Here is a 112,781-nt window from a genome sequence, read left to right on the forward strand (position 1 = left end):
AGGGAATCAAACTGACCACCCAATGCTTTAGGAATTGGGTTGTTTTAGAGCCAGTTGAAAAAATGCTGATGGGGCGCCTGGGTGGCTCAGTTGGTTAGGCGTCTGACTTCGGCTCAGGTCATGATCTCACGGTTCGTGAGTTCGAGCCCCACACTGGGCTTTGTGCTGACAGCTCAGAGCCCTGCTCTCTTTCTCTCTCTCTCAAAAATAAATATTAAAAAAAAGAAAAAGTGCCGACATCAGTCTCTAGTTCAGGGTGGAATGAGGACAGACAAATGCTAGATGCTCAAAGGTGCCTGGTCACACCCGGTCATAACCGCTCCTGATTTCAACAAGGGCACAGGCAGAGGTAAAGAAGGGGAAGGCCACAGACATTTGGCATTTCCATGGTTTGATCCCTGGGCTGCGGGAGAAGGATTTTGGTAGGAACTCAGTTATTTTTGGTACTAATGTGCAAAACTAGTGTTGTCCCTATGTCATTTAAGTTCATATTGGACAGATTGAATTATTATTCTCAATTCATTATCCCTCCCCCTACTTGTGGCCCTCGTCCCCACCCCACCCCCAACCCCACCTGTCCATTGACTTGGGCTTTGGGCACATGACGTCCTCTGGCCAATGAAACGTGAGCAGACACGAGACAAGCCAAGGCATGAAATGTGCCCGTGTGGTGGCAATGGCCCTCTTGCACCTCCCATCACCACGGGAGGAGTTGTCCCTGGATGGCTGCAGCCCGAGTCCCAGAATGAACACATATGGCACAGATCAGAGCCCGACCAGCAGGAGGGGCAAGTTCAGCCAGACCCACAGCTCGAAATGGAGCCACCCAGCAGAGCCTAGGCCAGATCAGCGGCCCCTCAGCCAGCCAGCAGACACACAGCACGAATAACGAGTGTTGCTTTAATGAATGATCGCCATTGAATTTGGAACCATTTGTTACACAGCCATAGCTGATAGAGACAGTGTATTATTGAACAACCTAAACAGCCTGGCCAGAGGACTAGTGGGCCCACTCTCTCCCACTTACACGTTTCCAGATGCTAGGTGCACATGCCATGGGCACAGTCCACGTCCCACCCTATCCCCAACCCCCAGGTGAAATGACACATTAGGCTCTGAGTCAAGCGAAGGGGAGGAATCAGGTCTCTGAGAGCAGAGGTTGAAAGGCAATCTTGGGGCATAGCCATGTGCCCATAGGTACACTGGGGAACGTGTAGGTCCATACTTTCCTGGGAACATGTACGTGGCCATGTGCGACAAAATGGGCTTATGAAAGAGAGTCTCTCTTCTGCTGCTTTAGAACTCGCATGGAACTCTGGATTCCCCATGCCCACACAGGTATCATCATATAACTTAGTAAATGACTACCATGTGGACGGTGCCCCTTTAGACGTAGTATCTGTACGCAGTGCACAACCTGAACATCAGTACACAGCAATACTGCTATCTATGAGGCAATCCCTGGGAGGATGGGGTGGGGCAGGGATGACATATTATAAAAGGCAAATCCTGTGTTTACATTTTTGAGTATCGTCTTTATTGACTCCTAAGCTTCCTGTAAGGCGATAACTTTCCCCTTAAGACAAGAGTGGCTCACTCCACCAGTGTACTCATTCTTAGACTGGTCTGGCAGTGTTCACCACACTTCTTCCACTTAATAATTCTGCTATAGCGCCTCTCTGGGCTGCAGAATTTTCAAGCGTGACTATTTTGTATTATAGATAATAAGAATAAAAACATCTTGAAATATAATCAATATCATTGAGCGTCCTGAATGAGAGCTGAGGCTTGGCTGGGAGACAGAGAAAAGCACATCTGTGGGTGCTCCCGTCAGCTGGTCAAGGTGGGCGAGAGCCAGAAAAATAGATGACCTGCTGGGGGTGCTTGGGAGGCTCAGTCGGTTAAACGTCCGACTTCGGCTCAGGTCATGATCTCACGGTTCGTGGGTTCGAGCCCCGCATCGGGCTCTGTGCTGACAGCTCAGAGCCTGGAGCCTGCTTCGGATTCTGTGTGTGTGTCTCTCTCTCTCTGCCCCTCCCCCGCTCACGCTTTGTCTCTCTCTCTCTCTCTCTCTCAAAAATAAACATTAAAAGAATTTTTTAAATAAATAAATAAATCCTCTAGTTACGGGGGCGCCTGGGTGACTCAGTTGGTTAAGGGTTCAATTCTTGGTTTCGGCTCAGGTCACGATCTCACAGTTTGGGAGTTCAAGCCCTGCGTTGGGCTGCCCGCTGATGGCACAGAGCCTGCTTGGCATTCTCTCTCCCTCTCTGTGCCCCTCCCCTGCTCACTCTCTCAAAAATAAATAAAACTTAAAAAAAAATATTTTAAAACCTCTCGTTACAATCTCTCTCAAAAACGAACGGGAGATGATAATCCGGAGGCCCCCACCCTAAGTGCCGGCACCTGGAAGAAGCTGGTGGTGACTGTCCCTTCAAGATCATCCCTGCCGAGCTTGCCGGAAAGGTTCGGAAAGCTCCCCCCACCCCCCCTGCTTTGAGGCTTGCCTGGATCCTTCCTTTAAGCAAAGGCATGGACACTAGCTTGTCCCTGCCTGAGCCACTTAATCAGATGATTTTATATGCTGGACAAGACACATATTGTGTCGGTCACATGTGCCTACTGAGCACTTGAAATGTCCGTGTGACCACAGAACCGATTTTTTAATTGTATTTGATTTTAACCAACTTAAATTTAAAACTGGTTGTTTGATTCAGTGACCAGAAAACTTGGATGTGTGAATCGCTTCGCCAGTTCTCAGCCCTTGCCCAAGAACTCCTGAATTCGATGCCCTGAGGTGGGCACAGCCATCTGGGTTTTAATCCCGAGGGTGAGTCTGAGGGGGGAGGCAGGGATGAAGCCCCGGGGGGTAGAGGCAGGTGATTCCTGTCTGGAGAAGCAGCAGGGAGGCTTGGCTGTGGGATGCAGGATACCGCCCTCCCCACAAAAAAGGCACCCAGGTCCTGATCCCTGGAATCCGTGAATGTGTTCTGATTCATGGTAAGGCGGGGATTAAGATTGCGGATGGAATTTAGGCGGCTCTCAGCCCGCCTTGAGATGGGGAGACTATCCGGGATTATCTGGGCGGGCCCCGCATGATCACGAGGGTCCTTAAACGGGGAAGAGGGAGCGAGAAGAGCGAAAACCAGACACGTGAGAGCTTGACGACTGGAGGGCCACTGCACACACTTTGGAGGCGAAAGGGGGCCGTGAGCTGAGGAAGGCAGGGCGGCCTCTAGAAGCCGGAAAGTGGGCTCTCTCCCAGAGCCTCTAGAAAGGACCATAGACTTGCCAATACATAGCCCGGGGTGACCCACTTTGGACCTCTGAGCTCCAGAACTCTAAGATAATAAATCTGTATTGCTTAAGTCACTTAATTTGTGACCGTTGGCTACAGTGGCAATAGGAGACATTCAGCACAGTGGCTTAGGGCCCAGGCCCTGGAGTCAGACCGTCTGGGCCTGGGTCTGTCCCCTTGACGTGTGACCGTGGGAAAATACCTTAGTCTCCCAGCTCCCCCTGCAAAATGGGGGTGATGATGCTGATAATAATATGCACAGGGTCCTGAGGAGGGAGTCAAGCAATGCATACAAATTGGCCCATAGTAAGTGCTCTGACGAATGTGGAAAACTGTGGTTCAACACAGAGCACACAGCAGCTAAGATGGGGCAAAAAACCCGGAGGGACAGAAGAGTAACCAGGGTGTGATGGGGCTGAGGAGAGGAGGCTTCCCGGAGGAGGCAGTGTTGGGACTCAGTGTTAAAATTTTTTTTTTTTTGACGTTTATTTATCATTGAGAGACAGAGACAGAGCGTGAGCATGGGAGGGACAGAGAGAGAGGAGGAGACACAGAATCCCAAACAGGCTCCAGACTCCGAGCTGTCAGCACAGAGCCTGACACGGGGCTCGAACTCACGAACCGTGAGATCATGACCTGAGCCGAAGTCGGACGCTTAACCGACTGAGGCACACGGGCGCCCCAGGACTCAGTTTTAAAGGGTCAGTAAACATTAGGGAGGGAAGGAGATATGCAGAACTCACAGGAAGGGGAGCAAGTTATTATTCTGTGCCAAGTACAAAGAAGCTTCCCATGGTGGATGGGAGCCTACATTAGGCTCTGATGAGAACGCAGTTGGGAAGAAATCAAAGGTGGTAGGGAACATCTCCCCAAGCAAAATAAAGTCCAGAAGCCACGAACCAGAAACACCTGCGGTTTCATTACATCAACCTTCAAAATTCCTGTATAACAAAGACACTATAAACAAAGTGAGTGGCCACCTGACAGGATGTCTGCAACAAATGATCAAGTGTTCCTCTCCAGACTATATAAAGAGTTCCTAGAAATCAATAAGGAAAAAAAGACCTCCAAAAAAACATCTGTTAGAAAAGTACACAGCAGAGAGGAATTAACACCCTCTGAAGAGAAGACGTAAATGCTCCATGTGAAAAAGATGTGATTAGGGTAACACAAATAAAAACAATGCAATATTTCCACCCCCTGGCCTGGGAAACGCCAAAAAGTTCGCGAACACCCAGGGCCGGCGAGTGCCAAGAAAGAGACACCTTCACGTTCTAGGAGCCTCTGCTGGCCGACCTGGGTGGGGCTGGCAATGCGTGATGGGAGGGCTTGTGCGGAATCCCGAAGCTGTGTGTGAGGGGCCCCAGCCCAACCCCTCGGGGTGAGGACAGCCTTCTCCTTTCGCCCCACTGTGAGGCGAGACAGGAAACATGGAGCCCGTCAGCCGCGACCTGCGCTTTGCTGGTTTGTAAGTGAGTCAGCCCAGGTGAGCCCTGGAGAGAATCTGCCTGCCAGCACTTGTGCTCTGAGGTGGTTAAGAAGCACCAGGGCTGCGGCCTGGTCCCTGGATGGCCGCACCGGGTGACCCCGGTGACGCGTCTGTGTGCAACAGCAGCTATGAGAAAGGCACCTGTTGCAGAGAAAGGAACAGGTTCAGGAGGGTGAGGTCAGTGGAGGACTGACGACTCACATGCAGATCTTTCTACCCCCTCCAAGGAGTCAGTGATTTATCAACCTGCACTGATTTATCCCATGACTACAAACCCGTGCTATTTGGGTCCCTCCCAGAGAGTTCCCTCGGACCACTCATGATCTGGCACATACCATGGGCTCCCCACGTCCCCGCTCTGTGCTACACCCTTCACTTGCGTCCGTCTCATTGCACCCTCCTAGCAGGGAAGGCAGCAACTGCTGCGGCATCCATCTTACAGAGAAGGAAGCCGGGGCCCAGAGAGGTTAAGTAACCTCCCTGGAGCCCCACAGCTGGTAAGTGGGAAAGCTGGGCTTTGCGAGTCAGGCCGACCTTCTAGCATGGATGCATTGAAACTGGGTGTGAGTGATCCTTTGGTGCATGGGTTCACACACAGGGGCGCGCACCTGGGGGTTCAAGGAAACACGGTATCTGGAGAGATAGGTGACGTTAACCCACGGCAGAGACCTCAGAGCTACCCGTGAGCGTGAGTTTTTCGGCAGACTTTGTAAAAATGACTTCTTCCGCAAGTTACCTGCGTGCAGCTGGGCACGTCGCTGAATGCACTGTGTTAACAGGACCTGATGCACTAGACTCAAAATGGTCTTCCTGCCTCCGTGATCTGTCGGACACTCAGCCTGTGAAAAGGTGCTCAACTGCACTAATAATATAAGAAAGGTGAGTTAAAACAAGATAAAAGTAGCATAGACCAAAAAGCAAAACTGTCCAGTCAAGACTGTCCATATAAAAAAACCATCGCTTAAGGTCCCGAACAAATGCAGAGGTCCCTAATACTCTCTATATTCAGAGGAAGGGAAAATGGCACCTATGGGCAGGGTGGGGTCGTCACTCACATCCCTTAGAATATAGAAGTCAGGGGCGCCTGGGTGGCGTAGTCGGTTAAGCGTCCGACTTCAGCCAGGTCACGATCTCGCGGTCCATGAGTTCGAGCCCCGCGTCGGGCTCTGGGCTGATGGCTCAGAGCCTGGAGCCTGTTTCCGATTCTGTGTCTCCCTCTCTCTCTGCCCCTTCCCCGTTCATGCTCTGTCTCTCTCTGTCCCAAAAATAAATTAAAAAAAAACGTTGAAAAAAAATAAAAAAAAAAAAAAAGAATATAGAAGTCAGTGACCCCTGCAGGGGGCGGGCAGCAGGAGTCTGGGGTGGTGTGTGTCCCACAAGGGTCTGGGTTTGGAGTCCACCGACCGAGGTTTGAAATACACCCCCACCACTTGGCATCTGGGCCATTTACTTAACCTCTCCGAGTTCCTGTTTCCTCATTTGTAGGAGAGGAGGAGAATTCTTCCCTCACGGGGGTGTTGTGAGGACTGACAGAGAGGACATACACCCCTACGACGTAGCAGGTCCTCGCCTCATTCTCCTTACCCCTCGGACCTGGCCCTGAGACACCAGCAGCCCAAACCTCCCTGCTCCCCTCCCATGACGGCTGCACCTTCAGCCCAGCTCTGCATAGCGCCCCAGGTGCCTGGCAGTGCAGGCCCATGGGATCCGGGGACACGGTGAGGCCGGGGGTACCAGGCCCTGGCATTGGCAGGTGCCCTCACGGCTCCCAGTTTGACGGCTGGCGGCCGCAGCCGCTGTGACAGTGGCTGTTACCAACGCAACCCGGAGGACGGCTGCAGGGCTCTGGGACACAGCCAGTTCCCAGACACCTCCAAATGTCCAACCTCCTCTCCCGGGGCAGGGCTGGCTCAGCTGGGGCCACCCACAGGCAGACACACACACACACACACACACACACACACACACACGACCCATCCAATTTTAAGTTAAACTAAATTAATAAAGTACCTGGCTAACGTGGCTAGAAAAAAGCTACCATGACTCAGGGATCTTCACCCGGGCCTGGCCACTCCCTCTGTGCCTGCTCTAAATCTTGATTTCCTCCTCTGTGAAATGGGGGTGGTAACATTTGCCAGGAAGTAGGGAAGCAGGCAAGCGGGGATTGTGCCGAGGGTGTGTAAAGGGCAGGGCCTGGGAGGGAGAGGAGGCTAAGGGAGCAGGAAAGGGGAGTGGCAGAAAGTGGGGGTCCAGAAGGGCTGCTCTGGGAACTGACATCTTGCCCGGGGTGTGAAGGAGCGAGAGCTCGGCACATGCAAAGGCATGGAAGCGGGGCACTTAGGGACAAGGGAGGGACATTCCTGCCAGTTTCCCTGGCTTGTGTCCCCATATCTGTTATGGACCAGGAGGGCCTCCTCTTGCTCTCTGGCTGGGACAGAATGCTGTGGTCTTCCCCAGGTTGCTCTGCACTCCTGCGCTGCCCTCCTCAAAGTCTCTGAGTGTCAGTGACCCTCCCAGGGGGCATGGTTGCCTTTACGCTGTGAAAAGTGGCCCCAAGGAACAACTCAAGGATGATGCCCAAGTCCACAGGTCACCATAGCCTGCTCTGGCCTGCGGGAAGCAAGAAATGGAGCCCAATAATTGGAAATAATACTCTAGGGGAGCCATAGTGCCCAGAACTATATATGGCCTTCGCATCAAAAGATGGGAAGTGTCCCACAGGACAAAGGGCCCTCGGGACCCTCAAGTCTCAGATGGCTGTCACTGGCTCTCACACAGAGACTAGGACTGTGCAGATGACCCATGGTCCATTTTTCCCAACGTCCTCTTGGGGAGGAGACTCTGGAACCATGCCACCAGAAGGCCAAGTATTTTGGGGGTGTCATTGGTGCAGAGGCTCTTTTTCCCAATATGAAAGTGAAGTAGCAGTGAAAGTGGATGAAATAGTATTTTGGGAGCCTTGGGAGCTTTGTATGTAAAACATAGTAGGTGTTTAATAAGTGTTGGATGGGTGGATGGAAGGATGGATGGATGGATAGATGGATGATGGATGGATGCCAGATGGATGGATGGCTGGATGGACGGAAGGATGGATGGATGGATGGAAGGATAGATGATGGATGGACGGAAGGATGGATGGATGGATGGATGGAAGGATAGATGATGGATGGATGATGGATGGATGGATGGATGGAAGGATAGATGATGGATGGATGATGGATGGATGGATGGAAGGATAGATGATGGACAGATGATGGATGGATGGATGGATGGATAGATGATGAATGGATAGCTGTGTATATGAATGTGTGAGAGCATGAATAAACCAGTGAGCCATTAGGTGAATGGGTGGAAAACCAAATGAGTGAAGGAATAAATAAATGTTTGAATAAGTAAACAAGTTAGTATCTAAGTAAATGAACTTCTGGTTCAGAAGTTTAGAACAGAAAACCTAATTTGCTATCACTTTGCTTAGGTGTAGGGAACCCCTGGAAAGAATGCAAGAGGAAAAGAGAGTATCCTGAATCTTGAGTAAACTGCACTTTCAAGTTTCTTAAAGGAAGTATCACCCCTCAGCTTCCCGGGGAGCCGCATGTACTCAGAATAGGGTGAAGTGCGTCTACACTCTGGGCAACGTCTTCAGCCCCAGTTGGGCCTGGTCCCAGCCCTGGAGTACTGGGCAGGCATGTTAGGCCACAGTGCAATGACTCAGGATACTCTGCGGTGGCAGGCCACAGGCAACTACGACAGAGAGGACTGGCCTCCGAGACGGACGAGGGAAGGACACGCACTCAGGGTTCCAGAGCTTCTGTTTAGAGGTGGGCATCTCTCGGGGAGCCTATTATTAGAGGATCACAGGGTATGTTTACCACAGACACACACACACACACACACACACACACACACACACAATCTGCCTTATAGAACAAAATACTAAAAAGGGGGCCTCACTCCGTACCCTCAGAGGCCCAGGGTCACAGCCTCCCACCCAGACTAGGGAAGGTATCTTCCCACAGCCCCCCACCAGCTACCACGATCGCTGCTTAGCTGTCAGGGGCCCCAAGGAACTGTCTCCCCCGCCTTCTGCTCCAGATGCTCCCAAGACCGTGACCAGATGTCCTCCCTGCTGTGCTGGGCAGCTGCTCACTGTCCCTCAAGGGCTGCGCTGCCCCCAGGAGGATCCTCTGGTTCCTCCGGAGTGGCCGGGGGCAGGACAGTGGGGCTCGTGGCTTGCCTGGTTCCTCTGTCAGCACAGAGGCTGAACCCCGGCTCCCCCGGCAGCGCTGGGAGCAGAGGCGACAAAGCAGTTCACGGGACCCCACAGAGCAGCAGCTGGGGAAAATGCCGGACAGAGCCTGAGAGAAGCTTCAGCCACAGGGGACGTTTGTTACCAAAAGTGTTTATTCAAAGTCAGGGAAGCTCCCAGGAAAACATGGGTTGCCAGAATCTCCTCGGCTAGAACAGAGCACGAGTGGAGGAAGAGCTATGTGCGTGGGAGTGGGGGGCGTTACGGGGCTGGGGGAGAATATATAAAAGAGAGAGAGTGTGTGTGTGTGTGTGTGTGTGTGTGTGTGTGGCCCTACATGGACAGTAGGGCTAAGGCCTGGGGGAAACAGGCACTTTAATGCACACCCTCGGTGCTACCATATGGTGGGGCCAGTCAGTAAAACCTGCAAAATGTGATCGATCTTAAATTCAGTAATCTCCCCTCCTGGAATTTATCCTCTAGATAGAAGCACACTTGCATATGGAGACAAGAGTTCAAGGGTATTTACTGAAGCCTTGTTGCTAAGAACAGAAACCTTGTCCCGCAAATTCGGTGGGGCTCAGCTCTCCAAGGGCAGCTCTCTACACCACATAAGGAACTCAGACTTTAGCCCTAGGGCAATAGGGAGCCATAGAGGGCTTTAAGCAGGGGGAAGGGCTTGCTGCAATTTGTGCTTTGGATGGATTCTTCTGACAGAGCAGAAAAAGCAGAACTGGTGAGACCATCTAGACGAGATAATAATTCAGGCTCCACTGTCTCTCGTCTGGGTAGTTCAAGAGCCTTGTGGTGACTGGTGGGATGTGTGGGGGCAGAGGAGGGGACACCTGGAAGGCCTGTCCCCTTCTCCCACCAACTCTGCTGCCCCTGGGCAGCCAGTGAGGGTTTGAAGTCAGAAGATTTCTTCGAACCACAGAACACCGAGCCCCGCAGCCCCCAAAGCCACTCTTGCCTCATTTTCCCCATCTGTGAAATAGGGATAACCAAACACCCGACCTCATAGAATTGTTGTGAGGGTTAAAAACTCTGTTATAAATACACAGAAAAGCACCTGGTACACAGTGAGTGCTTGTTAAAATGTGAGCTATTTAAAAAAAAAAAATGTGAGCTATTTTTTTATCATAACCAGGCATATGGTAAATACTCTGTAGATATTCATAAAATGAATTATTTGTTATTAAAATCAACCTAAAGGTGAATCAAGGAGTGAGTTTGAAATTAGAGAAAGGAAGTTGAAAGCAAGATTCCCCCAGTCCCTTGACCAGATGGGAGAGAGTCAGGGAGTCCCAAAGAAGATCAAGGACAGTTTAAGTCAGTGCCAGGGGTTAGGCCCAGGCCCCACGGCTTGTTAAGTGAATGGATTTGGCCAGGCCCAGCAGGTTTGTCAGGGGGTCTCCTGAGCACAGGAACCTCCTTGTTTTTTTTTTTTTTTTTTTTTTTTTTTAATTTTTTTTTTTCAATGTTTATTTTTGGGACAGAGAGAGACAGAGCATGAACGGGGGAGGGGCAGAGAGAGAGGGAGACACAGAATCGGAAACAGGCTCCAGGCTCCGAGCCATCAGCCCAGAGCCTGACGCGGGGCTCGAACTCACGGACCGCGAGATCGTGACCTGGCTGAAGTCGGACGCTTAACCGACTGCGCCACCCAGGCGCCCCCTTCCTTGTTTCTTTAACACGGACCTACACCTTCTGGCCCAGCCCTGTCCTAGGACTTCCTCTAAATTCAGTTGGCCAACTTCTCCCCTTGTGCCTGCTTATACCGTCTTCACGGATTCGGGCTCCTCCCCGGGGACCCTGGGAGGTTGTCTGTAGTGGGCGAAGAGCAGGGTCCTTTGGAGGCTTTTGTGTGTCCACTGATGGAGGAGATGAGTCGGGGATCCCAGGGAAGAGCCTCCCTTGGCAGTCTTCTTCCCTCCCCGGTGGGTCTCTCCCATCCACCTTGGCCACTGCCACCGCCCTGCTGACTCCAGGAAAACCAGGCTGGAGAAACATGGAAGGTTGGCTCTAGGGGTGACAATGGAACGAAAGAGTGAGAGAGAACAACAGATACCCAGTGGGGTGGGCTCTATGTAAATAGATTCTTGAGCAGAGTCCAAAAAAAAAAAAAAAAATCTCCTTTTCTTACCCCACTAATTATACACAAAGAGGTCAGGCTACATTATTTGTGGGCCCACTAAAAAATGAACCTGTGGGGACCCTCATTCAAAAATTAAGAATTTTAAGACAAGTAACAGCAGAACATTAAACCAAGCATGAGGCTCTTCTGAACATGGGACTTCATGGGACTACACAGGTTGCCACCCGTGAAGCTGGCCCTGAACACAAAACTCGAGTGCATGCACATGTGTGTGTGTGTGTGTTTCCAGGGAAAGCACGCTCAACTGTCAAGGTCATGACCCACAAAAGCTTAGAATCGGCGTAACCGAGGTTAAGCGAGGGTCGCTGCTTCTCACCCCACCTCCGTTCTCTACTCAGACAGCCAGGGGCTCCACATTGTGACCTATGTTGTGGATTAGTGACAGGTTGCATCAGCTGACTTGGGAATAGGGTAGGCCACGTGGCTGTGGGAACGGAGAGAAGTGGATGTGTGAGAGACAGAGTCTCGGACTTACTGATGGACTGGATATGGGCTGAAAAGAAAAGAAGGTGTAAAAGCTGGCCCCTGCATTTACGGCTCAAGGAATGAGACCAATCCATGGAGGCGCTGGCTGTTCATGGAGATGGAGAGGAGCTGGAAGAAGAGCGGGTGCTGTGTTTTGCTTTGTTGGGTAGCCAAGGGAATCAAGACTCCCATTCTAGCCAGGAAAATGTGTCAAGCAGCTAATAGAGCTGAGAAGGAAGGTGAGAGCGTCGGCGTCGTTGGCACAGGGATGGCATTGAACTCCACTGGAATGGATGAGACCTTTCCGGGCTTCCAGGTGCCAGAGCCCTGGTACTTCAGGCAAATCGCTCAACTCCACCGCCGATTAGGGTCATTTGCAAAATGGAGGCAAGAATAATATCCTCCTCATAGGATTTCATTAACGAGCTTGTGAAAGGGAAATGCTTGGCAAAGGCCCTGGTAGCTATGAAGGCATCCACTGAGTATCAGCCATCATCATCATCACTGTCGTGTCATTCCTTCTACAAGTATCTAGTGATCCCCCATTGCGTGTCAGGCGTGGTCGGGAGTGCTCTGGATTTGGATGCATCAATTATTGAGCAGGTCAGAAGGTGATAAGTGCTATCACAGAAGACAATCTAGAGTGGAGTAAGGGGGACATTTGAGCTCAACCTCAGAGATGAGGGAGTGCACCAAGTGGATGCGGGGGAAAGAGTTCCAGGCAGAGGGGATAGCCAGTGCAAAGACCCTAAGGAGGGTGGTGGGGGGTGAGGTCACGCAGGTAAAGGGTAGGGGATCTTTGTAAAGGAACTCTTCATGGCAGAAGAGGCTGGTCCTCCAACATGGCAAAAACAGGTCTCCAAGAGGATGACGCAGAGGGTTCCCCAACATGGAGGAGAAAATCAGCTCTCCGGTGTGGTGGAGGAAACAGACCTCCAACACAGCAGCTGCCCTAGGCTTTGGGTAGGACCTGAGGCTCCCCCTACCTGCCCCCAGAAAGGTCTCACCTGGCTGAAAAGGCTCACCAGCAGGGCTCCTCCTCCTCTTGGCTATACAGTGTCCCCTCCCAGCAAAACCGGGCTGGGCCTTTGCTCCAGGGCTCCCACTCAAAGCATAAATCTGAGTTGTCTTCCTCTGAATCTGTGGAGGTACAAGACAAGGCCTCTTGGGTGGTTACATCCTATCTCCTACCCCTAACCCAAAAGGAGCCCCCTGCCAGGCCTGGGCATCCCCAAGACCAAGGGGCCAAGGCAGAATCATGACATATGGGACAGCCAAGAGATCTCAGGAAGACTTCAGGACCTTGTAGGTGACCAGGGACCAAAAAAGTTGTCTATGACTCAGAAGGTGGCTAGATCTACCTAATAAATAGGGAAGGGCCCTAGAGGCAAGCAAATGACCTACCTGTATTGGGTGTGGTCCAAGAACGGCACCGAGGAGACACAAATCCAACAATGACCCATCCATCCATTTGTCCACCAGTCCATTTATTAACAAATATCCGAGTGTATACATGCAATGATTTCCACTGCAGCACTGTTTTGTGGTGAAGCATGCACAAGCAATAAAACACCCTGGAAACTGTGTGTGTGTCCATCATGAGAGATCTGGTTGACTGAAGTGTAGCACGTTGCACCACATAAAGAGCTGGCCCATCTATCCAAAAGCAAGTCAGAAGCTGTTAAAACAATTGCATGAAATCTGTAGCTTTCGACTTGCAGGAGGTCTATGATACATTACAAGCAAGTTTCAGAGAAATGTATATAGGAGGATCTCCTCCCTTTTTCTGAAAACCAAGCTAACAATCCTGCCCCCTCTCCAATTTTTTGGAAAACCTACATGTGTTATTAAATAGGAGCATGAGCTTGTGAACATGGCTTGTCTCGAGAAGGTGAGGTCGAGGAGAAAGGAGAGGAGATGGGGGAGGTTCTTTCTCTTCCTGTACTTGTAAGATGTTTCGCTGGTTGCAGAAAAGTAAAGGAGGCTGAAGAGAGCCCTCCGCAGTTCCAGCAGGTGCACTTGTTTGAGGTCAGGGAATTCAAAGGTAGCTTTGGATTTAACACCTCGCTCCGAGGACCACCACGAGGGTGGGCAGGACCCTCAAAAGGCGCATTTCGGCCTTAAATCCGTCTCTTTGGAGGTTTCTCTTCTTCCTTCTGCAAAGTCCTTTCCAATGACAAAGGAAACGTCCTCAGCAGAGCACCTTCCGCTTGAAGGGCACCATGTGGCTTCATCCTCTCTCTTAATGTCATGGTCCAGGATTAGTGTGGTCCCCACTGGCCAGCTTCTGCAGGGCTCAGCCACCCACAACCTTTTCTCGCCTCAACGGCCATCTTGCCAGGCGGTTCCCTTCTCCTCCCCTTGCTCCCCAGTCTACTTGAGAAGGCACGTCCTCCCGGGCCACGTGGCACTCCCTGCTCAAACCGTCTGCCTTCTGGGCCCTGGCACTGCCCTGCTGAGCCAGGCCGGATGGGGGTGGGAAGGAGGAATCAGAGCCAGTCCTGTCTGCTTTTCACACTGGATGCCAGGCCAAACGAGTTCCAATAACAAGATCCATAGCAGAATAGAAGAGCACAGGCCAGGGTGTCCTGAGAACAGGTCCCTCAATTCTTGGCAGGCCCAGACCCTGGCACAAGGACAGGACCGACGCAGTAACTCTAAGAGTTCCAAGAAGACTGGGACCCTGAGGGAAGACTGCTCGCCCCACATTGTGGTCATTGCAAATGACCAAAGGCCTTATTGCAAGGGGCCGTGTGAGATGTCGGAGAAAGTCTGAGGACAGGGAAGGCTGTGGATGGTTTTAGAGCAGGGCCTTCAAGGAGAATGGAGTGCTGGAGATTAGTGCCCTAGACCTTAGACAGGAGCACTCTCCTCGGAGACCTTAGGCAGATGACTCTCCTCGGAGGAGCCATCCAAAGCCATGCCTATACGTCCTCCTACCATGACGAAAAGCAAACACTGACTGGATAATTTCTCAGCCTGTAAGCACCTACTATGTGCCACATGTGTACTGGATCCCCTACCCTCCACATGCTCTCTCCACAGCCCCAAATGGAAGGGGCCCTTATTATCTCCATTCTGTCGATGAGGAACCCAAGGCTGAGAGGACTTGCCCCAAGTCACAGAGCTGGTAGGCAGCAGAGGCAGGAGGTGATGCCAGATAACCGGCACTCGTAAGTACTTCACAGGTGTGTGACCTGGGCACGTTGCTTCTCTCCCCAAGCCTCAGTTTCCTCAATTGTACGATAAGGATTACTTCGCAGGGTTATTCTGAGGATTAAATGAAATTATGCACATCAGTGTTTACCACAAGCCTTTGCACAGGGTGGAGAAAACGTTAGCAATTATGATGAACTATTCAGGGGCAAGGCTAAAATCTGAGCCCACGTTTCCTCGACTCCAGAGAGACGGCATTTCTAGCCACACAGACAAGTGCTCTGACTCCCACCAGCCACCAGCCCGCTGCCTGACGTTTCGTCCCTCAGGGAGGGCTGCGGTCCGTCCTGGGAATATGAGAATGTAAATAGACATTTTCTGGAAGCTCTTGCCAGGAACTCCCAATAATTACACCATTACCAGCACCCCACATCTGAGCTCCTGGGGAGGGTTTGGGGGTGAACTGCTTCCCCTGTCTCAATGCCGTCTGACCAGGGCTGGCAGCCTATCAGTACCCTCCCTCCTCAGCGGGCCAAAGGTCATGGAACTCTGGAGGAGGTGGGAGGGCAAGAGTTCCCTAGGAAGAGGCCCCCTGGAGAAGGGAGTGCCCAGGGAGCCAGGACACCTGAGGAGCAGAGGGTGACCCCTGCCACTGGCCCCCAACTTCCCTCATGGCCAGCTTCACCCCGCCTTCTGTTCCTCTTGGTCACATACTGAGCTCAGGGCTAAGTGTCAGCCTCCGCGATCTGGCGTCCCAGAGAATCCAGATCCTCCCTGAGGTACAGTCCGGGCAGAAAGCAGTGTGAGTGGTCCCTGGGCACCTAATAAAGGCTTAGGGCTGCCATGTCCCATCGTCTAAGTTGTTTACTGCACAAAAGCACCCAGCTGAGGGAGCAGCAGGGGTTGAAATCTTCCCCCAGCCTTGTGCCCTGGCTATACCCGCAGGAGAGGGCCCCTTTCCCTACTTCATCTGCCCATAGGGGCCACCTATTTCTGATTTGTACCAAAGACCTTCTGTGCTAGCAGTGGCCCTGAGGGGACACAGGTGTGCACACGCACATACTGCTTCCGAACTCGGGGACTCACTCTTGGCCTCTAGGTCGAGAAACTAAACTACTCGATTAATCCTTTTCCCCTACAGGCGACTGCTCGACTGCTCGTCTCAGCCAGCCCAGCAGTTAAAGCACAAGAAAGAAACTGGTCTGTGCGGTTGCTTCGGGACCCCCTACCAGGCTCCAGGATCAGGGCCCCTGCAGAGCAGCTCACCTTGGCTAAGTAAGAAGTGTAGCCAGACGATCAGCAAGACCAACAGCAAGCCCACGGGCAGGCAGAGCCAGAACACCAGGAAAGAAAACGTGAGGTCGTCCACCAGTGGCACCAGCGGGTACTTCATGGTGCGCGTGTGGCTAAGCCGGGCCTGCCTGTGCCGGGCTGGCAGGGCTGCCCTGGGGACCTGGGGGGCTGGGCCACACTCCGCTCTCAGCCCAACTGTGACTGAGTGGGTGACGTAACAAGGAAGTCACAACGTCCTTCAGACACAAGGAGAGCTTGGCAGTCAGTGGCAGTGGAGACGGTCTGGCTAAGAACAAAAGCCCAGGCTTCCAGGCAGGCCGACTTGGGTTTGAATTCCTGCTGAGATCCTAGGGGTTCATGGGACACCTCCTTGCATCCTCTTAGAAGATGGGAGACAATTCTCATCTCACCAAGCTGCTAAAAATCAGAATAAACGATGGGATGAGCATCGCCCTCGGGTGGGTGTTCGTGTATTTTGAGGTCACAGGTTCCTTCAGGAGTCAGCCAGATCCCAGGCCCTGTCATCCGGGCTACAGGTGCCCACATCTGCACCTGCTGGCGGTGGGGGGGGAGTGGCAGACTGGGTGGAACGTGGTGCATCTAAAGCAGGCAGCTGTCACAGCTTCAGGCAGTTAAGTGCTGTGTGGGAAAGGCAGGTCCAGTATTGCCACATCTATTCCAAGAGAGCCCCCCAAATCTGCATTTTTATGTGAACTCTCCCAACTTAAAAATGTTGCATCAAGCATTTAAAACATGGTTGGCTAAACCAAACAAGTCTGCTGACCCAGCCTGGGTCACTGGGCTGCCATTTAAAAACATTCTAACACAGGGGCGCCTGGGTGGCGCAGTCGGTTAGGCGTCCGACTTCAGCCAGGTCACGATCTCGCGGTCCGGGAGTTCGAGCCCCGCGTCGGGCTCTGGGCTGATGGCTCAGAGCCTGGAGCCTGTTTCCGATTCTGTGTCTCCCTCTCTCTCTGCCCCTCCCCTGTTCATGCTCTGTCTCTCTGTCCCAAAAATAAATAAACGTTGAAAAATAAAAAATTAAAAAAAAAAATAAAAAAACATTCTAACACACAATAGGTCCTCAATAAATGACTAATCTGGAAGCTTCTGCACCTCTCATTAGAGTTTTCAGTGAGGGGCTTCTAAGGCGTCGGCCTTGCTCCTTTGTGTCTCAGGTGCACAGATGACTCTCAGAAGTCATTCTTCTCTCTTCCCACCTCTTCTGTCATTCATTCATTCGGGAAGTAGTTCGTACACCTCCCTGTGCAAAGCCCTGTGGCAGGAAGGAGGCTCTGGACCTCCAGGGCCCCAAATCCCGGTACTGGAGCAAGACTGGCCAGACGGGGTGCCTGACGAGTATGGGAAGTTCACAGGCAGAATGGCTGCTGCCTGTGGAGGGGAGGGAGGCACAAGCATTGCCCTGTCCAAGAGGGTCCTGGGCCAGCTGCCCCAGTTACTACGGGCAAGTGCCTGTGAAACACACCAATTCCTACGTTCCCCTTGCTCTGAGTCAGAAACTCCAGGTGAGGCCCAGGACACAACATGTTCAGGAGCAACCAGTCTGATGCGGCCCGGATTTTGGCATCACAGCAACTCATGGAGCACAGGTTGGAAGGTCAGGCAGACCCAGTTCCAGGCTGGGAGAGTAGATGCGAGAAGTGGGTGGTAGACCTGGGGGAGATACGGGGCGGAAGGATGCCCCTAAGAGGAAGGAAGACACCGGCTCAGGGAGAAAGGCAAGCGGAGCCAGCCACAGAAAAATAGGGAACGGGTGGCAAGGCAGGGCAGGGGACGGGAGAGCTGGAGCTCGGAAGCCAGTGGTTGAGAGACCGTTTTAGCCCAGTGTTGGGATGACTGGAGTCCCCAGGGGAGGAGGCCTGGGCGGATGGCATTAGAATGTGTGTCTAAAAAAAACAGTGCCTTGGCAGGCTGTGCCACTCAGAGTCCAGAGGCCAAGACCAGGAGTGGTCTGGGTTGAGGTTGGGGGTGGGGGGGGTGGGGAAATCTCTTGGCACTGGGTCCTGAAGGGACTGGGGTCACCAAGGGCTGAGCAGCAGCACATTTTCTTGCCAGAGCCCAAAATAGGACCACTGTGCCATCAGCCCAAGGAGACACTTCCCTGGCCACCAAGGACCAGCCGGAGTCCTGAGGGCAGAGCAAGCATGGACACACAACTGCAGGGGAGGCAGCTCCCAGCCCTGGCTTCCAGGAACAGTTCGGGAGGGGGGGGGGGGTCATGTTCACATCCGGTCGAGTCAGTGCCAGGCTGGAAGGGCGGCTCTTGGCAGAGGCGGTACACCCTAACCATTCTCATCACTGGTTCTTCAAGTGGTACAACCCCCCACACAGAGCTAGGCGGGAAGGTGCTAATCGGGCTGCATGGAACCCTCTGTAACCAACCCTCCTCACAGGGACAGTGGGTGACGGTGGGGGGGGGGGGGCGGGTGACTTCCTCTGCGTCTCTCCCCTTTCCTGACTGCTAGCCCTGGCAGAGCCCAGATCTTCGGCAGTCAGAGGGCGTGGCCGGCATATCCGTGTTCCTACAACACAGCCGGTCAGGCCCTCGGTGAACACCAGCCCCTGTACGGTGGGGCTTCTGTCGGCCGGGTTTCCGCTGCACAAGCTCTGTGGTAACTCTGTAAAGTGACAGAGTAACTACACCCATCGAGGTGATCGATTCATAGTGTGTAAACACAGCGACTCATTATGGTATGCCCTGAAACTAAGACGGTATGTGAATTATAATCCAACTAAAAATTTTTGAAAGAATTAATCTAATTTTGAGTATTCTGTGTAACTTCTACAAAACCAGAGTAAAAACGCACAGATCTATATCACGACGGTCAGCCAAAGCAGAGCACGCATGCCCTGGAAACAGTAAATTAGAAACACCCACTGCAGGAGTCAAACTTCAGCCTGTAACCAAAAGCACACAAAACATTATTAGATAAGAATCTCCTTAAAATTTAATTGACTAAATGTATTACATTCAATATTCCATGGGTTTCTTCTGGACAAAGGATCGGCATAAATACAAACAAGCCTCTGGGCCTTCTTCCCTAACTGACGAAGAGAAAACACAGGAGGCGAGGGGACACGGGTACACCTTCGTATTTACATTTTGCCTTTACTTTACAGTTCAGTGCCAGAAATATTTACAGAAAATACAATAAGAAAAAGATCATGTCTTGGCAACATACAGAAATTCATACAAATCGTATATATGATTTCAAGCAAATAATGATACTGCTTATTTTTTAGCCACAACTGCCAAGCCCTTCAGAGGAGAAAGATGTTCTTGGTCACTGCAAGAGGCAAGGACTTGGGAAACTTGGTTTGCTTCAACAAATAATTATTGGGCGCCTACTATATGCAAGGCACTGTGGAATCCCAAATCACACCTTTTCCCTCACCATTAAAAAAAGAAAAGCATCTGAAGAATGTGAGCTGATACTCTGAGAAACACACTATACAGTACATGGCTTCTTTAGCTACCGAGAACCCACAGTTAGATTCCACATTTAGCGGGTGGATTACCTCCAATCTCTCCGTCTCAGGAAAAGAGGCTGTCATGAAAATCCTTAAAACAGATCATCGAAATTCAACCTACTGTTTCATGTAAACACAGAAACCAATTCTTTTTAGGATGATATAACCTGAATGGGTTTAAAAATGCTGAATGGAGAACCACTGCTAGGAATGTCCCGTCTACCACCTAGCTTTGAGCAAGGCTGATTCCCACTTTGGGTAAAGCTCCACCTTCCAACAGAAATACTCTCGAAGACTCCGTCCCTCTCAAAATCACTGTGCAGAGTCTGATAAATGCTTCCCCAGAGCATGTAGAAAGTAACCATTTATAAAGGCTTCATACACGCAACCCATGGACAACTGACATTACTGGCCAAAGATGTGGGGTTGGGTTTTTTTGTATTTTAAGTGAGTCCAGAGGAGAATGGGCTGCCCTGAAATCGAGGGCCTGGAAATGGAGGGCAACAAGGAGCATGGGTGTACGTGGTAGGGCAACCCACCACGCAGCTATTCCTTTCACGAGGCCAAGGCTAGGTGGGAGGAGGTCTTAGGGGGAAGCACAGGACAAAAGCAGGAGTTGGCTGAACAAGAAAAGGCAAAGCCTCCTGTCATCAGTGCTCTCAACCAGAAAAGAGGGGGAAAGCCCCCATCTCCCTAATGGGAAAAAGTAATATGAGGGGCTACGTGTCTCTGTCCCTTGGGTAATTAATGCTGTCCTTGTCACCAAATGGCACGCTCACCCCTTCCCCCCCCCCCCCAACACCTGTCAATGCAGCAACTACACTGTTTAAGCCACAGACCAAAGTGGTCCTGGCTTCCCTTCGAAGGTTAAGAATACATGCGGGCAACTTTATCAAGTGGACTACTCAAGGTTATTACTAGGGACTGGATCTGCTCCTCTGGCATCATTCAACTCAAAGTGATTTTTAACAAAGGCAGTTGGGTGAACTTAGTCGCCATGAACTCAAACCCATACTAGTGGAAGGTTCCAAGGGTTCTGACCACACTCCCTTTTTTTAGGTAAATGTTATCTTGAGCAGAAGGAAAGAGCACCTCACGAGGTATATGTACCCTATGTTTTGTTTGTGCTGTACACAATGGGGTTTCATGCCTTCGGGGGCTGCACAGCTCTGAAACTATCCCTCCTTCCCTGGGAGAGATCGATCACAAAGTCTTCCAGACTACAAACCGCATTCCACACATTCACTTACCAAAGCCATGAGAATTACAGAGTTGCCAGAAACTAGAGCAAACTGAAGGATCAGGCAGCCTACCCCAGCACACACGTCACCGTGTGTTTTGCTGACAGTGAAACTATGCTAAAGGCAGGAGTTTTATCTGAAGAATCACACCAAGGAAGCACACCTACAATCAGTTATTTTTAACCTCTGGAATGTTACAAGTTGCATATCAATTTAAGCCTTCTTTGTTCATGTCCACTAGGAAAAGGGCCCATTTTTCCCTTGAAATGCCAATCTGGAATTTCCATGGAAGTTGTTAAACCTCACCTTATATCTGCTGAGTTAATAAAACATTTTTAGGGTAGAGTTTATTCATCTTAATCATACAACCCCCCCTCCACCATGCTACCATCTGGAAACATTGATTTATTGCCCAGATTAAAAAGAAAATCAGTTCTTCAATAATACAATACCCTGAATGGAAACTGGAGTCATAGAAGGAGGAGGTAACCTTTACCTGAGCTTAAAACAAACATGAAGAAAAAGGTGCAGCAAACTTAAAACCAAGAGCTGCTAGGACACCCACATTTCTTGCTCACAGATGACAAAATACATACTTTTGGAACAGAACTATCACCGGGAATTAGGCCCTCCGCTATCCCCCACCATTTAATTAACTCCCCAAACGTCACGCCAAACACACCGCTGCAGCCCTGACCTGTAGAGTCTACTGACACCAGAGTTCAAGTGGGAAGCCGCCCCTAACACAGCTGTGATCACTCCTCTTTGGACTTTACGTGTCACTTACTTTCTTAACATAAGATCTTAATAAAGAAGAAAGCACAGAGGAATAGGAGAAATGAGCAGTGCACACTCTAGCTCTGTAACAGGAATCCTTGGAAGGATGTTCTGGGTCTGGCCACCTCAAAACATTTATCCCTGGCAGAAAAGTAGCAGCGAGGTAACAGAAGTATTTCCAAAACCCGGGCAGGGATTTGTTGTGCCTTCAGTTGGCAGAAGTCCAGAAAATATGACAACAACAGCCATTTCTAACAGCGGCCACCTGAGGGGGTGGTCACTAATGTTTGTCAATTATGATGAAATCCAGCAGCTCTCTGGGAGAGATCTGAATTAGTAGCGTTGAGAGGCTATTTCCTGAACCCCAAATTAGAATCCTTCATAAACTACTGCAGTTTCCTGCTTGGTCCTGAAATAAGAGACAATGGATGAAACCAAGTAATTTTCCACCCTTGCTACGAATTTACATTTCTCAAACCTGAACCAAGAAATTACCAAAGGATCACGAATGCTTAGCCTGTCATTTTGTCCCCAAGTCGCACAACAGTGGAGAGAGTGGAGGTATCACTGCTGTCTTACAACTCTTAACCCCACAAACGCCACCTGTGTCCCTGTTAAGGGAGGGCCATGCCTCCATTTTAGATCTGCTCCTAGGCTGCCCAGAAACTGCGGCCTTCAGACAGACCTGTGCAGTAATGAGGACGATAACTTTGTGAAATGTGGTGAGGAAACATGAAATATTTTAATGTCAGGCTTCTTATCTAAACAAACACATTTACGCTCGTTTCTGTCAGTTGGGACATCTGGACGACAAATGGACTTACGAGTGAGCAGAAAGCTGAGATTTCTTTCCTTCTCCTCCATGCTATCATCAACATGAGTCTTTAAATGTCCTGGAAGATTCTGAGACAGATTTTAATTCTGAACACAACCTCCTAAAAAGCGAAGTATAAAACTATCTTCAACTTCTAATTGGCAAATTTGATACTACCAATGCACGTGTTTAACTGAGATGCATAAAGCCCTTCTCCGCAAAAGGCTTATGTTTAACTAAAATTGTCACCTTTAAAAGAAAGTTTATGGCTAAAATGTATATCATCATTACCAGGAGGAATATGATTGTGTCTGGGTGCCCATTTCACTAGAAAGCCGGAAGTCTTCTATCAAATGGGTTTATAATGTGTTTCTTCTATTCTGGTGATTAAACAGTAAGCTCTTGGGGAGTGATTTTTCTTTTTACAGTGATCACCTATCCAATTGTTTTGCTCTGGTATCATAGCCCCAAACTGCAGTTCAACAGTCCTAGACAGAGAGTGTCTAAGAAGTGCAGTTCTTGAGTCCAACCTCCTGGAAAAGTGAAGTATAAAACTCTGGCTCCAACTGCTTGTTCCGGTACTTGTTGACAATGTCAGTGATTTTCTGTTTCCGGCGGACGTGTGGTGGGCTGTAGGAGTCACTCTCCAGTCTCTTTCTTCTACAAATATTAATTACAGTCTGCCTCACCAGAAAACCTTGAAAACAGAGGGTATTAAAATCAGCACGAATAACCAGCCATCTGGTGAACTATCAGTATTCAAGTGAACTACCTTCTGCAAAGTCAAACTTACTTCATTCCATTTGGGAAACTCCCCATCCCTGGAGAGACAAAAGTCGACTAAGACAAAGCTGCTAGAACAACTACATAATGACAAGGGGGGGAAGAAAAGCAAAAATCTGGTCTGACACCCCATTTCCTGCCCCGGATTATAAAACAGCTATCTGCATTTTCCAGGACTGACAGTTTACGAACTGTAGCTCTACTTGTACTTAAGGAGATTAAGCACAGTTAAAACACGACAGAACACAAGAACCACAGCATTTTCTACATAAGGGATCTATTAAGTAATATCACCATTTCCTTATTTCCACTTCTTCTTGGCTCATACAAAATGTTTCAGTAAATAAATGAGAGAAACCTTAACTCTTCAGCCATATATGAAGACCTTACCAAGGGCTCGTCTGCTGACAATCATCCCATCCACAAGAGGGATGACCATGTTAAATTTTCCAGTGGCTCCTTGAATTTTTATCCGGAATAATCCAGTGTTTAAAGGGTGGATAAAGATGACAGGAACTTCTTTTTCAAGAGTCGTAGATCTTAAGAAAGGGAAACAACACTCCTTTTACCCCAGACATATACAAGTTGAAGTCCCCCATATGCAATATAAGAATTTTAAGAAGACTTGATGCCAGGTTTTTGTTTGTTCATATATTTTGAGAGAGCGAGAGAGGGCGTGCATGCACATGTTCAGGGGAGGGGCAGAGAGAGAGGGAGAGAGAATCCCAAGCAGGCTCTGCGCACGTAGCGCAGAGCCCGATGCGGGGCTTGATTTCGTGAACCATGAGATCGTGACCTGAGTCGAAATCAAGAGAAGCTTAACAAACTGAGTCACCCAGGCGCCCCAATGCCAGGCTTGATGCAGTCTGAACAGCCGACAGGTCAGTCCGCTCGGATCCTCCTTATGGGAGCCCATATTGTTGCCCACCTCCCACTAACATGTAGCCCTAAACGCCCATTATTGGGCTTGGGCTTTTCACACTGACAAAAAAGGGGGGAGGGGCTAAAAAATGTGTTTTAAAACCACTAGGGACACAGGGTGGAAGAAAAGGCAGAGAAATGTCTGGTGGGAAGCTGTGAATCTAGCAACCGGCTGTGGGACTTTCGCTTAGTTCCTCCTTCTTGTAGGGAACAAAAGCAGGGGTAGCCAGAGTGCAGAGAACTCCTCCAGTCAATGCTGGCATCTCAGAGCAGAAGAGGGAATGTAGGTTAGGGCCACTATGGGGATCTCCAATCTGTTTTTCAGGGGTTGGTGGGGAGGAGGTTGGGAGGACCATTAGTCTGGGCCAGCTACAAGTGTCCTCCTTAGCAGAGGTGATAAATGGCTGTATCTTGGCAGGGCCAAAGCCCTCAAAGCCTCTGAGTAGGTGACAGGTGCTAATGTCACAATTTCACCTTTAGCAGACAGAGATACACATCATGCTTGGGGTTATGTCATTGCATCTAGAGGTTTCCATGTTATTACTCTGTGATACTTGCTACATGCTGGCCTGTTTTCTGTTTTCAATACAATGAGCTTTCTTTCTATATAGATAAAGTGATTCTAGCCAAAGCAACATTAAGTCAATTTTCAATATGTCATATAAAAGTCAATCCTATAGTTACTTCTGTCATGGCAGCAAGACAAGTTGTTGATTTTGCCAGTCTACCAACAAAATACAATTTTTACAGTCTAGTCATAGAACTTTTGACCTAAAAAGATTAAAACAGGGGCGGGCGCCTGGGTGGCTCAGTTGGTTGAGCATCCGACTTTGGCTCAGGTCAGGATCTCTTGGTTTGTGAGTTCGAGTCCTCCATCGGGCTTGCTGCTGTCAGCAGCACAGAGAATACTTCAGAACTTCTCTCTCCCTCTCTCTGCCCCTCTCCTGCTCACGCTCTCTCAAGAGTAAACATTAAAAAAAGAAGAAGATTGAAACAGCAACAGCACTACCAATACGAGACACTTAAAAGTTCTCTTCCAAACTAGTTCTGGAACAGTCCACCTCATGAACTACTCTAGTCTCTTTAGCAAGTCAGCATCATGGAGACAAAAAGGGCTGTCCTGGAGTAAAAGAGACTGAAGGCATATTAACATCAGACACAAGGTTCTAGAGTGGATTCTTGTTTGAAAAGACCAGTATAAAGGATATTTTAGAGGAAACGGAGACATTTCAATAGGAGCTGGTTATTAGATAAAATTAAGGAACTATTACTAACTTTAGGACTGTGATAACGTTATGTTTATTTGAAAAGTGTTCTTTACTTTTTAGAAATGCAGACTGATATATTTAGAATGTCAGAATATCTATAATTTGCTTTAAAATACTTTAGTATAAAAAACACAACGTTTAAGAATGATACGTCCTCTTCTGGAAATTTAAAAACAGGATGTTAAAATAAATCATCTTTACTCACTTCAATGATATAACAATAATCAAATGCTGTCAGAATAAATTCATCTTACATGCAATATGAACGGATCATGTAGCTTGGAATCAAGGGTAGGTCCCTGCCGTACAGGATAAGGTTAGCATTTGGGGTCAGACGTCTGGGTTCAGATCACTTTCTCCTTCATTAACTGGATGTGTGATACTGAGGAATCACCTCTATGAACCTATTTTATTCCATTTGTAAAACAGAGATGATAACTGCACCTCGTGGAGTTGTTTTAATGTATTTGTTTAAACCCAACACAAGCAAGCAAAAAGCCTATACAAATACACTGTTACTAATCTTGGAATCCTATTATTTTTTTTTTATCCTTTTTGTGCACGGGCGGCTAAAAACAGAAATCTTACCACTATAATAAAGTATTACACTTTACTTAGAAATATTTTTCCATTAAAGAGCTCGTTGAATTAGGATATGTTAACTATTCAGAATGTCTCAACCAATGTAACCAATTTTACTTCTACCTAATATTGCTAGTCTGTTATTATGGTTAATACTTAGCTGCTTCCAACTGTTCATTTTTCTCTTTGCTGCAGATAAATGTCAACTAGCAATGAATTATGCCACTTCAAAATGCATGCTAATTTATCACCTTGTGCATTTATCCACCAACTTCTTTCTTTGATTCTTTCCCCCTAATTACGTCTATTTCTTATTGTCTTCATCCTTTTTGCTTCATTAGGTCTTCTTTATGAAACCACAATCAATACACTGTAACAAATAGGTTTCTCTGTGCTTAAAGACCTGCTGGTGAACCTCAGGCAAATCAAGACTGTACCTCAGAGAAGTGCTACTATTTGCAGTGGTCTCCACACCAGTACTGATCTCCGTCAGTAGGTCTGAAAGGGGAAAGTTTTCTGGAAAAAAGTAACAGCAGGACAATTAATATCTCCCTCATATTTCCAAAATAAATAGCATGAAATCTAATTTCTTAGTCTCTTTATACAAGTGTGCAAAAAATATATGGATTGTGCTATCCTAAAATACATAATCCTAACTATTCCTTCCCCTACCCCCCCCCCCAAAAAAAAGAAAAAGAAAAAAGAAAATCTCCCCCAACACACCCAAGACATATTTTAGCTAAGTTCTTCTAAAGCAGAGTTTTTATAGAACATGATCTGTGGTCTTCGGGGGCTTGGTTAAAAAGCAACTACCACACTTTCCCACAAACCCTGAGCTAGATGACATTCTAGGCTAAGTATACATTTCTAATGCTCTTATGTTGCTTACATAAAAACCATGAGACACTTATCCACAGCAGAGTTCCTGAGGACAAATTAATATTTACACCAGAACTAGACAGCAGGGTTTGTGCAGAGGGTGAGGGAAGTTCCCCCCTTTCTCTTTCCACAGGTCCTGGGATGACTGGGGGCTACAGGCAATGGGACCAACTGGCAATAGGCTACTAACTGTGACATCAAGAATAGCTAAAAGTTTATATCCCCTAGTCTCACCAAATCGTCACAACCAGAAGTAAATGGTTATCTCCATTGAACAGGTGAGTAATCTAAGGCTTAAAGAAACTGAGTGAGGGGTGGAGTCGGGATGCCAACCCAGGCTTCCTGAACTCCGGCCCCAGCTTTGGCCACCAGACCACACCTGTGCTGCCTCTTCCTACAGACATTCAGCAAGTCACCGTCATCCTACAATAATTTTACGTATGGACAAAGTCCTTACACAGTACCTATATCATCATAGCGCTCCACCCAGACTACAGAAACTCTGGTCTCAGGTCCAAGAGGAGGCACAGGACGACCCTGAGGCAACTTCTTCATTCTGGAACTGGGACTAAGCTATATGAGGTAGAGAGAAGCAGAAACGGAAAAGGGGAAGGGGGAAAAAAAAGTGACTTAATAAAACCACCCAATCACATATTCATCAAGCTACCCAGTGATGTAAAAATCAGTCATGGGAAATCACTTTAGGAAAAAAGTGAAACATATTTGCAAAAACATTCTTCTTTGGCTCCTCTGTTTATCAAGTCTCAACCTAGAACAAAGAAATGAAGGCCTTAAATTCTTAAAGGAAAAAAGTTAAGGAATACTGAGCAATTATAACTTACATCAACACAAGTAAAATCTGTGGGCAATGTTTTAATGAGGGCTTCAAAGGATTTGAGTCTATCCCTACGGCCAGCAAGCAAGATGCTTTCCTCATCACAGTGACATCACTGGCTTGCTTGGGGATCCTAATCTCTAAAATGTCCACCAGCAAGTTACTTCTAGTTCTCGTTTCTAGGCCAGAACTTTCCTACTGCAATCTAGGCCAAAAAGAAGGCCTTTTTCCTGTCAGCAGAAAAAGAAAGAAAAAAAGAGTTGCTTATGTCATTGCTATCATGCACAGCTTGCTTCTGGCTTCCCTGCCCACCCAATCGACTTCAAGTTTCCCTGAAAGGCTGGCAGGCCTACGTGGTTCACCTTCAGCAAACTGGCGGCACTCTTGGGCCCCACCCTTGAGGGCATGCAGCAGGGGTGAGTTTATGCTAAAGCCCCAGACAAAGCTATGTGTACAGAAGGCAGAATCTCACATCTAAGTTGAATTTTAAAAATAAAACTGCTTTATTAGCACAGAAATATACCTGTCTTTAGCAGATGACCAGAAATCATGGCACTTCCCCTAGATTCTTGTTTCCATTTTTATTTCTGTCCTGGCATTCACAGAAAATGACTGTGGCTGAGAGATCATCCCCAAATTGGTGGCAGACACCTGCCCCACTCAGAGACTATTTTCTTAGCATGGCTCCTCACCAACTTTGCATCTCTGACTTCTAGCCCTAGATTTAAAGGGCTCCTGTGATCAGGTCAGGCCTACCTGGATCATCTCCCTTTTGGTCAGCTCAAAGCAACCTTAACAACTATATCTACAAAGTCCCTTTTTGCTATATAATCTAACATAATCATAAGATATCTTCTCATATTCACAGGTTCTACCCACACACAGAGGACATCATACAGAGGCAAGAGTCTCTGAGGGTCATCTGCCTAACACAGTGACCTCGTCTCCTATAACCTTAATAAACGCACTCAGGGGGCGCCTGGGTGGCTCAGTCGGTTAAGCGTCCGACTTCGGCTCAGGTCATGATCTCACAGTTCGTGAGTTCGAGACCCGCGTCGGGCTCTGTGCTGACAGCCCAGAGCCTGGAGCCTACTTCACATTCTGTGTCTCCCTCTCTCTCTGCCCCTTCCTTGCTCATGCTGCGTCTCTCTCTGTCTCAAAAATAAACATTAAAAAAATAATAATACAAAAAAATAAACGTACTCATCTAGTGGATTTTTTAAAAAAGATTCCTCAGGGTTTCTATATATACGATCATGTCATCTGCAAATATCTACAGTATTATTTCTCCTTTCCAGTCCTTTGTATTTTATTTCTTTTTCTTGCCATATTTCCCTGTATAGGACTCCATGTTAAACAGAAGTGGTGAGAGCAGACATCCTTGCTGTGTCCTCCATTTGGGGGGAAAGCAGTCACAGAATAGTGTACAGTATAACGTTAGCGATAGGCTTCCAGGAGAGCTCTGTCTCAGGTTAAGAGAATTCTCTTCTGTTTATAGTTTGCTGAAAGTTTTTCTCATGAACGAATGTTGAGTTTTATGGCAACTGCTTTTTCTGCATCTATTGAGATAGCATGATTTTTCTTTTTTTAGTTAGCAGTGTGAAAATTAATTAAGGGAAACTCCACTCAAGTGGAGTAGGGAGGCTAGAAAAGGGAGCTGTACCACCCAAAAGCAATTATAGTTAGAACTGTCAATTACGGATCCCCAACAGAATCATCAACAGGAAAGAATCATCAATTACAGGTTCCACCAGGAAAAGATATACATGGAATCTTCTGCCAAGAAATTGACTACCCCTGCAACTCAGCCAATGAAAAACCTTGGTCCCAATCATCCCTAACTCTTGCTTTTCTCCAATGCACTTTCACTCAAAATGACCCCTCCCAACATCCTCCTTCTCCAAAAAATGATGTTCCTCTCCTCTGTTTGCTGGGCTTGCCTATAGTTTTACCATAAGTTGCATGTCCCAAACTGAAATTCTCTGCTATTCTCGAGTAAATCCATTTTTGCTGGTAAAATAAGTTTGTTTTTTTTTTTTTATTTTGGAGAGAGAAAGCACAAGCCGGGAGAGGGACAGAGGCAAAGAGAGGATCTTAAGTAGGCTCCATGTTCAGCACGGAGCCCAACATGAGGCTTGATCCCCATGATCTGGGATCATGACCTGAGCCGAAATTAAGAGTTGGATCCCCAACCGACTGAGCCACCCAGGTGCCCCCTGGTAAAATAAGTTCTATGTTTAAGGTAGTAGTAGTCTGCAAAGTATAAATAATAAAAACATGGTGCTTTATAGATTTTGGATTTTAAGGGATACCTATGCTAGCATTCAGAAAATGAGTACAAGGGCTGCCAATCAATGAATATTAGATCTGGCTGAAATCCTACATTATCACCTGACACGGACATGTTCATCTACAAACTATTCTATGAAACCTTTTAAATATAGCAACTGCTGGGGCGCCTGGGTGGCGCAGTCGGTTAAGCGTCCGACTTCAGCCAGGTCACGATCTCGCGGTCCGTGAGTTCGAGCCCCGCGTCGGGCTCTGGGCTGATGGCTCGGAGCCTGGAGCCTGTTTCCGATTCTGTGTCTCCCTCTCTCTCTGCCCCTCCCCCGTTCGTGCTCTGTCTCTCTCTGTCCCAAAAATAAATAAAAAACGTTGAAAAAAAAAAATTTTAAATATAGCAACTGCTGATTTTCAAAATTGATCTACTTCAGAGTCTTACACAACTTAACTATTTTTCCTAAATCAATTTTAAAGGTGAATACTTCTCTTGTATTCTCTTTCAAGCATGCATATATATCTGTATCTATATCTATATATCTATATATATACGTATATATAGATATATAGATATAGATAGATAGATACGTATATATATAGATATATAGATATATAGATATATATAGTTGACCCTTGAACCATGCAGGGGTTGGGCTGCTGATCCCCCCATGCAGTCAAAAAGTGTAACTTTTGAGTCTCCAAAAATTTAACTACTAATAGCCTACGTTGACCAGAAATCTTACCAATAATATAAACAGTTGATTAACACATGTTTTATACATTAGATGAATTATACACTATAAAGCTAAAGAAAATAAAATGTTATTAAGAAAATCATAAGGAAGGGGCACCTACGTGGCTCAGTCAATTGAGCATCCAACTGTCAATTTCACCTCAGGTCATGATCCCGAGATCATGGGATCAAGCCCTGTACTGGACTCTGCACTGAGCATGAAGCCTGCTTAAGAGTCAGTCTCTCTCTCTCTCTCTCTCTCCCCCACCCCCTCTACCCCTCTCCCCAGCTCATGCTCTAAAATAAAATTAAATTAAATTAAAATAAAATAAAATAAAACAAAACAAAAATAATGAAGAGAAAATACATTTACAGTATTGCACTATATTTATTGGGAAAAAAAAATCTACATATAAGTAGACCCATGCAGTTTAAACCTGTGTGGTTCAGAGGTCAACTGTACTTATGTTAAACACAACTTTCACTATGGAAGGAGCCAAATTAAAATCCTGTAAAATCAAACAATGGTTCAATCAAGTTTACACTTCTTTCGTCTTTCTTACTATTTGTTATAAATCAATCTTCCCACATTTATGAAATGATCCAATACACTTGCTATCCCTTACTTGTCCACTTTCCAAGTGTAAGGATGAAGAGGTAACATGAGGAGAAAACAAAAATAAAGACATAACATCTCCTGATATGGTAAGAAAGAAAGTATAAAAGTAAAATGCTCCCTTCTTGTAGTGGCGGCTGGGTGCCTCACTCAGTGTATCTATTCATACACTGGGTTAGTCTCCAAAATGCTACCATTTGTACATAGCAGACTTGTTTAAGTGGAATGCTGCATGATTAATTTGACGTGGAACGTATAGCCACTATTGTACCTTTCATGGATATTTCAGGGACCCAATAAAAACGTAGGCTGGGAAGGAATGGGTGAGAGAACCAAGCATGGTACCAGAATGGCCAAATCATGGAATACAACAGAAGCTGTCTTAGAATGACCTATTTGTTGCAAGCTGAAAAAAAAGAAAATCGTGAGAATTTGAATTTTAAAAATTAAGATACTAATGAATCAGTACTGCTGAAATTGCTCTCTGGGTTACGGTTAACAGCTTTTCAGGCATGATTCTATAATCACCCCATTTCATAACAAATTTTTAGAGCTGTAAACAAAATGACTTACCCGCTGTGAGGAATTAAGATTGTCAGTGTGATTAGGAAAAAGCTCAAGTGTCAGGGATGGCTGTTTCAGGATCCCAGGCATAAGATCCATATTTGAATCACTATCTTGGTCCGAGATGTTACTTTCCAATGAATCGGCTATGAAGTAAAAAATAAAATCAATTATATCTACTTCTTTGGAGAAGTTTTTAAACTATTTACGCTAATAGGCTGACTTAAGTCACTTAAGAGAAGTCACTGCCTCTAGACAAAGAGTTGGTAAACTTCTTCTGTAAAGGGTCATAGTGCTGGCTATGTAGGTCTCAACTGCATATTCTTCTTTGTATTTTATTTAGAACACTTCACAAATGTAAAAACTGTACTTAGTCTTCTGATTTTGGTCTGTGTGCCATAGTTTTCCAGTTCCTGTACTACGGGATAACCGAGGTAAGACTAGAAAATATTTTTGACTTTTCAGACGTAGAATATAAGCCATCTGTTATTCTCTGAATTATTCTGATTATACACTCAATCATGGAGCGTGGTACCAAGTAGCAGTGGGGCATTCCAAAGCTGCAGAGGACCTAGTCTCTGTCATTAAGGAGTGATCTGGTTGGAGACAAGCATATAGAGAGTTATAAAAAAAAAAAAAAAAAAGACAAGTCTCCAGAAACAGAGGAGGCTGAGTTGGAGCAGGGGCACAGGTGCCACACGGGAGGTTTCATGACACAAGTGAAGACCCAACTGTGGCAACTGAAGTGCAAAGACAAGGATCGAGCTGTGTCGGTGCAAACAGGCTGGACTAGAGACACCACCAGGGAGGGCCTCAACCCACATAGGACAGATGGAGTCTGGCATCTGAAATCAAGGTGGTAGGTCAAAGCCTGGACATGAAGGCAAACAGCTGCTAGGATACTGACCTAGACCATGGGAGGCCCCTCTTGTCAGGGATATAACTGGCCCCAAAATATAAGATGGGGTGCTAGTGGGGGAAGTCAGGGATCTAAGTACAAAGGTCAGGAGGCTGCCAGAGCAGGGCACAAGCACTCATTAGCCTGGAGATGAGACCATGAAAGTGTGATGTGTAGCAGCCCATCTTACAGATGGTCTCAATGAAGAAGGTGAAGTTTTCCATCTATTGCCTGGTCAGGCACAAAGAAGGGGGTTTAATTTGCAAGAAGCAAAGGTCCTAGGCAAGATAAGACTATGGATTCAGACTGAGAAGTCATAATCACTCCTGATCCTTCAGAAGAACAGGCTTAATTGCCACCTTTTCTAGGCTGTGGAGTTTCTCCCGCTTGGTGTCAGATCAGCCAAATGCTATCACGAGAGCCCTCCAACTGTAGGATTCTCTGGCCGTATAAGGCTGTTACATGGAAACAGGCAAGTAAGTGGGGGCTCATTCATAACGATGCCAGAGAAAGAAATGAGTAAACTGGAAAACAAGCCTTCTATGTACTGATTAAAGAAAGACCAAAAAAAATGGGTTGCAGTTCGTTTAAGATTACTATGAGAGGGTCAGTCTGCCTGTCTTTAACTGGTGTCCTTAAGAAAGTTAAGAGGAGCTAACATCCTATACCTCTGCATAATCTAAAAGCTATCATACCTTAGAAGCTGAACAATGATGACTTCAGATGACTTAGATGACTTCAGAATCTCTCCCAATGCACAAACCAGTGAATACAAAAATAGATTTTAAAACACCAAACAAAAAATGTTCTTACTTAAGGATTCCACGGGAGAAGGAACTACAAAAGCTATTTCCGTAAGGGCATCGGCATAATACAGCACCTTCTTCTGTCCATTGAAAATGCTAGCCCCAATGTCTTCAGAGGAAATCACTTCATCTAGGAATGAGAAACTCTACATTACTGCTCTAAACAGTGGGGAAAATCAGTTTTATCCTACTTCATGAAATTTTAAATGGTCAAATAAAGTGGTAATCAATAGAAGGCATGTTTCCAGCAAGAACCAATTAGTATATAAGAACAAGACTATAAATATTCATTAAATGTCTTTACACTAACTTTAAATAATAAAACCTTAACTTCACAGTTTCTGAAAGTATTCTAAATTAGGCCACTTCTGATTAGCAGACATGAACTCATCTGTATGGAGCAGATTATGAAAACAGTCTCGTGGGAAGAACTAATAATCCAAAGGAAGAAGACCACCACAGACCTCTGAAAGGAGTTACGGCAGGTGTCTGTGACTTTTATACTCTTGCTTTCAAGGCATTTCTGTCCCTGGTCTCTCTCTACTGCTCCTCAGCTCTGCTTCTGCTCTCCCTTCCCCAATCGTCAGTGACAGAATGTAAAATGTACAGGCAGTTAAGCCAACAAGAATGAATTAACGAAAGTAACATTCCTGAGAGCTAGTATAGTGCTCAATTAAAATGAACACAGTGGGGGTGCCTGGTGGCTCAGTCAGTTAAGCATCCGAATCTTTTTCTTTTTTTTTTTTAGTGTTTATTTATTTTTGAGAGAGAGAGAAACAGAGCGTGAGTGGGTGAGGGGCAGAGAGAGAGGGAGACACAGAATCCAAAGCAGGCCCCAGGCTCTGAGCTGTCAGCACAGAGCCCAACTCAGGGTTTGAATTCATGAGCCATGAGATCATGACCTGAGCTGAAGGTTGGATGCTTAACCAACTGAGCCATCCAGGCGCCCCGAAGTATTCAACTCTTGATTTTGACTCAGGTCATGATCTCACAGTTCATGGGATCAAGCCCCATGTCAGGCTCTGCGCTGACAGCATAGAGCTTGTTTGGGATTCTCTCTTTCTCTGCCCCTCCCAAAATAAATAAACATTTAAAAAAAAAAAAAATGAACACAATGTCCTACCGGTAATACATAAAAGACCACCAACAAAAAACTGGGAAGAGGAAATAAATGAACAAGTGGCTCTCAGGAAAGAAATAAAAATATGGAAAAATGCTAAAACTCAATCATCATTAAAAACAGAAAATTTCTCACCTAACAATATACAAACTACTGTTCAGTGACCTCTTATGAGGACTAGAATTAGGGGAAGCAAACTTTTCCTTCATATACCTCTGGTTTCTTTCTTTCTTTTTATAAGACTACAAACTTCTAGTGAAGGGGGAGAAATCAAAGATAACAAAACAAGAAAAAACACATGACCGTTATGGGTTTTTACCTTGTTCAGGTCCTTCACCATCATCACAACTGTTAATAGACCAACTGGTGGAAACATGCCCAGTCCAACCGGGGTGTCTGCCCACATCTACCGACCAACCAAGGGAGAGCAAAAATTCTAGGAAATGTGGCTGAACATTTCTGGAAGATTCCACATTCTTTAAAATCTGAAATACATACCAATCATCAGCTATAATGAAGGAAACAAAAGAGCACATCAAAATAAACCTCCATAAAAATCGGTTAGCTTTGAAGTGTCTGACAAATCAACTCTAAGCTCAGAATAAACTTGGGAATTCATCATTATAGTTAAAAATGATGCTTCTAGTTAAGACAGACTTGCATTCAAATCCTGGCTGGGCCTTGGGAGAGTCCCTTAACCTCACTGTTTTAGTTTCTTCATCTATAAAGTAGGGATGCTAATGATGGCTGTGAAGATTGAGATAATGCGAGTAAAGCCCTTAGCTCCCTCTCCAGCTAAACAATTACTGAGCCAGACACGTTTACTCAAAGTAAATAAAAAGTGCTATGTCCCTGTCTTCACAGAGTTTACTGTCTGGTTCATGAGCTACATTACATAGGTATGTGATTATTTTATTACAAATCATGACAAACAATATAAAAAGTACAAATCTATTAAATAGCCCATGAAGATTAGGTATAATTAACAAACAAGCATGAAAACATCCTCCTCTTAGTCCTAAGAAGAGAATGAAGCCATTCCAAAAAAAAATAAGTGACCAGAAGGTTCTCCCCTCTTCGCTAAATACTAGTTTAATACCTTCTTACTGGCCTCAAGAAGAAAAGTACTTGTTCTACAACAGTGGTGCTCACAGGCATGTTTTCACTCACCAGGGGGCAGCTGCAATGTCTAAAGACATTTTTGTTACCACAACTTGTGGGGTGCTACTGGTATTTATTGAGTAGAAGCCAAAGATGCTGCTAAATGTCTGATTTATAGGACAGCTCCCCTAACAAAGAATTATGTGGCCCAAAATAGCAATAGCGCTGCTGTTGAAAACCCTATGCTAAAGGAAGGAAAGCAAGAAATCCTCTAGAAATTATAAATGAAAAGCCAGGCGGGGGCATGTATCAAAATCACTCAGGGAATATTTTTTTTTTTGAACATTTCATTAAACCTTTGGTTTAATAATATTTATAGAGGAGTCTGGGGGCTCAGTTGGTTAAGTGCCGGACTCTTGATTTCGGCTCAGGTCATGACCTCACAGTTTGGTTTGGGAGTTCGAGCCTCATATTGGGCTCTGCACGGACAGAGCCTGCTTAGGATTCTCTCTCTTCCTCCATCTCTGCCCCTCCCCACCCACGCTGTGTCTCTATCAAAACAAATAAATAAATGAACATTTAAGAAAATAATATTTATAGAGCATTTAACTTTAATTTTGTATTAAACATTATTCCTGGGTGAGCATAAATGACTAAAATTATTAATTCATTTATTTGATCTATCGTTCTTAATCTAAGATCATTCAACTCATAATTTAATACCTGTAATTGAATATTAAAAGTATGAACATATGAACTATGTATATAAAACACAAATCATACAACAGAAAAGCAAAAAGCTTAAGAATCACATGACACTGAACACATCAACAGGTATCACTATTTATAGCACTCAAAATCAGCATATAGAGATTTGAACCATCCTTTAATTCAGAGACAGGTGAGCTGACACGGATTCTATAGGAGCAGGGATACATAAATCTGTCACCTGCGGAATTTCTTAAACATAAGTTTCTTCTTAGAGCACTGTGGACCTCCTACATCAGCATCAGCAGAGGTGGGATCCTGGAATCACTATTTTTAAAAGCTCCCGAATGTGGTATATCAACACTAATCTATGTCAAGACCATTCAGAGGCCCGATCAAGTCAAAATATGCATTGTTACATCTATTACTTGTCAATCCACTAGGCAAAAAATCGCCAGCCAGGTCATCTTCTCTTAAATACCCTCGATAGAAGTACACCTATTTAGTTCACCCATAGCCCTTCATATTCACAGAAGTGCCAGGAAATTGATTTGACAATCACTTCCTATTTTCTTCCAATTAAAATTTTTATTCAGAGGGGCGCCTGGGTGGCTCAGTCGGTTGAGCGTCCGACTTCGGCTCAGGTCATGATCTCACAGCTCGTGAGTTTGAGCCCCATGTCGGGCTCTGTGCTGACAGCTCGGAGCCTGGAGCCTGCTTCAGACTCTATGTCTCCCTCTCTCTCTACCCCTAACCCACTTGCATTCTGTCTCTGTCTCTCTCAAAAATAAACAAACATTAAAAAAAAATTTTTTTTTAAATTTTTATTCAGAAGTGAAACTTAAGTAAACAATTTTTGAAAAGTCAGTCAAGATGCAATACATGAGTCAAATCAACCTGCAGGCCACTGGCTGGCAGCTAGAAATTAATCTAAATCTACCCTGTGGCCAGGGAAGGCAGGGTTCAGACATTCTCTAGGAGGCCGCAGAGAATGTGCACTGTTCCAATCATTCTCAGCTCCTAGAAAGCTAAGGAAACTGAATTAGTTTAAGAGTTACCTCAACAGCAATGGTTTGTGTCTTCTTTTACAGGAAAGAGAAAAATGGCCCTATTATTCTCCTATGAACCATGCAGCAGACTTCTTCCAAACAAGTTCCTAACCCCTTCAATCCCATTCTGAGGTTCTTTCAAAAGTCTCACCTCTGCCTACCATAAGCCCACATTCTCCCAAGTTCCAAGTATACTGGACTCTGCAATTTTCTGAAGATGGAATTCTCTTACCTCCAGGGCCGTTACACATGCTACTACTTTGTTAGTAACAGCCTGCCTTTTTATCTACTGTCAACATAACCTCACATATCAGCTAAAATGTCTTTTCCTCCAGGACACGTTCTTAAAATGAGGTGAGGTTTTCCTGTTTATGGCTCCTACACCTTGCTTCTAATTAGCACACTTCACTACGGTTATTTACTTAATCATCTGTCTTCCCCCTTAGACAGTAGTTCTGGGACGTCAGAAACCTTGTAGATCTTGCTTACTACTATAACCCTGGCACCTGATAGTGGACACTTAATAAATATTTATTGAATCAATAACCTGAAATGAGAAGAACTTTCTCACAAATCAATCTCATTTCCTAATAGCTCACTAATAATTTGAAATAGTGCTTCTAAATATAAATCAACATTTTGTGACTTTGGTAAATTTCTTAAGGTGTGTCCAATTTGATCAGCTAACAGTCTTATAAGGATTACAGTAAAATTCCAAAATCATGTAGTCCTAGTGTCCTACACATCTAATACTGTATTTGATAAATCTTCCTTTAGCTTCTTCCTAGTCAAAAGCTGGCAACTGCCAGCCTGTTCCATGTTTCAACTATTCATTTCCAATAGACACTTCAAATCTCTTGTCACTTACTCTCAGTTTTCCATTTTCCCACCTTATATTTTTCTTCATCCTTTTCCTAGTCTCTTTGATACATGCATCCAACGTAAGTCTTTTATTTAACTTAGGTTTTACTTACATCTTCCGCTTTAATCTCTTACTTTATCTCGGGTGTTCTTTTCCCCACTGTACATTACCATGCCCCAACTGAAATTACGTGCTTGAGAAATTACCTCGCAGGTGAGCTCCTCAAGAGGAAAGACTGTTACTCACTTCAATACCCTGGCATGGTGCGTCACACAGAAGATGTTCAGCAAGTATTTGTTGCTGCTGTTCTACTCTTAAGCAACTGGGCCTAGCTTTAATTTGTTTGTGGCTAATCTTCTGTATTTCAGTTTCTTTTGTCCTATCAATCTGAATTCCTTAAGGGGGAGAAAGACATACTATGGCTCCTCTCCAATTACAATTTTTTAAGAGTCAAAGGACTCAGGACTCTGAGCAACACGATTTTCATTAATTCCATTTCTGAACTGGTTCACAACAAGTCTTTAAGCATCAATAGTAACCAATCTCCTACTATGGATAAGCACAAGGCAAGTAGTTATTTACAGCATAAAAAAATTACCCACAAATTCAGAAATCTTACCTCCTGGTTTGTTTTCTGACCTGGTTTCATATAGAAAATAAAAACTGTGTCAAAGGGACGACACGGCAAGAGATCCAGATACCCAATGTCATCAAAAAATCCAGGTATCGTGGAGTCAAGTGCAATAAGGTGAGGAGGTAGGCGACTATTTGCAGGTTCCTACCACCAAAGGAAGAAAAGAGAAAGGAAAAATTATTATCCCTTTTCACTATTCTAATTATAAAAGCAATACCTGCTCATAGTTGACAAACATTAAGTTAAAAAATTATTTAAAAATTTTAAAGTAGCAGGAATAAGTACAACCATAATCCTAAAGAAACTACTTAAAATTCTTTTGTACTTCTTTCCAATTCTTTTGTCTTTTTTTGTTAAAAACAACTGCAATCATACTATGTATATAGTTTTCGATCCTATTTTCTCTGTAATATATCATGCTGTCTAGAAAAAATTTTTAATGCATTTTTTTTTCTCATTTTATTGCTGGTGGAAATGCAAAACGGTACAGCCACTGTGGAAGACCGTTTGGTGGTTTCTTGCAAAGCCAAACATAGTTTCACCACACAACACAGCAATGACACACGTTGGTATTTATCCAAATGAACTAAAAACTTATGTCTAGCAAACGTCTGTACACAAACATTTGTAGCAGCTTTATTTATAATTGTCAAAAATTAGAAGCAACCAAGATATCTTTCTGTAAGCGAATGGATAAACTACGATACATCCACACAATGGAATATTACTTGGCAAAAAAATGAAATGAGCCATCAAGTCATAAGAAGACATGGAGAAACCTTAAATGCATATTGCTAAGTGAAAGAAGCCAACCTTGGAAAGGCTACCTACTGTATGGTTCTAACTATATGATGTTCTAGAAAAGGCAAAACTGTGGAGACAGTAAAGAAATCAGTGGTTGACAGGGGTTGGGGGAAGCAGGGAGGGGAGGATGGCGAGAGGCAGGGTATGGTGGATTCTTAGGGCATACTGTAATGGTGGATGCACACTATAACATTTGTCAAAACCTGTGCAATTGTCCAACACAGAGTGAACTCTACTGTAAACTACGGACTTTAGTTAATAATGCACAGATACTGGCGCATCAATTTCAACAAATATACCACACCAATGCCAAATGTTAATAACAGGGCGAAACTGGGGAGGAGAGGGACAGTTGGGGTATGTAGGAGCTCTCTGTCCTTTCTACTCAACTGTTCCGCAAACCTAAAACCGCTCTACTAAATAAAGTCTACTTTTTAAATGAATTTTTTTTGTTTTCCCCCCTAATCCCTTTTCTTCTTGGAGATCTTGACCTTGCCCAAGGTTTTGTCATCCACGGTTATTTTTCAGGAACGCATCCCCCAGAATGGCAAAGATTACTCCTTTCTACATTAGCAAGGACGGTGAGCCTGGTCTTCTTGTCTATACCACAACACTTCTAGCAAGGGCTGGGGCAACACCCTGTAACCAAGGACACTATTAATATTTCTGCAGTCAAACAGAAGCGTATTCACACCACGTGAAATAATTAAAGACTACAAATAGCCATGTTGTCAATTCAGGCCAGATTTTGCTACTTAAATGGATTTGCTACAAACATACAAAAAAACCTTCTGGTTTTCACTGTTACTTTACTCTGAAATCTTATATAAGGAACCGTGAACCTGTAGCATGTGGCAAAGCCTTCCAATTTTTCTTTTTTTAAAGCTATCTCATCAGTTTGTTCTTTTAGATGATCTTCTAACGCAGCAACATAACATACACGCATTTTGCATCTCTTACTAATTTTTTAAAGTTTTTCCCTGAAGATCTTGTACACCATTTGGGTAACTTTCATCCGTATCACAACTGTAAATAGAGTACTTTTGTACTATAGTTTTAACTGGGTATTATAGCAACAGTCATTGATTTTTGTACTTTTCTGTGTGGTGATCTCAAACTCTATTTTAAACGTTTTATTGATTCCTTAGTGATTGTCTAATGGAAGTCATATTACCTGTAAACTGTCTTCTTTCCAATAGTTTTTACTTATTTCGTTTAGTATTTCACTGACTTACTCGGTTTTGATATTGTTCTATAGCTACGTAAGATGTTGCTACAGGGGGAAACCTCCCTGTACATTTTTGGGGGCAACTTTCTGTTAACCTGTGACTATGGTAAAATAAAAAATTTTCTGGACTAAAAAATTCTCAGTATTCAAGAGTTGTCAAAATAGATATCCTTTGCCTCTGATTTTAACAAAGGGTGCTTCTAATTTCTCATAGGCTGCCATTTACAGATCTACACTACTAGTCCTGGTTTAGTTTTTGTTTGTTTTTGAAAATCCTAATGAATAGTGTCCTACTGAATATTGACTTGTTTTATTTATTGACCTAATAGGATCGAATTATTTTCTTAATAGCTTACTATACTAATATTTCCCAGTAATAACTAAGTCTCCTTGAGTCTGTAGGATAAACCTTACTTGGTTGTGGAAGGTAATCTGCTTGATACGCTGTTGAATTCAGTTTTACTAGCACTCTCCTTAATACTTCTACACATATATGCGTAAGTAAGATTCGTTTACAGCTTTTTTGTATGTGTGTGCTGTCAAGTTTAAGTTATTAGAGTTATAGGCTAAGATTCATAAAACATACCAGGTAACTTTCTTTTTCCTATGTCCTGACACAGATAAGAAAGCATGAGAATTATTTTCTTGACAGCTTAAGACATCAACTAGAATAGATAATATGAATGGAAAATTAGAATTTCAAGACAGTGCCATCAGGGTTCTTACCTCCTTTTCGTCCACAGAATGTAATAATTTTCTTCTAGTATATTCTTATTTACTGCTTCTACTCTGTTCAATTTTCTCCATTAGGAATATCACTAATCATTTGCAGGTTGTATCTTTGTTCCTTGCCTTCCATATTTGCCACTGTATTTCTCATTATTTTCCTCTCTCTTCTCTTTTCTTCTGCATTTTAAAAGTTTTTAATGTTCATACTCCCCATCACCAACTCACTTTTCTACAACACAGAATGTTTCCCATCTATGTGCTGAAATCCAAAATCAGCAATGTTGTCCCTGCTTTCCTGAAAAGTTACACGGCCTTCAACCAAGTAGCTGCTAGGGAGTGAGGGCAGGGGACAACTTGTGCAATAAGCAATCTCTTGCCTGGCAATCTTGAGCTGTGTTTTTCAAAACAAAGAGGCCTTAGTACTAACCCCAAATCCACCTCAGGCGAGCTATTTCACATTTTTGAGCCTGTTTCCATAGTTGCAAAGTAGGGACAGTACCACTTGCCTTGTAAAACCGTTTTAAGGATAATGGAATTAAGAATAATGGCAATATTGGGGCGCCTGGCTGGCTTAGTTGATAGAGAATGTGACTCTTGACTCTTGATCTCAGGGCTGTGAATTCGAGCCTCGTGTTGGGTGTGAAGCCTACTTTAAAAAAAAAAAGGAGAAGGGGAAGCAGGAGGAGAGGGAGGAGGAGGAGAGGGAGGAGGAGGAGTGGGAGGAGGAGAAGGAGGAGAAGGAGAGGGAGAAGGAGAGGGAGGAGGAGGAGAGGGGGGAGGAGGAGACGGGGGAGGAGGAGAAGGGGGAGGAGAAGAGGAAGAGGAAGAGGAAGAGGAAGAAGAAGAAGAAGGGCAATATTTACCTTACAGGCTGGCTTTGGCTTTGTGCTAAGTACAACATGAAGCATCTTACACAACCACAATGAGACAGGCACTTTTATCATCTCCATTTTATAGACGAGGAACTAAGACTTGGAAAAGCTGGGCAACTGCCCATGACCATGCAGCTGGCAAGCAATCTAACCAGTCTGATTGCAGAACCTGTACAACTTAAGTTCCTGGCTCACAAATACTTGTTATTTTTTAAAAGCGGCGTGAAAGAGCAGAGTCCGTTATAGCCCATACCTTTAGTAATAAACGTTGACAGGGGAAGATTTTTAACATTCTTTTCCTCATTACCTGTAGATTTCATTTATATATGTGACACGGGTCGCACATTACTCAGGAAATTTCAGAGCTGGATTTCAGAGCCCCCTCAGTCAGAACTCTGGAAGGATTCATGGGACACACATTCTGGGACTTGTATAGTAAAAACTACATACAGCACCACAGAATTTCATTTACTTACATGCAGAGTAACATTTATTTAATTCCTCCTATCCTCACTAAAATGTTTTAGCAATAATCGACTCAGTGTTAATCTATGAATATATTTACTCATAGAAGTTTAGGAAAATTACCTTCAATGCTTCTAAGGACAAAAATCCAAAGTGTGAAAGGAAGAGGCGTGCCGTTTGGAATTCCTGGGCAGGAGGTGGAGGCTTACAATCTGTAATCGGATCAGGGAAACTTCTCTTCTGCAATTCTTCCTCACTTTGCTGTTCAAGGTGCGTTTCGTAAGCTATCTGCTGAGCCATGCCATTCCTTAATTTTTCATGTCTCTCTTCTAACTGAAATAAACCAAGTATTTCACTTTTTTTTTGGAGCTACCATAAAAGTAATCGGATTAATCTTAATTTAAAAGTGAAAACAAAGGTTTAAGCAACAAAGGCAATGAAATACTTTTCAGTGATCAACACTGAATTTTAATTCAATAGAGTACGCAACCAAGCAAACACGGTTTCAAAGTTGCAACAAATACCAAAAAAACTCCCCTATAGCCTCAGAAATTATGTCCTTCAGCTCCTCGCTGTAAATGAAATCATTCTGTTTCTGCTTCCCCTCCAACAGGCAAGAAAGGGGGCAGCGCTGTTGCTGTCACCCCCTCTTCCAGATCCCTGTCCACCTTCATCCTGCAGTGGCGGCCCCCTCATGTTTTAAAGTCTTCGTCCATATGGATTACCCCACCCTCCTCTCAGAGATGCTCCCTGACACCCCTGCCTCCCTTCCCATCAATCCTAGTTTAAACTCCTCTCTGACAGGCAATGCTCCTTCCAACAACCTAGCTTGTATTTCTACCACCTCTTGTCAACCTTCACAACTTTGGCCATCAGCCATGCTGTACTTTAAAGAGCTAGAATTCTGAAATTCCCTTCTCCAACCATAAGCCTCCTTCCTGCAGCCCTCCCACACCTTCACTCCCTGAGCTGTGCTTTTTCATCACTGTGAGCATTCAATCCCTTCTCCCGTTTTCCCAGGCCATTAGCATCCTGGCTTCATCTACCTCCCACCCAAGCCTAAATCCCAAATCAAATATCTTAATACCCTCTTCTAAACATATAAATGGCTGTCTTGTTTCTTACTCTTCCACATTCTTACCTCTATCAATCTCCACACCACTCCAATTTTTTACTTATGCCTCCAGATCCCAAGGACTTCTGAGTAAAGTCAGCAGAGTGAGTTAAGTAATTTCACTACAGACGATGCTACTTAACCTGGGCTGGGCTGCCTGGCAATTTTAAGAGCCATCTTTTATTCCCTATATCACTGCTGAGAACTAAAATTAAAATTTATAAAAGCTCCTTCATTTTCCCTCCTTTTCACCTTTAAATGTCTCTGAACCTCCACTGCTATCTCCTTCTCTCCCGTCTTGCCAGAAATACCGCTTTCCTAGACACAATCACATTAAGACTCTTGACCCTACTGCCTCCAGGGCCTTACTCTATTACTTATAATGTTCCCAGCCCATCTTCCAGTGTAGCAGACATAGGCCCTTCTCCACTGCTTCCTTCCTTTCCACCTCTAAGCATGTTCACATTCCTCCCATCCATGAGTTTAAAAAAAAAAAAAAGAAAGAAAAAAGAAAAGTAAAAACTAGCCTTGCCTTGCCTTAGCTAGGCCATTTCCTCATGCTATTATCCACTCTGCATACTCTCCTTAACTACTAACAGTGTAGTTTATGTTCACTGTGTCTCAGTAACCATTCACCACCCAGACCTCTATACTCTGTCCCCAACTTTAACACTTCTTTGGACATGCTCTCAAAGGTCACCTGCACATTCATGCCAAAATCCAGGGGCCCCTGCTCAGGGCACCTTCTCCCTGAGCTCTCTGGCTGGTATAAGCAGCCTCCATTCCTGCCCTTCTGTTCTCTCATGCCCTGACAGACTTCTGTTCCCCACTTCTTAAAATTCTTTTCCTTTGACCTAAGATACCAATTACTTAATATAATTGTCTAAATTAATCTAAAATCACATAAATTTTTCCTGTCCTCCCAAACCTGCCCTTTTCCTACCGAATCCATATTTCTGTAAATAGCACTGATATCTCCTTTGTCACTGAGGTTCGGAATCTAAGTTCTTCAGCTCTTTTCCTTCCCTCATCAATCAAAGACTGCTTGGCTCTGCCTCCACAATACATTCCATCTGCTTCAACTTCCGCTATCAGTCAGCTAGCTAGTCCTTCTTCTCCCCTGCCTGGACTGTCATCAAAGTCTCTAAATTGGGTCTCCCTTCTCCAATAGCCTTCACTGCAGTCTGATCATGGCCCCATCCTGTGGACACCTACCATGGGCCAGCCCAGACAGCCCGGTGACTCCTAAGAGAGTCCAGGTCCTTTCAATCGGCCACAAACTACACTTGTCTTACTACATGGTAACCTGGATGACAGAGATCTAGGTCATCTTAGGAATCATCTCCAATAACACCAAAAAAAGCAGTGTCTAGACTGTGGCGGGTGTTCAAGAATGTTTATAGTCATTCGCTTAACAATAGCTGACAATATCTTACTTCTTCAGTGACAATTTCATGCAAATCTGGAATGCTCAGATCTGCTTTCACAAAAGGAATCTTATCCACCTCTTCAGGAAATGGTCGATGTTTGACAGTATATTTAAATCCAACATCATTTTTAGGAATTGGACGAGGTTCAGGTACAAAAAGCTGTTAAAATAAAACAGATAATGTTACGCGTATTACATTTGGTGCCATCTGTAATGACGTGTATTTCCCTGGTCTCTTAGATGCCTGTTTCGCTAGGACTACCTAACACTGGCACTCAGTGAGGATCTGCAAATACCACTGCTAACACTAACGGTAAATAGCTTGCATACCAGTGTACTCTTTCACTTTTATAAAAATGTTCATCAACTGAGATTTTCTGACTGACAAATGGGCTGTATACCTCTAACTGCCCCAGGCCTGACTCTCTCTTAATAAGTGGTAAACCAATGGATGAGACAGTTCAGGGATCAAGGCTCAAACTTCCCTCTGTCCCAAGAGTTCTCAAATCATCCCATATAACAAAGTGTAAGTTTACGTCCTCTGGGCCTCTCTAGACAGTGAGTTCAACTGAACACCAAATCTAGATCCTAATGGCTCCGAATCCCTCCAAATTGTAATATGTATTAAAATGTGTATTAGCTGTGCAGCTTCTGTTTTCACATCTGAAAAGTGGAAATAATCCATCATAAGGCTGTTGTAATGATGAAATAAAAATGTATTCGGTACATATTAAAGCATCTATAAATTTTAGTTCCTTTCTTGATCTCCTCCTTCCTCCCGTCTTGAATGCTGACCCAGTGGCCTACAGTGCCGCTGCCAGAATGTGATCTGCATGATGCACCAAGCGAAAACAGAGGTGTGCTCCTCACAGGGTGACAACACATCTAAAAGCGACACCTAGGATGTTAAATGATTTCAGACCCGTGCTCCAATTTTGTGACTGTCTCTCTTAAATACCGGGGACACTTTATGAAGTGATGTTTTAAAGAATTTTTAGTAACATAAGTAAAAGCTTATGCTGTAATAAGTGAAAAGAACAGTATACAAAAATGACTCAAATTCTATTTAATGTTATCATGCACAGAAAGGAAAAAAAGATTGTAAGGAAATCTACTAAAATATTAAGAGTGACTACTTCTGGAAAGTGGGAGTACAGATGCTTTACAATTTCTTACTCTCTGAATTTTCCAACTTTCTCCCATGAGCAAATTTTACTCACCGAATTACAAATGTTACAAATAAAATAAACTATGCCACTCCAAATAAGATTTAAATTACACAGCATATTTAAAAAAATTACAGAGCACATTACCAACTATACAGGAATAAATCACAAAAATAATTTGAAACTAAGTCCCATTATCTGAGAGATCAAGAGTCTGGCCAAATTTTTTTCATTTATGGCATGTACCTGAGTTTTGTTATATTTAACACTGCATAAAAAAATGAGGCCACAGCTCAGAACAGTACTTCTTAGTCATAAATGGATGTGAGAATCACCTGGAAAGCTTTCTGAAAATACACCTGCTTTGAAGATGTCTTTAAAGAGTAATTCAGTGGATCTGGGAATTACGGGCTCCTAAGATGATTCTGATATGAACCACTGACTGAGACCCTGGCTAGGATCGAAAATATTTATTTTATTAATGAATTTTGTTGGAATGTTATTTAACCTTTAAATCATAACACACACATGCGCACTCGCATGCACACATTCGCTCACTCCTAGTCACTTCCCTGTAACTTCTAACGGATACCTTCTGATTTGCTTTTGCTCCTCTGGGTAAAAGGCAAAGTTGTTGTGCCCAAGCAAGTCTTCCAGACATTCCCCGGACCAGCACAGTGACAGAGGGGAAAAAATCATCTAGAATAAAATATTGGTGTAAAAAGTTTTTATTTCAGATGACGACTACTTAAAATACACCTGTTATCAACCATAAAGCCTCTAATAATCAAAGCCCTAGCACAGTGTTTCCCAAACTCTCATCCTCTGTGTACCACCTCTGTGGTTTCTGCCATATCCTCAAACTATAAGTACTTATCTTACTTTCTATCGACCACTTTCTTTTTTAAACTTAAGTCTGTTTCAAAAGGAAACTGTGTGTCTTTACTCTAAATGAAAAACTGAATTTTGGTGTGCCAATAATGTAGTTTTGAACCATGTGTTTAACAATACATAAAACAATGTTCACCAACATGCTAACATTACCTCACATAACTCCATTTTTGGGAAACAAATACTAGCCAATACTCTTAACTTACAGTATTGAGAACAACCTAAGTGCAGACAGATGGATATTTGAAGTGCTGATGTTGCATTCACCCACACCTTAAGCACTCGTGTCCGCCACAGGCAGGCACTGTTCCATCCCCACAGAAGTTCAGGGGAAGGAAATGGGGGGTGGGGGGTGGGGTGTGGGGGGTGGGGAGAACTCAGGATGGACTTCCTGAGTGACCCAGGTCCTCCTTCTTATTCCCTCCTTTTGTCCTGATGTGGAGTTAAACTTTTTCAAACTTTGCTTTCTCACTTCTTCTGTTACACTGTTACAATAAACTATTAAAATGTCCTTGTAAATCTATAAAATCCCAATTGTATTTTTAGTAGACTTCCAATGCAGTGAAATGACTGGGAATGAGAGTACGTAGGAGAGTCCTAAAGAATCTCGAAGAGGGCTGACACTTACCCCTCCGGCCAGGAAACCCAGAGGGGACACTGGGATTTTAGACTCCTTAGCAGTTGGCTTGGGAGTAGGAGGCTGAAGGAATCATGAATAATAGGCACAAGCCAGGGAAGAAAGTCAAGCAAGCCCTACGTCTGGAATAGAGAAGAAAGAAGTGCATGCAGGAAAGAGCTGGAATCAGCACTTCTGGAACTGGGCAATGATTAAAGGCCCCATCTATTTGACATTAAAGTCACTGTATCTTACCACCACACAGTGGAAACTTGTGATGGTATTCACGAATCTCTGAATGATAGGGAAATGTCTCACTTTCATTCTATAGATTCATGAGATCCTACTCATATGGCCTCAACAGAATTTGCACGGGACCGTAAGAGTCTGTTCACCTCTGTAAAGGTAACAAGTCTTTAACTACTGGCAAAATCCTATACTGTGCGTAAGGACAATATAAACGGACAGAATGAGGCTCAGGAAATTTGGACACTAGTCCTAGTCATACCATGTACTTTTCAAATAACCCTGAATAAGTCACAGGCCCTCTCCGAGCCTCTGTTTCTTCACCTGTAAATCAGGGAATTGAACATGAGGTGATTCCCTGGATTCTCTATGCCCCAAAATTCTATAACCGTCACTTTCTCATAAGCATGAGAAGATGCTTCCTTTACATACTGGCTGATTCTGATTACCAACAGGAAAAAAATGTACTTTGGGGCACCTGGGTGGTCAGCTGGTTAAGCACCCGACTCTTGATTTCGGCTCAGGTTACGATCTCATGGTTCGTGAGTTCGAGCCCTGCGTTAGGCTTTGTGCTGACAGTGCAGAGCCTGCTTGGGATTCTTTCTCTCTCCATCTCTGCCCCATCTCCTGCTGGCTCTCTCTCTCTCTCAAAATAAATAAACTTAAAAAAGTATATATATACTTTGAGTAGCCTGGGTTGCAGTGGTAATCTACCTTGAGAGAGCTTATAATTGAGAGAAAGTTGAGGAGGGAAACAGTGCATGTTGTATCAGTGGAAAATCATTAAAGGGTTTTCATGAGGGCACTGGTATGGTCAGATCCATATTTGAGGAAGAATACAATGGTGGCAGGAAGTAGGATGGAGGGAAGGGTAACACATTTTAGAACCGGAAGGAGAGGGATGAGACCAGGTAGGAAGCAACTGCAATAATCTCAGTAAGAAATAATAAGACCCTACATTTGGATGTATTGGGAGGGAGGCAGAGAAAAAAAAAAGATTCAAGAGTCACTGAGCAATTGGACACCAATTATGTAAGGGAGAAACAGGAAGGGGCAGGCCAAGAGGACTCCTCAAATTTCCAGTCTGTTTGGGTGGCACCATTAACTGAAAAAGAACAATGTGGAGTGGGGGCCAGGAGAGGAGAAGGGCAGGATCCAAAGTTCAAGACGAGTAACAGTAATTTTTATACATGGTAAACAAGAGAAAATACCCCATTAAAACAAACTTTTTGTAGAACTACTTTAGTTCTAGTATTTCAGATACATAAAAGAGCCTCTAAAAGATTCTATTTACTATGTATATTCTATTTTCTGACCCTCTATTTTTCAGTCACTGTAGCTAGAAGACCCTCTGACAAATGCGAAGTTGCTGTGAATCTGCAGTTGTTCCTGTAGCTACAGGTCCCTGACCCTGGAAGCAGCCTGCTAGCAGGGAGCTAAAACACGGTGATTTCGCAGTGGAGAAGACCCAAAGTGCTGGAACTTACTCTGTTCATTTCCAAGAGGTTGCTCCAGCATTGCCAGGATGACACTATTATCCAAGACAAAGTACCGGAAACTATGTTTATTTATGGTTGGCAGCCTGGAGTACTTGATCAAAGTGGTCTCATTCACCAGACTACAAGGAGAAGCGGGACCACTGGGTGAAGGAAATGCGCCGAGCAACTGCATAATACTATGGAGAATGCAAAAGATAACAGTTAATCCCCAAAGCAAAATCTTAAGTTTACCTCATGCATCAATGTGCCCTTCTGCTCTTTTAAGTGACCACAGCCACACTTCCTCTTTGCAAGTCAGATTTACTCCCTGGGGCGGATGCCTTGGTGTGCTGTCCTGCCTCCCAAGACTGAAAGATCCATTCCCCCAGATGCAGACATGGTGGCCACAGCTTGCAGGTGACAGTCCCTCTCCAGGACTTGCTCTCAGCCAACAAGAACCAGCTCACCCAGAATCACAGCTTCGTCCTGGGACAGCCCACAGCCAGCGAAAGGGCAAGGGCAGTGTGGGCGTCCAAAGCCCCAGCCCCTGGGCCCTAACCGGAGAGAACTCTCAAGGGCTAACCCAGCCCCAGAGCTCTTCGCTGCACCTGCACGCATTCGTCCTTGCCTCTGCTCAGTCCTGCTTCCTTCACCCCCTCTAGGGACTGATTCTAAAAGCATTTTCCAGTAAGATTCTTGCAAGGAAATTTCTCTCAGAGCTTCCTACCCAGGGAACCTGACAACCATACTTCCAAATCATGGAGCTCCTAAAGATATATTTAAAAAATGTTCTGTGTTCCAGGTTTCAGGGTTATGCTAGCCAAAGCATTCCAGACCTAGAAAAGGACCCAAAGACCCACCAAACCTCCACTTTTCAGATGAGGAAATTCAGGCTCAGACATGATACGTGATCTTTAAGTAACCAGAAACCAGGGCCTGCTGCCTTCTCACTGTGCGGTCCTGAGTAGACATTATCCTTGTTTTACAGATAAGACTGGAGGCACTAATAGTACATCTCAAAGAACTACTGTAATTATTAAATTCGAATGTATAAGAAAAAAATGCCTCATAAATCAGAATTCAACTTAACAAGCCTTAACATTCAGAAATGTTTATGTCCATGGAGATTTCTGCATACATTCAATTAATAACCTCTATAAGGCACTCACCATGAGGCACTGGTCTACATACATTCTTTACACACATTCTTTTATTGAGCTATCAAAACAACAGATAAGTACAGATAAGTACATTATTCCCATTTTAAAATGAAACAATTGAAGCACAGAGAGAAAGTCTCTTTTAATGAAAACATAAAAATTTTACCTTGTGGTCCTAATATCACCTGACCCTTCATATGCACTTCATTTGGAAAACGAATACTCCCCAACACCATTTTTGTCATCTCGATCCTTGAGTAGTAGCCTCTCCCTTTCCCTTTCATTCTAGTACCGAAACCCAAATATCTCTGATATGGAAGGCAACATTGCTCAGCAGATGTTTTCCATCCATTTTCTCTTCTCTTAGAACTGTCCAAAAATCTCAAAGACCAGGAGAATCTGATGGTGAGTTCAAGCCTTTAAGGAATTGTCAAAAACGGGTGAAATACCAGCAGACTAGAAACAGGAAAACTTGACTTTGTTTTTCTAAAATGGGGCAGAGACAGATGTCGCAAAATATATGGACCATTGGAGTTTGTGGTGTTCCATGCAAGATTCACAGACAGTTATCAAATGGGCTGCTGGCAAGGAACAGGTTACTAAGATCAAATCATACCAGCCTAACCACATTTTCTCTTCTTGACAGTGACCAGACTGGAAAGGGGGAGAAATATGTCTGAAATCAAGACATGCAAGTATTTGACAGTGTATCAGGATAAACTTACAGACAACATTAAAAAATCCCGGTCAACCTGAATGAAAATCTCTGATAATGTGCTTTGTGAGTCTCTTTTCAATGTTTTCATCAGTGTCTTTGACTAGGACACACAGAACAGGCTCATTGACCAAAAGTTGAGCTGCAGAGTTAATATGTCAGAGGAAAAGTTGGGATCCAAATAATGAGGCAAATCTTACACGAAGAGATCTCAGGTTTAAATGTAAAGTTCTATAGATACAAATACCCCCAAACAAGGAAGTACAGGATGAGAAAAGCAGACAAAAAATAAACGTGTGAAAGACTCCAGTTTTAGTTGACGACGCAAACTATCAAGTTCTCAAAAACCCAATGCGGTCGCCAAGTACATTTTAATGAAAATACAATATCCTAGAGAGTGTAAAGATCACCCACCCTCACGGAGAATATTTTACTCAGCAAACCACCTTTAAGAGGTACTTAGTCAAACCCAAACCCACACCATTGAGAGAAGAATGACCAGGACGATAAAGGTACTTGAATCTCTGTCATATGACAAACAGCTTAAGGTACTGGCAGAAACAAATCACCATCTTCATAAGCATTACCTTCAGATGTCATTACTGCCTGGAAAGAGGATTCCACTATCAAAAGTTTGAATTAGAACGAATGGGTGGAAGCTAAAGTGGGAGAGTTCAGCTCAGTGTAAACATCGAGTTTTTAAAAATAAAAATGAAATGGGAGCCTCAGGGGTTAGACTATCACCAAATTAGAGGCCGAATAACCTGGAAGGCCTTACGAGTTGCTTAAGCAGAGGGGCTGCCAAAACAACTTGCAAGAGTCCTAATTCTGAATTTGTATAGTACACTAAGGAGAAAACACCCAACTAGCCAGTCTACACTTCATAACTGCCTACTATTCTGAGCACTGTGAGAAGTGTTAAAGAAGGAAATGTGGATTCTACCCAAGTTGGGGAGACGACACTAGCATGTATCAAATATAACCAGATACGATCATGACAGTATAGAATTCCGTGCTGTGCAATCGGGTCTGACTGAATGAGCACAAAAGCACAGAAAAGAGTCATCATTCAGAAGCAGAATAACCAAAGAAGGTACCATGGAGGTAGCTACATTTGATATGAGCACTGAGCAGTGAAGGATGTGACCGAGGGGAAAAGACAGAAGTCCTGAAACCCAGGGAATACATAGAGACAGGTAAGAACATGCCTGGTTCACAGCCACAAATGGCCTGCCAGGTTCTATTATGGCAGAAAGGATGTGCTGAGAAAGATCAGTGTGAGTGGGGACAGGATAAGGAGGGCCTTGACAATTAGACAAGGAGTTCAGACAACATGGGAGGAAACAGATCTATTCAGTTTTCAACCACTCGAGCAGCCAAAAAAAAAAAAAAAAAGTGCCCAAGGATGAGTTCAAAAATGGAATGCAAGATGAACAGAAAGGGTGAGATTAAAAACATAGAAATTAGGCAAGAAGTGAGAAGAGTCTAGACTAGGATGCTGAGGTTAGAGAGGACAGAAGAAATACTTCCAAAAATAAAGTCCACTGGACTCAGTCACTGGCTTCACATGGGGAGTGACAGATAAAGCAGAGATAAATCAGGAAAAAAGCTAAAGGTCTGTGTTTGTATAGCCGAAAACCAGCAGTGATACTGACATAAAGCAGTAATTTTGAGGGAACGAAGAGCTCTGGTTTGGGACAGGTTTCATGATGACAGTACTCTTCAGGGCACTCTTCAAGACTGGTAACTGGAAATACCATTTGTGGAGTTGCCAGCAGTGACAGGACAGCTGCAGATAAAACAGATGAGTCACCTAGATAACCGCTGGCTAGGCTGCCCAGAAGCATCCCAGGTTCACTCCTCATTCTGAGTACATATCCAATGCTCGCTCTCTGGCATACTCTCCTAGGAATGCCCTACCCAGGCTAGGACTGCAGCAAACTGACTTTTGTAGGATACAGAGTTCTCAGTAAGAAATGCTCTCCCCTTTTCTTTCTCTCCATATCCTTCTTACTCTTTCAGGCACACATCAAGGCTCAGTTCTTTCATAAAGCTTTTCAGTCTAGCCCACCTCTCATATGGTCTTCCCTCTGAACTTTTATTATTTCTAGTACTCAACCGTCTGTGTAAGTACATGCTTAAACAGCTGCATGCCCATTTTTCTGATTTTCTAGCTAAGAGCCAAACCTCCAGAGGTGCACTGGAAGCCCACTTAGTGCAGTGAGGAGGACTAAAATAAAGCATGCGTGCTTCTAAAAATGTACTAAGTGACCAAAGCCCGTGAAGAAGAGAAATAAATCCAACTTGACTGTGCCTGCCCCAAGTTATGAACAGATCACCAAAAAGATTCTGGAATCTTGGTAAGGGCTGATCTACGTACAAATCTGCAAGGAGTTTCCACCAATGGGTCGAAGCTAAAGCGGGAGAGATTTCGGCTCAATGTAAACATCAAGTTTTTAAAAATAAAAATGAAACTTTTATTAGACTATCACAAAAGTAGAGGCTAACGAAGGCCTACCACTTTATTAAGAAGACCAAGATGAGCCAACCCAGACTGACTGGACATCCTCCTTCCCTCTATTATGTTTTCTGGGTCTTCATCCACACTTACCTTTTCATAGGCTCCATCTTTCCATCTGTATGTGATTCCGATCTTCCCCACTTAACTCTTCCCTTCAGTCCATAATGTGCCTAAACTGTCTTCCGTCCCTTCTTCCACCGTCCTCACTTACCAGCCAAATGTAAACTCTCTCAGCTCTTTCTGCTATTTCTCTAAGGTTCCGACCTGTCTCTATCCCTTCACAACCAAAATGATTAGAAAAGAAATCTCTTGCTTTCTTCTTAACCACTCTGTATCTAGCTTTTGGTGAAATTTCTTCACCCATCCTGTAAAAGTCAGGTCCAGTGTCATCTTGATTTCCCTCTATCTGGAAATATTCATTTCCTCCTGCCAGCATGTTATTATACCTCTTCTCTTGCAGCACTTATTCTCCACCTAATATTATAGCTATTGTGCTCATGTCTTATCTGCCCTTTTGGACAAGAAGCTCTTTGAGGATGGTGGCTGAATCTGATTTATCTTTACAATCCTATTATAAGTTCATAAGAGGGAGCTCATAAGTCCTGACTGAATGAACATCTAATACATACTATAAATGTAACAGAGTACAGACCACTAAGCGAAGAAGCAGGAGACCACAGGCAGATCCCTTCTCGGGACTCAGACACCAAAGTGAAGAGATAAGTAAGGCTCTCCAAGATCTTTTCTAGCTCTAACATTGTAGGACCTCGATCAATGCCAACTAGCCCAGAAAAATAAGGACCCAAACTCTCAGCCCCACGTCCCTGGCTTCTTTTAAAAGGTCCCCAAGACAAGTTTTTCTTTTCCATTATTTTCTAGAGAAAAAGTATCTTGAGAGGTTGCATCGCTTAATGCTGAACAACTGGGGAGGAGAAGAAACAACAGGGATGACAGCTAACCCCATCCTAATTCCTAGGCACAATCCCTGTGCAGTCACTTTCATACCATGTTAGGGTGGCTTCCGCAGCATCCTTTACCCTCATAGATGCGGGGTTTGGCTCCTTATCTCCTTTGTACTTGACCTCTTGCTCACTGTTCTTGGACTTACTTCCTGAAATTCCCAGTTCCACAATCTCCAATACTTCCTTAAGACAATCCTAGAAGCAGGAAAGGCAGATCAGTTTTTGTAATACACCTGAGAAGACAGGGAAATATATCAAAATACTAACAGTGGTGGTATTTTGCTGACAGGCTCCAGTTTCTCACTTTCATAGGTGGATATTAATTTCACAATAATAAACTTTGCCCCCACCCCAATTTCTCTTTAAAGAACTGAATTTGAGTGTTCAGAATTAAATAAGTAATGATAAATTCCATACTATTTTATCAGTCACAATTCTTATAAAATTACCACAGACAATAAAATTATGAAAGCCCAAGTTAAAGACACAGAACAGTAATTCAGTTAAACCTAGAGTGGTTTAAGATACATTAGATTTTCCAGGGGCGCCTGGGTGGCTCAGTAGGTTAAGCATTCGGCTCAGGTCATGATCTCACGGTTTGTGGGTTCGAGCCCCACGTTGGGCTCTGTGCTGACAGCTCGGAGCCTGGAGCCTGCTTCGGATTCTGTGTCTCCCTCTATCTGTCCCTCGCCCTCTCAGACCCTGTCTGTCTGTCTCTCTCTCTCAAGTTAATAAACACTAAAAAAAAATTTTTTTTAATTAAAAAAAGGTACATTAGATTATCCAAGGGGAAATTTCAGTTACTGACATTTTTAAGCAATTCCTGGTATCATAACTTTAGAAGCCATAATGAAAATAACTAAGATTTGGGGCACCTGGGTGGCTCAGTAGGTTGAGCATCTGTCTGACTTCAGCTCAGGTCATGATCTCATGGTTCATGAGTTCGAGCCCTACATCAGGCTTACTGCTGTCAGCACAGAGCCTGCTTCGGATCCTCTGTCCCCCTCTCTCTGCTCCTACCTCACTCATACTCTATCTTGCAAAAATAAACGTTTAAAAAAAAAAAAAGTGAAGATTTAATCAACAGTATTATTTTAAGAACTATATAAAGCTCTCCATAAATATTCAATGAGCCTGATAATCTCTTATTTATACTATGAATTCTTGATAACTGCCTATCTCCCTATAAGGAAGATATAACATGGAACAATGGCAAGAGAAATCAGCCTAGATACCTGTGCCTACTTGAAAATGGAACACATGTGTGAAATGAATTTTTTTTAAGGAGGCTTCATGCCCAGCTTAGAGCCCAACACAGGGCTTGAACTCAAGACCCTGAGATCAAGACCTGAGCTGAGATCAAGAGTCGGGACACTTAATTGACTGAGCCATCGAGGGGCCCGAAATGAAATTTTTATATACAGGCAAACTTTACGGCAATTTATGCGCTAGTTTTGCAGCCGGGATACCAACTGTCCTTCGGAATTTGGCAATGGGTGACCAAAGTGCCCACTGGTCATCTTGAGGCTACCACATCCTTTCAAAAAATAATATTCTTAATACTTCAGATAAATTAGTCAAGATTCCAACTTTCTTTCCTTTTATTTTCATTTAAGAGAGAAAGTACATGTGCACGCGAGTGGGGGGAAGGGCAGAGAGAGAAAAGGTTACAACTTTTTTTTTTAATATTTATTTTGTAATTTATTGTCAGGTTAACTAACATACAGTGTATACAGTATAATCTTGGCTTCCGGAGTAGATTCCCGTGATTCATCACTTACATACAATGCCTATGCTCACCCCACCAAGTGCCCTCCTCAATGCCCATCACCCATTTTCCCTACCCCCCCTCCAACCCTCCACCCCCAACAACCCTCAGTTTGTTCTCTGTATTTAAGAGTCTCTTATGGTTTGGTTCCCTGTTTGTAACTTTTTTCCCCCTTCCCTTCCCCTATGGTTTTCTGTTAAGTTTCTCAAATTCCACATGAGTGAAAACCTGTATCTGTCTCTGACTTATTTCACTTAGCATAATACCCTCCAGTTCCATCCACGTTGTTGCAAATGGCAGGATTTCATTCTTTCTCATCACCAAGTAGTATTCCATCACACCACATCTTCTTTATCCATTCATTAGTTGATGGATATTTGGGCTCTTTCCATACTTTGGCTATTGTCAATAGCACTGCTATAAACACTGGGGTACATGTGTCCCTTCGAATCGGCACTCCTGTATCCTTTGGATAAATTCCTAGTAATGTTATTGCTGGGTTGTAGGGTAGTTCTATTTTTAATTTTTTGAGGAACTTCCACACTGTTTTCCAGAGTGGCTGCATCAGTTTGCATTCCCACCAACAGTGCAAGAGGGTTCCCCTTTCTCCACATCCTTGTCAACATCTATTGTTTCCTGAGTTGTTAATTTTAGCCACTCTGACCAATGTCAGGTGGTATCTCAATGGTTTTGATTTGTATTTCCCTGATGATGAGCTATGTTAAGCACCTTTTCATGTGTCTGTTAGCCATCTGGATGTCTTCTTTGGAAAAGTGTCCATTCATGTCTTCTGCCCATTTCTTCACTGGATTATTGTTTTTCAGGTGTTGAGTTTGGTAAGTTGTTGTTTGTTTGTTTGTTTGTTTTAATTTTAGTTTGCTAAGGTCTTTACAGATTTTGGATACTAACCCCTCATCTGGGGTGTCATTTGCAAATATCTTCTCCCATTCCACTGGTTGTCTTTTAGTTTTGTTGATTGTTTCCTTTGCTGTGCAGAAACTTTTTATCTTCATGAGGTCCCAACAGTTCATTTCTGCTTTTATTTCTCCTGCCTTTGGAGACATGTCAAGTAAGAAGTTGCTGCAGCCACGGTCAAAGAGGTGAAAGCTACATTTTTCAAAAGAACTTTTCGGGGTGCCTGGGGTGGCTCAGTCAGTTAAAGCATCAGACTTCAGCTCAGGTCATAATCTTGTGGTTCGTGAGTTCAAGCCCCGCATTGGGTTCTGTGCTGAGAGCTCAGAGCCTGGAGCCTGCTTCACATTCTGGGTCTCCCTTTCTCTCTGCCCCTCCCCTGCTCATGCTCTGTCTCTCTCTGTCTCTCAATAATAAATAAATGTTAAAAAAAAATATTTTTTTAAATAATAATAATAAAGAACTTTTCTATGGGTTAATTTGCAACCAAATATAAGCATGATGACAATTATTGAGTTGTGCTCAAAAGAACAAGTGTTCTCCTAAAATATTACAACTATATTCAGTGTAAGTATGCAATATTGTATTTAAAGATTCTTTTTTTTAACATAACTTATTGTTAAATCAGTTAACATACAGTGTGTAAAGTGTGCCCTTGGTTTTTGGGGTAGATTCCCATGGTTCGACATTTACATACAACGCCCAGTGCTCCTCCCAACAAGTGCCCTCCTCAATGACCATCACCCATTTTCCCATCTCCCCCACCTTAAAGATTCTCTTTTAAGAGGGATTTTCCCAGCATACATTTTTGTTTCTTCTCCCCATTTTAAGATCTAGTAAACTTGGGGCGCCTGGGTGGCTCAGTCAGTTAAGTGTCTGGCTCATGTCATGAGCTCAAGCCCTGTGTCAGGCTCGGTGCTAGGTGTGGAGCCTGCTTAAGATTCTCTTCTTTCCCTCTCCCTTTCCCCCTCCCTGGCTCATGTGCGAGCAGTGTACATGCACCTGCTCTCTCTCAAAAACAAACAAACAAACAACAGATCTAGTAAACTAACCTTTTCATCAAGCATATCAGGGTGCTCTGTCAGCCAGACACAGAGACACTGAAAAGCCGCTACTATCATGGAGTGCAGATCCCGGGAGTGAAGAGGAGCTGGCCGACTACACTGGTACACAATGTAGCTGCACACGGAGCTGATGGCTCGCTTCCGGTCTCCAGAGTCCACCATCACCTTCACCTGAACACAGTAACACGGGGAACACAGTTAGCCAGGAACCACCGTACCAATTTCAAAGTATCTGTGCTGAAGCCCAGCCTTTCTGACGCTGTGATACACCATAGAAAGCCTTATTTTTTAAAATGGTATTAAAAAAAAAATGGTATTTCTACAGAGGAACAGAATATTTCAGATGTATCACATAATACTCTATAAAGAAGGTATTTTTCAAACCCTAAAACAGTATTTCATTTTAGCATATTTCTTCACTGCCTAAAACCTAAACTTCATCATTGCCAGATATCAGAAGGAGAGCTGGCAATGGAACGTGTGCCCATTTCTGAAGCCTCTGAAGCCCCTAACCCAACCCTACAGTGAGGCTCTATGGGCTACGGAGTTCTATGTACCTGCTCAGAGGTACAATTAACATAGAGGATACTACACATATTGAAAGTGAAAAATTTCATAAATTGTGGCCAAAGTATATACCTGTGAACTATCAGCACAATCAAAGTAGTGGACATATCAATCACCCCCCCAAAATATCCTCATGCACCTTGCTAATCCTTTCTCCCACTCCTTTATGCCCCTTCCCTAGGTTACTACTGATCTACCTTCTGTCACTACAGGTTAGCCTGCATTTTCTAGAGTTTTATACAAATAAAATCATATAGTATTGTACTCGTTTTTTGAGGGGAGAGGGTCTGGCTTCTTGTACTCAGCATAAATATTTTGAGATTTGTGCACATTTTCCCACGTACTCATTAAAATCTGATGATCCTACAATGGCATAAAACGTCACGCTGAAAATTTAAGGGTATTATATAGCATATACAAAATCAACAGGCATTCTATTATCATTTGCAAATAAATAGGAAGTACTGAGATGTTTCCTGTAAACTAACAACAAAAATATAATTCACTCTTTGAACTTATTAAAAACAAATAAAGTTCACTTTGTAAAATTTCATTTGAAGGCTCCTTTTTGCACACTCCAGACATAAACTATGTTTGAGTATAACCACCACTGTCAGGAGATACGGGAAAAAGAGCGACGGTCCAAAGCTGTCAGGCTAAAATACGACGACTGTTCCCCTCACCTTTGCCAGGCCAGAGAGGAGCTCTAGAGCTGCCAGTGATATGCTCATGTCTTGCCGCCACTGGGAGTTGAGTCTTTGGGTGACGAGATGAATGCTGCGGATCAGGAGCCCAGCAGCTGAATCTGTATTAAGAGCTAGGATATAACCCCAATGCCACATCCCACAGGGAGGGAAAACAACTAAGCATTAGTAACAAGAAGCACAGCATTCCACCAGGCACAGACCACAGCAGCCACAGTGAGCACAATGGGCACCCGCACAGGGCTACACTCCCCACCCCACCGGCCTGAGCACCAAGCCTGACTCAACAACAGTGCACAAGGCACACACACTGGACCAAAGCAGCTTCTAGTTCCCAGCTCAGCTACTTTTTACACAGACATCCACCGGGATCTGGCAGTTCGATATCATTCTTATAATAATGTAAATCTTAAAATTTCTAAACTCATAGAGAGTTACATTTTCAAAAAAAAAAAAAAACAGTGAAAAGGCTATCATTATTTCCTTGGAATTTTATAGAAAAAAGAATTCACATTTTAGAATCCCCTCAGATGCTAGGAATAAAGCATCTGTTGAAATTATTTTCAGGGTTTAAACTATCAAAAGTCACATGCAATGTCTTTCTAAACACATTTTAACATTTAATTCTCTAAGACCACTTTAGGGCTTCTAAAAAAGAAATTAACCAAGTCACCATGTTTTTTATTTGGCCTCCAGTTCTACTGGGGCGCCTGGGTGGCTCAGTCGGTTAAGCGTCCGACTTCGGCTCAGGTCATGATCTCTCGGTTCTCGAGTTCAAGCCCCACATTGGGCTCCCGGCTGTCAGCAGAGAGCCCACTTTGGATCCTCTGTCCCCCTTTCTCTCTGTCCCTCCCCCACTTGTTCTCTCTCATCCTCTCTCAAAATAAATAAATAAAAACTTTTAAAAAATGTAAAGTAATTACTACTTAGCTAATAATAAATTAGGACAAACTAAATTGAATTTTATTATAAAGGAAGCTTTAGGGACATTATACCTGTCGATCCTATCAGAAAGAGGGCAGTGACAACAGAAAAAGGAATGATCATTAAAGAGAGACATTCATGCGACACTAACACAAATCTGGATTTCTTAGTAAAAACTACAACATTACAAGCAGAACTCACTAACACCAGTTCAAAATGCTGAAACAAACAATAATCACTTCCAACATTTATATTAGAACACATACAATAATTCAGAAAATTATTTAGTTTAAAAGTGTTTTAGAAAGCATAAAAAACAAATTTTCACCTATAGTATACTTAAATCCATGAACATAATGAAGATAACAATTTTAAGTAACTTCTTTATAAATGCTGTATTTAAATTTGTTGAATAACCTCACAATGACCTGATATATGTGACATGCTCGAGGATACTTAAAACATGCCTGGACTCCTAAGCTCATGAATTTTCCAGATGATTAAAAAATTAAATTCACATCTAAGGATCTAGATTTCATTCCAGTCAAGTTGGACTGGCACTCACGGATTCAATACAATATGAATAATTATGTATAAAAACACAAAGGCACCCACAAATTCACAGAACCCATAAAGTAACTGCCAAGGGTAAAGGATATCATTGAATAGAATGCTCAACTAGCAAATGCTGCCTTACTCTTGCTTAAAATTTGTGTATGAAGAATCTAACCAGTTATAGTAAGATATATAGCTTTTAAACACAAAGACACTCTCCTGTGAGTTCCCATCTAATGTATATTTCATCACTCCCCTTATCACACTGCAATAACTGATGTGCTGGCTGACTCTGTCATTAGAGGCTGAGGGACAGCACATCCTATTTGACTCTGTATTACCAACACTTGGTAGAGAATCCAGAAATGTTTCCCTGACAACCCACTATAATCATTTATAAAATCTAATAAACTACCCAAAATTAGCTATTAGAAGCTATAGAGCTAATTTTAAAAGATTTGCTTTCTTTTAAAAAATCTTTTAGAGGCGCCTGGGTGGCTCAGGCAGTTGAGCATCTGACTCTTGATTTCAGCTCAGGTCATGATCCCAGGGTCATGGGATCAAGCTCCACATCGGGCTCCACACTGAGCATGGAGCCTGCTTAAATTTCTCTCCCTCCCTTGGCCCCTCTACCCTGCTCACACTCTCTCTCTAAAATAAAATAAAAATTAAAAAATAATAAAAATCTCTTAGACTAATAGTCTATTATACTTAAATACCTTAAAAAATCATAACATTAAAATTTTGTTTAAAAAGATTTTGTTTGTCTTACATATCTGGGCATTAAAAGTTATTCAATAAAATTTGGATTTCAAAAAACCAGACATGGCTTACCATAATCCCTTAGGAGGGCCTGAGCAGGTCTTTCACTGTCAGGAGTTGTGGGCTCTGTGCTTCCACCACTTGCTGAACTAATACCACTATTAGTGCGACTATGACTCTTCAGGTGATTTTCTCCACCACCCTAGTCAAATAAAAACGAGTCAAATATCTGAGGTCTACATCCCAAGTTGACAAGTATAAACAGAGGTCAGTCATTAAAAGCCACGATGATAAAATGGAATGGCTAAGTAGCCGTTTAAGCAGCACAAACTGATACAGATAAAAACTGACAACGGATTAAAACTATCGTGTTTTTGCACAGACACCATCTATTGAAGGGTATGAAAGGTCTGATGATTATGGTTGCCCACTCTGGAGTCTTCTTTGCCGCTGTTTACAAAGGGCCAGCTCAGGACCTTTCCCATCTTCACTAGATTTCACGAGCTAATAACTCTGGGTCCTTAAAGAAACACCCTAGTGCCTCTAAGCAAAACTTCAGAACGCTTTAAGATTTATACAATCTTAAAAAAAACAAAACACAAATAACAGTAACTTTCAAATGTAGTTACATCATAGAACACAAACAATGAAATATTACAGTTAGTACTTCCATATGTACAGGGGCTGACAAAGGTATCTGTTAAAGATTTCTCTCATTTTCCCCCATATAAACAAAATTCATTATATCCAGATCAGTTGATTATTTTAGCTACCTACTGGGATATGAATCTAATTTCCTTAATAATAATTTGATCACCCATCTTACATATACCCATCTCATTCTAGTATACTCTATTAATTTCTCCACTCTCCTGTCTTTACTCCAGGTACAAGGATCACATATCCTGAAGCCAGAAGTAGGGGGGCAGTGGGAAACATTTTTAATTTGGAAGCATTGATGCTTTGGGGGACCTTCAAACTTTGGGTGTAAAAGAGCTGATGGGGGCACCTGGGTGGCTCAGTCGGTTAAGTGTCCATTTGTTGATTTTGGCTCAGGTCACTATCTCACTGTTTTTTAGGCTCACAGCACAAAGCCCATTTGGGATTCTCTCTCTCTCTCTCTCTGCCCCTCCCCCGCTCACATGCGCCTGCCCATTCTCTCGCTCTCTCAAAATAAATAAACTTAAAAAAAAAAAAAAGAGCTGATAAGATGGAAAAGAATAAACTCATGCTTGTTTCCAGCCAGCATTAGATCTACTAGGCATAGAAGGAATAATAGAATAGAGGGCTTTTCCTAGATTATTTAAGCCAGTTCACCAGCACAGCAAAAGAAGTCAAGAGCTTCAAGTAGACACTGTCCAGGAATAAAGACTGTATCTATCTGAAATTTCTCTCATGCAGAATCTCTCAAAGACCTGATTAATGGCTGAGGAAGCACTAAAAGGTAAGAAACCTCGAAATACACATTTTAAAACAGGATCCTTCAGAATCAATGAGCTGAATTTACAAATGCCTTTAAAAATCACAAAGACAGACATTTTGGAATGCAATTTACATAAAATCAGATGTTGATATTCTCCTGACAGATTACACGTGGTATGCTTCTTACCATCTCCATTTGGCAACCAATGGCTTCTAAAAGTGCTGAATCTTGAACAATATTTAACATTGCCCCTGTAACAGCAAAAAAAAAAAAAAAAAAGTGTGTTTTATTTAAATATATGACAAGAATACTAAAATGGCTGAAATATCTCAATTAACAGCAGAGACAGGAATATGATTTTAGCTGACTATGTAAACATGTCAATTTCAAGGGTAATACAAACTAAGAAAGATATGGAATACTTTAAAATCACATTCTGTTCTTTTAGAAATAAAAGAAAAACAACAAAATAAAAATCACAGCTATATCTTTCTGACCAGACTGCTTTTTAATTTTTTAATTTACATCCAAGCTAATTAGCATATAGTGCAATAATGATTTCAGGAGTAGATTCCAGTGACTCATCCCGTACGTATAACATCCAGTGCTCATTCCAAGTGTCTTCCTCAATGCCCCTTGCCCATTTAGCCACCCCCCCACCCATAACTCCTCTAGCAACCCTCAGTTTGTTTTCTATATTTAAGAGTCTCTCATGTTTTCGTCCCCTCCCTGTTTTTATATTATTTTTGCTTCCCTTCCCCTATGTTCATCTGTTTTGTATTTTAAATTCCACAAATGAGTGAAGTCATATATTTGTCTTTCTCTGACTGGCTAATTTTGCTTCGCATAATACCCTCTAGTTCCCTCCATGTTGTTGCAAATGGCAAGATTTCGTTCTTTTTGATTGCCGAGTAATACTCCATTGTGTGTGTGTGTGTGTGTGTGTGTGTGTGTGTGTGTGCGCGCGCGCATGTGGGTATATACATACACATACCAGACTGCTTTTTCAGAATGATTAAAGCCACATGGTTCAGGGCTTGACCATGGCTGCACATTCTGAAGGCAAGCTGCATGTATTTACCATCAGGGAACTTACAGCTCTAGAAAAGGCTACGACAGAAACAAGATGGTGAGCCTAACACAATGCTTCTCATCCCAGTGTGGGAGTGCTCTTGTCCACCTGGTTAAAGAGGGGACAGACATAGTTTTCCCAATCTATAGGAAGAGTGACAATTGACTCTTTCTTGAAATATACATAGGGAGCTCTTCAGAACAAGGGTTAAGGCAAAACTAAATATCAACTCTGTAGAAAATTATCTGATTTCAAGTGATATGTTATTTGAATAACCTAAAACCCTACAACTTGGAGGCCCTCTTATAGTGAGATATAAGCTCTGTTCCTTCAAGTCTTTTCCAAAAGGAAACAATTTATTCTTCCCTATTTATTCCACTTTCTCACTGCAAAACATACTACATTCTGAACACTCACTCCAACTACTACTGCAATCACCAATTCTTTGGTCATGACACTTTCTCTCCTGAAATGAAATCCTAACCTCATTTCTGCCTATTCAAATTCTGCCCTACAAGATCAAATTTAACTCCCACCTCCCCCTCTGAAGTCTTTCTTGCCCTTTTGGTTTCTTCGCTCAACACTGAAGACACTGAACAAGGCAGGCAATCAGCTCTGCCTTGAGGATATCCTAATTTCTGCAATAGGACTTGCTCAAGGATAAAAGCCATGCCATCAGTTCTTTAGTGTTGTCCTCAGAATGCCTCTACTTAGGACCATGCTCTTGGCTTCGATGAAAGACAGAAAGAGACAGTTGTAGTAATCAAGTTGAAAAATAATGAGCGCTTATAATATGTCACTGGCCGTAACGATGAGGGGCCATTTAAAAGAGAATCAGTATGATCAGGGGACCAAAAGAAAACATTAAGGAAAAAGAAGGGAAGCACAGCAACAGCTCCTCCTCAGTTTCCTCCTGGCAGCGTTCTTACATGGCTTCTAGAATTACACCCAACTCAAATTTTTTCCATATGGATGTAATGGGCAGGAGGAAGAGGAAAACACAGATGTAAGAAGGGAGGGAAGGAAAGACAAGAGAGGGCAGGGGAGGAAGTGGGTTAAGGGAGAGAGGAGGAGAGAGGAAAGGCAAGAGGGAAAGAGAAAAATATCACAAATAAAACTAAACAAAAATGATGCACTAAGACAACTGTAATTCTTCCCCCTTCCCTCATCTCCCCCCTTTAAACTTTTTCACATATAAAAGCAAACAATTCTGCCTCTGATTCAGAATAAGTAGAGCTGTATTAGGCTTAGGTTCCCATCACTGACCCCTGCTGTCTCAGCATGCCTGGTGTCAACAGCCTACAGGTTCACTTAAAAAAACTTTTGTGAACACAAACCTAGTATCATTTGAGTGTTGTTGGGGTCCGTCTCCGTTTGCAAGGCACCTATTAGTATATTCACAAGTCTCAACTTCAGGGACAAAAAAGTGATTGGTTTATCATATGAAGAGCTGTCATCATTACTAAACTTTCCTTCCAGGACCACCTATGGAAGAAATAAATAATATTCAACATCGACCGTTGTGGTGCACTATGCCCATGTGGCAACCGCTACAGTGGACAAAGAGGTCGGTCTAACAAGAAAGGCTTTCAATCTGACTAATATTAGCCACTGTGCTGGCTAATGTGGCACTAACTCACACAGCATGTGTTAGTGCCATCTGAAATAGTAGACCAAGGCATGCTGGTTGACTGACAGAAGAAATACCACAACAAATCAACTTTGCCAGTTCAACTGAAATAATCTAAGTTGGTTCTTTTTTTTTTTTTTTTTTTAAAGATTTTATTGATTTATTTATTTTAGGTAATCTCTACATCCAATGTGGGGCTCTAACTCACAACCCCAAGATCAAGAGTTGCATGCTCCACCGACTGAGCTAGCCAGGAGTCCCTGAGAAAAATCTTAAAAAGCTCATGTTCCATTTTTAAAATACAATTTGACTTGAAGAAGCACACAAAACAGAATGCAGAATATAAAAAACTTTAATGAAACATTACCTCAGATTTGACTGTGCCAAAATGATGAGGGAGGGGCAACAAAGAAAGTAGGATATTAATGGAAGATCTTCTCAATTCTGTTGGATTTACATAGCTTTTGAATTTTGAGAGTTCTCTGCCAAAAAAAAAAAAAGAAAAAAAAAAGAAAAAAAAAAGCTTTTGGTATTTCCAAACCAAAGTATGTTTTTAGCTATTGCCAAATATACATTATGTCGATTTTTCACAATAGAAGTACTAGGTTTGGTTTCAATAAAGAATGCAGTAACTACTTTCCACTGAGTTTATTTTCTGCAGTGTGTGTGTGTGAATTTCTATGTTAAGGTGTTACAGAATTAAACTAGAATCTGACTGACTGATTTTAAATGTATGACCTACTCTATAAAAGTAGGACCTCTGGGCTGGGGTTGTTCTTAGCCCTCCAGACCAGGCCAAAAAGAATTCAACATGCCCATGGACAAATCAGAACTGATTGAATTCAGGGATGAGGTGGATGGATCTGGATGTTCTATGCCCATGTAATGTGACCTGAGTTCCTCTGGGCTATGAAGACAATAGCACAGGATAAATTAGGCAACTGGGGAGGAAGCACCAAAACAGACGAGGCCAAACCCAACAAGTGACATACTAGTGCAGAATGATAGCTTACCTGTCAGGCAAAATGGTTTCAAGAGCTGAAATAAAGTAAGGAACCACAACATCAATCCCTTTCAAGTCACAGCAGAACAAAGGAGGGGAGTTTAGAATAACGCTGGCCAAGACAGGATGGCACACATAATCATTTATCTGCAAACCTTGAATTAAAAGCATGTAAAATCTAGGAAAGCAAGAAAAAAATTTTAAACAAACTGCCGATCAATTATTTTCATAATCATTAATATTTTCTACATAGTCATCTGAAAGTCTATTTCCACTCTTTATTACTTCTATCCTTAAAAGGTATTACTGGAGTTAGAACAACTCAAAAGCAAATATACTAAGAACCAAAATATCTTTCCTAATGAAAAGAAAAAAAAGATTCATGTCTCTTACACCTTCTTGAAGTTTTAAGCCTTGCAACTCAAAGTTATAGGTGCCTGCAAATGAAGCAACCAAAACAAAACAAATGGCTACAGCAATTATTAATAAACCAGAGGAATTAGTGAGCTGAATTCCATGCCAGTAAAGTTTTGCAACGTCTTCCAATTCCTAAAGAAAAAAAAAAGGTGCATTGTGTCTTTTTTCCCTTCCCCCTCTTTTCCAGGGGGACAATAAAAGAAAGAAACCTCATGCAGCCCTGCATTCACCGTGACATGGAGGGGAGTCTCAAATACAACTCCTTTTAGGAATATACCTGCATCTACCTTCGTCTAGTCCCCTCCCCTAACCCCCAGTCAACTAGGTATTCAATCTTCTATAATTCAGAGCGACTATACTGGTAAACTCTTCTACTACCGTGAGGTACTTCTTTTCTCTGCAAAACTCTTTGGAAACAGCTTCCTCACCTCCTGGTCACTACTCAACACATTTCAGTGTAGCTTCTCTTCCTAGAATTCAGTTAAAACCATATTCGCAAAAAACCAACAGTGTCCCAAGTGCTAAATCCAAAAGACATGTCCAAGTCTCAACTTACTCTGCCTTTTTAAAGTATTCATTCACCACTTTAATATACTCCCTTCTTCTTTTCCCTCTCTGACTGCTGTAGCTGTTTCCTCTAACAGACCTTTTACTCTGCTTGCCTCCTATACTGGTGTCCATCAGGCTGCTAAGCTCCATCCATTCTCTTAAGCTCTCTCTCGTACTAGCCTGGATTTAAGCCACAGAATATAATCAAGTCAGTCTTTAGTCCATGCCTCTCAACTGAGCCCAGATCTGTCAGCCAAAAGTGTGTGGATACCTAAAGGCAGGTCATGTCCAATTATCGATTACTGACAACATGTACTGATTACTCCAGTATTTGCAGAGCGTCTGGCACATAGTAGGAACTTAATTATTTGTTAATATCCCACAGGCATCTCACACTCAACAGGTTCATAACTAAGTTCATCATCTGCCCTCTCACAAATCTGCCCTTTTGGCTGGTCATACTACCATCCATCCAGTCTTATGGGCCAGACAGAAAGCTCATGATAACAACCTTCCACCTTATCACTATTGGTACTGTTCAGGGTATCTCCCCAACCCATAGTCTCCCTCCTGAGACTATGCCCCCACCACAAAGGATGAGCTCCAGCACTCCATGTGACCCACCCTCACAGCCATAGCTGACTAGGCCAGAGGTAGACGCCCGATCAATCAGATCTTTTTTCCCAGGAATCTGAAATTAGGCTTCAGAGATGCTAACTGGCCCTCCTGATCACCTAGACCAAAGCAATGGAATTTGGGAACTCAGAAGCACATTGAAACGTAAGAAAATAATCTGCAGAGAAGAGAAGAATGAAGAAGTTCTGGGAGACCAAGAAGACAGAGAAACAGGAAGAAAGTTGTTTTGTTCCTTGAACACTTTCTAGTTGCTGGTCCCTGCCCTTTGTGTGGCCCTGCTGCATGTCCTGACCTCAGAATGTATTAAATGGCACAATTTCTCATACCATGTTTCTATTTTGCTTAAATCACACTTTTGATCAGCAGAGGAGTTTCCTGTTACTTAAAGCCAAAGCCTGGTGGCTCTGTCGGTTAAGCGTCCGCCTTCAGCTCAGGTTATGATCTCACGGTTCATGAGTTCGAGCCCCGCATCAGGCTCTGCACTGATAGCTCAGAGCCTGGAGCTTACTTTGGATTCTGTGTCTTCCTCTCTTTGTCTCTCCCCCACTCCTGCTGTGTCTCTCTCCCTCTCAAAAATAAACAAACATTTTAAAAAATTAAAACGAAAACAAAAGCCGAGAGCCTATTATTAAGATTTCCCTGATTAGTTCCCTGTTTCAGGCCTATATGATTCTGCACTTGGTTCCCTCTGATTCAGTGTAATCCTCTCTCCCGAGAACCTATAGCAGGTACAAAGCCACCTAAACGGTATCGTTGATCACTTTAGCAGCTAGGCTAAAGGTCAGTGGAGGAAAGCAAAATGTAGTCAAGAAAAATAGGAGGCCACTACAAGTTAATTTAGGAAAAAGGTGGCAAGGTCTGAAGCGTCATGGTTAGGACAGAGTAGAGAGATTCCAAAGAGGGTTAAGTAGCAGAAAGGCAGGAGTTGGTTCACCATCTAAAGACACAGTGGAAGAAGAGTCTAAAAGGACTCTTAGTTTCTGCCCTGAGCAGCTAAATGGCTGGCAGGGCCATTCACACAGATGGCTGAAGTCACAGATTTGAGTGAGAGGACCCTACCCAACCTGCTAACATCCTCTAAATACTACCCATCCTTTTTAAGTCCAGCACAATCATCCCATCCTCTAGAACTCTTTCCTGAATCCCTGGGTAAGTACATACTGCTTCTTCTTCTGAATGCCCACAGCACTTTACCTCTGCCTCTCTCCTACCAACTTCTATTACTAATGGATCACTGTCACTTGTGTCCATGGCTTTCTTTGCTCACTTGAGAAAATAAGCTCCTCAGAGGCCAGATTCACAGCTAACATTTCTGGACTGTGTATATGGCTAATACTGTGCTGAAAGTTTATTCAACTAGCGTGATCCTTCCAAATCTCTCCATAATTAATAAAAGTCAAATATATTGAAATAAATAATAATTGTAAAATAAAAAGCATCTTAAGGATATTTACCAAATTTGATGAGGCAGGCAAAATGGAAGAACTTCAAGCAAAAGTTTCAATTACTTACAGACATTTGCAAGTTTTTCAGACCAATGTTTACTCATCAATTCAGCCTACCAAGCCATGCTACAATAGTTTCACTATCAAAACAATATAAATGGAAAAAGAAACAAAAAGAAAATTCTAAGACCTGGATAAATAAGCTGGCAGAATCTCTTCTCCAGTCTTCTTGCTACAAAAAATCCTACACAGTGTCCCACAAGCCTCAGCTCTTCCTGCTTCATAGTTATCAGGAAATTCACTTGCATCAAACATAGGATTGGAAACCATGGTGTCTGTGGACATTTGTGACCCTTTCCGTCGAAACTCCATGCTAGCTTGTGTTGTAATGGCTGAGGAGAGAAAAGGAGGGTGTTATTACATTTGTCAATACGCAAATAGGCTCATGGGACCCTGGACACAAAGATCAAGTGTTGGTGTCATTAAATAGTTATTGAAATAGAATTCAATAATGCTTGTTTGGCAACTATGTCTTAATTTTTTTTTAAGGGGCTCCGGGAAATCTTCTTTGAAAATAGTAACAATTTACAGTGATATTAACAGTTTCACAGATTCTACTAGAAGCATTTTTCAACTGAACTTTTGATCAGCAGAGTACATTTGTATATATCTGTACTCAGAGTCTCAGGTATATAATAAAGAATTTGGCTTTTCTATTATTAATTCTTTTTCCTCTCCCTGTAGAATGATGCTTAAACATTAAGAAAAACAGCTACTGCAATTTACATATTACCCCAGACAGACATTATAATTAAATGGGCAAGCCCATGCCAGTTCGTATATTTTAGGGAGAGGGCAAAGTAAGGATGAGAAATGGGTAGGGAGGAAGAGAGAGCATTCCCACCACCCACCCAACTCCAAAACACACACCAAAGAATCGCCCAACCAAGCAAAATGAGAATGAATTTTAACAACCACAGACAGCAGCTAACTTGAGGTTGATAAATCAGAAAATTGGATTGGCAAGAAAGATTATCATGGTCATTCGTTGTCACTGAAACAGAAGCCCTTTGAAAGTTGCTTTTACTTTTAACAAAAGATTTCATAGTGTATTGAAAATCACTCTGAAATCTTTTATCACTCTATGTGAAATGTTTAAATTATTTTGTAATAATAGTTTTAATAGAGTGCAGAGTCAAGCATAAATCTTTATGCAACTTCCCATGAGCCATTTTTAGTCCTGAATAAGCTATCCAGCAATAATACAATTGAAAAACACTACATGCAGAATGCATACAAATCAAACACTAAATCTGTATAAAAATAAGCTTAAAGCTTTAAAAAAAAAAAAAAAAAAAAAGCCAAAACACAGTTAGTGCAAAGTCCTGGAATTCATGACATGACCAGACTAGTGTACAGAAATAATGGGACTGATTCAGGCAGATTAATTTGCTTTTGCCAACAATCTTCCCCATTCAAAACACAGAAAAGTATTTTTCTTCCCAAGTGCAAAAACTACAAGAGACAATGACAATCAAATTTCTTAATGGAATTATGAAAAAAATAAAAACATGACTGCAATTAAGGAGAAGCTTCTGGTTCCTACTTACAAGATTTATAAGAAAGAAGAATTTGGATAAAAGATGCTGCAAGATAATAGAAATAAATGGAAACAAATCAAAGGACAGCAGTAATTATAAAATACTTTAAAGATGGTGAAATTTTACAATAAGTTAAGAAGCTTTTTAGCTTTTTAAAAGTTAGATTAAAAGCTTTATGATACCACAAGCTAGTTCAAAAACAGGAAATTGTGCATTCAGATCCAAAATTATGAGTTTTGTATCATGCAAAACAATGAACGAAGAAAATTACACAACTACAAAGAATTGAGGTTTTGAACTGCCAATAACGTGCATTAAAATTTTAGTTCATTAACCCTTCCCAGCTCAATGTTACTTTTACAAACTACAGTGTAATGTCACATCAATCTAAAGCTAACCAGTTCATAGAAGCAAACACTTTAAGTTAGAGGTGAACTGCATGGCAGAATTCCTTGATGGCAGCCAGTACTTAGAAACAGACTAACAGTGTTTGTATTCCCAAACCCTCCATCCCCACGACTTCAAGAGCAGCACCCATTAGCACTCCAATCCAGGGAAATACCCGGACACCTCCTATCTCCTGGGTAATGTAACAGCCTTTCTCATCTCTGAACACAACAGGGGGAAGAGGAGCTTCTATCTTTTCCACACCAAGGAAAATGTTATGAGTTCAAAGTAAGAATTTGTTGCCCACATATGATCTGAATTCTGGTTTCTATCTTTTGGCACAAGAGGGTGAGCAAAGCTGTTACAAACTCCCTAGAGAGTGAGAAGATTTGCATATTCCCTTTAAGCAAGCCCACCAAGGAGGCAGGAGGTGGAGCCATTCTGGATTCAGGGACTTTAGAGTCAACAGCTTGATACCCAAAAGTTACAGCATAAGAATTGCACCTTAATAAAAATAAAAATTAAAAATATGACTGATTCGTTCTAGCAAATACAATACAAATTAATAAACATGATTCGGAAAACTCAAAATATATGGCACATGAACATAAGAAAATATAAGCCAAAAATGGTGTTCTAAGTTTTCATTGAGTCATTAGTAAGTACATTTACTTATCCACAAGTAAGCATTACTTTCAAGCTTGTAAACAAAATATGGAAATGGCAGAATATAAAGGGTTTGAATTCGAAGAAAATGAACAAGGGAATCTGTAAACTCAAACATGCGATCTCAAATCATATTCCTGAAAATATCTTCATATTCACTTTTTAAATCATTTAAAAAATTTGTAAGAACATCTAAAATAATTATACGTGTATAATGCTCACTTAGACCTTAGTTCTGAGATGATTCATAACAGCTAAGAATGCATTTCTGAGAGAAAGCAGAGACCTTTATGATCAGTATATTAGTTTTAATCCTTGGAACCAACATTCTCCCTAGACATGCATAAATTAGGCATCCTTTTCTCTCAAGCTACTTCCAACCCCAGTCAGAAAAGTGCTTTCTTACCAAACAACCAATACACTCATTAATGCATATAACACGGTGCCTGGGCACATAGTAACTGTAACAGCTCAGTAAACGCTAGCCATTATTATCGTTCTCTGTAAGACCTATCAGAAATATCCAGCACATTCTGCACTTCCCTACGCTCCCATCCTGCACACTATGCCACGACTTCCAAGTACAATGGTAGGATGACAAAAATAAATCAGATTTTATCTAAATAGTTTAATTTGTCATAAAATCTAAATGAAGATATCAGGGTTGAGTTATTAATTCTCCACCAGTCTTACTTAGTTCCAGAGCAAATGGTATTTTTGAAAGTAGGCCCTGAAATAAAGTTCTCTCAACTAAAACCTGAGAAGTAAGAGTCTTTCATGAAGCAGAAATTTTCTGATACTGATATGTACTAATAAGTGAATGGCTGTCAGAATCTAAGAAAACACTTCTTGTGAATAAATTTCTGGTCAAAATCTTCAATTCTTTCTCTCAATATTATTACCCTGGCTGACATGAAGGGAACTTCCAGGCCACCTACTGAAAGGAATTTGATTCAACAAAAAGTGGCTAACCTGAAGTGTGTCTAATAAAACCAGACAAATGCCAAACCTCATAGAACATACATAAAAAGGACAGGTAGGAAAACTTCCTAAATTCTGTTACTGCAGCTGGAAGGGGTTAAACACAAAGACACTGCTTGGTCAGAGACAGAAAAGCTTTTTAAGATACATATTAATCTTGCAGGTAGGAAAGATTAAAAAGAAAAAAAAAGAAAAGAAAAAAGTGATAACATATTTCTTGAGCAATATTTACCAGTCATGCTGCTGTCTCTGTTTATCCCATTATGAAGTTTACAGTGAACAAACGCTGCATCAAATAACCATGATCCAAAGAGATTCAAGATGCTGTTAACCTTTGGTCTCCGAGGGGCAGGCAGTGGCCGGGGTTCAGAACTTGTCTGATTGGGACTTGACAGAGGAGAAGTGGAGGATGTCTGGTGCTGAACTTTCGAGGCATGAGCAGTACTAACCTGTTACAGGAGTGTAAGAATATATCCACACTCAAGAAAAATGTGAGAAAACACCAGGACTTTTTTAAACGGATAGCAGCTTAACAAGTCAACTTTACACAGCATAGTAACAGAGATGAAAACTCTTACTGTGCTTGTCTTCATGGTGGCCTTATTCACAGTAACAGCCCGGTGCCTCCGGTTATGTGGTGGGGTGGTATTGACAGCAGTGCTTTGAGGCATACTTAATCTATTCACGGGTGTTGGAGGAGCACTGTCCGATCGGGGTCTAGAAATGCCTTTTAAACAAAGACCAACGGAGTTATTTTTCACAGTTCCAAACACGTGGTCAGAAAAATCTTCCTCAAGCAACACCAGCGAAGGCTCAGGACAAGACTACAGCAGACACCATTAGTTGCCTCCCAATATCCATTCACTCTTTCTTCCTGATTACAGAATACAAGTTTCAGCTGGACACGGCTACCCAAAATACACGACGACATTTTCAAGCCTCCCTTAGAATAAGATGTGGCTATGTTCTGACCACAGAGAAGTGGGTGATTGTTGGGTGCGTCTTCCAAGAAATCTCCTTAAAAGGACCAATCAAATGTAGACTCTCCTCCCTTCCTAATTCCTGAACAGGATGGTTGGAACTCATTCAACCATCATGGACCACGAGAGAGTACACAAAGAATGGGGAGCCAAAAGACCAAAGCCTTGGGTCCTTGGTAACGATGGAACAGCTACAGTGGCCCTATACTACCTAGCCCTGGCCTTAACATATGCGAAAATAAACTATCTTGTTTAAATCACTGGTATTTTGGGTTGCTATGTGGCAGACAAACTTAATTTGAACTATTACCTATGAAACATATTAACAAATGCACATAACAGATGTTTTAGAAAATAATAGATATTAAATATTACTGCCTTTTGATAGGTTAAAAAAATTGAGTTTTCATACTCTTAAAATGTGAAACAGTTTAAAATAATGGCTCACAAAAGGCATAACTTGCTTACGACACACAGAAGAATGATACCTAATGAATTTTAATCTGTATTTTCTTAGATTACCAGTGAGAATGAACTTTTCTGCAAATCATTTATTCATATTCTTTGTCCATTTATCTACTAAGTCTTATTCTTTTTCTTAGCATTGTCTGATCTGTTTATATAAAGATAACAAAAGCTTTCTAGCTATTACATTTATTGCAAATAATTTTTCCTACTTTGTTATTTGTCATCAAATCTGGTGTGTTGTTTTTTTCCTTTTTGGCTTTCCATAGTAGTTTCTAAATCTAGACTCTAAAGTTATCTACATGTAGCTCTCCAAACATTTAGCAACATACACAAAATTCACCTAAGAATGCATCCACCAGACAGCTGATTCCACGCATGGCACGAAAAAATATTTGAGGCAGATGTTTAAGGCAGGGATACTGATTCAATTCTTGTGGCATTCCGCTCACATTTAAGAACTGTTCCTGAAATTTGGGAGTAGAGCTTATAATGGCCGGGTTACTCAAATCCACGGGATTACTATCAAAAAAGAGAAAAGGAATTAATTACACAGAAAAACTTTCCAATTTTAAAGGAAATAGAAAATGATCCCAGAAAAAGACATTTTTAAGAAAATTGAAAGACGAAAAATGCAAACTAAGAACTGGGAAAAAAGAGAATGGTTCACAACCCTAATTTATAAAAAGGGCACATAGAGTAATTTAGAATCACCAATACACAAACAGAAAAATGAGGCCAGTCGAACCAGAATGAGAGGAAATGAGAATTAAGGCAGTATGCAACAGAACAGAAGTTACACATAACACAAGGATGTGGCCAGTAGAGAAAAAAACAGGAAGCAATGAAACTGAACCAAACAGAATTATCAGAAAGAAGGAGAGAGCAGGAAGCAGCAATTTATCCTTCTGTGTAGTTTTAGTGTATGCCTCAGTGACATTTCAAACAAGGACACTAGAGAGGCCTTCCTAGCCAAGCTGACTAGACACAGCACTGGTCACACACAGAAGCAAGGCAGTCTCCAGTCCCCACAGAATGCAACGAAGTCCTGGGAGAGCTATGATCTAGGCTGCAGCAGTAGGCAAGAGAACAAATGTCATAGGTACCACAGGGGACAAGCTTCCGGAGAGTGCAGACCGAGCACGGCCGAGGGCAGCCTGCCTCTGCTGAGACAGGGACAGCAGGAGCCACATGATGCAGATACGCCTGCTGTCCCATGTGGCTCCACCTGAGGCCTGTACTTAGGAGCCACACACTGAGCGCCAACATGAGAGCTACAGCACGGCTTCTGCCCTGAGACACTGGATGAAGAGCAAACGCGAGACTAAATAACAGTACCTTAACATATGTAAGAAGCGAAACCACGTCTGTGCTACACACTCGTTATCCATTTCAGGAGGGATCAGACTGGCATCTTCATCAGGAACTTTAAATGGAGGAAATGAAGGACCATACGTAAAGCGTAGCAATCTAGAATAGAAAAAAATTGCACACCACCAAGTTCGTTTCTTAACAGAGTGAAAAACATATTCAAGAATTAAAATATGATAAAAGAGGGGCGCCTGGGTGGCTCTGTTGATTAAGAGTCCGACATACGCTCAGGTCATGATCTCACAAGTGTGTGAATTCGATCCCTGCGTCGGGCTCTGTGCTGACAGCTCAGAGACTGGAGGCTGCTTTGGATTCTGTGTTTCCCTCTCTCTCTCTGCCCCTCCCTGACTCACGTTCTGTTTCCCTCTCTCTCAAAAATAAACAAACATTAAAAAAAAGAGGTAAGAGAAATACAAGAGAAAACAGATGAAATGTGCATCATACGTAACAAAAGATCGATGAAAACCCTTACTGACAAGAGAGAAATTAAAAGGGGATTTCCAATTTTGTAAAAGATTAAAAACTTTTTCAAATATTTGAATAATTTGTTTTTAAAATTATTACTTATAATTTATATATTTAATTTATAGTTTAGGTTATGTACCTATAATTTATAAAACCACATATACATGTTACACATTAACATTATGTATCATTAAAATCTAATTTTATATATGTAGCTTTATAATATATAGTATGCAATACATAAAATTGTACAATAATAGCCAACTTATGGAAAGAGCATAAATGTCCATCAACTGATGAATGGATACAGAAGTTGTGGTTTATATATACAATGGAATACTACTTGGCAATGAGAAAGAATGAAATATGGCCTTTTGTAACAACATGGATGGAATTGGAGAGTGTTATGCTAAATGAAATAAGTCATACAGAGAAACACAGATACCATATGTTTTCACTCTTATGTGGATCCTGAGAAACTTAACAGAAGACCATGGTGGAGGGGAAGGGGGTGGGGGGGAAGAGAGGGAGGGAGCCAAACCATAAGAGACTCTTAAAAACTGAGAACAAACTGAGGGTTGATGGGGGGTGGGAGGGAGGGGAAAGTGGGTGATGGGCATTGAGGAGGGCACCTGTTGGGATGAGCACCGGGTGTTGTAAGGAAACCAATTTGACAATAAATTTCATATTAAAAAAAAAATCTAATTTTATATATGTAGCTTTATAACATACAGTATGCAATATATAAAATTGTATATGAGGGGCGCCTGGGTGGCTCAGTTGGTTAAGCGTCCGACTTCGGCTCAGGTCATGATCTCACAGTCTGTGAGTTCGAGCCCCGCGTCGGGCTCTGTGCTGACAGCTCAGAGCCTGGAGCCCATTTCAGATTCTGTGTCTCCCTGTTTCTCTGCCCCTCCCCTGTTCATACTCTGTCTCTCTCTGTCTCAAAAATAAATAAACGGTAAAAAAAAAAAAAAAATTAAAAAAATTGTATATGATACGCTAATTTTATGTTAATTTTATAATACATAAAATTACAAATCATATATTATCAATTTATAAAATCATGAATTATTTTTAAATGTTTATTTATAACTAATTGCAAATAATTATATAGTCATATAATATTCAACTTATGTTATATAATTTGTTACAGAATTATAAGATAAATAAATTGTTATTTAAATTATTTTTAAAAGGTTCATCCCACTGCAAACTCCTTCAACACAACTAAGCTATAATTTTTTTAATGTTTATTCATTTTTGAGAGAGAGCAAGTGCACAGACATGCGCAAGAGTGTGAGAGCAGGGGAGGGGCGGGGGGGGTGGGACAGAGGATGTGAAGTGGGCTCTGCAATGACAGCAGAGAGCCTAATGTGGGGCTCAAACTCAACAACTCTGAGATCATGACCAGAGCTGAAGTCAGACGCTAACCAACTGAGCCACCCAGGCGCCCCACAACTAAGCTGTAATTTATCCATAATAACACCTGCTATATAACTTACATGAAGTTCAGAATTTATAGTGTACCTTAAAAGTAATTCAACAATTCAGTTACTTAATTTATTAGTACTATTCCAAATGTATTTAAACGGTTCAAAGCCCTTTGACTCAATTGTCTTCTATCTAGAAATTATACCTTATATCTAGAAGTTATGTCTAGAAATAACCAGAATACACACACACAATGTATATTCACATCAACAATATTTTTCATGTTTTTTATTTTTATTTTTGAGACAGAGAGAGAGAGAGAGAGAGAGAGCAAGCACACACAAGCGGGGGAGGAGGAGAGAGAGAGGGAGACACAAAATCCGAAGCAGGCTCCAGGCTCTGAGCTGTCAGCACAGAGCCCGATGCCGGGCTCAAACTCATGACTACGAGATCATGACCTGAGGTGAAGTCAGACATTTAACCCACTGAGCCACCCAGGCACCCCAACAATATGTTTAAAGTAAAATACTGGGAACAACATAAATATCTAAACAACAATGAAATGGTTAAATAAATTATAATTCCATTTACATAATGAAAAACTACAAAGCCATTAAAAATATGACCTTGAATATACTTAAGTGAAATAAGTCAGAGAAAGACAGATACCATATGTTTTCATTCATATGTGGATCTTGAGAATATTAACAGAAGACCATGGGGGAAGGGAATGGGGAAAAAAAAGTTACAAAGAGGAAGGGAGGCAAACCATAAGAGACTCTTAAATACAGAGAATAAACTGAGGGTTGAACGGGGGTGGGGAGGGAAAGTGGGTGATGGGCCTTAAAGAGGGCACTTACTGGGATGAGCACTGGGTGTTGTATGAAAACCAATTTGACAATAAATTATATTAAGAAAAAAACCAATGAAAACAGTAACACAAAGATAATATAAATTTTTTCTACTATTGCAAAAGTAAAATATCTTCAGATTAAAGAATGAAAAAGGCACATGTAATTAATGTGGTTAAGAATCACATTAAAAAAAAAAAGCAAATAATGGGGCACCTGGGTGGCTCAGTCGGTTAAGCATCCAACTCTTAATTTCAGCTCAGGTCATGATCTCACACTGGAGACCAAGCCCCACATCAGGCTCTGTGCTAATGAAGCTTGCTTAAGATTCTCGTCTCCCACTCTCTCTCTCTCTCTCTCCTGCTTGCTTGTGTGTGCATACCCATTCTCTCTCTCAAAAAAAAAAAAAACAAAACATTTAAAAAAAGCAGGTAACAATATTACATAGAATAATCTTTTTTTTATAAAGAGAAATGGAAAAAATACATTAAAATGTTAACATTGGTTGCCTGTAAGTGATGGGTACTTTTCTCTGTCTTCCAAGTTTTCTATTTTGAGAATGTATTGCTTTTAGTGTTTTTATGTTTGTTTGTTTATTTTGAGAGGGAGAGAAAGAACACAAGCAGAAGAGAGGCAGAGAGAGGGGGGAGGGAGAGAGAATACCAAGCAGGCCCTGTGTTATCAGCGAGGAGCCTGACGCAGGGCTCAATCCCACGAACTGTGACATCATGACCTGAACCGAAATCAAGAGTCCAGTGTTTAACGGACTGAGCCACCCAGGTGCCCCCCCCAATGTATTACTTTTATAATCAAGATAAGAAGTATTATTTAAAAATAGATTTATAATTTTGACATTCACTAGGCTATACCAGAATCAAAAGAATATTCCAAAACCTCCATCTTTTAATTTAAATAATGATAAATGTATAAACACTTTATTAACTCAGAAAAAGACCAATCTACCTTCTGATACATAATGCTACCTATAAATTATTTGTTTCTGGGGCAACTGGGTGGCTCGGTCAGTTAAGCATCTGACTTCAGCTCAAATCATGATCTCACAGTTCTTGAGTTTGAGCCCCACATCAGGCTCTGTGCTGACTGTTCAGAGCCTGGAGCCTGCTTTGGATTCTGTGTCTCCCTCTTTCTCTGCTCCTCGCCCACTCACACCCTGTCTGTCTCTTTCTCTTCCTCTCTCTCTCTCTCCGTCAAGAATAAACATTTTAAAAAATTAAAAATAAATAAATAAATAATTAATTAAATTTGTTCCTGCCTCCACACTGCCTCCCCCGACACCAAACTTAAATCAAATCAAGTCTCTAGATCTAACTACCAGTTGACAGGAAATACAGAGGACAGAGGAACATATTAACACAACTAAGACATAATCAAAAAAATTCAGAATGTGAAACATTCTAAAAACCCAAGTTTTTCAATAACAAAAACTGCAAAGAAATAAAAATGAGAGAGTAGGAACCTACAGTTTAAGATAGGCTTAAGAAACATGTCAACTAAATGTAATAAGTGAGCTCTTAGTTGGGATTCAACGGAATCAACCACAGAAAGAAAAAAATTAAGGCATTCAAGGGAAATTTAAACATCGAATGGCTAACTGATATTAAACAACTGTTAACGTTTTTTTAGGGGTGATAATAGTACTGTGATTGTGTTTAAAAAAGAATCCTCATCTTTTAGAGTTACATATTAAAATATGCAGAGTTGAATTGAAAAATCAAGCCTGAAAAAAAATAAAGCCTTATTACTCACAGAACAGTGATAATATTGTATATAAATGGTAAGAAAAGTAAAATTATTATAACAAACTACTTTGGTTATAGTACAGCACATTATAGTATGGTCTCATTTCTGTAAAACTATGTATAAACATATATAATAGGATTTCTAGTCAACTTAAAACTTTTATACCTTTCTATAGTTTGGTTTAAGTAATAATCATGAATATTTTAGTAGTAAGATTAAGAGTGGGAGTTTGGCAAGGGAGGTAAGGTGCAGAATTTATCTGCTTCTCTATATTTGCTTAATCTGAAAGGTTGTAATTTAATAGGCACTAGTCAAAGTGCTACATCTATTTTTATTTTCTTTTTAAAAAAAAATTTTTTTTTAACATTTATTTTTGAGACAGAGAGAGACAGAACATGAACGGGGGAGGATCAGAGAGAGGGAGACACAGAATCCGAAACAGGCTCCAGGCTCTGAGCTGTCAGCACAGAGCCCAACGCAGGGCTCGAACTCACAGACCGCGAGATCATGACCTGAGCCGAAGTCGGCCGCTTAACCGACTGAGCCACCCAGGCGCCCCTCTATTTTTATTTTCAAATGTTTTTAATGTTTATTCCTTTTTGAGAGACAGAGCATGAGCGGGGGAGGGGCAGAGACAGAAGGAGACACAGAATCTGAAGCAGGCTCTAGGCTCTGAGCTGTCAGCACAGAGCCCAACGCGGGCGAACCGTGAGATCACGACCTGAGCCGAAGTCAGGCACTTAACCGACTGAGCCACCCAGGCACCCCTGCTATATCTATTTTTAAAAAGCGGCTCGATTCTGTATCTAAAATACAATAACAGAGACAGGATACAGGCTTTTTACAACATATTCCATGAATCCCAATAAGACAGAACTAGGGGAAAGCTGTCTCAGGCCAGGCGGATGAAGGAAGGCAAGTCAATGATGACAACCTACCTTGATGTGAGTGCACAGGTGACCTTGCTCCACTGCTCCACCACTGCTGGGTGGTGCCTCCAGTTTGCCACCATCTCCTTGGCTGTTTTCCAATAAGGAGGTGTTGGGAAGCACCGAGTACAAGCTAGTAACCAAACCTCAAAGAGAACACCAATCAACTTCTCTGCTAGATTCTCAGCAATGCCACCTTACCAACAAAAAGAAAACAACTTTGGCACACTCATTTTTAAAGAAAAATCTTTAATTCAATGATTTGAGATAAGTGGTCAAAAAATTAAAATAACTACAATGTTAAGTTCTGACTTTCAAATAGCCATTTAATTAGTAAGAATGAGAAACTATTCTTAGGAACTCCTATGAAGAAAATCATAACAACATCAACCAATTATCATTTATTAAGTTTTCAAGTCACAGGGCACCTGGGTGGCTCAGTCGGTTAAGAGTCCGACTTCAGCTCAGATCATGATCTCACGGTTCGTGGGTTCAAGCCCCGTGTCGGGTTCTGTGCTGACAGCTCGGAGCCAGGAGCCTGCTTCAGATTCTGTGTCTCCCTCTCTCTCTGCCCCTCCCTCATTAACTCTCTCTCTCTCTCTCTCTCTCTCTCTAAAATAAATAAATCATTAAAAAAGTTTTCGAGTCACCCTGCTCATTTCTTATCAAAGATCTTAGTCTTCCAGCAAGTGGACAGGACACAGAGGAGAAGGGAAAGGACAAATGTCTATGATGTGTGACTACTGGGTCCGTTTCTGTGCCGACTGGTTCATGTATACGACCTCACATTAATTCTGCAGGATAGGTATTTCTATCTTTTACCAATGGTTAGTTATACCCATTTTGAAGAGGAGAAAACTTAGATGAGAAAATTTAAGTATCCCGTCCAAGTTTACACAGTCAGTAAGTGAAGGAATCAGACCAAATAAACACCCAGGTCTTTCTACCTCCAAACTCTGCTATAAAACTTTCAGGTGTTTGAAAGCTACTCTTCAAGGGAGAGAGGGACAAAGAAGGGAGCAAAAGGACCGATGCTGGGCAGGACAGAGCCTCAACCACAAAACCAGACCTGTCCCTCTGTCCTGAGCCCTGGAACTAGGGAGAAAAACAGGGGTCTGTACTCTGTATAACTCCACAAGGCAAACTTGGGATTAGCAGGAAAAGTTACAAGAATGTGTATTTCAAATGAACAAAAATTAAATTTCAACAATAAGCCCCAGAAGGGGAGGAACTGCCCGCTTTGAGTTGCTGAGACCCCTGGCACCAGGACTCTGCAGCAAAGAGCCAATGAGTCAATGACTGGCCAGCTACTGTCAGTAACAAAGTATTCCTATTATTGGGTCAATAGTGGAATTCTGTGATTTCCTTTAGGTACTTTCCTGGACTGTATTTGGGTGAGATCACAAGCACACGTGCATGTCTGTTGGCAAAGAGACTACACAGATTAACAGGCAACAAGGGAACCCAGTACTAGGATATCAACTTCCAATCTGGGTATGCTTGCTACAACATACACGGCAGGGCTTCTAAAATACAATCTGAAGGTGTAAAACGGGAGGCTTCTTGATGTCCAGGTAATGAATGGCAAACTGTCATACTTCCAGATAGAACACTGAAGATTTTGTAGATTTCACGTGCTGTACAAAGTATCTTCTGTAGCTGTCAAGCTTTTAGTGTCTACTTTGATAACTACTTTGTAATCAGGTACAGTGCTTACAGGTTCTACTTTAGTTAGTTGTTCCTTATATAGGCTCTATCCTAATATACTAAACAAGCTACTACTCCTATCATTATCAAATACGCATTAATGCAGAGGCTCCCCCCACGTTAGCAAAATCATCACTGAAGGTAAAGTAACTTCATATTATGCCTGTGAGGGCTTCCATTCTAAGAACTGTTATTTAACCTTGGTTTGCCAAATGCCATGCCAAAATGTAAATCCCCGCTGAGTCTACCCATCGTTGAGTTTAAAGCGAACTGTATCTGGAGCTTGGAAATAAACTAGAAAAGAAAAATAAACAGACCTTGAACAGTTGGCGGGGCTAGAAGAATGTCATTAATCTGCAGAAGAAACAACAGTAAGACTTCCCACGTTTCTCGTGCCATGATGGATGACTCACGGGCCAGTTTCTGAATGGCTCTCAGGACCTGTAAGCATAGTCGGATCTGACTGGAGCCCTGTTCCTGTCTGAAGAAGACAGACAGATATCACTGACAAGCCTTGAGGAAAGAGAGCAACAACTTAAGGACAGGCAACTTATGTACACAGCAAGCAATGGTCCAACAGCACTCCTAAGAGCATCAGAAGACAGGGCCAGGTGCACCCTCCTCGGTTCAAAGCTATTTCACCATCACACAGTCTGTCACCCTGGGATCTCAACCAACCACTTCTCTGAGAGCTTGAATAGCTCCTGGGGAAGGAGGGGAACACTAGAATGTAAGCTTCCCCTCTGGATTTTCTAAGTCTAAAATGTGCCTGGCACGTAACAGGCACACCATTTTCTGATGAGTGAATGCATTAATACCCACAGCCACTTCTGTTGCTCACACTGAAGCAGAATGGCCTTTGTATCCTTTTTAAATTTTTTTAAATACACATTCACAAGAATTCAGAATGTGCATTCATAGTGCTCACAGTCCCTTTGAAGCTAATGCCTGCTAGAGAAGAACCTACAGACCCAATGAAATACTCTCACAGGTCACCAAAACCGATGAGGTATGGAGGCAATTGCCTCAGAAATGAGCGCCTGCTACTGCTGTTCCAATTGAAAAAAAAAAAAAAAACAACTTAACCTAAGATGGTGGTTCCCAAGATACCCTAGAAAAGTTTTATAACTCTTTAGTCCACAAGTGCATTTTTTTCCCAAGAGAATAAAACAGATCAAAGTATTGGGGCTAGAGCTGAAGACAGAGGTCAAGGCCCCAGCCCCTGATCCCTGCTTTCCAAAGCAGACTACCTGAGAATTTCAAGAGTAGCAGGAAACTCACTGCATAAGTGAGTGGTGAGTTGGCCTCCAGACCTCCTACGTACAACCCAAGACAAGTAACTAATATTACTGAAATGAATCTTGAGGACAAGTTTCTATATTATGACTCATGTCACAAAGAACTGGTAAAACATGAGTAAATCAGAGTAGGCAATCTCAGAGCTTCCTCAAGAAATCCAGAAAATAAAGTGAGTGGCCTTAGCACTCCCACCTCAACCTTAAGATAGAAGATTCTCAGATTCTGGGCCATGGCACAGAAACTACACACTTACCTTACAGTTGCAAACAAATGACATTCCTAAGTTTTTCCTAAAGAAGTCAGACCTAGAGCAAAATGAGACATTCACCTAGGAAAAGGCAAGAGCCCCCAAGAGCAGGGAGATGGCCATGTTCAGCTGGAGGTGAATCCAGTTCACGTGAAGCCATGAGGCTCCAGTTTGTGTCTGTAACTCTAGCTACTTGAAGAACAGTAAGAAACTATATAATAGCTATATAAATTTCTTCTGGCAATACAAGAAAAAGTCCAGTATAAGAATCAAAACAGCACTGGGGCTGACACTCTTCCAACTTAGTGATAGTACTTTAAGCACCCCAAGTGGTAACCTAGGCCTACCGACCAATTCCAGTTATCTGCCCAGTGGTACAAAAGGAAACATCTGCTCTGTAGGTACTGTCCCCTCATTAAGAAGGCCTAAACTCATAAGCAGTGTCCAGGTTTCTATGGCTAAGGGAAATAAGGTCATCTTTACTAAAAAATAAGTAGAAAAGTCTAAATACCAGAGATTTTCTGTTCCCCTCAATATTTTCCAAAACAACTTATGATCTTCAGAAAACCTGTTCTGAGAACAGGGGCTGGTGAACTATAGCCCATGGTCAAATCTTGTCTGTCATCTGTTTTTTTTTATTAATAAAGTTTTACTGGAACACTGCCATGCTCATTCATTTATGTATTATCTATGGCTATTTTCTCTACATCAGCAGAATTGACTAGTTACAACAGACACCATATAGCCCACAAAGCCTAAAATATTTACTATCTGGCTCTTTATCAAAAAAGTTGGCCAACCACTGCTTTAGAAGAATATTACATTTTTAAACTACAATATATTTGCGCAATGAAAACCCTAATCGATTTTAAAAGATGGTTCCCTGTTCACTCAATTATGCAAACAAAAAAGAGATCAAACTGATAGGCAAAAAGAGAAAGGTTATCCCCACTCTGACTTATCTCTAGCAAAGTGGTAAAAACACTTTGGGTATCACTTTTATAACAACAACTAAGTAAACTTGATGACAATTTTGTGATATGGATTAAAAAAACCTGATACTTCCAATAAAGAAAGATGAGATCTGGGCACCTGGGTGGTACAGTCAGTTAAGTGTCTGACTCTTGAGCTCAGCTCAGGTCATGATTTCACGGTTTGAGTTCGAGCTCTGCATCGGGCTCTATGCTGATGGTGTGGAACCTGCTTGGGATTCTGTCTCTCCCTCTCTCTGCCCCTCCTCAGCTTGTGCTTGCTCTCTCTCCCGTGCTCTCTCTCTCAGAATAAATAAATAAACTTAAGGGGAAAAAAAAGGAAGATGAGATCCTAACTCCCAATATTTAGCACTGAAAATATTCAGCTCCCTAAGACACTGTTGGCCAGGAAAACTCTAGTACTCAGTTCAGTATCCTCTCAGAAACATGCAAACACTCTTGAGAAAACAAGCTAATTACAAACAGTAAAATGAACAAGGTACTTAGGTTCTCAAAAGGCAAAAAAAGAAAAAGCCCAATTAATTCAAATGCCATTGGTATTTTTCATCAATACAAATGAATTGAGCACTAAGAGGTGGTAAGGGTACAAACAGGAAAGAAACAGTGACAATGCTACCCATGAGACTGTCCCATGGCCAAAGAAAAAGCCCAGTGAACTAGTCTCCTACATGGAATGACAAGAAAGCACCAGAACTATTGTACCATTTTAGAAGAACCTGCTTAGAAGGGTGCCTGGGTGGCTCAGTTAAGCGTCTGACTCTTGATTTTGGCTCAGGTCATGATCTCACAGTTCATGGGATGAAACCCCACATCAGGCTCCTCATTGACAGCACAGAGCCTGCCTGGGATTCTCTCTCTCCCTCTCTCTCTCTGCCCCTCTCTCACTCACACACACACACTCTCTCTCTCAAAATAAACTTTAAAAAAAAAAAAGAAGAAGAGCCTTAGACACAAATAATATGCTAATCACTGCCAACCACCTCCTGTTATTACTTCTATTTGAAATCAATAAATCAAGCAACAAGCATTTAATTCACACCTAAGGTAATATCAGTACCGCACCAAGTACTGCGAAAGCCCAAAATATATATGCGACCTAGATCCTGCCTTCAAGTTCGTTAGACGGGGAAATGAGACACACATGTTTTAAGAGCAAAAAAAACAGTGAAGAGATAAAAGAGTGACACAGGAAGTACCGAAACCACACAGGTTCAGAAAAGGTATGATCACTGTGGGCCTGGATGGTAAAGTAAGGTTCCTCTTTACAAGGCAGAATTTAAAATGAACCAACAAGAGTAAGATGTGGACAGCTGAGAGAGAGAGAGAGAGAGAGAGAGAGAGAGAGAGGAAGAGGAAGAAAACAAAAGGGTAGGTGAAGATGGGGAAGATCATGATGGAGTCTTAAGGAAATGTTTAATTTATGAGTCTGACCAATGAGCAGGGCTCATGCAGAATTAGCAGCAGCTAATCTGGCTAGGGGCCAGATGACAGCCAGCATTTCACACAAGGCAAGGAGTTTATACTTGATCCTACACATCAGAGTTCTTAACGGAGACTTTTTTATTCAAATTCTGCAAAGTGATCTTCCTTCTAAAACTCTTTAAGAAAACATTTTTTTTAAGTAAACTCTACAACACACATGGGGCTCGAACTCACGACCCTGAGATCAATAGTGGCATGCTCTACCGACTGAGCCAGCAAGGCACCCCAAAGTAATCTTCCTTCTAAATTTAAAAAGCTAAAATGTGCAGAGTGGTTTTTGGAAGACCCAAAGTCCCTTACCACCTGATAGTAAAAAAGCTTTAATGAGAACTTTCCCAAAAGGAAACAAGCCCCTTTACCTCTTTCAAACACATAAAAAAAAATAGCTGAAAACAGATTTTTCTTAAAGGAAACCCTAATTAATGCTTTCTTCTCCATTATTTTCTGTATTTCCCAAACTCCTTACAATGACACATAATCTTTTAGAATTGGAAAAAAAAACATTAAGCCTAAATAAAGTACATATCCCATATTATAATATTTAAGGTCACTGTCTCAGAAGGTAGGGGAAAAAAATCAGTACCAAACTATTAAGATCATCTTTTGGCCAACTATGAATTTGTCCATAATAATTTCAAGGCTGCTTACTTTGATGTCTTCATTCTCTCATAGGAAAGGTTCATTTTAAGGTAGAAGGCTTAGGTGCCTTTAGCTTAAGTGGAGAAAAGAATTATGACAGGCAAAAGTATGTTTTTTGAATGGAAGGGAAAGGGGTCACAGTATTTTAATATCTAAAAGCTATCAGATCTTACAAAACCAAAGCCTTTAAAATGAGTACACACTTGATAAAAACTCCTAGTAAATATTATATAAGCCCATCTCTCTTATCATTCATATTAATACATTCTTTAATTAAACAGTAATGAAAGTTACTTTTCAAAACACTAACAATGAAATCAGCTCCTAAAATAGAAAAAAGTAACATTTATGAATATTTTATTATAATCCTGGTAACAGGTCAGACAGATGGTATAGCTTACCTTGGTACAAAAAGATTTTGCAGGTGTTTCAGTATACTTTGAACATATAGGTTAGGCTCTTTAATAACTGGCAATGGGATAGAATCTTTCGGCAACACTAAAGCCATAATCCAGTCTGTATATACATCAACACAATATTTTACAGTCTCTCCATCCAAGGGAAGGGTCAATCCATAGCAAATTACTTCCATGGTCCATTTCACCTAAACAAAAGAAAATATACATTCAGAATTATCACACATCCCTACTGTATCTCAGCAGACTGATTTAAAATGTTTACCTCTTTTATTACCAAAAATCTCTCAATTGACAGTATATTCATCTCAACTATATGCCAGATTTATTCTTGAGAATGTACTTTCCATGGATAAAACATACTCAGACAACATTTCCTAAGCAAAATATTTAAGAAAACAATAAACTACTTCTTTCTAAATATCACTTCCATGTTGGCTTTACCCATTAGACATTATTATTATTTGCACTATGAAATAAAAAGCAAATATGGGTCATCCTGATTTTCCATAGAGACTGGGACAAAAAAATAGAAAATTTTAGCTACTTTTCTCCTTTTAATTTATATACAGGTATGTGTGTCATTTAGGAAATCATATACATATATTCAATTATATTCCATTTCCAGATTATGCAATATTAACAAACAACAGGAAGGAAGATGAACTGCTCCACTCTTATTTTGTGACTATTTTTTTCTGCCAAAGAACATAATGAACATGGGAAGGTAAGAACAAACACAAGTGAGAAGGGACTAAAGATGGGCAAGATTTTTTAAATTTTTTTTTAATGTTTGTTTATTTTTGAGAGAGAGCGTGTGCAGGATCAAGTGGGGAGGGGCAGAGAAAGAAGGGGACAGAGGATCCGAAGCAAGCTCTGTGCTGCCAGCAGAGGCTCTGGGGGGGGACTGAATTCACAAACCATGAGGTCATGACCTGAGCCAAGACTGGATGCTTAACCAACGGAGTCACCCAAGTGCCCCAGATCTTTTTTTTTTAATGTTTATTTCTTTTGAGAGAGCACACATGTGAACGAATGGGGGATGGGGGTAGGGGGTGGAGAGAAAGAGAGAGACAATATCCCAAGCAGGCTCCACGCTGACATGGGGCAGGCAGGGGTGGACCACAGGGGTGGCGGTGGTCGATCCCACAAACTGTGAGATCATGAGCTGAGCCAAGATCAAGAGTCAGACGCTCAACCAACTGAGCCACCCAGGCACCCCAAGCTGGGTAAGATCTTAACAAGGCACTTACCTGCACTAAATGAATTCCAGCCTCTTTACTTAACTGAATCACATGATAAGGGTTGAGAGAACCTGCCCATGAAGAATGAACATGATGTGGCGACAAAGGAAAAACGGCACAATTTGCAAAAGAAGATAAAATGATATTCCAGATACTACAGACTGGAAAGTTTCAGGGAATTCCACACTAAACTCTGGGACAAATTACTAAGCAGATGATTCATGAGCACTTATAAAAGGAAAGCATGATCACTAGGAACCAACATAGTCAAAACGAACAAATCATGCCGGACAAGCATCATTCCTTTATTAACAAGGTTACTATGAAGCAGCAGACAATTGTGCAATCCTGGCAGTTTACAAAGCACTTTCATAAGCAGCGTCTAACCATCAAAATAACCCTGTGTGAGAAGGTAAACTATCCTCACTTTATAGATAAGAAAACTGACACTTACTAAGATTAAGCAATTTGGCCCAAGTCACTGGTTTGGAAATGGTAGAACTGAAAACTTGAGCCCTAGTCTTCCAGCTAGATATCTAAAGCTACTCTTACCATACCATTAACACCCTTCTCTGGCTCAGGGAGATCTGGGCTCTAGCAAGAAATGTGGTCAGAGGCAGGATATCCTTGTGGACAAGATGGAGACATAAGACCCATAGGAAGGCAGATTGGCTGGATTTATAAGACACAAGATGAGAGACTAGCAATGGGCTAATGTACCAAGATCATTTAGGAAGACGGTGCCCAGTGGCACACCAAAGGCCCTGCTGAGATTTTAACTTAGGAAAAGAGAGAAGAACAGATCACATGCTGACCATCTGTAGATATCCACAAAGCTAAAATGGATAGCTAACTTGTTATATAGAAATTCAGGATCCCAAAAGACTTCAAGTTGAATCTAACAAGATTAAACACAGGTACTGAAAATTTCAAGCTCAAAAACAACTACAAGAGCTAAGGGTAAAAATAGGTACAGCACTAGAATTTATCTAACATAATATAATCTACAAGAGCAATAAGCATTAAGCCTGCAACAGCACAGTGAAGCTGTGACAAACACAGGAGGGTGGGAGGAACGGAACCGCGCCTAGGAAGGGATTTTAAAAGGGGCTGCAAGTCCCTAACTGTCAGATGAAACCTAAAGGAGAAAACATCTTAGGTGTCACCTTCATAATAGTTTAATTGTATAATTCTAGAGGACACTGGATTCAAGGACTGTTGTCTCCTATCTTTTAGAAGGTAGGAAAGGAAAACAAACAAGGCAGGCACCAGAGCACCTCTATCCACTCATGTGCCATCTCTTCCCAGGAGAAGATTCCAGACCCACCAAGAGGAGAGTACACCAGGGCAAGTGCCAGTCCTCAGGGGTTAGTCTCTGCTAAGGTCCTGTGAAGAGAGAAAAACACTCCTCAAACGGAGGAGCTTCACCCTCCTGCAACCCATGGCCTATAGAGAGTAAATAAACTGCCTTTAGAGTCACAAATCTTTATCTAGACTAGTTTTATATCTAGACTAGCTTTATGTCTAGATTAAGTCTCGTCTCTCCTTCATTAGAAAGAAATCAAAAAGAGGGAGAAAAAAAGGTGAGTCTGAGAAATAAGTTAACCCAAAGCCTGAAGGTTGTATAAACTTCCTCCAGCACACAGTTCTAATCCCATATCTTAGCCAGACCTCATACTAGCAAGTTCCTGTATCCCTCCATTTTCAGGGTCCCTTCATGACCTCCCTCTGAAAACTTTACCTCAACCCAATCTCCTGAATCCAAGAACAGGACCAACTTCAGGCCAAGCTACTCCAAGAGCCCTTATCTTTAGGGACAGCAAACACAACTCCAATTCCAAACACTTGGGCTCACAACCATATAGGCTTAGCTGCTCTGTAGCACTCTTAAACCTGGGAGTCGGTAAGGGCAGGCAGACATGGAGACAAAGGAGGACCTCAGGTTCAACACATATGTGTAGCCTGAAAAGTTGACAGAAGACAGGCCTTCAGTCAGAGGCCATATGGGGGTAGCAGCGAAGACCTTCCAAACACACCTCTGAATAGAAATCTGAAGACTGGGCCCAGAGCTTAGGGGAAGGGGCCTGACACTCAAGTCTCTGTCTCGCGCCCACAGCTCAAGTGGAGAATTGGGTCTGGCCGGTAGGGAGCCAGCAGCACAATGGCACAACGTATTCCTTATGACCCCCACAAACTCTCAGTCAGCCCAGCCTTCAACCCAAACAAAGGTCACAATTAAGAAAGATGTACTACTCCATTAGACAGAAATCCATTAAAAAGACAATGCTAAATAAATTCTTCAGTGACGAGATTATGTTTTCACATAGTAAAACGAAACGAAGAAAACACTTACTTCTTTGTCAGTTTTTAACAAGCTCTCACTACCAGCCACTGAAGGGGTACCTAAGGCCTGCCCAAGAGGATGGACCACCGCATTTGCCACCTCTCGCCCAACGCTCTCCGGATAGCTGTGCAGCACACTGGTGTGGCCCTGATCATTCTGAATCACCAAATGCAGTGACCTCCACTCAGAGTACATCGTGCCGCTAAAGGACTGTCCAAATGGCACCTGAAAAGACAAAACAGAATTATTGTTAAACACTGTTGCAAATTAATAAAACTAAGCAGAACAGATTTATCCTACATGGTAAGATAAAGCAGCTACAAACATACGGCCAAGACGACTGAGAAAATACGCGTCTAAATGTTTTGAGAATGTCCTAAAATAGCCTCTCAGTGAGGTCAGGTAGGAAGGTGGACCCTGGGAAGCAGCTGTCTAAGCACCTCCCCAAAAGAGCCTCAGAAGCCCGGGAGCGGAACTGGGACAGACGCCACTGTGCAGGGGGAGAAGATGATCTGATTTGGTACACTCCTAACATGAGGGAGCCCTCCTCATTCTATGTTCCAAGATAGAAAAAGATAGAAGAATGAAGCACCCTGAGAAAGGAAGACAAAGGAAAGAGTTTACTCCAAGATCCAGCTTCTTCAGTCAACAGTTTCCAATTTCCAGAAATTTTCTATCATGCTAGAAACATACCCCTGCAATTTCCCACCAATGTCCTCAAATCAGACATAAAATTCTTCGAGAGTATTTCATTCCCTGCAGCAGTGACACACAAATTTCCGGTAACGGAACACCTGGAAGTCACAGTGTTCTTCAGAAAACATATTAAGAGCTCCACTTAATGAGCACTTACTACATGCTACTCACGCAATCATCACAACAACTCGATGAATATTAAGGAATGTTATCTCTACTTCACAGACAAAAAAGCAGAGACACAGAGAGGTTTACTTCTTACCTGAGGCTTCAGAGCTATAACATGGTGGAGCTGGGTTTGTTTCCGCATCTGTTGGGTTCCAGAGACCACGTTCCTTACCATGGCATGTACTGCCTTCTTCCTATCCTATACATTCCCCCGTGAAATGATCTATGTCTACCACACAAATAAAAAACTTTTAGCCACAGAAAACGTATCTGTATGAATGCGATGTAAACGTTACCATCATAAACACCATACTCACGAAGAGAATCGAGGATGATTAGTTAGCCTTCTCCAATTCATTTCTGTTTCAACTTCCATTTTCTACTTGTTCTGAAATCTGTATGCCTGGCCAGAAAGTTTAAGCAAAGTCCAGGGGTACACTTAATCTTTAAAAAATTCTTCCCTTAAGCTCATTTTTCTTCACACTGGGAAAGACCAGCACTGTTAAATTTTCATCTTAAAAAACCTCATTCCAGCTCAAGTATCAGTGTTTTTCCAAAGGATATGGCATTTGAGAATTACAGGCCTGAAGAACGAAGATTAAACTCCCTAGCATGAAAGTCAAAGTCATTCATAGACTGGTCCCCAACTACCTTTCTTTCTCCTTTCCATACAGAGGAACCTACCACCTCCACCTCCCCTCTTGCATACCCTCCCAACCCCAGTCTTCTCAGCTTCTTTTTGGAATCTGATGGACCCTGGGCCCAGGTACTTTTCAGAGACCCTATGAGGTCTGATGTTCTCCTCTGACCAAGAGGCCCCGAACACGGGACGGCAAGAGAGTTAGACCAGCATCTAACAAGGTACCTACAATTTGAAGGAAGGCTGGATTCAACTATTACGACTGTCTCTGCTTCCTCAGGTTTATAAGGGATTCCCCCAAGGATATTCTGGTGTTCTTCCTCCCTCCCCCCAAAATAAACACTCTCAAAAATGGAAGGGGAAAAAGGCAAAGTTCTGACAGGGAGCCATCTCCATCAGATGATAACTTTTTTTCCCACACCACACATTTTCCTCACCTTTTTAAATCAACACGTACATACGTGCATATGTATATACAGTATAATATACACACACTATACATACAGCCCCTTATATAAATACACAAGAATATTAGACTACAGAGAGGTTTTGTTTTAATTTTTTTTTAATTTTTTTTAAATGTTTATTTATTTTTGGGACAGAGAGAGACAGAGCATGAATGGGGGAGGGGCAGAGAGAGAGGGAGACACAGAATCGGAAGCAGGCTCCAGGCTCCGGGCCATCAGCCCAGAGCCCGATGCGGGGCTCGAACTCACAGACCGCGAGATCGTAACCTGAGCTGAAGTCGGATGCTTAACCGACTGAGCCACCCAGGCGCCCCTGTTTTAATTTTTTTTTAATGTTTATTTATTTTTGAGACAGAGAGAGACAGAGCATGAACGGGGGAGGGGCAGAGAGAGAGGGAGACACAGAATCTGAAGCAGGCTCCCGGCTCCAAGCTGTCAGCACAGAGCCCGACCCAGGGCTCGAACTCATGAACCCGCAAGATCGTGGCCTGAGCTGAAGTCGGATGCTCCACCGACTGAGCCACCCAGGCGCCCCTGCTTTGTTTTAGTGTAGTGGGTTTTTTTTTTTTTTTTACCTTTTTCATTTTATTTAGCTTCATTTCCTGTCCAAATGATTCACTTCCCTGGATAGATAATCCATGTTAACAACCTAACATTTCCTCTTGTATTTGCTCTATCTTAATTCAATCACATCAAAATAATTTATATACTTGCATAGATAGGGACTGAATACTTCTCTACATCTGTGGTTTTTTTTTTTTTACATTCAACAATGCCTCATGAATATCTTTCCAACTAATAATAAACTCATTTTAATGACTGTGTAACATTCCACGGCATGGGTGTGGCATAACTTATCCAACCAATCTCCTAATAATGTGTGTTTACTCCATTTCCCATTTTTTTGTCACCAGGAAATGATGCAATAAACACGCTTGTTCATATAAACAGTGGCCTTTTAACTTCTATGGAACAAGTTCCCAAGAATGAACTATTGGATCAAAGAGCATTTGTTTTTAATGTTAATAGGTCTTGCCAGATTGCTTCCCCAAAGAAGCTCTAACAACCAACTACATTAGGAATGGATGAGAGCCCTTCCCTGTTCCCACTCCCCACCTCCTGCCAAGGAGTACTTTCTTTTTCTTTCTTTGCCAACGTGATAGGTATGAAGTGAGATTTCATTGTTCTAGTCATATATTTATGTTTTATAGCTTCTAGGTTTTTTTGTTGTTTGTTTTTTATTTTAGAGAGACAGAGAGTGAGCAGGGGAGGGGGGCAGAGAGAGAGAGAGGGAGAGACTCTTAAGCAGGCTCCATGCTCAGCACAGAGCCTGCCGTGGGGTTCAATCTCACAACACTGAGATCATGACCTTAGCCAAAATCAAGAGTTAGATGCTCAACTGACTGAGCCACCCAGCCACCCCTATAGCTTCTAGTTTTGAGTCTGGCTTCGGTGGTTTCTCCCTCCCATCTCCTCTATCAGTGTTTTCCAAACGGTGGGTCATGAAATAAATGTAATGGGTAATACTTTTGTTTTCAGTTACATGGAAGAAGATATACAACAAAGGTACCGCACATAGTAAAGGTAAGCAAAGTTCTGTGAAACTTGTTTCACCTTCCGTAAATACTATATTTGGGGTCACAGTGTAAAATACATTTACTATGGGTCTAGGTCCAAAAGTGTGAAAGCATAACCCTAAAGTGTATATGCAGTCTCCTAGATTTCCCACAAGACAATTGCTTATTTCTTCACACTTAAAATTTTATATTCATCTGGAACTTACTTATATAAGTAGCTTAGGAAAGGTGCCACTTATTATCTTGTAAATGTACAGTCAGTTATGCCATCGTCATCTGTTAAAAATACACCCTTTCCCAATGAACTGAAATACCAATTTTTCTACACTAAATCCTCATTTATATAGGCTCTATTTATGTATCTGTTTGTCTGTTTGTCCATTCCTATGCCAATGCCATAATGACTTAAATTTGGTCGCTTTACAGAATGTTTTAATATCTAAAAAGGAAGCCCCCTCCACCTCCACTATTCTTTGTCAAAGCTTTATTGGGTATTCTCAGGCCAAATTATTAAATACGTATTCTTCTATATAAAATTTAAGATGATTTTATACGATCCAAAAAAAATAAACAAACCTTGTTAGAATTCTAATTGAAATTGCTTACTCCGCCTCCCCAGCCTCATCTTCTATGGACACTTTCCAACGTGTATCCCTTCCCCCAGCTAACGCCACAAATGATGATCACTCAAACCCAACAAGTTTTTTCATACCCTGTGTTACTGCCTGCACTATTCCCCACTAACTGCACGGCTGTGCCCCACCTCGATCCTAGTACTTAGGAAGTACTACTACTCCTTCGAGGAACAGCACAAACGTCCTCCCTTTGGTAAGCCTTTTCTTTACTCCCCAAATCAACCCTCCCCCTTGTGTCTATTACAGGCTGTTCATACCAAGCCTCTAACTTATTTGTTAGCCATGTAAAGATCTCTTCACAAGAGTGTCAGCCTTTTTTGAATGGAAACCTCACTTCCTAAATCTTTAAATAGTTCCTGGCATGCAGTAGATACTACATAAATGTTTCAGAATGTCAAGGCTTACCAGTGGGAAACAGGAAGACTTTAGAAAGTTTGCTTTATTCCACTGAGGTATGTCAAAAATTTTGCATGTCGTATACAAATAAAATTGGAAGATGTCCATTTGTTTTATGCTAATTATTAGTTTTTTTTTAAAGTAGTCGGATGGTTTCCAAATATTTAAAGAATATCTAAATATTTAGCATACATTCCAGACAACACATATTGGAGAGAAAAAAAATATTTTAAGGCAAAAAAAAAAAAAAAGGCAAGCTAGTTTTCAAACTCCATTGCATACACAAGAATCATGGGGTTGGGGGAGGGTGCAGAATCTGTGTATCTCCAGGCCCTATCACTAGAAACTGAAATTCTGTACAGATCTGGACTGGGGCCTGGGAACATGCATTTTTAAGACATAGCTGTTATCCCTTCCAATTCTGAAAAAAAGACAGGAGTATCATTCTTTAAAAACACACTATGAAAGACCAAGGCTATTAAGCTTTAAGGCTTAATAGCTCTTAAATTCTTAAAAACTTACAAATAAATTTAATGTAAGAAATTCTAATTCTTTAAATGCATTAATATTTAAATGATTAAATGTCAGAAAATGAAATAAGTGCTTTCAAGAAACATGTAAAGTAGAAAGGATACAATGAAAAAGTTGAACTTAACTATTAAAATGTATCTAATAGAAAAAACATGCTAAATATTAACAAAATACACAAAAAATTTTAAGACAAAGATGTACACTATAATTACAGGCAAATGAAATAAAACAATGAAGAGAAAATATATATTGGAAATAAACATGAATTTAAAAAAACAAAGCAACAAAGATCTCGTTTCATACCTATCAAACTAGCAAAACAAGTGATAAAACTCAATTCTGATTAGGAGGTAAGGCCAACAAGACACACTCAAGAATTTAGGTCAATGGTTTTCAATACAAAAGAACTGCCCCCTAGAGGGAATTTTGGAAATATTAAGTCCACTTCCGGTTAACAAAATGATTGGGGCGTGCTATTGGTATTCATGGGCAGGGCCAGGAAATCTAGACATTCTGCAATGCAGGAGACAGTTCTGCACAATGAACAATTATGCTACTTTTCACACGACTGTCAAATGCCTGCCAGAAAATCATTCTGTCCTTAAATGTCTAAGCCTGAAAGTGTATACAAAAATACAAAATATTTTGTGCTATTTTAACATACACTGAGTTTTCCAGTAATGCAATTAACCACGTAAACTGAGAAAAGACTGAACCATATTTTGTCTAGAACCTTACCATACCAAGAACTGTTAACAAAAGAAATAAAAGAATTGTTGCCCATTTCAGAAAAATCCCATCACCAGAGACTATGCCACTTGTGGTATCTGCTGCTATCAGCACAATCACAACTACATACACACTTATGTAGCCCTTATTTCAAAATGTCAAACAAGAAAATATAGTCTCTTTAATAAATGGTGCTGAGAAAATTGGATAGTCACATAAAAAAAAAATGAAACAACCCCTATCTTATACCATTCATAAAAATTAACTCAAAATGGACTAAAGACTTAATTGTAAGAAATGAAACTCCCAGAAGAAAACAAAGCAAAAAGCTCCTTGACATGGTCTTGGAATTGGATTTTTTGGAAATCATAGCTAACGCACAAGCAACGAAATGAAAAATAAGTCAGACCACATCAAATTGAGAAGCTTCTGCACACAAAAGAAACCATCAACAACCTATTGAATGGGAAAAAATATCTGCAAATCATGTATAGGATAGGGGGTTAGGGGCGCCTGGGTGGCTCAGTCGGCTGGGTGTCTGACTTCGGCTCAGGTCATGATCTCACAGCTTGTGAGTTCCAGCCCCGCGTCGGGCTCTGTGCTGACAGCCCAGAACCTGGAGCCTGCTTCGGATTCTGTGTTTCCCTCTCTCTCTCTCTCTCTCTACCCTTCCTCCACTCATGCTCTGTCTCTCTCTGTCTCAAAAATAAACAAACATTAAAAAAAAAAAAAGGATAGGGGGTTAATATCCAAAACATATAAAGAACTCATACAACCAACAGCAAAGAAAACCAAATAATCCAATTAAAAATGGGCAGGGATGGGGCACCTGGGTGGCTTAGTCGGTTAAGTGTCCAATTTAGGCTCAGGTTATGATCTCGCAGTTTGAGTTCAAGCCCCACGTCGGGCTCTGTGCTAACATCGCAGGGCCTGGAGCCTGTTTCGGATTCTGTGTCTCCCTCTCTCTCTCCCTCTCTCTCTCTTGCTTGTGCTGTCTTTCTTTTTCTCAAAAATAAATAAACATTAAAAAGAATTTTTTTTAATGGGCAGGGGGCACGTGGGTGGTTCAGTTGGTTAAGGATCCAACTCTTGATGTCAGCTCGGGTCATGGTCTCGTGGTTTGTGAGTCTGAGCCCTGCGTCAGCCTTTGTGCTGACAGTGTGGAGCCTGCTTGGGATTCTCTCTCTTTCCCTCGCCTAGCCACTCTCACTCTCTCTCAAAATAAATAAATAAACTTTCAAGAATGCAATCTTGCCATTTGCAACTATGTAGATGGAACTGGAGGGTATCAGGCTAAGTGAAATTAGTCAGAGAAAGACAAATATCATATGACTTCACTCATATGAGGACTTTAAGAGACAAAACAGATGAACATAAGGGAAGGGAAACAAAAATAATACAAAAACGGGGAGGGGGACAAAACAGAAGAGGCTCATAAATATGGAGAACAAACAGGGTTACTGGAGGGGTTGTGGGAGGGGGGATGGGCTAAATGGGTAAGGGGCATTAAGGAATCTACTCCTGGAATCATTGTTGCACTATATGCTAACTAATTTGGATGTAAATTTTAAAAAATAAAAAATAAAATTAAAAAAAATTAGCCTGTAACCCAGAAATGACCATTATTAACTTATTGATGTATATAAACTATCACATTTCTTAAATCCACATATATGCATATTCCCTCAGACTAGATTCCTAAGCTAGAAGCATTGATGCTTGATCAGATGTAGTATGCGTCTTCTAGCTCTTTGAAATGTATTTTCACAAGCCTTTTAGGAAACTACTATTTAGCACCCACCAGCAGGGCAGAGAGTACCAGTTTCACAGGGCTCTAACCAACACTGGGTATGGTAATTTTTAAAAATATTAATTTGATAAGTCTGGCATTTTGTGATCATTCCTTGATTATGAATAAAGTTTAGTATTAAGGATAAATAAACACTAAACTTTAAAAAGGAAAGAAAGAAAAATGGGCAAAGAATCTGAATAGACATTTTTCCAAAGAAGATCTATGAATGGACGACAGGTACGTGAAAAGGCGCTCAACATCATTAGTATCAGGGAAATGCAAACTAAAGCCACAATGAGACCCCCACCTCATGCCTGTTGAAATGGCCATCACCAAAAAGGCGTAATAAACACTGGCATGGATGCCAAGGAAAAGGGATCATTGTGCGCTGTTGGCAGGACTGTAAACTGGTGGAGCCACTACAGAAAACAGCATGGAGGTTCCTTAAAAAATTAAAAAAGAACTGCCATATGATCCAGCAATTTCACTTCTGGGAATATATCCAAAGGAAATAAAAATACTAACTCAAAAAGGTATCTGCACCGCCACATTCATAGCAGTGTTAATACATGGAAACAACCTAAGCATCCACTGATGAATGACTGGATAAAAAAGTTGGGGGGGGGAGGGTGTATGTGTGGGTGTGATGGAATATTATTCAGCCATAAAGAAACAAGAAAATTCTACCATTGGCAACAACATGGATGGACCCTGAAGGCATCATGCTAGGTGAAATAAGTCAAATACTTTATGATCTCATTTATATGTGGGATCTTAAAAAACAAAACAAACAAAAAAAAACCCACAAAAATAATAGAAAGAGATTAGATTTGTGGTTACCAGTGGTGGGGGATTCGGGGAGGGGGAACTGGAGGAAAGTGGTCAAAAGGTACAAACTTCCAGTTATAAGATAAATAAGCACTAGGGATGTAACGTCCAACATGATGACTATAGTTAACACTGCTGTATGAGATGCAGGAAAGTTGCTTAGAAAGTAGATCCTAAGAGTTTTCACCACAAGGAGAATCTTTTCCTTTTTACCGCATCTATAGGAGATGATGGGTGTTAACTAAACTGATTATGGTAAGCTACAGGCAAGATATTGAGGAAGTTCAGAGGACAAAAGATTACTTTTGATTCAAAGAAGGGCTGAGCTGGAAAACAACAGGATAAGATCAGGGAAGAATGAACTGGGTACTGAAGGAAGGTTACAATTTTAACACATAAGAAAATTAAGTGAGTAAGAGTGACAGCAAAAAGAGGCAGATAGAAAAGAAAAATATGTAAGAGGAAGGGCAGGGTGCTTGCTTCAAGTAGCAAAAAACAGCACCAGAAACTAAAAAACCCAGAGTGGCAGGAAAAAAAGCTAGATGTACAAGGGGTAAGATTTCAAAGATAAACAGGGATGGATTTTGAAAGAGTATGAATGCTACGATTGGAGATTTGTAATTAATTTAGTAAAAACTGGGGGCGGAGAATGAGAGGATGGTAACTTTATCATAGAAATGATACAACAGGAACTGAATTCCCAGTAAAGAAATTTGGTGTAAGTATCCAAGACAAGCTGAAGGGACAATAGAAAAGTAAATTCCAGTGTGGCTTATATACTGAGGAGCGGGAGGGAGGAAGGATGGGGACGAGGCAGGGAGGACAGGCTGAAGGGCTCTGACTGCTATGTTAAGGATCTTGTGCCTCCTCCCCAGACAGGCTCGGTCAGCTATTAACCTGAGCTGCTAACAGAGAAGTCTCTACCTCCATACTCCAGAAGTAAGTACGACAGGAGGAGAGAGAAGATGATGACAGTGCTCCCCTGCAGATCACTTAGTGCCGTCCAACTCTACATTTGTCCATTTTCTAGGTAATCTCTCTGAGGTTTCTATTATCAGGCAACTGTGTTCTGGTAACAGCCCATGGTTATTGGTACTATCACAAAGTAACACAAAGGTTCTGTCTAATTGACAGATTACCAAAATGACCGATATGTTGGTGCTGGTAGACACACTAAGACCACAGCCTGACATTAACTGTATCAACTGACTCTATCAATATTTATTACAGGTGTATGCCTGTATACAAGGTGTATGCCTTCTATATACCATGCACAGAGAATAATAATAATGAGTAAGATCCCTGTTCCCAAGAAGCTTCAAGTCTAATTACAGAGATCGATTTTTAAAAACTTCATAAAGTAAATCCAGTCATCAGTTATTTCATGAAACAAACATTTATTCAATGCTTGCTACATGTCAGATATTGTCCTAGGTGTGCGGTATGCAGATACAAACAGGACACAGTGGCTGCACAAGGGATGATTTCATAACGAGGAAGACAGAAGAATCTAGGACAACACCGGCACACCATAGTATTCAACGTGAATAACTGACGTGATGAGTTAGGAGGCCAGCATCATACAGGAAAAAAACCACTAGAGATCTGGCTTGGTAACAGTGTACCTTTGGAAAACTGATCATTTTGAAAGAGCTTTCACATGTTATTTCATTTTATTCCAATAACAAGCCTCCAAAGTTAAGGAAGACAGATGCACTAGATACTAGGTGAGAAAGCAAGTAAGGCTAGAACTTGCTCAGAGTCACAGCAAGTGACAGGAGAGCTGGGATAAGAAACTCTACCTCCTGCTCTGAAGTCCAATGCTTGTCCCTTTTGTTGTGACTCCATACCTCGTCATAATGACCTTGGACAAGTCGCCTGGCATTTCTCTGTCATAGTTTCCTCGTCTGCAAAGCAGGGAGAACACCCGCAGTACCTACCTAAAGTACTCTGGGGAAGAATCAAAGCGATACAAGTCAACATACTTTGAGATATACAAAGGCAAGGTACATATTATCAGCCATGCTTTGTTTCTCTTAGGAAAAACAGGGAACAGGGTGCCAAAACACTGAGTAAACAAATGAACCACGCTAGATTTTAAGGCACACAGTGCTCTCAAGGTCACCCATATAACTTTATGATGAGTAAAGACAGAAGGATTATAGTTCACGTTTCTGCTGTAGTCCCATTGACCCTAAAAGGCAAATATCAACCAAGTTCGGTCACAAAGGAATGTATTCACCTATATACCAAATTCTACTGGGTATCCTATCAAATACCCGAAAGAAAGGTTGTGCCTGTATTCCTCCCTAAAAGTGTAAACAAGTAGCTTTTGCTAGTCTGTTTAAAAGAAAGAAAGAAAGAAAGAAGAAAGAAAGAAAGAAAGAAAGAAAGAAAGAAAGAAAGAAAGAAAGAAAAGAAAAGAAAAAAGAAAGAAGAGAAAGAAAAGAAAAGAAAAAAGAAAGAAGAGAAAGAAAAGAAAAGAAGTATGAATACTATGAATCCCCTGCCTGCCCCCACCGGTACCACCACAGGTCTCATCCTTCATACCTCAGACCTGCTCTGCCCAATACAGTAGCCATACCCACATGTAACCACTTAAATTTAAATTAAATTAGAAATCAGTTCCTTATCTACACTAGCCACATTTCAAGTGTTCAAAAGTCCCATGTGGCTAGTGGCTACTACACTGGACAGTGCAGATATAGAACAGTTCTATCAGGGTGCCTGGGTGGCTCAGTTGGTTAAACATCCAACTCTTGATTTCGGCTCGGGTCATGATCTCATGGTTCACAAGTTTGAGCCCCGTACTGGGCTCCATGCTGACAGTGCGGAGCCTGCTTGGGATTCTGTCTCTCCCTCTCTCTCTGCCCCCTCACTGCTCACTCTCTCTCTCTTTCTCATAATAAATAAATACTAAAAAACAAAAACCAAAAAGTTCCAACATTGCAGAAAATTCTACTTGACAGAGCTGCCTTAGATACTATTTTTTTTAAATTTTTTTTAATGTTTATTTATTTTTGAGAGAGGCAGAGACAGAATGCAAGTGGGCTAGGGGCAGAGACAGAGGGAGACACAGAATTCAAAGCAGGCTCCAGGCTCCAAGCTGTCAGCACAGAGCCCGACGCAGGGCTCGAACTCACAAGCCGCCAGATCATGACCCAAGCCCAAGTCGGACGCTCAACCGACTGAGCCACCCAGGCGTCCCAGATACTACTCTTTTTATTACAACCCTAACTAGACTACAGATTCCTTGAGGACAGGAGCTGCGTCGTATTTATCTTGGTATCCTCAGTATATACAGCAAAGTACATGTTACACGCCAAGCATTCACTATACATCTAAATGAGGATCTCAAACATAGCAGACTACAGTCACTTCCCCCATCCCCAACATACATGTGTGTACACACACACACACACACACACACACACACCAATAACAAATAAGACATCCTTTCACCGTGGAGGATGGGGGTGGAAGGAAACACTACGTCCAGAGGAAAGAAGCTGAATTCTGGTCCTTGATGTGCTAGAACCCAACCATGAAATCTCGGGCAAATTACCTACTTTCTTCACCTACAAAAACTTAAAATTAAACTCTAAGTACCTTAAACTTTAATCATCTTCTATCAAAGAAAATCATGTATTCTATCCAAAACATTTTTACACATGTCAGAGAACACACCTGCTCACACTGGTGAGGATCTCAAACAGAATCCATTTCTAAGTCTCAGGCTACCTTGATTCAAGTCACTTTTGGTCTTTAACTGATCGTGTGGAATTTTTCACCTTTACTTTGGATATCAACTACAGAGTTAAACCTCAGGCTTAAAGACTGAGTTTCTTCCTTGTGTTAAAGCCAGAACTGGATACTCTGTCCATATCTGATCAGAGAGAACCAAGGGCGAGTTGCTTTAGTATCTGAATTTAACAAGAATTGTCCCATCAGTTTCCACATTAGCCTCAGCCTAAAAATTGACAGAAGAGTACAAAGTTCAACCAAGAGAATCTTTCTACAACAATCCTTATCCTGTAAAGAATATCATTATACACAATGTGTATATTTTCATTCAGTCCACATACTTCACCATGTTTAACCGCTATTAAAAAAATTGTCCCCAAACCCCTTCATAATGACCTTCACACACATATTCACTCACTCCCTTTTATAAAGTTTACATGGCTTAAGGACCAGCCAAGAACAAATACAATCTGAATTACTACCCTGCCTTTCTTTAAAATCTGTTAATTTGCTGGGCCATAGCAGCTCACGGATTCTGCAATGAAAATATAGTAAGTTACTAAAACCGGAAGGAAAAGCTATGTGCACGTGTGTATGAGAGAGAAGTGCTGGAGAGGGGACAAAGCATGGAAGATAGCCTAGGCAGAAGAACAGCCTGTGCAAAGATGACCCAGAAGTTAGAGACACTAGACCTGTGAGTACTGTACGCCCAGGAAAACTACAAACTAACAGCTTTGCATGAGATGTATACACTTTAAAGGCACAGCAACTCAGAAACCCTGCAAAGAAAGTCACCTTCCACCCCCAACTGGCTTTCACAAAGTGGAGTCGTCACTGGGCCTAAAGATACGATGGATCTCTGCAAGTGGAACTTGCATTTCTAACAAACTCCCAGATGATTCTCCTACACAGTGAAACTGGAGACACAGTGCAATGTCTTCTGAGATGCAGGACTGCCCATCCCAGCAGTTCCCAAAGTTTGCTACACACTGGAATCACACGTGGCTCCTTAAAAAATACTGACGTCTAGGTCCCCCCACTTCCACCACCCCCCCCCACCCCCCAATTCTGATTTAATGGCCTGGATGTGCTGCCTAAGCATCAGGAATCTTTAAAGGCTGCCCCAGGTGACTTTAACGTGCAGCAAAGTTGGAGAGCCACTGACCTAATTGTTAAGAACTTGAATCTGGAGTCAGGATGCCTGGGTCCAAATCACCAGCTATGTGACCTTGGACAGGTAAGTCACCAAACCATTCAGAGCCTCAGTTGCATCGTCAGTAAAATGGGGATAAGAACCCTACCTTACAGGGTTCTCGTGAAGTTAGACGTGGTGAACGTAATGGCCTGGCACAAGGCCTGGCGTATAGTGAGCGCTTAACTAGGGTAAGCTGTTTATTCTCGTTATTAACTCTTCCTCATCCGACTGTCACTGTGCAGCGGGCAGCATCGCCTCCACAGGGCGGCAGCAACTCGAGCAACCCTTCTGCTGGACCAAATTCCTCGCCGGAGTTGTCTAGCTCCGCTCCAGACCCGCCCCCTCCCCCAGGTTGCCAGGAGAGCGCATCGTCCGACCCGGGCAGCTCCCAAAGGCTAGACCCGGTTTGAACAGACCCGACAGAAACCGCCGACTCGCCCCGGAGTCAGGGCCAGGCTCCGCCGGACCCCGCGGGTCCCCCGAAAAAGGCAGAGACGTGCTTCCGAAGGCAGGGCCCTGAGTGCACCCGGGCCCGAGAAACAGATTTCGCCGTCCCAGGACCGCCCGGAGGGGAGGGGAGGGGAGGGTCCGGCCGCGACGGGGAGGGCCGCTCGGTTACCTGAGGCGACGGGCGGGGCCCGCATCGCTGGGGCGGGCGCCGCCGCCGCCGGCCGCACTCGGCCTTCCGCCTCACGCCACCCGCGCCATACGGCCGGCGCTTTCGCTGCCCTGGCCGGCTGTCCTTAGGCGGTCGGTCAGTCCACCCGTCAGCGGCTCTCCGAGGGCGCCCGGGGACGACGAAGGCCGGTCGGGCCGGCCGGCTGGGCTCTGCTCTGGCAACTTCCGACTGCCAGGGGCGGCAGCGTCAAATAACTCCCCGAACCGAGCGGACCACCGCGCGTGCGCGGCGCGCCTGATCAGAGCCTTCTGCCGGTCCGAAGCGGCGGCGTCAAATAATTCCCAAGACACGGAGCCGGAAGCTGCGCGTGCGCAGCTATCCCAGATGGCCGCGCGGGGCATATTCCCTCCTCCCTTTCCGGAGCAAGTGGAGTGGGAGGAGTGAAGTGACGGCTGCGCCTACCTTATCCCAATGCCGCGGAGGGGGCGCTGCACCTGCGTCCCTGTGCATCAATCCCGACTTTGCGTGTTTTCTGTGCGGACGGAGGAAGGGGCTTCTCTGCAAGATTCTGGTTCCCACCCAGGTTCTAGGAGTTTCTCACATCCTACCATTACAGCACCCTTTCTTTGAAATGTTGCCCTTTCCCCGCCGCCCCTTTATTACCTGGGCATAGCATTAATTATGAGAAATGCCCTCAATTCCAGGCCAGGTGCAGATTACTAAAATGAATCAGACATCAGATTCAGAGCCTCTCGTTAAGGAGCTGAGTCTGATATAGGGGATAAGACATAAATAGTAATAATAATAGCAGGAGATACCGGTTTGAGCACCTACAGTGCACCACACATTTTGTAAACAGTTCCACTTTCAGTATTTTGGTTTCAGCTTCAACGAAGAAAGTAATAAGTAGCCTTAGAGAGGTACAGTTCAAGTGCCTTGGGAGTGTAAAGGGGGAAACTTGGGCTGAGAGAGAAGGGAGGCCCTGGCCTTGAGACTGTCCTTGATATTCAAAGAAGACAGGGTCAGGATGTTGAGCAGTACTGAAGGCATGGTTACCTGAAAAGAGCGGAAGAGAGCAGAGAAAATGCTGACTCCTCCTTACCTTCTGTTAGAAGAGACCACGGAGGAAGGACAAGGGAACTGATATTCTAATAAAAAGGATGAAAGAGAAGTGTTTCCTCAAGACCTTGCCCCCCCTCCCACCCTCACGCCAGGAAAGTTGTTAGAGGCAAGAGGAACAAGGAGAAAGGATGTTCCAGGATAGGAATGGGGCTATATCCAGGACACTTTGTTGATCAAAGCAATACACTTCAGTTAAACACAGCGTGACAAATATCTTAAGAGGTTCATTCAATATCCCAACCACTTATCCCTTGCCTTTCTAAACTACAGAGGCTGGAAAGCAAAGCCTAGAGTTCCCAACCTCCCTTGCAGCTAGGAGTGGCAACGAAACCAAGTTCTGGCCGATAAGATGTAGACAGAAGTCTGAAGGGAGATCCTCTCTTCCAGAATAAAAAGGAAGTCTTTGGAGACACCTGTGACCTTCCCTTTCCCCTGACTTCATTCATGGAATTGAGGCACGACACCTGGAGGTGCAGCAGTCATCTTGAGACCACGAGGAAGACTGTGCTAAGGAAGGTGGAACAGAAAGATAAAAGAAGCCTGGTTCTTGAGGATATACTCAAGCAGCCACACAAACACTGGACTCCCTTCCTGCTTATGAGAGGGGGAAAATCTTATTTAGACCACAGTTTGTTGAGTTTTATGTTACTTTCAACCAAACACATTTCTAATATAATAAATATTGAATACCTCTAAGTGAAAGCTGTTGAGTGAAAGAATATATATTTCCATTAATTTTTTTTAACATTTTTATTTTATTTTTGAGACAGAGAGAGACAGAGCATGAATGGGGGAGGGTCAGAGAGAGGGAGACACAGAATCTGAAACAGGCTCCAGGCTCTGAGCCATCAGCACAGAGCCTGACGCGGGGCTTGAACTCATGAACCGCAAGATCATGACCTGAGCCGAAGTCGGCCGCTTAACTGACTGAGCCACCCAGGCGCCCCTATTTCCATTAATTTTAATGGGAAAAAATATGTTCAATTCCAACCCAATATACCTAAATATTTTAACAGAAAAATAGATTAAAGGAATAATGCAAACAAAAATTACATAAGCAATAAATAATTTCAAGTTAAGAGTAGGGCTTTTACATAAAATACAAAGGGTAAGGACCATTGTACTGGTCAGGAAGGTAAGATATAATATTAGGCAGGGGGTGGTGGAGAAAAGATGTAAGAGAGTCATTCCTCAAAAGTAACATATCTCTACACCTTTTTCTTTACCAGTTTTTTAAATGTTTGAGGGCCTCACTTAAATCAACGTAAAGTTATAGCGTGCACACACGCACAAACACCTGAGGCGGGGGGAAAAGACTAAACGTGAGAATACTTTGAAACATGTCAGGAAAGTATGCACACACAATAGACTGAAGAAACATGAAACGCTATACAGAAGGAAACTTTATGGTTTCTCTAATTCACTTGTTCCACATCATAATTTCTAACTAGAAGAGTAGAATAAATTGGGGGAATGTCTTCGTCTGAAACTGTTATGTCAAAATATAATTTTGTATTGTGTTCTTATTTATTGTGTATTAAAAGGCATTGCATTCACAAAGGAAAAATGGAGTTATATTAACCTTCTTTTGACAGACTTTTCCGCCCAACGTTGGCCACACAGATATATGTACAACTCATCCCACAGTTCTTACAATATAACCAACACTCTTCTCAGTAAAAAATGGGATCCATGTCCCCGTCCCCGCCCCTTGAGTCTGGTTGTGACTGTTCTGGCCAATGTGGCAGAAGGAATACTATGTGTCTTCTGGGACTAGCTCATCAAGAGGATACAGCTTCCATTAGCTTACCCCCTTTTCAAACGCTCGTCCTTAGAACCCAGTTACCATGTTGGTAGCAAGCCCAGGTCACATGAAAGGACCGTGTGGAAGTGTTCCATCATCACATATCTGGCAACATCAAATGGCCAGATATGTGAGTGAGGAAGCCTTCAGATGATTCCAGTCCCCAGGTTTCACATCAACCTACCTGACACTAAGCAGAGCAGAGAGAAGCTAAACCTACTGAGCCCAGCTCCAAGCGCAGATTCATGGGCAAAATAAATATTGTCATTATTTTAAACCACTAAGTTTGGGGAGTAAATTGTATGCGTTCATGGCAATTAAAACACTTTCGAGGGTCATAATTGAGAAAAGTTGTTAACAGATGTATAAGAGGTATCTCATCTGTAGCCATTTTTTTTTCTTTTTCTTCCTTTTTAAAACGTATAGAATTAGCTTGGGGTAGATAATGATTGGGAAGATTCCCTTCTATTTCTCCTGAACTTAAAACAATACTGGCACAGTGTTGGTGCTTGATAAACATTTGTTGGATGGATAGGTAGATGGGTGTGGGGACAGTGGATGGATAGTGGATGGAAAATGCACTGGCTCAACTGGGTGTTGTATGGAAACCAATTTGTCAATAAATTTCATATATATAAAATAAAATAAAATAAAAAAAGAAAATGCACTGGCTCAGCATCTAACCACTTTCTTGCTCTACTGTTAAGTCTTAGTGAATAATATCCAGTGATACCAAAGTATCATCATTACACCTAGGTAAGAGGTCCCCTGTCCCAGGGGCACCTGCGTGGCTCAGTTGGTTAAGGGACTGACTCTTGATTTCAGCTCAGGTCATGGTCTTACGGTTCATGGGTTCGAGCCCCACATTGGGGTCCACGCTGACAGTGCAGAGCCTGCTTGGGATCTCTCTCCCTCTCTCTCTGCCCCTCCCCTGCTCATTCTCTCTCTCTCTCTCTCTCTCTCTCTCTCTCTCTCTCTCTCTCTTTCAAAATAGATAAATAAACTTAAAAATGAAAGAGGTCCCCTGCCCCAGACCCTGTGCCTCAAGGAGTACTGCACTTTGGATCAGTATTCCTCGAATTTTTCCATGCACCCCTCCAAGGCATAATGTCCTCTTGGTAGGGTGCTCCAATCCAGACCAGGTCCCATGTGGGTCCTGTTAGCTAGAAATTTCTACCTTCAAGTTTTCTAAGCCTCACTCCAGTGGTTGGGACTGGCCAGAGCCAGGGTGCCATCCAGGCAGGGCGATGCACTCTCAGACTAGGTCCATCCCCTGTCTTATTCTTTATTTCCTCTCTTTGAAGAGCTCTTCAACCGTCTTTCTTACTACCTCCTCCTTTCACTTATGTGTGAGGTTGACCAGATGCCTTGAAGAGCTCCAGGACTTACATATATGGAATCATTCTGGAGCCTCATGGCCAGTTCTGGTTCCAGGAGGACAGTCTGGCAACGAACTCACTCTTGCTAACTGGTGCAGAATTCCTTTCACCAGCTTGTGTGAAATTAGGCTGCCAAAGCGTGTTGGCAGGCTGATTTTGGTGATTCTCAGTCACACTGAAACCAGGATGAGTTTAGGATTCTGAGCTACCAACAGTCCACTGAAGATGACTGGGCTTGAGTTGCATGATGTGGGTCCAAGCGTTGGTTCACACTTCTCTGTTCAGACCATGATACCACTCGGACCTACTGCAGCCAGGGTGATGGGGGAGATGGGCAGCAGGGATTCTTTACTCTTTGTACTCTGTAGTCCCTTCCTCAGGTGGCTCTCAGGGCAGTTACCTTACCCCCTCTGGTAGGAGTTGTTGTGCCTATCTCCACCAACACGAGTACTAACATACCGAGCATTAAATAAATGTATTAGAAAACTACAAAGTAAGTTATATTGCTTCAATACTAACAGGTTCCGGCAGGGGTGTGGGGGGTGGCGTCTGGGTGGCTCAGTCGTGGTTCAGCTTCTGACTTCAGCTCAGGTCATGATCTCATAGTCTGTGAGTTTGAGCCCCACATCAGGCTCTGCGCTGACAACTCAGAGCCTGGAGCCTGCTTCGGATTCTCTCTCTCTCTCTCTCTCTCTCTCTCTCTCTCTCTCTCCCCCTCCCCTGCTCAGGCTCTGTCTCTATCTCAAAAATAAATAAACATTTAAAAAAAAATGTTGCCAGGGAATAAATCTGGTGTTCTGATTCCCTCATGGTTATGAAGGAATGCCAAAGACCAGAACGCTGGGGAGTTCTGGACCCTCTGAACTCCCGTCTACACAGGTCAATACAGGTAAGTCTCCCATATGATGGGTCACACGCTCTCTTATTGGTAGGAACTTCCCAACAAAAGCATTCAAGGTTATATTTCTCATGTACGGTTTTAGCTGCATTCCACAACTTTTGATATATAGGATTAGGATTTTCATTTCATTCAAGTCTAAGTATTCTCTCAAGTTTGTTTTATGTCTTTATGTTGTAGTCACATATTGTAGTCTATATGATTCCAATGCACTGGTATGTGAGACTTGCTCTGCAGCATAAAACATGGTCAATATTTGTAAATGCTCCAAATGTGCTTGAGAAAAATATATGCTCTCTCACTGTTGGGCAAAGATTTCTAAATATGTTCTCTAAACTACGTATTACAATCAAGCCTGTATTCCAAAGACCAGAATCTTTGGAAAGGGAATAACGGTAACTTTACAGT

At 42.5% G+C, this 112,781-nt stretch overlaps 2 protein-coding genes across 4 annotated transcripts; both read right to left on the reverse strand.

The window, feature by feature from the left end:
- Nucleotides 1-12,358: 12,358 nt before the first annotated feature.
- Nucleotides 12,359-16,973, reverse strand: ADIG (adipogenin). 2 transcript variants are annotated; one of them, XM_032592572.1, is made up of 2 exons: nt 16,076-16,973; nt 12,359-12,793 (listed from the first exon to the last, which is right to left on the reverse strand). In XM_032592572.1, exons 1-2 carry the CDS (start codon nt 16,200-16,202, stop codon nt 12,675-12,677), a joined length of 246 nt encoding a protein of 81 aa, XP_032448463.1. In that variant the 5' UTR covers nt 16,203-16,973; the 3' UTR covers nt 12,359-12,674. The 2 variants fall into 2 exon arrangements, 1 of the variants encoding a protein (XP_032448463.1); XR_003967613.1 differs by lacking the exon at nt 12,359-12,793 and adding an exon at nt 14,009-14,923.
- Nucleotides 16,974-19,048: 2,075 nt separating this feature from the next.
- RALGAPB (Ral GTPase activating protein non-catalytic subunit beta) lies at nt 19,049-107,384 on the reverse strand. 2 transcript variants are annotated; one of them, XM_030309612.1, is made up of 30 exons: nt 107,171-107,384; nt 93,163-93,378; nt 89,551-89,753; nt 84,808-84,971; nt 82,793-82,979; nt 77,311-77,442; nt 76,316-76,494; nt 75,106-75,254; nt 74,760-74,976; nt 71,083-71,284; nt 67,856-68,023; nt 67,210-67,324; nt 66,550-66,697; nt 64,327-64,391; nt 62,790-62,919; nt 60,456-60,577; nt 59,194-59,376; nt 55,505-55,656; nt 50,113-50,300; nt 47,465-47,571; nt 45,714-45,866; nt 43,287-43,496; nt 39,051-39,209; nt 35,031-35,196; nt 33,599-33,721; nt 31,897-32,033; nt 27,324-27,432; nt 26,418-26,496; nt 23,600-23,748; nt 19,049-23,123 (listed from the first exon to the last, which is right to left on the reverse strand). In XM_030309612.1, exons 2-30 carry the CDS (start codon nt 93,346-93,348, stop codon nt 22,930-22,932), a joined length of 4,476 nt encoding a protein of 1,491 aa, XP_030165472.1. In that variant the 5' UTR covers nt 93,349-93,378; nt 107,171-107,384; the 3' UTR covers nt 19,049-22,929. The 2 variants fall into 2 exon arrangements, with proteins under 2 accessions (XP_030165472.1, XP_030165471.1); XM_030309611.1 differs by having other exon boundaries at nt 60,456-60,589.
- Nucleotides 107,385-112,781: the final 5,397 nt, after the last annotated feature.

The sequence above is a fragment of the Lynx canadensis genome, chromosome A3 (genome assembly GCF_007474595.2).
Source record: "Lynx canadensis isolate LIC74 chromosome A3, mLynCan4.pri.v2, whole genome shotgun sequence".
In the NCBI taxonomy this organism is placed as follows: domain Eukaryota; kingdom Metazoa; phylum Chordata; class Mammalia; order Carnivora; family Felidae; genus Lynx; species Lynx canadensis.

What these genes read in the sequence shown, in the direction of transcription:
- RALGAPB (XM_030309611.1), bottom strand. Translation starts at nt 93,348, where the DNA reads ATGTACTCTGAGTGGAGGTCACTGCATTTGGTGATTCAGAATGATCAG. An exon ending in CAACACTCAAATGATACTAG is followed by an intron (nt 64,392 to 66,549) that starts GTTTGTGTTCAC and finishes TTGCTGTTACAG; the next exon opens with GGGCAATGTTAAATATTGTT. An exon ending in GCGGAAGCCACCCTAACATG is followed by an intron (nt 50,301 to 55,504) that starts GTATGAAAGTGA and finishes CATTCTCCATAG; the next exon opens with TATTATGCAGTTGCTCGGCG.
- ADIG (XM_032592572.1), bottom strand. Translation starts at nt 16,202, where the DNA reads ATGAAGTACCCGCTGGTGCCACTGGTGGACGACCTCACGTTTTCTTTC. An exon ending in ACACTTCTTACTTAGCCAAG is followed by an intron (nt 12,794 to 16,075) that starts GTGAGCTGCTCT and finishes GTACCTCCACAG; the next exon opens with ATTCAGAGGAAGACAACTCA.